The sequence below is a fragment of the Myodes glareolus genome, chromosome 20 (genome assembly GCF_982192425.1).
Source record: "Myodes glareolus chromosome 20, mMyoGla1.1, whole genome shotgun sequence".
NCBI classification, from domain to species: Eukaryota; Metazoa; Chordata; class Mammalia; order Rodentia; family Cricetidae; genus Myodes; species Myodes glareolus.
Window position 1 is genome coordinate 7,859,163 of NC_142045.1, and position 144,179 is coordinate 8,003,341.

General features: G+C 41.2%; 2 protein-coding genes and 2 long non-coding RNA genes across 7 annotated transcripts; 3 read left to right on the plus strand and 1 right to left on the minus strand.

Annotated features, from left to right (window-relative positions):
* The first annotated feature begins 20,757 nt into the window (after positions 1-20,757).
* On the plus strand, positions 20,758-32,588 carry Lrat (lecithin retinol acyltransferase). 2 transcript variants are annotated; one of them, XM_085682520.2, is made up of 3 exons: positions 20,758-22,066; positions 25,062-25,239; positions 31,893-32,588. In XM_085682520.2, exons 1-2 carry the CDS (start codon positions 21,524-21,526, stop codon positions 25,215-25,217), a joined length of 699 nt encoding a protein of 232 aa, XP_085538646.1. In that variant the 5' UTR covers positions 20,758-21,523; the 3' UTR covers positions 25,218-25,239; positions 31,893-32,588. The 2 variants fall into 2 exon arrangements, with proteins under 2 accessions (XP_085538646.1, XP_048280507.1); XM_048424550.3 differs by lacking the exon at positions 31,893-32,588 and having other exon boundaries at positions 20,765-22,066; positions 25,062-26,092.
* Positions 26,203-41,736, minus strand: LOC125393891 (uncharacterized). The gene is made up of 3 exons (XR_007229999.3): positions 41,626-41,736; positions 40,001-40,129; positions 26,203-27,376 (listed from the first exon to the last, which is right to left on the minus strand). It is a non-coding gene; the product is annotated as an uncharacterized LOC125393891 (long non-coding RNA).
* Positions 41,737-41,963: 227 nt separating this feature from the next.
* On the plus strand, positions 41,964-81,810 carry Rbm46 (RNA binding motif protein 46). Of its 3 annotated transcripts, none has more exons than XM_085682517.2 (6): positions 41,964-42,087; positions 53,316-53,477; positions 54,223-54,690; positions 55,222-56,004; positions 75,250-75,309; positions 79,893-81,048. In XM_085682517.2, the coding sequence occupies exons 2-5, from the start codon at positions 53,327-53,329 to the stop codon at positions 75,303-75,305; spliced, it is 1,458 nt and encodes a 485-aa protein (XP_085538643.1). In that variant the 5' UTR covers positions 41,964-42,087; positions 53,316-53,326; the 3' UTR covers positions 75,306-75,309; positions 79,893-81,048. The 3 variants fall into 3 exon arrangements, with proteins under 3 accessions (XP_085538643.1, XP_085538645.1, XP_085538642.1); XM_085682519.2 differs by having other exon boundaries at positions 80,905-81,041; XM_085682516.2 differs by lacking the exon at positions 75,250-75,309 and having other exon boundaries at positions 80,905-81,810.
* A 20,433-nt stretch (positions 81,811-102,243) lies between these two features.
* On the plus strand, positions 102,244-117,834 carry LOC125394009 (uncharacterized). The gene is made up of 3 exons (XR_007230048.3): positions 102,244-102,361; positions 102,464-102,586; positions 116,938-117,834. It is a non-coding gene; the product is annotated as an uncharacterized LOC125394009 (long non-coding RNA).
* The last annotated feature ends 26,345 nt before the right edge of the window (positions 117,835-144,179 follow it).

Genomic DNA, 144,179 nt, shown 5'->3' on the forward strand with positions numbered 1-144,179 from the left:
GATGTTTGGTGCTTACCCATTGCTACAGTACTTTCTCTACATACATATGGATTCCTAAAACACAATCACATTCTATACGTCTAAATGGTACCAGAATGAAGACATTTTTGTGTTCTTCGCACACACACACACACACACACACACACACACACACACACACACCTGTTCCTTTCCATTGCTGTATAACAAGCCACTCACTTGCTCCCCACATACTCCCACGCAGACAGACAGTCCGAGGGCAGGCAGCTCCATTACAGCTTATTGCAGTTCCGTTGGTACTGAAGAAATTCCTGACATACATTAGGCCCTCGGTGTGTTTCTAAAATAACTGTACAATTTAAAACTGTCAATTCTGGGCATTGCTGTTATTAACTCCCAGTTTTCCTTCATCTGACAAGCCTTTTCAATAGGATTTTTCTGGAATAATATAGTGGCTGCATCTGTACTCTAAAAGGACCATATCCACCAGGCAGATAGGGCTACCGAGACCATAAGGTGTTCCTGGGAGACTAAAGGTTTGACAATGCAATTTATCTACATTTTCAGTTTTCCAAGACAAGGTTTCTCTATATAACAGTCTTGGCTGTCCTGGAACTCCCTCTGTAGACCAGGTTGGGATGTGAACTCACTGAGATCCACTTGTCTCTGCATCCCAGGTGCTGGGATTAAAGGTGTGCACTATAACCAACTGGCTTTTAAAATAAATTTTATCAACTCTTAATTGATATGTGTGAGCAATGAATGGAAAAGTACCGTGCTGTCTCAGCTGTGCACAAAATTCATCTTGGAAGCACCTGTCAGCTGTTGTGTTCTTGTCGTGAGAGTCTTTCTAGAACAAGGATTCAGGCAGCAGGGAGAGAGGAAGAGAGGGCATGTCACTGCTGGATGGAAGACGGGATAGCTCCTGAAATGCCGTGATACCTGTCTCGTCTGCATTCTCATTGTCCTCTCTAAATCCACAAGGTGAGGCAGGCATGCAGGCACGATTCACAGAAGAGTAAGTGGCAGTCAGCTCTTTCTCCAGGTCATTCTGTCCCAGTTAGCAAGTGAAGTCATGCTTGGCAAACAGGCAGTCCAAGCAGTGCTTTATGCAAACCAATGAATCAGTATCTAATAACTGACTTTTTCTGCTTCCTTCTACTTGGGTCTCATAACAAATACATTGTGTCACATCATTTATTATCTGTGCACAATTAAGAGTTACTGTTCTGTACTGACTGAGACGTGAGATACAATGTAACAAGACCATTTTTTCAAAGGCATTTCAGTACGGCAGTGACCACACTGTGCCACCTGAGACATTTCAGTATGGCAGTGACCACAACTGTGCCACCTGAGACATTTTAGTATGGCAGTTACCACACTGTGCCACCTGAGACATTTCAGTATGGCAGTGACCACAACTGTGCCACTAAAGACATAAGGAACTGGCCTGCAACTACAGACTGTAGAAACCTGTGATATGGTTAATTCAGAAGCTGCCAGGGTGTGGTGTTGGTGATGACGACAGTTTAATGTTCTTCTTATTTATGTGTATGGGTGTTTTGTTTCCATGTATGTCTATGTAGCATGTGCATGCCTGGTACCTGAGGAGGCAGAAGAAGGTATAGGATCCCTTGGGACTAGAATTACAGACAGTTGTGAGTGGCATGTGGGTGCTAGGGATAAATGGAACTGTAGATCTAAAAAAACATGTATCTGGAGATACGGTCCAAATCCCACTGGCAATGAGAGTGTGAATTTGTCTACTTAGCAAACGTGTAAGTCAGTGAGAGTTACTTTGTAGAGCCGAAGTCTCTCTTCAGTAACATGGACAGGTTCACATCTGACATTGGATGGCTCTTTGAAAAAGGTAAGAAGGATGTTTCTGAGGGCTAGGCACAAGTCTATTTCTCAATATTGTGATAGGTATGTGGATATTGTTTTCTGATAAACCATTAGGCTGTCCAGGTCTCTATATATTTTATTCTAAAAGGTTTGAAAAAGTCTAAGGATCCCAAGACACTGGGTCTCATAAACTCATAGCTAGGCTGAACTCTTGGTCAACTCAACAAAACAAAACTCAATCTTTTCCCTTAGTGGCAGCACACTGCACAGTTCTGAATACCTGCGCAGCCCAGGCTGGACTTCAACTGGTGATGTTCCTGCCGCTGTCTTCCAAGTGCTGGGATTACAGGCTTATGCCATATGCCCGTGGCTGGCCAGTGTTTTAAATGACAAAGTTAAAACACTTCCCACTGTGGACATTCGTTGTACATGAAGACAACTTTCCAGTGTGCTGTGAGGTTGAGTGTGTTCCTCTTCACACTGCTCCTTTCCTCCCCAGCGAGCTGTGAGGTTGAGTGTGCTCCACTTCACACTCTGTGATGCTCCTGTCCTTCCAGTGAGCTGTGAGGTTGAGTGTGCCCCTCTGCACACTGCATGCTTCTCCTTTCCTTGCCTCTCTCCTGTCCTGTTCTGTCTTAGAAAGCTCCCTTCTTCCCCTTGATTTGGACAAGTGTGCTGTTCTATGTATCCATACTAAATCCACATATGGGAGAAAGCATGAAGTTTATCTTTTCTAGACTGGTTTAATGCGGTTTTTTCAAGTTGTATCAATGTTCCTGGGATTGAAGACTTCATTCTCTATGGATGAAAAACCCCACTGTGTATATGTAGCACTAACTCCTTTTCCATTCCTCTATAACTGGACACCTTTGTTGTGTCCATGACCACAGTGTTTGAACACTGCTATAATAAACATGACATGCAAGTCTCTGCAATCTCTTGATATACAGAAGTGATATAGATGGATCACATGGTAGATCAGGCACTGCCTTCTTAAAGAATCAGATTTATGCTCCTGCCAGCACTGGGTAAGTGTTTCCTTTGTTCACATCCTTACCAGCACTAATTGTTACATCATGCTTTCTTCTCTCCTTTTCTTTTTTATTTTTAAATCTTTTGACAAGTTTTCTCAGCCCTGGTCTCTCTTAGTATCCCTGGTTGACATGGAACTCAATATATAGACCAAGCTGGCCTTGAACTCACAGAAATCCACCTACTCTGCTTACTGGGTATTTTGGTTAATTTGGCTAAAGGTTTGTTAATCTTGTTTATCCTTTTCATTTTTCTAGTGACTTTAAAGACTTTAAAATGGTCTAATTAAAATCATCCTGTAAGTGGGGCTTGATAGATGGCTCAAAGGTTATGAGAAATTACCCCTTTAGGTGGTGTCCCTGCCCCCACATAGATAAAAATTTTTAAAAATTATCCTGTTAAGAAAATGAAAAGGTTAAGAAAATCACTATCGCAGTACTAGGGAACTTGAGGCAAGAAGATGGTCATATGTTATAACTTTCAGGGATGAACATTCAGTTTTTGTAAGATTTTGTAATATAACTCTTGTGAACATGGTTGCCATGAACATTCTTGTACATTTCCTGCTCTTCATATATCAAGGTTTATCTATGGTTATTAATAGAGAAATTGAATTAATCAATCACCAGGTATGTGCATCTTTTTTACATTAATTGAGCCAACTGTTTTCCAGAGTTCTAATATATTTTCATGCTTGCAATCACTGAGCAACTGAGAATCTCTCCACATTGTGATACAGATTTTCTCTGTTGGGTATAACCTGATCATTCCATCACCATTTGGGGGCAGAGGTTACCCTGGCTTGGTAGCCATGGGAACACATTGAGTAGACCACAGAGGCAGCCACTTCCCTGTTAAAAGGAGGTGAGAAAGTGTCACAGGACCCGCACCTAGGATTCCACCCATCACTCTTTTCTGCCCTTCCTCAGAAGTCAGTGATCTTGAGAAGTGCTTGAGTAAATCAATGAAAAGTTAACGGAAAGTGAGACTCAGGCTTCTATGAAGTCACCATCTATGATGGGGAAAGACGTTATAGTGATGTAGCTGTTACGAATGACCCCACAACAACCCTTTGCCCACACCCTGTAAGCCCAGTAGCCTCACTGGTTTGTCAGGGGTGAAGAGACACACCACTCCAGCAGACTTTGCTCCTTACTGTTTTCACTGCACTGTGTGATGGGTTTTAATCTTTTATTCTCTTATTTGTTGCCATTCCGCTGTGTCTTTGGTGTTGGGTCACTGTCTTTTTTTGTAGAGGCCCTGAGTTCTTCAAGTTCTCTTAATGCTGTGTATTCTGGAAACCAATCCTGTATCAAGTATGAGTGGTGCAAATTAGTCCCTCCACATTTATGTTTTGTTGGGTTTACTGGTAAACATGATTGCTCAGTGTCAAACTTGTCCCATGATCTGCTTCATATGTCTTCTGACATAAATCTTTATCTATTTGTCAGTCATTTTTCTCCTTTATTTTCTTCTGAAAGTTTTTTTCTCATATATTTAAGGCCTTAGTCCAACTTGAAGCTCCAAATTCATAATCTATAATTCCAAATTATGGTTTTCCCATAATTGCATTCAGTGAAGTAGTTTTGTTTTCTTTATTATCTGGAAATGTAATACTAGAGCAAGAGTTTGGATAACATTCAACCAACCCCATTCTTTTTTTCATTTTTATGTTCACTTTTTCATGCTGCATGCATGCTGTTGAGGGGGGTGCTGGTTTGTGTTCATGTGCCATGGTACACACATGAAAATGTCAAAAACAGCTTGTGGGAATTAGTTCTCTCCTTCTACCATGAAGATTCTGGAGACCAAACTAAGGCCATGAGGCATAATGGCAAGCATCCTGACCTGCTGAGTCGTCTCACCAGCCCTAGCCTGCATTCTTAGAGAAAATTCAAGATGGGGGAATACTATGCACATTGTGAGATTTAATTACTGATTTTTAAAAATGTATTCATAAGGAATAATATTTATTATTTCTCCTGATTTAGGCCTCCAGGTTATTTCAGGCCAACAAAATCCGTTAATACTGTATTCTTTAAGAACATTTTGCCAGTATTAATACATCTGTAGGATCAATGTATTAATGTGTGTTTATTTTGACATTAAACTATATACCTGGAATTCTGAATTCATTATACTATATACAAATATACGTCCATAAAGTATTGTGTATTTTAAGAGCTTAATGAGAAACCAATAATATACAGACTCTTGCAGCTCCCATCACCAATATTAGTTAGTAAGGAGTTAGATAGGCAAAATAAAACCAAAGAAAAATAATTCTTTCATTTTAGAACACAAATGAAAGCCTTCGTGAATTTTTGGTGTAGGTCTGTGTTGGCAATCTAGATTTTTATTTTATTTTATTTTTCAAAAATTGTGCTTATAAGAAACTTAAGACCGTTCCTGCTGAGATCAGGAACAAGGTAAGGATGTTTCTTGCTACCATGCATTCTCTATATTGCACTGAAAATTCTAGGTGATATAATATGACAAGAAAGGGAAATGAAAATATAGGGAAGCAAAGAGTAAAGCTGAAATCAATGACAAGTAACAGAATTGTCTGTGTGAAAAATCTGATGAATCAACAAATAAAAAATATGTATTTGACCCAATAAATGATGCTAACAAAGTCTCAGTGCAAAAGGTTAATATACAAATATATGGGGGGAGGTCAGCACAGAAAGAGAGGGAGAGGAGGAGGGTAAAGTAACAGGAAAGATGTCTGAAAAAGCCATAAGAATCATCTTATTTATTTAGTTGAAGTGACATACAACACACACACATACAGTTTAAATGAAGTTAGTTCACTTGGGCTGACAATGCTCCCCACAAGAGCCATTAGACTATCTAACAAAAACCCCACTACCAAATACGAGAAACACTCTTCTGAGTTGTTGGTCAGAGGATTCCAAGGCCATATAAAAAGTAAAGGCTATTGCTATTGCCCTGGGTTGCTTCTCTGAGGTTGAAAGCAAGTCCCTATTGCTGAAGACACCATGCGCTTTGGATACAGGTCCCAGAGCACCTGAGCTGGATCTGACATTAAAGCCTCCTCCCTCAGGACTAGCTTTCAAAGTATGGGAAATTGTTGTGCCAGCTTCCAAGGGAGGGAAGCAACCACAGTTCATTTACCCAGCTGTGATGCCTAGGAACCACAAGAATGGTGAGCCTGGCATGATAACCCTAAGGGTAAGGTAGTGGCATGTATATCTCGGTAGTAGCCAATAGCTCTCTAATTGGACACAAGGCCTGCTCAACAACAAGGGAATCATGCCTGGCAATGTGAACCCAGCCAACTACCCAGGGCTCATGAGTTCACAGACCTTAGAGGAGAAGCTGCAACTGCCATGTTACTAAGCCAGCTAATTCCCAACTGTATTCTAAATTTTTATCTTAATGTCCACAGTAAGTCTATCTCGTACCTCTCAACAAAGGAATCTCTCTCTGCAACAGATGGAGATCACTACAGACAAACACAACTGGTTAAAATGCATTGACAACTGATCATCAGAGGTCCTGTCCCAGCTGGTACAGCTACAACCTAACTCCTTCACCTCAGGCTCCGGGAGCACAGCACAAGACCAGGGAATCTGTTGTGACGTATCACCTCCTGGAAACAACAAAGCCACTACACCCATGTCAGCTCGACAATGCGGCTGTCTAAACAAGGCTGAAGAAGTGCAAGACCAAAGACATGCTAACAGAAGGGAGAAATCTCAAGGGGCTCCACCCATGGTGCTGACAGAAAGGGAAATAGTTTTCCCTGGGGAAGAACAATCTAATTGGCTACTAATACCAAGTTACCAGCCCTGAAATCATAGACATACAAGTAACACTGAACGGAAGGAGCAGCTTACATTTGCATATTTAGGCGCACACACACCACAAGAGAGACCATGATTTTGAGAGACAGCAAGATGGGGTATATGGGAAGGATTGTAGAGAGGAAAAGGAAGGAGAAAAATAATGAAGTTACATTTTATTTTAAAATTTAAAATAATTATAAACAAAAAATTCCCTTAAATCTTTGAAATATTTAGATTTGACCTAACCTAGAGGACTTAAAAGTATTTACATTGCAAATAGATATTTTATTTAAATTCTATTATAATAATAAAAAATTATTAAAATTCAAAAAAAGAAACTAAACAATTTTGACATGGTCCAGTTTGTGCTGCTCAGGAAATCATGGGGGGGCAGCAACTGGAGTGCGGGCAACCTATGGGGGGCACATCCTTAAAGAAACCCAACTCGCTCTCTGAGCTCATCAACCATCAGTAGTGCAAAGGGCCTTTCTCTCATCCTGATATGAAGAACGGTGGATGCGTCTCCCAGAGGCCCCAGTGCAGCCAGAAACAACAAGGAAGTCTGTAAAAGGAATGGCGGGCTGCTGCGTTCCTGCCCGCCACCCAGCTAGCTTTACCTGAAATAATTACACGGAAACTGTATTCTTTTAAACATTGCCTGGCCCATTATCTGTAGCCTCTTATTGGCTAACTCTTTCATATTGATCTAATCCATTTCTAATAATCTGTGTAGTACCACGAGTGGTGGCTTACCAGGAAAGGTCCTAACCTGCATCTGTCTCGGAGAGGAGAGTCATGGCGACTGCCTCACTGCCTTCTTCCTCCCAGCATTCTGTTCTGTCTTCCCTGCCTACCTATGTTCTGACCTATCAGGCCAAGCAGTTTTCTTTATTAATTAACCAATGAAAGCAACAGATAGATAGAAGACCCTTCTACATCAGAAGTGAATGATAAGCTTATTTGTAGCTGCTGCACGTCCCTACCTGGATGTTTGTGAGAGCTAGTCTCCTATCAGATATGCTAATGCCTCTGCTTCCCTGTTCCCTAACACCTGAGAAGTGCAATCCCTCAGTGAGATGTGCTGAGTGCTGACTCAGTTCCCGCCTACAGCATCTACTATGGCTGCTTCCATATGTGCCAGATCACTTTGTAAAATGGATGAAGTCTCTCATGCACAAGTCTGTTGGTCCAGAACTTATATTGGCAAGAAGCACAGGAAACTTGTAAGCCCCCTGTATATTAAAGCAACGGTGGCACAGCTTAGGGCTGAGAACACAGCTCAGTGGTAGAGTACTTGTTTAGCTTTGGTGAAGCCCTAGGTCCTATTCCTAGTTCTGTGAGAAAGAGGCAAACATCAACGGCATGGTTTAAACCACTGTCTTGGTATCTGTAGGGAAGAAAGGGCCTTAGTTTTGAGCAGGTTAGACAGAATGGAAAGGACAGGGGGGCACCATATATAGATGTGGATTAGCTTTAAGTGAAATAGTTGTGACAGTGCTGTCTACCCAGCCAGCATTCCTGATCTGTCTACTCCACGTGCTCCTGGGCTTCAGAGCACTGAGAACTAGGCGTGCATCAGACCAGAAGTGCATTGCAAGGCTCATTTTAATCTGCTCATTCACTGAGAGGGTAAATGATACAGGAAAAGTCAGGGTCTTATCCTCAAATACCCCTATAAACCATGCAGTCACACGATCACTTTAAAAGGCCTGCTATTGCAGGTTGCCTGCTGCGGTGTGATTTGGCTGTGCCTTGGGGCATGAGCCAGATTTGCCACACCCTGATAAACAGAAGGAGCTGACAATGCTCATTGTACAGATGGCTCCATTGTGCGGCCAGGCTTTTGGGAAGAGGTGTTCCTTAGAGCTGACTGAATTCTCAGAGGACTGGGAGAGCAAGCTGGAAATGCTTTTCTAGGGAGATGACTGATGAGGCAGTTGTCAGTCACTTGTTCTCAAGAGACAAAGAGCCTTTGATTTCAGGCTAGCCCTGGGGACATACTTGTTAGTTCGACTTTGCTTGCCCCTGACTACTAGAGTTCATCTGCTTGTGACTGCCAGATACCTGACTACCGCCCTACCATCAGCAAGCAGAGACAGGACCTCCTCAGCGGGCTTGCCCAGGAGTACAGAAGTGGGAGCAGGTCAGGCTTTTCTCACACAAGGGGAATGACAAAGCAGCACCCCCATTAGTGTATCTGTTGGTGCACACTATGTGGGCGTAGACGCATTGGGGGCCGGAGGTCAGTCTCAGGTGCTCTTCCTCAGACACCACACGTACCGAATATTTTCGAGACAGAATTTCTCACTAGCCAGGAACTCACTGAATAGCCTAGCCCAGCTAGCCCCATGAACCCACCTGACCCCACCTCCCCAGAGATGGTATCACACGCATGTAACACTGTAAGTTCATCTTTTTAAAGAAATGTTGGTTCTGAGGTTAGAACTAATGTCCTCGTGCCTGCAAGCAAGTGTTTTACACACACATACAAAGCAATATTCATGAAGACCTGGAAAGCTTCAAAAACAGAACTTCCAAGTTGAGTGTGCAGTACTCATCAGTTAGTGATGGAATTCTGAGTTCAGACTTCCCCTCTAAACATTTTATTTCTCTTTCCCAGATTAGAACAAAACAAAACAAACAAAACAAAAACATTTCTTTAGTTGACATCCACATAATAAAGAACATGTGGAATCCTTAGAAAATAGGTGTATTTGTTTTTATGGGGTGTGTGTTTTCCCTGCATGCATGCAAGGCGCTGGATGTGTGGCCGGTGCCTGCGGAGGTCAGAGAAGGCACTGGATTCCCGGAACTGGAGTTACGGATGAGCATAGCCACATGAGTGCTGTGTGTCAGGACTCTGATCTGAATCCTACGTTAGAACACAAAGTGCTTTTCACCACCGAGCCATCTCTCCAACATCTGAATCTTTTCAAAAAATAAAAAAAAGGTACCCCGTTTATACTGGAGACGTGGGGCTTAGCACGTTCACCAGGATGCATGATGACTGTATGGCATGCTCACCTTGCTGACTTGGTATCTGCTATAAAAGTAGCTTACTTCTTCCTTCCAGATATAACAACGAGTGGCGAATTCGCACTCTACTCAGGCAGGGAGAATTAATGAGCGGACTGGGCATGCTAAAGCCTAGGTGTGGCATGTATGAGTGAGCTGGGGCTCAGGACATTCTTCAATGACTAAAGTGATATTCACAGGGAAAACTGATGAGCCCAGCCAGAGTTCTGCTTGGCCAAGGAAAATATACAGGTTATTACTGCATAAATCAAGGATAGGCTTATCACAGTGGGATTCTAAGGTTTTAGCATGAATGAATAGGTGTGATCTTATCTAAACTGGAAAGACATAGCCCTCCAGTGAAGAGCAGAAGGGTGCACGAAAGTAAATCCCTGTGGAGAAACAGTCACAAATGGCATGTCTTCATTAAAAACAGCAGAGAGCTTTGGAAATCAGACAGCTTTGCAGAGCCAGCTTCAGGAGCCCCAGTCAACCAGCTCTTCTCTAGCCTGTTACAGTCTTCCGGGGTCAGATCTGCTCCAGCATTTCCCATTTTCTCATTTCTGGGTTGTGGTTGTTACTGAGAATGCCTTTAATGTGATCAAAGGGTCTAGCAGTTCGAGCACAGCAAATGCAGGCCAGACCATGGCCAACTCTGCAGACAAGCTTTGCTCTTTGATCCCTCTTCCTCTTCCTTGCTGCTGTTCCTGTCTTTGCAGTCTCCCCCGTCTTTCTTGTCCCTCCAGGGTAATAAATCTCCCTTGTGCCGAGACTTTGGTGTCTGGGTGTGTCCTTATGAATCGCAGGCATCACCCAACTTCCAGTGACGGCTATCTGTTGGCATTACTTGGGAGAAGGGGGTAGTATCATTTCCTCTGGGAACATCTATCTTCTTAGTTACACTTTCCTCACTGATGTGAAGGAGTTGGTCGCTGTAATCCCTTAAACACCCACAGTGCCAACGTTCCCACTGTTTTCCTTCTTTAGTTTCTCTTGTGATTGATTTGAATTTTCCTTCCAATGTTACCACTTACTGTCTTTTTTAACCTCTTTATTGCACAGCTGTGTCTGTCAATGACTCATTTCTGAAAACATCACGTGAGTTTATCTTTGGGAGTCAAGTAGGCAACACAGCTCACTCTCTCCCTCTATGTCTCTCCTCCCCCACACTCTCTGTATGTGTGGAGTGAATACTGACTATGCAATACACTCAGTTAATATGCCATGGTTAACTAGAAGGGGAGTCTGTGTGCTTGGAAGACTGGTGTTGTTCAGATGATTGTTCAGATGATGAAATCCATGCTCTTCTGATCTGTGCAAAGGCTGACTGTGCAGGAGAGACACAGGAGACTGAGGCGGCTGGTCACACTGCACAGAATCAGCTGAGTTCTACGGACATATTTCAAGTCATTAAGTTTGGGGACAAGCACCCATGTGTTTTGGTCTAATTATAGTTTGCATATGCTTATAATATTTACTCAAGGACTGTTCATAATTCATGATTGTCTTAGTTACCTTTCTGTCACTTGAAGGAGAAATGGCTTATTTTGGCTCACAGAATCATAGGCTTCAGCCTGTGATTAGCTGCACTGCTTCTGAACCTGTGGAAAGGCTGCACACCATGGGGGAAGGAGCATGTGTTAGGTCAATAAAGAAGGGAGGGGATAAGGAGATATGGATTCCAAATGCCCTCCATGACATGCTCCTGATTATGTAACTTTCTCTCTAGTGCCACAGCTGAGAACAGCAAAGACTGGCAACCAAGCCTTTAAAATATGGGGCTTTGGGGATGGCTGTGTCCAAAACCTGGCGAGTTCATATGATGTAATATGAACCCTAGGGGAACAAAAGCCAAAATTTTAAACATCCTTAGGTCAGAAAGTCCATTTTTATATCTTACAGGATTAGTATTCATGTACTCTATGAACTGACTCTTTGCCAAGGGTCTCAGTATATGCTTTGGTTACCACAGTCCTTCTGTTTCGTATTCACACACATGCACCTGATTTATGCTGTGCGGGAAACTCTTTTCTCCTTTTATCCCCCCTCCCCACGAGATCTTTTTCTTTCTCCCTGGAATAACCTCTCTGGAACGTTCTCCTTTTCCACTTTGGAGAATGCCATTCACTAGTTCTTCACTGGAATCTCAGGAGTAAACAGGCTCTCATTTAATCAACGCCCCAAAGCCGATGATAAAAGCCACTGTTTCAGTAAAAGCAACGAAGATGAGAGAAGCCCTGATGTCACCATCTAGTGGATCTACAGACAGAAACGAATCAAGGTGCCAGTACCTGGATCTTCACCATGTTTCCATTTCGTCTTTTCCTGGCAAGCCCTCTGGATTGTGGCTGCAGGCACTGCTTGCACTTCTGTTTCAATAGTAGCTGCTGCCAGGTTACGCGGCCTCAGCTCACCTGATTAGTCAGTCCTTCATTACTGAGGATAGCAGAGAAGGGTTTGCATTCTGGAAAACCTAAGCTACTTCAGTGTGATTGATGGTTTGCTTTTCAAGGCACTAGTTATGTGACAAGAGGTCCCCTACCAGTGAAGTCACACACACTTTAATCTTCAGCCCATGTTGCTGTTTACTCATTACAAAATAAAACCCAAAAGCACAACTCTAGCCCTCACTACTTCTAGAAACCAGTTTTCATTGACCTTTTACCAATAATCCTTTCTACCAATAATCCTTTTTTATTTTCCTTGCTATTTGCTGCAGTATGTCAGCTTTGACTCCATGGAAGCTAACGTGCTTGGAAGCTAATGCTTTACAATTCTTCATTTGATTTTCTGTCAGCCTGCATCTCGTAGCTGCAGGTTACAGCCGCAGTGATGTGGTGTCCACCAGAGAAGACAGCTCAGACGTGGGTTTCAACACATACAATGTTTTTATTAGGTGGCCAGCGTGTGCACACTGGGTGTTTGGAATCCCAGTTTAGCCCTGAGCCTTTCTTAGGATGAGCTTTTTAGCACAAAAACCATGTCCTGGGTTGACATACTTCAGTGAATAAGAATGGCTAGCCAGAAGCAGAACTACAGAAGCCCCTGTAGCTTCCTTGCCATGACTCACTGCTCCCTGGACTACAAGCCAAAATCACCCCTTCCTGAGATTGTGTTCATACAGGTATTTTATCAGGACAGCACGCAGAAATTGTAAGACCTTTACCCCTTTTCTGCATCCAGGGAGACACAGAAACCTAGAAGACACTGCCACTGTCCCCAGCATGAGCTGGCAATGCCCACCAGATGCTCTGGACACTTGTCACATTCACAGCATTTGGGGTATGGAGACGTCGGTATGCAACTTCTGGGCTATGCTATGGGTGGATCATACAGCCCGGAGCATGGGAGAGCGGTGTGAAATGGGCTCAGGAGAATATCGATAGGAACAGTACTTGACAGGCAGAGATGCACGACCCATGGTATTAAAATACAAACCTCAGTAAGGTTTAAAAATTCAGGTACAGGAAAATGAAGGTTACCAGACACTGTGAAGGAATGTTGCATAACTATATCATATGGCAGAGAAATTCTATGAGTGACTTTGAGATCTCTGTTGGTTGCTCAAAGTGTGACATATAGATAGTAAAATATATATCTTTTTCTGAAAATACAGTTTAAAGACTATAAAACATATTTACGATGTAGGACATTGTGTGCATATTAAAAGTGTACATTATATTTATGTTAACAGACATGTTTACATTGTCTTCTTTACAACAGCTGTTTTCAACGGCAAGCTATCCAATTTTTATTTTATTATATCATTATTATTTAACTTCATTTTGTGATAGGGAGTTGACCTACACAATTTATATAACTTAACAGTTTCACTGACACCAGATGACAGAGAATTAGTTGTGCTGATTTACAATCTGGCATCAGCACTTGGACCACCAGAAGCTCCGTGTGATGTAGCAGGTGCCACGTTCACAGCGCAATCTTTCCTGAAGGCTCTGACTTTGGAATAAGGACCTAATATAAACACATCTCAGGATCTCTAAGAACACACCTGTGTTTTCTGCTTGGATAACAGCAGTGATGAAAATGTGCTGGACTTCTGGGGATCTCATTCAGAAATCAAGGCCCCATATGCATCCTACAGGCATCTTACTGGAAGTCAGACATTCGCAAGTGTGCTGCAGGAAGATACTGGAGCTGAGTGCGCTACTGCTCTCTGATGAGCAAGAGACAGAGCAGGCACCATGTTTGGAATCTCTATGAGAGACTGTGAGGAAGGCAGGCAGGCAGCCAAACCAGATAGATGACCACCTATGTTCTAAGTAGGAGAAATGTCCGAAATGGCCTGAAATTGCACAGCTGAAGATTATTGATGAAGCTTAATCCAAGACTGTGAGCCAATACAGTGGGTAAAAAAGGTCAAAGTTCCTGGCAGGTTGAAGTTCACTGGCTGTGTCAGCAAAGCTAGATCCCAGAGAGCTACGGTGATTTATCAGATGAGTACTGAGGCATGCTTAACTGCCTCAGACAGTCCGATAAGCAGGACCTGAGGTCTACCTCTCAGATGTTAGCAGGTACTAATCCTCACAGATTATTTTGATTAGAGGCTGTATTTATCTGGGCTCCTTTCTGCGCTTGGCAGTTCTAAGTCTTCCCTGTTCCTCAACAGTGATGTTCCTACATCAGCATTTCCAGAGCTGTGTTTGTGGACAGTCAGCAGGTGTAGGTTCAAACTCCTAAGCCCCATTTCTCTTTTTCTAAATGGAAGTAGTCTTCTTGGAGACCTCAATAGGAACTCTCCAAAAGGTCAGGGGTTCTTATTTTCTTTTGTCCTCCTTACCTGGCCCTGCTTCAACTACCAACATCTTGGGCAAAGAGCCAGGCTTATAAAGCCAGTTGTTTTTATTGGGGTTCAGGAAAACACTGTCTATTTTTAAAGCCTCAAAATCAGCACCACATTTGTAGAGCTGTATTTAAAATACAACCCTGACTTTGGAAATGCTCACTTGGAGAGTGGAACCACAGAGGTAGACTGGGAACCATCCATTCACGACCGAGGGGAGCTATTGACAAATATTCCCATCCCAAATTTTTATCAAAGCTTTTTATGATGATTAAAATCTGATCTTAGGTTCCTAAAAGTTCCTCAGATAAGGAAGATAGTGCAGCAACTTGATTCTCCCGTTGTTAGGTCATGAGATGTCAGGTGACTCTCAACACAAGTATCTGAAAATGAGACAGGGGTTTTGCTATTACAATCCCTGGGAACCAACACTAATATTGAGTGGGCAGGCCAGTGAGGTTCTTTTTCACAATACACAGCATAAAAAGCCAGAAAAACTAAAGTTACCCTGGCCAATGGGGAGATGGCTCACACTTGGTGTGTGGAACTTAGTTTGGATTCTCAGCATCCACATAAAAAGCATGTGTGGCCACATGTACTTATACCTCAGGGCTAGGGAGGGAGGTGGAGACAGAGACCAGTCCAGCTCCACGGTTAGAGAAAGACCCCCTCTAAGAGCATAAAGCAAAGAATAAAGATTACCAACATCCTCCTTGCCCTGGAACATCACATGTACACACACACACACACACCCACACACACATGCAGCATGCATACACACACTAGAATGATTGGCACGACTGACGTGAGCTCTTGTTGGTACCAACCTTTGCTACTCTTCTCAAGCCTACTCAAGTTCATTGCCCATCTGCTTCCCTCAGACTCTTCATGGTAATCAACACAAATTTTAATCTCCCTCTCTTTCCATGATGGTTCTTCATCTATGCTCACACGATCCTCCTTCCTCTCTCTTTAAAAAAACAAATAACTCTTTTCAAAAGAGAACCACTGCTCCACTTCCATGAGTCTTTGGTCTCATCCCATGCCATCCCAACCCGTGCACTGCTGTGCCATTCTGACTCATCTCATCCCGTGCCATGTGGTACAGTGTGGATCTGGAACATCCTCCAAGGAACCATGTATTAAGGGCTTGGTTGTCAAGCCCCATGAGAACGTGAAACCATAGGTGGGTGGGGACAGGATCCTGGGGAGGAAGTTGGGGAAGTCAGCCCTGATGTGCCCTTGAAGGGGATACATGGACCCTGGGGCTCCCTTCTCCTCCACCCCGCGCAGCCCTGCTGCCCCAGCACAGATGTGAAGCAATGGGGCCAGGCCACTACAGGCAGAAACACCAGAAACAGCAATAAGAGGACCTCCCCCTCCTTTATTTCAGACATATCATCTGTGCAGTCCAAGTGAATACCACACCCTGCCATCTCATCCTTTATCTCAGACATATAATCTGCGCAATCCAAGTGGATACACCACACCCTGCCATCTCATCCCATTCCACTGCACCCCACTCCCATCTCTGGCTTTCCGACCCTCAATGCTAGAACAGCTCCTTCCTCGTGTCCGAGGACTCCAATCTTCAACATGAAACGAAAGAAAATTTACACGTGCTTAATCTGCCACTTAGTGCCTGGAATTTGTGCCCCCTGTTACGCTTTAGTCTGGAGCTTGGCATCTACAACTGCTTCCCATGGCCACTGGCTCTATGTCTTCACCATACGATGATCTTCCAAGTTCTCTTCAGACAACTCCATGTCATTTGTATTTGTATGGATGCTGATGTAGTATTCACGAATGCATCGGCCTCTTCAGATCTTATGTTTATTGTTTGTTTGTTTGTTTGAGGTGCTGGACATGGAACTCCAGGGCTCGCACATGCTGGACAAGCATGCTACCAGTGCCATGTATCAGAGACATATTTAATCCTTTCAACTCCTAGAATACATATTGTTCCTGGCACACACTGCTTCTATCTGTGGAAACTGTGACACACTGGGAACAACAAAGCAGAGATATTTGTCCAGTACAGGAGGAAATGAAAACAAGCTAGGGAGGTTTCTATGTCACCTGAAATCTACAAGCTGACTTATCTTTACATATAACTGCAGTCATGGGGCTGCAGAGACTGCCCAGCAGCTAAGGACACTTTCCACAAAACCTGATGACCTGAATCCTATCCCCAGAATCCATATGGTAGAAGAAGAGAATCAACTTAGTAGTTTTTTGACCTTCACAAGTACACGTGTATACACAAACACACACACGAGAGAGAGAGAGAGAGAGAGAGAGAGAGAGAGAGAGAGAGAGGAAAGTGTGAGAGAGAGGAAAGTGAGAGAGAGAGGAAAGTTTAAAACCAACAAAAACATAATTGCATCATGAAAGACTGTTTCACACCAGCCCTGCACATGTTCAGTTTTCTTATTAAGCCCACATTCCACTTGATTAAATATATTAAAGAAAAAATGAGTCACTTTATGTTACCATCATTACTAATATTGCTAATTATTGCTAATAATATGTTATTAGTTTTTAATTTACAAAAGAAATAGTAACACAAAAGATAGGTTCTTTTATTTAAAATTATCTGTTAAAATAACTTATTTAGAAATGGCTCTTAAATGTGGTCTTCGTTTGATCAATAATGTATTCTCACACACAAACACACACAATCTAATATAAATAAACCTTCAAAAAGAGAGGGAGCCTGGGTCTGATTGTGAGCACCACCCTGTGTCCAGCAACTCCAAGGTAGCAATGGTGTCTTCTCTCATCCCAGATGCCGGGGAAAATCACCATCCACAGTTAACACACTCCCAAAGGACACGCAGCCACTCTCGTGGCATTCTCTCCAAAAACACCCATCTGAAAACAAACATAAACTGGGGATTATCTGAAAAGGACAGCAGTTCCGTGTCCCTTCCCACGGCAGCGTCATGAAGAGGGCAGTGTTGGGTGAAAGGGCACCGGCAGCACATAACAACAGATGGCACAGCACCATTGGATTCTTTCTTCTCTAAAGGCCATATCTACAGCAAGCAGAAACTCCGGAGGAAGTCTGAAGATTACATGATTGTACTGCTAATCATTTTCTGACTTTGATAATTCTAGTATGATAATGTTAAGTAATGTGTTCGCCTTTGAAGAACACAGTGAAGGGTTAACAGGGAAAGGCACTTTACAGCTACAGCTTGCTAACAGGTGAAAAAAATGTATGTACACATATGTTTGTGAAAACACAAACAGTAGAATGAAATGAAGAAAACAGTTCAGGACATGAATGCTGGCTGGGATGGTCCAGCCTCACGACTACTCCTGCCAGAACTGCCGATAAGCTTGCCGCTTTCCCATGGCACAGAGACTGGAGAACAAGCACAGCTCATTCTCCCAGGGCCTGGCCAGTACAGCACTTTCCCAGGGTCTCTTAAAGATGTCAGTGCCCCAGACCACAGGAGCAGTCTAGAGAACACAAGGCCCACATTCCCAAGAGGTGGGGTGGATGGCTTTTGGCTATTTGATGGGTTACAGATGTTTGTCAATAGATGTTTGGGCTGGTGACAAGTTGTTATTGGTCATGGTCAAGAAAGAAAGCTAAACAAAGGAGATTAGATTCAGGATCTCTTTCTAAAGGGAAAAGGGAATGTAGTATAGGAATGATGGGATAAAAGTATGCATTGTTGAGTCTACTTTTGAACACCACTAGTCTCAGATATTTTACATTGGTATGGATTTTTGTATACTGATACACATTTAAAGTCATTTTTATATATGTATGTTTTATATATGTATATATGTTTATACTCTTATCTACTAAGGTAATATTATATCCTCTTGGGATCTTTGATGAAGTTGAAGTCTAGATAGTCATAGTTTTCCATAGTTATGGTAGAAGGTAAATTAGGTAGAGAGGTTTGGACTCATCAAGATAGAATAAATAATGGAGTATTTTCTCCAAATATGCCAAATACAAATGAATTGGCCATTGTAAATGTAATTCTTATCTGATAATTGTTCTTATTGTTTATAGTTTTATTATGTTAGAGTTAAAACCTTTCCTTTTATTTAGACAAAAAAGGGGGAAATGTTGTGGAAAAATTTTTTGTACACTGTGAAGATCTATCACTCAAATTGGCTTAAAAATAAGCAGAACAGCCAATTGCTAGGCACAACTTTCAGGGCAGAGAGGACCCTGGAGGGGTAGAGAAATGGAGAGTCTCCAGCCAGAGATGGAGGAAGCAGGAAAGCAGCATGGGTAGCACAGAGTAAAGGTAATAAAGCCACGAGGCAGAACATAAATTAATAGAAATGGGTTAATTTAAGTTATAAGAGCTAGTAAGAAATAAGTCTAAGCCAAGCTTTCATAATTAGTAAAAAGTCTCCAAGTCATGATTTGGGAGCTGGCAAGAGGGACAGAAAATCTGCCTACATGCAAAAGTGGAAATAGAATCAGTGTAGCAAACCCAAGCAGATACAAACGGAAATGAAAAATTTAGAAACTCTGGCTTTTCAGAGATGAGCCTCACCAACACAACACAAGAGATGGAGAGAGACTCTCAGGTGTGGAAACAAGACAGAAGAAACAGGTATCTCAGTCAAAGGAAATGTTGAATCTAAACAAAAACTATGAAAATACCAAATCTAAGAATAATAGGAATAACAGAAGAAGAGGAAATTCAGGCACATAAAATATTTTCAATCTATTATAGGAGAAAATTTCCCTAACTTGAAGAAGGAGGTGCCTATTAAGGCACAACAAGCATACAGAATACCCAGGAGACTGCACTAGGAAAGAAATTCACCACAGCACACACCAGAACAACAAACATACAGAACAAAGAAAGAATATTAAAATATTCTGCAAGGGGAAAAGACCAAGTAGCAATATTAAGGTGGACTAACTAGAATAACATCTGACTTTTAAATGGAGACTCTAAAAGCCAGAAGGGCCCAGACAGATGTTCTACAGACTGAAAGAGACCACAGGCGCCAGCCTTGGTAGTTACTACACCCAGCAAAATGGTCAAGCACAATAGATGGAGAAGAAAGACTTTCAGTAATCAAACAAAATTTAATCAGTATGTAGCTATAAATACAGTTCTACAGAAAGAACTAGAAGGAAAATATCTACCTGAAGATGCTAACCACACCCAAGAAAACACAGACCAGCAAATCTAAAGAAGGGGGCAAACCCAACACAACTATCAGAATCACCAATCACTGCTCATTCACATTGCTCATTGATAATGATCTCAATCCTCCACCCCCAAAAGACACAAACTAACAATTTGGATTCAAGAAAAGAATCCATTTTTCTGCTGCATCCGAAAGAAACACCTGAGCATCAAGGATAGACATTACCTCAATAAAATGAATAGAGAAAGATAGTCCAAGCAAATGGACCCAAGAAATAAGTCAGTATAGTCATTTTAGTATCTGACAAGATAAACTTCAAGCCAAAGCTAATCATGAGATGGGGAAGGACACGACATACTCACCAAAGGCAACACTACCAGGAGGACACTGCAATTCTTAACATCTATGCACCAAAGACAAGGCCACCCAAGTTTATAAAAGAAAGATAACTACAGCTTAGATCACTTATTGACCCCCACACACTGATAGCGGGTGATTTCCCACCTTCCCCTCTTGACTGATTTGCGGCACTTTTCTCCTTAGAGGTGCAGGAGTACTGCAGTGAGATTTACAATCATCTGTGGAATGAACAGAAGTTCAGCAACAGAGCCAGATCGTGGATAGCAGCCGGATTGGGAGCAAAGGCACAGTCCTCCACGGAGAGGAAGCCTCAGGTATCAGCCTGGTTCAGGTTCCTTCATGGGAAAGGGGGTTCTCATCCTTAGCCCAGAACTCAGCTTTCTTAACCTCGTGGCGCTAGTCTGGCTTGCCCTTGTGGCCTTTGTCCTGGGAATTTAATCATTTACATAATACATTAGCACAGGACTCCAGGCGGGTCTGGGCACCCGGAACCCAGCCCAGCCGAGCCAGCGCCCTAGCGGCCGCCTCCCATGGCAGCTCCCCCACCACCTTCGACTGCAGCAAGACCAAAAACAAGGACCTCAGTCCGCGCCCCAGCGTTCAGCTTTCCTTAGTCTCCCTAGCGGTGCAGCGCTTTACCAAAACCCACAAACTTTGGATGAGTGACACGAAGCTGGGACCCTAGCATCAAGGAAACTTGACAGGACTCCTGTTCTGCAGCTAGAGGTCGTTGGGGTTTCTTGACCGTTGGAAGGCGCGCGCTCAACGGGCGCTGGAGCCTTGGAGCGCCCAGAGCTGTAGGATTCCGATCGTTCGCGCTGGGGGGCTGGATGCCCAGCGAGCAATTCCACTTCTCCACGTGCTACGTGAGTGCACCTGGACTCTGTGTCCAAAACGACAGAGATCAATTCTGGTAGAACCGGCAGGCATTCGCGGCTCGGGCACTCTGGAGATTACTAATTCTTTAGTAAACTGAGGTGGCCGCGGTAACAACACTCTTTAGAGCTGGTCTCACCCAGAAATCGTACCAAGGTCACTTCTCATAGCAAAAGTTCCAAAAAGGCGCTCCATTCGCGACAAGTGCAGGACCATTCGCGCGACCACGCCTCTGGCCTGTCTTCTACGTGGGCTGTTTAAAGGTCTCAAGTGAGGCAGAGTCCTCGAGCAAAAGAGCCAGGGTGCAGAACGCCCGCACCCAATCCTTGTTCTCTGGCCTGTGACCGCATTCGGCCCGCCCTCCGCACCTCTATAAGAGGCACGCCGAAGAGCGCACTCGGAGCACCGCCCCCAGGCGCGCTACTTCTCCCGCTCCTCAAGCGCCGCACCACTGTCCCCACAGCTATAGGACACTGGTTCCTCCCCTTCGCGGCCCCCAGCACGGGGTGACTTGGCGTCTCCTCTGCTTTCTTGCTCTCCCGGACTTAGGCAGTCTTCCACGGTGCTGATTCGCAGGTGAGCAGCGCTGCAGCGCCGCTGCTCGGCAAGCTCACCTTGCACAGCCCAGTGCCGGCGCAAAACTCTGGTACCCTGAATGATGAAGAACCCGATGCTGGAAGCAGCGTCTCTCCTCCTGGAGAAGTTGCTCCTCATCTCCAACTTCAAACTCTTCAGCGTGTGTGCTCCAGGAGGAGGGACAGGGAGGAACCGTCCCTATGAAATCAGCTCTTTTCTCCGGGGCGATGTGCTGGAGGTGTCACGGACTCATTTTACCCACTACGGGATCTACCTGGGGAACAACCGTGTAGCCCATCTAATGCCTGACATCCTGTTGGCGCTGACCAATGACAAGGGACGTACTCAGAAGGTGGTCTCCAATAAGCGTCTCATCCCCGGAGTGATTTGCAAGGTGGCCAGCATCCGTGTGGACACAGTAGAGGACTTTGCCTACGGAGCAGACATCCTCGTCAATCACCTAGACGAGACTCTCAAGAAGAAATCATTGCACAACGAGGAGGTGGCATGCAGGGCTGAGCAGCAATTGGGGCTGATTCACTACAGCCTACTGTGGAACAACTGCGAACACTTTGTGACCTACTGCAGATATGGTGCTCGGATCAGTCCGCAGGCTGAGAAGGTAGGAGAGACTTATAGGAGCTGGGGTAGGGATCCGGGATCTTTTTGAACATCTCCCTAACCACACCATTTTTAGGTGTTGTAGATTAAGAAAGGAAAGATCCGGTGTTTCTAGGAAGATCTGGTAAACAAATGACAGTATGCCTGACAACTAACCATTCAGACGCTGGAGACAACAAGGGCACCATTATTCAAACCACAACAGTTAGGGTTGTTTGTAAGACCATGGGTTGGGGATTATCGACTGGAGTATGGGCAACTAAAAAGGGGAAAATGAGCCCCCTCCCCTTGAGTGTCCGCTCCTCAGGAAGGACAGGCCCTCCCAAGACCCTCTGAGACTTGCCTCTGTTACAGCAGGAAGGGTGTCCTGGCTCAAGGGAAGGAGCTGTGTTCAGATGAGCACAGCTGCCCTGAGTTCCTGGCTACTGTCAGCAGGAGGCGGCCATTAGAACACTTCCCATCTCCACTCCCCGCTCCAGCATTAATTCCACACAGACTCAGAAATCAGAGAACCGAGGAATTTTTGTACTGATAACAAGGATAAGTCTATTGTGAAATTTAAGTCCCTCTCTTTCTAGCTTTTACTATTTATTACACCTTTTCTACTGTGTATCTTTTGTCTGATTTATTGCCAGAATGGGTTCAAATGCCTTTTTTCAAATGTCTCTGTGTTTACAAGAGCGAACCTAACACCTTCTACAAATCTACTACTCCCCTTCCCCTCTCTTTTGTGAGACAAGGTCTCATGTAGCTAAGGCTGACCTCAGGCTCCTAATCTAGCTGAGGATGACTCTGAACTTCTGATCTCCCGATCCTCCTATTTCTACCTCCCACAGGCACGCTTCACCACACCCAGTTCTGAGGAGCAAACCTAGGGTCAGCTGAATTCTAGGCAATCACCCAACTGAGTTATATTTCCAATCTTAGAAATTTTGCCTATCTGGGGATGCCTCCTGGGCTGATGGTCAAATGAATAGAGAGTAGGGGGACAGAGAGTAGTGAGGGAGAGAAGAAAAGGAAGGAAAAGGGAGGGAGGGGAGGAGAGAAAGGCGTGTGTGTGTGCCCATGTGCATGCATGAATGTATGTACATCTACACATAGAAAAGAGAGAAGCAGGGTCTGTGTCCTAGAGGGGTGTCTAATTCTAAGAAGGCAATTATGACCTTGAACTTCTGATATTAGTACCTCCACCACCCAAGTGCCAGGATTATTGGCATGTATCACCACACTTCATTTGTGTGATGTTGGGAATTAACCCCAGAGCTTCATTCATTGCAAGTGTTCTACTAACTGAGTTACATTCTCAAGTCTTTATTCAGTTTGATTTTGACCACTTTATATCTTGTTAGTGTAGCCGAAGAGATACATTAGGTGTTTGTCCTATAAACAATGTATGAATGGCTAATAGGATATTGGATATTTTAAATACTATGCATAACTTTGACTAGGATGGCCTTATATTCACATTGTGGATTAAAACACAGTCAAGCTTGGCTTAATTTTACGTGAATCACTAGGTTATGTACTTATACATAGAATATAATTACACCAGTAATGGAGCCCTACTGCCATATCTGTGGCTGGTCCTTGACTGTATTAAACTAATAATTTAGAAATTATGTCAAACACAGTACTGCACATCTTTGATCTCAGCTCTCCAGAGGCTGAGACAGGAGGATCCCTGAAGTTCAAGGTCAGCCTCTTCTATATAGTAAGTTCCAGGCAACCAGGGATAGCACAGTGGAACTCTCTCTCTCAAAGCAAGGGAAAAGAGAACATGAAAACCAGGGCTGCATAGATGATTCAGCAGTTTAAGATTTCATACTGCTCCTGCAGTATTTTTACTCTCAGCACCCACAAGTGCCTGTAACTCTAGCTCTGGGTAGGGCTGTATTTTTGATACCTCTGGACACCATGGGCACCTGCACTCATGTGCACACACCCATACACAGATACACACATACACATAATTAAAAATAATAAAAAGCATTAAAAAGTAAAGATTTTAGAAACGTTCCCAGCTTCAGGATATTTCACTAAGCCCTGGAGTTCTGGGTCAACTTGAGCAATACAGCAAGATCTCATATATAATGCCATATTCTAGAAAAGGATCCTGAGTCTAGTCAGAATAGCAAAAATCACATAAAATTTTTTTATTAAATTTTAAATTCTAGCATTAACTTCTAGCAATGACAATGGTACAGAAATAGCTGTCAAGAAATACAGCAGTAGTAATAATTGTGATAACTTACATAGAAGAACACTAACTGTTCTTTTATATGAAAGATTTTATTTTATTTATCTTCAAGGCTACCCTGGTATTCCCATGAAGAAGGAAGTCCAGACTGGCTAAATGTCTTTTTTTTTTTTTTTTTGAGACACGGTTTTCTCTGTGTCCTTGTAGACCAGGCTGGTCTCAAACTTACAGAGATCTTAAATGCCTTATTTGATGTCACACAACAAATAAGGCAGAGCAAGAACACTATTTCCAAGTACTTTTTACATGAGAAGTGATACAGTAGAATGCACCCACTGAGGGTGGGTACCATAGTTAATGTCTCTATTTCAGGAGCCAGTTATGTGTCACAGAACTGATGATGAATTTTGCAATGGCAACCCAGTAAGACCGACTCTATGCCTTTAGACTTTAAGAGATGAAACTGGGTCATCAAATTTTAGGCTAATGAAGCAGAAGAACTGCCTATTTTTTTTTAAACTCAAGGTTAGCAACTTCCTTCTTAGGTTAGTTTTAGAATATGCTAATTAGTATTAATTAATTTACTGCTGCCTTTACCCTTTAATGCTGGGTAACTTTTATGTGGTGCATTTTATAGGGTTCTGTAACACTATAAAATGTTTACATATTCCATTATTTCATAAGTCACTGGGAACATAAAGTGTTCCTGGTAGAGACAAAACAACCAGAAAGACTACATAGTAGTATAACAGCTTTCTTTTCGTCATGGTTCCTAATATTCTTAGCTTTTGTTTTCCAGTTTTATGAGACTGTGAAGATCATCATCCGTGATCAGAGAAGCTGTCTTGCTTCAGCTGTCGTGGGACTGGTGTCCATTGTCTACACGGGCCTGGCATCGTATGTGGCCCTTCCTGCACTCTGTATTCCTTTCTGCTTGTGGATGATGTCTGGCTAGCTTCCAGTCGTCACCTGAATGTGTATGTATTTTGTGTGGGACTATGTTTATATTTATAGAATACAAAACATTATAAGCTTGTTGAGAAAATGTGGCTTTCAACACTGTGTTCTAGATTTTAAACAAGTGATTAAGAACCCTCTGAAGTGCTTACCATGTAAGCCACAACAGAGCCTTTCTGCGTCCTCTGGGACAGGCCTGCTGTGGAGCAGGACAGCCTGTCTGGACTCAGCGGCCCCAGAAAAGCAGCCCCTGAGGTGACAGCCACAGGAGATTGCTTGGGTCACTCCTTTCCTCCTGTAATCATTCTGCTGCCAGGCTTACCAATTGATCACTAACTTCACTGTAAATGTATTCTGCTCACTGAATGACTGACACCAAAGGCAACATTTTCCCTCATTTTGATGAACATATTTGATAATTAGCCATAAAGAAACAAAATCTCACATTCTGTTTTGCCTTTCTTCATGTAATAATACAAGTTCAAGTCAGTCAAGAACATTATTTTCATGTCCTGATATCAGTGTTACGGAGCGTAAGGAAATTAACTGGCCAGAAAGTATAGAGATGTTTTCTCCTGCACAAACAGTGATAGTAGCTATTTATATTCACTTTTCAATAGTCTGGTACTGTTTCCCCTCTTTCTTTTCATGTGCCTGTATGGCTACTTTAAAAAAGGTAAGCAGATAGAGGATTGAAGTAATCCCAGTATTTGATGTACATGCACTCACTACATAAATATGCCAGTATCTGCACACATAGATGGGTAATCTGTATTTCTGGTTACTTTATTATACTAGTGTATAATATCTACAAAGGTGAACATAACAGGTAAACATAAAATAAAGTCTGATTTTCTTTTCTATGACCTTAAATCTGTATATATGTCATTGGTTAGTTATTTTTTTAAAGCTAAATTTATTAATGTCCTTAAAAAAAACTCAGAATTGTTTCTGTTAAGTATTTTCTGAACCAACAAACCTCTCTGCAATAAGTCAATCAGACCACATTAGACCGAATTAGAAGCCGACCAGGTTTAATGGACACCAGCGCTCTGGGCAGCCTCGGGGAAAATACAGAGAGAGGGAAAGGAGAAGTGGAACAGCCACCGGAGAGGGAAAAGGGGCTACCACAAGCTTGTTAGTCCTCTGGGTGGGGGCAGTTTAAATAGCCTGTGGGAGTGGTCTTGATCTTCCCTGGGGAGGGGGTCACCATTTGGCAGGCTTTCTTGGAGGTGGAGTTTGGACTGAGGCCACTCCCACAGGAGGCGGAGTTTGGACTGAGGCCACTCCCACAGGAGGCGGAGTTTGGACTGAGGCCACTCCCACGGGAGGTGGAGTTTGGACTGAGGCCACTCCCACAGGAGGTGGAGTTTGGACTGAGGCCACTCCCACAGGAGGTGGTTTGATACAGAGTTTCTGCCCAACATTCCAAGGGATGCCAGGGGGCTGGGGTGAAGCACCCCAATCAAACATTCCAGACTTTTTTGGGTAAGGATTGTTAGGGGCTGAGGTGACACCTTTAATTAAACAGTTTTACGGTCAATTTTCCACTTTAACTTATTAGAGGTGTGTCACAGCAATATATAAAGCCTGAATAAGTAAGCAAAGGAAATTACTCTTTGACAAAACTAACAATGCCTAGCATGGAAGGTGATTTTACTGAATCCACTGAACCAGACTGGTCAAGACTTTAGCAAATACACTAAAAATGAAACCACAGGTTGGAGTTGCATTTCAGGTATTAGAACTGTCTTATCAGAGGTGATACATGCCTATGACACCTGCATGCAGAAGGCAGAAGCAGCAGGTGGAGCGCTCCAGGTTTGTGTGGGTTGGAGGATGACACTTGCCTGTTAAATGTCAGGAGTTATAAACCAGGCACTAATCCTGCAGAGGGCCAGGGTTCAGGTGCCAGCAAGCCCTGGTGGCTCACAACCTGTAACTCTTAATTCCTGAAGATCCAACACCCTCTTCTGACCTCCATGAGCATAGCACACACAGAGAGTTCAAGGCCAGTGGGGCTACAAGACCTAACCTCACAACAATAACAGCGGTTCTTATGGAGAAAAGGAGGAATTGTCTTAGTCAGTGATCCAACTGGAGCAAAACTGAAGAGCAGATCTTAGTTGAACTGAGGTTTTATTGCCCCGAGTTTTCCTACAAAAAAATCAGTTGGGGTATAATGATGATTAAATTTTGTTTAATATCCAAATTAAACTTACATGCTTTATGTAATTAAAACATTAAGTAGCAAAATCAAAGAATCTAGGTGTCCTATGGGCCTCTTCCAAGCCCATTCCATTTTAGCCTTAGGCATCGTCACACCGAGCCATTGTGCTGGTGTCATTTTCCTCCACCCTGGGAGCACTTGTGTAAGTGAACTCATGGTGAACTATTTTTCCAACATCAGTGTTGGAAGCAGCAGAAAATACTGTTTGACATTAAATGTGTTCATAGACAGTGGTTTCTCCTTACAGTCTATGAAGTTCTTGGGGCTGGAATCAACATAAATAATCTTGACCAAGATTCTATCATTCTATCATTAGACCAAGTGGCAATCCATCATTTGTTGGATGCTCATCTCATTTTGTGCTAAGCATTGAAATGCTGCAATTTCACATTCATTTTACTTTTTTTCCCCTCATTTTAGAGACAGGGTCCCACTCAATAGACCAGATTTGACTCAAATTCACTCATAGAGTCATGCGGGCCTCAGCTTCCCAAGTGCTGGGATTAAAGGTGTGCTCCACCACTCCTGGCCTAATACTACTTTTTAGCGAGCTATAGCAGCCCGTATATAGTGTGGGGGAATACAGAGAGAAGAACAAGTAATCCTGCCTCAGGAGTCAGGAATTTACTTGAAGGAGGCAGTAAGAAGTAGGAAGCTGAGACTGAGTTTATTTTGTTACAATGACATCATTCAACTGTACTTTGTAGTTAAGGGAGAGAGGAAAGGAAGGATGGACGGACGGACGGACAGATGGAAGGAAGGAAGGAAGGAAGGAAGGAAGGAAGGAAGGAAGGAAGGAAAGAAGGAAAAGGTAAATGTCCCTCAGCATTGGAATTGTTGAACTTGTAGGTAAGAGGGTATCTCTTTTGTTGCTTCGGTTTGATTAATTAGCTATCAAGGAAGAAAAATGTCAGTTACAGAAGAAATCCTGAGCCCATCATTTCTTTCCTATCCCAAAGCAGGCAAGTTAAATTCCTCTAGACTTCCTCAGTCAAGGTTCATCTTTATGACCCAAGTTCCTCAGATAATAGTATTTCTATTCTATTGATACAGCGATAGCCAAGTCACATCACTGTAGAGAGTCAATGAAGATTGACCTGTCAATCATAAAGAGTTTTGAACCCCAACCTCTGGTGTCTCAGGTAGCATATTAATTTCAAGAAGAGAGAAAGTACTACAAGTATCTTTTGACAGAATTTGAAATACCATTTAAAATAAAGAAATGCAGATGCAGCAAGGTTTTTTTGAAGCCCTAAGAGAAGACAATTTTCTCCTGGTAAAGCAAGGCCATTTTATAGACATTTTTTTCTTTAATTAAAAAAATTTACTCTGAAGCCAGGTGATGATGGCATGCCTTTAATCCCAGCACTCAAGAGGCAGAGGTAGGCAGATCTGTGTGAGTTTTAGGCCAGCCTGGTCTACAAGAGCTAGTTCCAGGACAGGTTCCAAAGCTACAGAGAAACCCTGCCTTGAAAAACCAACACCAAAACAAAAAAACAAACAAAAAACCCCCCACAAAACAAAGAACAAAAATCTCTGTTATATGCTTTTATATATGCTTTTGTTTAAAACTGATAAAGAACAAAGGCTAATACTGTCTCCTGAGTTAATTAAAAAGAACAAAAGAATTCGAGTGGGCCTGTCAAAGATCTGGGCAGGAAAATACTATAGAGCCTTTCCACAGTATGATGCCTCCCTAAACACGTAGCTCTGTGAGAGACGGGGTGTGGTTCTGTCGCCCTCACACTGGGAGAGCGTTTCCTTTGCCGGCTGCTAGGCTCACTGCCCTCTCTCATCTCCTTTGCTATAGTTAATATCACCTGTCTTCTTCACTGTGCTCTACCTGGATCCATTCAAACACAAGGAACACAGGAGTCCCAGGGGAGGTGGAAGGACATCTCTGTTACACTACCAATACTGAGGCAGAAAGAACTCTCCTTTCTAGGCCGTTCTACACTTGGCACAGTAAGCAAAGTCACAAAGCCACGCGAGAGCACTTAACGCAGTGAAGACCAAACAAACAATAAGAGTAAGGTTTTGTGTTTAAGTTGTGCTAAGGTTTAAGAATAACGCTCCCTGTCAGAACGGCTAAGGTCCCTGAAACAAGTGACAGCCCACGCTGGAGAGTATGGGGAGCAAGGGAAACACAGGTCCATTGCTGGCAGAAGCACAGACTTGTACAGCTCCTATAGAAATCAGCAAGAGGATGCCAATATACCTATTTCAATATCCAGCTATACCATATTCCCAAAGGATGCCTCATCCTCCCACAGAGACACTTGCCCAACCGTATTCATTGTTGATCTACCCACAACAGCCTGAAACTGGAAACAGACTAGATGTCCCTCAGCAAAAGAATGGGTAAGGGAAGGTGGTACATTTACACACTGGAGTGCTATTCTGCTTTTAAAAAGAATGAAATCAGGAACTATGCAGGTAAATGATGGAGTGAAGTATTCCAGACCCAGAAAGACAAATACCATACATTCACTTATATGTGGATATTAGCTGTTAAGTCAATGACAATCAAGCTACACGTCATAGAACCACAGAGGGTAGGTATAGAGTAAGGAATGCAGGGGCTGGGGACAGAGAGATCTCACTGGGAAAGGGAAATAGCATAGTTACGAGTGGATGGGGTCTGGAGCAGGAGGGTCAAGAGGGAGACTCGGGAGGGAACTCGGCGACAGACAGCTAAAACAAAGGGTCATTTTAGGGGTAGCATGAAAACCTAACAGAGTAGAAGCTTCCTAAAATATATGCATATGTGAAGGCAATCTAAGTAAAATCGCCAAATAATTGGGGGAGACAGGGCCCCAACTGGCTATCCCATGTAACCAAATGAAGTTTCCAGGCCTGGAACTGGGTTTCATCTAATTGAGCTGTTGGCCAAAAGGATCCCATGGGAATCCCCAAACAACTCAGGCTGTTGCCAAGACTATCCTTTCCCCTCAGAAAACTGACAGCAAAGTCCCATTGCACAAGACAACACCTACTCAACTCATTGAACATGGAGAAGTTGAGCTGGTGCCTTTACCACCAGGTTTTTGGTGAAGGAATCTGCATGCTACCAAAAGAGAAATGGAAACACATATCCTGCCTGCAAGATATGCTAGTGCAGAGGGGGCTTAAAACCCTATCTGATCATCAGAAAAGCTTCCTCCTGTAGAAGGTGGGAACAAATACAGAGATCCACAATTAGACAATGGCAGAGTGAGAGACCTTGGAAGACTCAACCCTAAGTGGGATGTCTCAATCAAATACCACCCCTCAGGGCTCAAGGAACCCTGTGCAAGTGAAGGCAGAAAGAGTTTTAGAGCCAGAGGAGATAGAGGACACCAGAGGAAACAAGGCTCTCTAAACCAACATGATCAAAGTACATATGGACCCACAGAGACTGAGGCAGCAGCATGGGGCCGGCAAAGATCTGTACCAGGTCCCATGTGTATATAAATTATGGTGTCCAGTTTAGTGTTTTTATGGGATTGCTGGGTATGTGAATGAGTATGTCTCTGATTCTTGTGCCTTCTCTTTGGCTCATTTTCCTCTGTTGATTTGTTTTATCCATTTCTAATGTCTTAGTTTTATCTTTTCACATTTTATTTTATTATCCCTTGGAAGTCCGTTTGCTTTCCAATGAGAAGCAAAAGGGATGTAGATGGGAGGGGAGGTGGGGAGGAACTGGGAGGAGAAAAGGCAGAGGAAAATCATGATCATGTTATACTATATGTGGGAAAACACTATTTTCCGTAAAAAAAAAAAAAAATGTCAGAAAGAAAAAAAGGCTAGAAGGAAGGAAGGAAATAAAGAATAAAGAAAGAGTTGCTCATCTTTTTGCAAGGAGCTGCCCACTTTGGGAAAGACTCAAACTCAATGATATGACAAGCAAGAGGCAATGTCACAGAGGACCCTGTCCTAGAGGAGTCTGGCGTCATTTAGAGAGCATTGCCTAAACCTTCTCACTTCTAAACCTTCTCATGTGAGTTATTAGGAATAAGCAATTTGACTAAGTTGTAAGGAAGAGAAATACAAACATTATGGTTAAAAGTTTATTTAAGGATATATGGAGAAGTGGGGTGTATAGGAATCAATGCAGGGTATGGCAGTTTGAATAAAAATGACCACATAGGCCCATATATTTGCACGCTTAGTCCCCAGTCGATCAACTGTTTGGAAAGGATTATAGGGTTTGGTCTTGTCGGAGGAGGCGTGACTCTGATGGGTTCTGAAGTTTGGAAAGTCTACTGCAGACCCAGTGTCTCTCTGCCTGCTGCCTATGGATCAGGATGTATCTCTCAGATACTGCTCCAGCATCATGCCTGCCTGCGTGCTGTCATGTTCCCTGCTATACTGATAATAGACTGACCCTCTGAAACTACTAGAAAGCCCCAATTAAATGCTTTCTTTTATAAGAGTTGCCTTTGTCACGGTGTCTCTTTACAGCAACAGAACAGTAACGAAGACACAGAGAATGTTCACTTCCTGTTCAGCTTGCTCTTGACTGTGGACTCCAACACCACTTTTACACAACATCATTTTGCTAAGTCTATGTACTAGTCTTATAATCTTGATCAGGGGTCTGTGGAGGCCCATAGGATAAAGGATTTGTCTAGTTGGGTGGAGCCCTGACAGTTGGGGCAGTCAATCACCCAGCCAAGGGACTATCCCTCAGAAAGGCAATGTGATGTCTGACCTTGGTATCAACTTGACTACAGCTGGAATCAACAAACACCCAAGATGCTGAGCACATCTGTGAGGAATTTTCTTAATCAGAGTATTTGTGGCATGAGGACCCTTCCTAAATCTGGGCCACATCTTGTGGTGGTAGCTCACATAAAAGGACAAGGAAGAAGGAAACTTCTTTCTGCCTGCTGGCCCTCACTCTCATTGGTGAATTAATCTGCCCTGTTGCTGTGGCTGGTATTAAATTCAGCTTCTTCAGGATCCAATGTAGACCAGCAGCTCTCCTGAGACGCTCCAGGACTCATACCAGACTGGGTCTGTTGAGACATCCAGCCTCATGGACTGAGCAATTTTCAGGCTGACCACATTTTCTGTCTTTTCAATGTGAGACAGATATTATTAGGACTTCGCAGAGTTCATCCTGTAAGTCAGTCTAATAAATACCCTTTGATATAATACTGATTCTACAAGTTCTTTTCCTTTAGAGAACCCTGACTAAATGGGCAAGTCATGCTATAGAGACAGAAGAGCCAATTGACCTTTAACGAGGTACCTTTCTTTGCCAGAATTCCCAGGCCCTAGCACAGTTGCTCACAAAGTCTTGGTGCGGGAGAATTATCTGTATTCTGTCAATCATGTATTTTAATAAAACGCTGATTGGCCAGGCAGGAAGTATAGGTGGGTCAACCAGACAGGAAGTAGAGGCGGGGCAATGAGAATAGGAGAAGGCTAGGGAGGAGGAAGCTCCCTCCGCCACTCCTGCCCAGACCACCGAGGAAGCAACATGTGAGCTGACAGCTGAAAAAGGTACCAAGCCATATGGCTAACATAGATCAGAATAATGGGTTAATATAAACTACAAGAGTTAGCAAGAAGCATAAGCTAATGGGCCAATCAGTTTATAATCTTATGGAGTCTTGTGAGTGATTTTCTTTGGAACTTGCCAGCTGTGGGGTACTGGGCAGGACAGAAACCCCAACAAGCCAGCCCTCATGTTACAAAGTCTAAAGCTCCTTACTTTTCTGAATTATGCAAAGACTCTCAAGAACAACTTTATTGCAAGAAAATATTTTATTGAGAGAAAAACAACAAAGCTATAAGTTATAAATCTCAACAGCTACCAGAAGGAGATAGAAAACAACAAAAGAGGGAGCCATGTTTCTAAGTCAGGGTCTGAGGAAGCTGGCAGGTTCAGCAATGGTGGAACAAGAAAGGGTGTGTAATGAATGAACAGAGAATCCCAGAGCATCAAGCAAAACACATTTAAGCTTTGGCTAGTCTTCGACACAACAAAAACGTTAGTTTTCTGAGTTAGGACTCAGAAAAGCAAAGTAGGCAGGCCAGCACCATCATGCTCTCTCTGAAAAAGGCTATAAACATCTGTAGGACAGGAGGGACCTTCTAGGAAGTAGAAATCAATGATCTCATTAAAGAATAATTATTTTTCTCTATCTCCATCACATAATAGTTTGGAATGTCACAGCTCCACCCAGGACTAAAAGTAAGGTTCAATTCTATTATTTAAAAAATCATTTAAAAGTTTATCTGCATGTGTGGCTGCATGAAGAATACCATGGAGGCCCTGAAGAAGGCAGCACATCCTGTGGAACTAGGGTTACAGGCAGCTGAGGGCCACCATGGATATTCTGGGAACAGAACACAGGTCCTCTGCAAGAGTAGTACAGGTTTTTAATCCTCTCAGGCAGCTCTCCAACTCCTCAAATTCTGTTCTTAACCACAAGTAGCACTGCCTCCGTGGGCCTCAGCAAAGCCCGGAGCTTTGCTTTGTCATAAGAGGCTTCCCATTCCAAGTGGAGAGACGGCATGCAGCAAAGTCTACACGTGATGGGATTTAAAATCTATGCAGCTACTTAAAAGGGTATTTTATTGTATGTGTACAAATGTTTGCCTGCATGTATTCATGTGCACCACATGCATACGTGGGCACACAGTGCCTGAAGACGTCAGCAGAGAGCATCAGGTCTCCTGGAACTGGAACTAAGTCTAAGTCAGATGAGTCTAAGTCACCATGTAAGTGCTAGGAACGAAACCCAGGTCTTAGCCCCTGAGCCCTCTCTCCAGACTCTTCTCTAGCTATAGATGAGAAGACTGGAAATAAGTTACTGGCATTGGAAATGATGGGGCTACATGAATAGATAATTTTGATCTGGTAAGAAGGCCAAGTATTTCAGATAGAGTACACACAGAAAACAGCAGCCATTGTAGCTATGTGTCTGTCACCGGTGAACAAACTGGCGCCAACGTGGTCAACTAAATCCACTGAAAAACCTGAGAGAGCTTGAAAAGGAATTTTAGATACACACACACACACACACACACACACACACACACACACACAAACAGAGTTTAGCACAGTTTCTTGCTCTGTTTGCTGGTGGAAAGCAGACACGTGGATCCTTTAAGAGGTTTTCTGACTCAGTTTTAGCAGTAAAGACTACAAAACTGCACCTTCCTGGTTTGCCAGCATGAATGCTTCTGACTCTTTGGGGGGCGGGGGGTCTGACTACGGAGCATTTAAATGGGATCTGTGAGCAGTGTGTTACAAACTTCTTAATGGTGACACAGACCCACTGTGACCCTGGATCTGGGGCAAGAGAATGGCTCTCAGAGGCAGTGAGCATGTCTTTGCCATGCAGGATTGGGCAAAGCAAGCAGGCCGTACTGAGAAGTTGGTCCTAGACACACACACTTAGTATTTTTTTTTTAAAAAGCACTCTTGATCAAAAATTAATTACAGATACGCATGCAGTAAAGATGAATACAAATGGAAAAGACCTCTAACTGGGTCATAGTGTTGGATAGATGTATGTAGGCTTGGGAGAGAGAAGAAAAAGAATATAGACAGTTATAAAAAGAAGTAAATAGTCATAAAAAAACAAAGTCTTTAAAGAGATAAGAGTACAAATGGTCATAGGTAAAAGGAGTAAAGAAAAATAAGCCACGTAAAGGAAAATACACAGAGAGTCTGGATTATGTATACTGTTGCATTTTCTTTGAATTTTTTAACTGTGAAAGAGCTAAGTACAGAGAAACATTTCATTGTATGGGCTACTAAGCTAAATCAACATATATATTTTAAAGGTATCTTGACTTCAAAATTTGGGTCTAAGGATTTCTTGCTTTGAAAAAGAGGGTCTTCTTTGTTTTCACAGAGGATTAGAACCTGTGGAATCCTTCCAGGCTAATGTGGTTTGATGCAGCAAGAGCCCCTGAAAGGTCATCGTGAACACCCCCCAAAATTATTTCACCCAAATGAAAGCAGGAAGAAGTTTGGAGAGAACAATGTCCAAATTCCTAAATATTGTTTATAATATTCATTTACATTTAAAGGGGGATATGATATAGAGATCAGTACTTGGCATTGGTATGTATTTTGATTTATTGATACAAATTTAAGATTTCTGCTCTTGATTAAGGTATTTTGTTTGTGCAGCTCATTTTAGAGTGTACTGTATAATTAAGAAATACAGGTTAATAGTCATCTCTAACAGTCAAACTTGTAGTCATGTTAGTTAGGTCTTCTAAATATACAGAGATGTATTTAAGATGAATAGTTATTCCTCAAACCTATTTTGTTATATGTAATTTTACAATGTTAAAGTTAAAACCTTCCTTTTTATTTAGACAGAAAAGGGGAGGTGATGTCATGTCGAGGACCAGCCTTGACAAAAATACCTCTTGCCTGGGTAGAGGCATGGGGATTTAGAAATATAGTAAAGAATATGAAGACGCGAATGAAAATAATAAAATGGACAAACATATAGGATAGTATTGGGAGGAAATTCCAGTGAGTACTGAAAATTAGCCTGAGTTTAATTTCCAATTGCTTTAAATACCCCTGACCCCCAAAAGTGGAGTAAGACAAAAGGTACATTAATATGATACTAGGAAATGAACATACCAACTGAGGGTCACAGGCTACATCCATAGTTGTAACATTCTGTAGCTAGAACAAAACAAGTCATGCTTACACCCTAGACTAAAACAGTCTATAGGCAAACCACTCCCTGGTAGAAACCCAAGTTATCTCCATAACAGGAACTGGAACTTAGTTGAATCCTTAGACTTTTGTTTGAGGTAGAAACACAATAACCTTGAAGGAATAGTCGTTAAGTTCCAACTCTCTGACCTTTGGTCAGTGTGGAAACAGGCTCACATTTCCCGGGCCTCCACAATGTGGGAGGTGATGTATGCTGTGAATACCATTAGTTAATAAAGCAGCCAATGCGTGACCAGAGTAAATTCAGATGTAAAATCCAAACAGATGTAGAGAGAAAGAAGGAGGAGTCAGTGAGAAGCCATGTAGCCCCTGGAGGAGAAAGATGCAAGCCACCAGCAGGAACCTTTGCCGGTAAACCACGAATCTTGTAGTAAAATATAAAATAATAGAAATGGGTTAATTTAAGATATAAGAGCTAGCTAGCAATACGCTTAAGTGATTGCCAAGCATTGTTTTAATTAATACAGTTTTCTGTGTGGTTATTTCGGGAGTCTGGGCGGCCAGGAAATGAACGGAGCAGCCCTCAACAACATAAAAGATTCTTGGAAAACACAATGGAAGACTAAAGAAATTCAAGTGGCTACTATGTTTCCAAACTGGACAGGTCAATCCTTTAACTCACTTGTTCTACTGTGACCCAAGCCATGTAAATTTTGAAAGCACCCTTAGCTGGTGCCTGATTGGATCACATCTTCTTTGAAGAAGAACGTGTTTGTGTTCCTGACTTTGTGTTGAGTCACACAGTAAGTCAAACTGCAAAATTCATGCGATCAACAGTTCCAGCCAGGTTGGTAAGTGTGGTTCAGCCTGCAGCTGCTCTAGGGATCTGCTCAGGCAAAAGGACTAGAACTCTGCAGTGTTTATCCTGGCCTAGACACCTACGGTGACCAGCTGTCTCACTGCTGGGTGGAAACCAAAAAGGGAGGAGCAGTTGCTACGCGTTCACTCAACACTGACTGTCTGTGCTCCAGACTCGCCCTGATGCCGCTCACCGTCCATCTCTCCACTTTGCCTCTAGCAATTCCACACAGAACTCAGTAACAGATTCTTTTCACATTTCACACAAATATTCTGAAATTTATGAAGCCCAAAAACTTCATAATAACTATATCTGAAAGCAAAGGAATGCGAGGCACAAGACAAGATGGGGAGAAAATAAAAAAAGTGTAGCTTTAAAATAGGGGATAAAAATTTACAGCACCTCAGGATGTTACGGTCAGGTACTGTTGAGTGATGCTTCACCAGACCTCAACAGTGTCTACTGTAGACACGTCCCTGTAGAAGGCAGTCACGTCTGTCTAAGTGCTAGCGTCTGACTACCCACTGTGAAATTGTGCGCACACACCCGAGGACAGATGCAGGACTTCCAGGAAGGCTCTCAACCACTGACTTAATCCCATCCTCTACCTGAGACCTTTGAGAAGACGGTCCTATTGCATTTGTTTCTCTTCCCCTACAAAGTCCTTTCTTAGAAGGTTTATATTTCAGTTGTGGTTGCTCCTACAGGTGGTAGTCTGTGCTTGGGAAGGGGCAGAGGACTGTGTCTAGCGAGATACCCCCAGAGCAGCATATGAAACTACACTTCCGTCAGACTACAGCTTAACTCCACTCCAATACTGAAAATGAAAGAACATGGCATGTGGTGGTTTATCTTGAGTATCAACTCGAGAAGACTTGGAATCACCATGGAAACAACTATGTGGACAAGTTGTAAGACATTATCTAGATTAGGCTAAGGGAGATGGAAAGGCCTCCTCTACATGTGGCTATGTTTCAGGATAGGATAAGCAGAGAAAGTGAGCTGGGCACAAGCACTCGCCACTCTGGTTCTGGACTGTGGACACACTGTGAACAGCCACGTCTGGTGGCTCCTGCTGCCACACCGTCTTTGCCACGAGGGGCTGTAGCCTTGCTATCTGTAAGGTAAATAAACCCTTCCTTTCTTAAATAACTGCTATTTGGAGGTATTTTGTCACAAAATGAGAAACGTAATTAACACACAGCAATTAAAAATTACCTAATGCCAGACACCCAAGTCCCAATGAAGATAAACAATACGTGAAAAATGAAGTCACTCAACAATGACGGACTTCACAGTAAATTTTCCAGTGAGGGTGACATACATGAAATTTCAGAGGAAGAACTGAAAATAAATAATAGTCCAACAAAATAAAAAAAACATTAATTTCTGAACTGAAATTTTGGAAATGAAAAGTTCAGTAAGTTGATAAAAACATCAAAAAACCTCACTAACAGATCAAGCAGAAGCTACACTATCGGGGATTTAAGACAGGATGGATAAATTAGCAATAGCCAGATAAAAGAGATGAATTAATAAAGATTATAAGCAAGACCTTCAAGACAAAGCTTACAAATAATGGGGACAGAAGGAAGAGTCATACAAACTACAGACCAAGAAAATACACTTGGCAAAATCACAGCCAAAGCGGGGTAGAGTGCACGTCTTTAGTCACAGCATTCACGAGGAAGAGGTAGATGAGTTCAACACTGGTGTGATGGTCCACATTGTGAATTTGAGACCAGCCAGAGCTACATAGAGAGACCTTGTCTCAAAACAAAAGCAAAAGAAAAAACAAAACAAAACAATAACAACAACAAAAATTGGCAACAATTTCCTGATCTACGGTAAGAGACATTCATCAAAGGAGGCATTAAAATACCAAACAGATAAGCCCAAAAAAGAAAGCCCAAATCATTTTATATTTAAAACAGCTAAGACAAATAGGCAGCAAAAACTACTGAAAGCTACAAGAGAAAAGGACCAAGTCAAATACAGAGACACCTCATCAGAATAACAGCACATTTCTCAGCAACAGAAGCACGGACTGGTGTTTGCCAACGTGGAAGGACAATAACCGCTCTCAGGTTACTATGTGCAGAGAAACGCTCCTCGACAACAGACAGAGCAGCATTCCACGGTGATGACACACTGAGCGCAGTCGTGACCACTGAGCTACACAAGGAATTTGGGTATTAATCAAATTAATTATTTGTTCAACTCACTAATCTTTTGTGTTTCATGACCATTTATTTACACTTTGCTAAAATAAATTTTCATATTTCCTGGTTCTTTTGTTTGGTCTTCCCTGGGTCAATGCTCTCTGATAAAGTAGGAGGAGCCTGCTTTGTGTCAGGCTCCTGATTGGCTGGTACCATGGGAAAATGATTTCAGTCTGCATTTTTCTGAGCATAAGTGGGTATTTCTAAGTGCCAGAGATGTGATGGTGTGCTGGCCAGTGGACTTGGCATAGAGATATGCTTAATAAGTTAACCTAGAGACTGTAGATGACGCTACCTCCCATATTGTGAGCAGTGGTTTTAGGTCTATACTTCCTTCTTATAACTGCACATCAGGGTTTTTTTTTCTGATAATAATTGAAAGAGGCTTGTCATGGTTTGAGTGCGAATGAAATGCATGCAACAGGCTCATCTATCCGGTGCTTGCCTGATCCCGGCATTGCTATTGTTGGAGGCTGAGCTAGATGAAGAAAGCAGATAACTGGAGCTGGCCTCTGAAGATTGTATTGGGTCCAAACCCTTCCCCTCTGTCTCTGCTCCCTGCCCCTCACAGTGAGACACCTCTGCAGCACGATCCTGGTATTAACTAATACCGAGTGCAAACCACAAATTCCGTCCTCATCAGAACTCTTTCAGTTTGTACTGATGGTGACTGAGGCCTTGGCAGTGGGTGTGGCACTTATCGTGGACATTGAGCCACACACATATCAAGACCCCGATTTCTGTGATTGTCAGTCACAGGACAACATAAATAGAACACAAGATGGCCCATTCCTGTCGCTAGAAAAGGCATTGTTGAAGCACCTACTGTGCCTTGGAGACATCTTGAAAATGGCTGAGGGTTTCAAAGTGACGGGAACCTCTGGTCATTCAGTCATTCTGCTGCAGAAGGTATCACACCACCAAGGGAGAGTGGTCCAGTGGGCTGGGAACATGACTGCATCATCATCATGAAAATCAAAAAGAAAACATAAACTTTTGAAAGGGTACCATCTTGACTGAAGCGTAAGCAGATCAAAACAGAGCTGTTTCCTGTGCCAGAGTCCCACACTGTGATAAGAGCTCTAGAAACACAGAAGTAGTTGCCATGGGTTTGGATCTGTGTCATGACTGCCAGCTATGAATGGAGGAGTCTCTCAACACACTGACCTTTCTATGGAAAACTCACCTGTATTTCTACCAGGGAGCTGGAGAGCAAACTTTTATAAGGACTTCCCATTGTTTTCCTTACCTTTTGGGGAATCTGTATATAGGGCATCTATGAAACTAATTTCTAAATATTCCAAAACTTGCATTTTATTTGGGAAAAATATACTTACATATGTCCAACCTATTCTAACCACTATTTTGCATATTCCTTCCATTTAAAAAAATTTTCCTGTTTAAAAAATGATGAATAGGTGTTTGTCTGCATGTGGGTATGTGCTCAGAGGCCAGGAGTACTAGATCCCCTGGAACTGGAGCTACAGCCACAATTAACTGGACTTACAGTTGTGAGAGGAACAGAGTGTGGGTATTCTGGAAGAATGGCAACGAATCCTAATTGCTGATCTATTTCTGCAGACCCCCTTCTACTCTTTAATGCCCACAGTCAGCATTATTCCCTCTGAACTGTGGCGGATCTTCTGTTTTCTCCTTCAGCAAGGGCTATTTCCTGCTTCTGGCTTCTTTCTAGTCATTTCACTTAATCCTTCATTTGAATCACAGCTCCTCTTAAAGCCGGCAGGCTACCAAGAACTCTTTCACGTCCCACAGTGAAATATCGCCACCTACTGGCTCTGAAAAGGTTCCTACAACAATGCTTAAAAACCTTTCTAAACTCTGTAGAATTAATTCGTTATGTAAAGGACAAGACATCCATGATATAAAAAGGTCTAGCAAACAGTATAAAACATATCTTACGCTCCCGGCAGGTCTAAGCTGTTTTTGAGGTTAAAAAACATCTTAAAAGCAGCAGAGCCAAGCAAGTCTATTGAACGAGGCTTAAGCTTCCAAGGCAGTATGAGGGTCAGAGCCTGGGCACCGCTCTCCCCTGGCGGGCACCTTTCGGGACAGGGCACACCACGGGGCTTCCATATGCACTCTGCGGCACAAAACCGGAGCCGCTGCAGCCCCTTCCAACGCCTAGCGTTCTGTGCGTGGGTTTCCCGTCCGTCAAACACGCCACACCGTGGCTGACATCGCATGGGAAGGGATGAGCAGGCCCTAGACGGCTGCCGGCGTGGAGAGGCATACACCGGCTGGCACTGTCAGCGCGATTAGCATTCCGGTCTCACGGGATCCATTTCAAAGGGACCCGGAGAAGCTCGGGAGCTTTGAAAGCCACCCCTCCCGTCGTCCTTTAGAAAGGTCCCCAGGACGGTTCTGCGTCAAACTTGTAGTTTTAAGACTTGCAAGCTGCAGCAGACCAGACAAAGGACTTCCCAAACCCACCTAGGTCTCCCCCGGGTACGCACACCAGCTCAGACCGTAACTTGTCTCCTAACGCCTTCAAGCCTTCCCCGCGCCAAGCCCCACTCGCCAGGATCCGCATCTCTTGTCCCGATTGGCCAGCTAGACTGCCACTCCAAGTTCGGCCTTCCTATCGCAAGCGCCTCCGCGAAACTCGTTCCTCGATCCCGCCCCCCCACCGGCAGCGGCGGCCGCTGATTGGTCGAGGCGGGAGGGCGCCTCCGCGTGAGGCACGCTCGGCTGAGGCGCGGAGCCCGAGGCCCCGAGGCGCGAGGACGGCACGAGCCCCGGCGGCCACGCCCTTCCCCGCCCCGGCCCGCGGCGACTCCTCCCCTCCGCGGCTTCCGCCCCCCGGCGCAGATCCGGAGTTGGCGGCCGTTTGAGCTCGTTGGTCCCGGGATTGGCTTTTTTTTTTTTAGGTCCGGCCTCTGAAGACCCGACGGGGTGAGGAGGCGGGGATGGGAGCCGCGGGGTGCCGGGCGAACCGCGGCCAACGGCCGCAGGCTAGGGGTGGCCAGGCGCCCGGAGCGGGGCGGCACCGTCGGGCGGCGTCCACAGGGCCTGGGCCTCCCGGCGGCGGCCCTTGCCCTGGCTCCGCGGCTGCCCCGGGTTCCTCGAGGGCCCGGCCGCCGAGCGCATCTGCGAGAGTGGCGGTCGGGATCCAACTGCCCGACGCGGCCGCTAACGCACGCAGGGATGCGGGAGGAACAGCGGGTCGCGGGGCGGAGACTGCACGGGGAAAGGGGGTCTGCCTCCCTGGGAAATGATCCGAGGGGACCCAGCTCCCGCTCATCCGCCCCCTTGAGCCACCCAGGACCGAATTAAAAACCGGGAAGCATCACAGGTAGCATCCACGAGGCAGTGACGCACTGTCGAGTATGAATACGCGCGTGGAAATTCGGTAATCTGAATAACTGGACGTTTTCATTTCAAGAATCATCGCTATGAGAAGTTCAAGAAACTTCCATTTGTAGTCATTCAGGATTAAGTTTACTTCGTGCTGTCATAGGTAGATTTGTGTCATGTGGTTAGAAATAGTGTTATAATAACTGCGATTATTTGCCACTAAGGACATAAAGATAGTTGTTACCGGTGTATTTACCAAATACCAACACTGCCTTATTTCCCGCCTGTGGCTATGTTTAAATGCTAATTTTCATATTCGAGTCTTGGACTTTAACATTAATGCCGAAATTACTAAACAGCTCATGCCAAATGGAGACGTACTTATAAGGATTACTAATACCAAGAATATTATGCAAGTAAAGTATGTTATGTGGCTGAAATTAAGTCTTAAGTGTTCAATTGTGTCGTTTTGTTGGTGGCAACCATACTATAATTTTAAGAAAGGATTGCAAATAAGTAATTTGTATAAATTTAAAATTTTAGTGATAAGTATTTTTTTTAATATCTGATGGTTGGCAAGGAAGAAAAAAGGGAAAATGTGATTTCTGTGTTCAAACTGATATGACTTCAAATGATGTTATAGAAGACTGGTAGTTAGCATATTTAGTTTAGACAAACATTTAGATATTCCTCATAAGCTAAAAGAGCACATAACTTTTGTTTTCAGTACTTAAAAATTGCTTATAATACTACAGCGAAACCCTGTCTCAAAAAACCAAAAAAATATTTATAATAATTTGAAACATTTTACATGTGTGAGAGAGTGCAAGGATGTGCAGAAAAGCCCGAGGGCAGCTTTCAGGAGTTGATTCTCTCCTGATGAAGGTCTCAGGCTTGAGTGGCAAGTGCCTTCACCCGCTGCATACTGTGGCCCCCAAAGGAATTTTTTTTAAATACATTTTTTATGATCCCAGATTTAATTCTGTTCAACATATATGAAATACCTAGTACTAAAACTTATTAAATATTTAACTTTTGCAATTAAACATACTCTCATTATTTAATAGAAATAATTTTACATGGAATTGAACTGATCCACGTGGGAACTTGTATTTGGAAATTGTTTTAGATGTATGGGACCGCGATTTTTAGTTCTCAAGCATGTTGACTGTAGTGCCGTGTCTAAGCTAAGCGCTGCTCAGAATCTCCGCTGATCATGCTCAGTAACACCTGTATTGACCAGTCTGGAACTTCACATTCACAGGGTTCAGGCAATGTCTCAAAGATGTAGAGCACCTTGTATAAAAGGGGTTTTAGGTCTCAGATCATTAAACTGAACATTTTTTTAAAGAATTAAACTTTATATATTGTTCACTTTTATAATCTAAGAAATGATGGCTGAGCTCTCTCTTCAGACGCATGAAATTTAAACTTCATGATTTGTTAGGATGCTATAAGCTAATGAGATATGTATTTCAGTATTTTAAAGATTTGTTGAGATTGTTAGTTGAATATTTGTCCTGTGGTTAGTTTTGCTATCCTGACATTATATCTTAGAGGGTTTGGGATAGTGATTCTTTTTCTTTTGAAATTAATTTAGAAAGAAACCTTTGTAAGTTCCAAAGTTTAGAACAAAAAGATTTATTTTTGAAAGTTGAAGTAAAATATGTTTTAAAATGTTATAAAACGTCCAGTTTACTGTCTCTGTTGATTGTGTTTCTCTTTTCCTCTTTCCCATAAATGATTAACATCATTCTTGCTCATTCTATTGCCCAGAAATGTGAATACATTTCTTAAAGTAACTGAAGGCATTGAACCTGTAACCCTCAATGCATGCGCGTGCTAGCTTACACTCCTGTGCTTCTCTGTAAGCCTCGATACGTGTGCTAGCTTACACTCCTGTGCTTCTCTGTAACCCTCAATGCATGCGCGTGCTAGCTTACACTCCTGTGCTTCTCTGTAACCCTCGATACGTGTGCTAGCTTACATTCCTGTGCTTCTCTGTAACCCTCGATACGTGTGCTAGCTTACATTCCTGTGCTTCTCTGTAACCCTCGATACGTGTGCTAGCTTACATTCCTGTGCTTCTCTGTAACCCTCGATACGTGTGCTAGCTTACATTCCTGTGCTTCTCTGTAACCCTCGATACGTGTGCTAGCTTACATTCCTGTGCTTCTCTGTAACCCTCGATATGTGTGCTAGCTTACATTCCTGTGCTTCTCTGTAACCCTCGATATGTGTGCTAGCTTACACTTCTGCGCTTCTTTGGCCATTTGAGTAACTCTGACTGATTGTGGAACATTTTAGGATGAACTTTAAAATACAGCTTGTTTTAGATTTACTTACAATTTCCCAGCTAGTTTTGGTTCTGAAGGAATTACGCATCAGCTAGTGGATATGATGTGGAAGTTATGTCTTTGGTCTCTCCTAGTTGTGTATTACTCGTGTCTGCATCATTCTAAGGAGGTTTTTAGGATAAGAGCACCCTGTACACTAATGAGAAGATGGGATTGGTGATGTTCCTCTGTTTCTTAGTCCTGTAATTTCAAGTTTCATATTTTAAGATTTCTTGAAATGCACAGTCTTGCATATCTTTGTAGCTATTCTATGTAAAAGGAGTGTTTTAGATTTGAACTGATTATTATTTCAGCATAAGTGTGTAAACAGTCTCTCTAACATACACTTTAGTGACAATACTACCCTAAATTAGATGTCTGTAGGTAGCAGCAGGCATAGACTGGCTTGTGAACTTAGTAGCCATTTTAGCTAGCTGTGAATTACAGTAAAAACAAAAGTCATGTTTCTAGATTGAATTTGACATGGAGGGTAAAATGAGAAGAGAAACTATATGTTGCTTTTTTAATCAGTAAGTCACCTTTGTATGTAGCAGTCTTTATTAAAACAATTCAAGTATCACTTTCCTAGTCTATGCACAGGCTAAGTATCTTTTGTGTCTGATGTTAGAATCAATGCTGTTCTAGACTAAATTATTGAAGACAACTGATTTTAGAAGTTGAGTGTTGATAGGAGTTTGAGTGCCAGGTCTTTTCAGTCGCTAATTTTGCTATCTTAAGCAAACAAGTATTATCTTTTTGCTTTCTTACATATATTGGTGGTGGTCCAAGGGCTTCTGGCCTTTTTCTTTCTACAAAATATTTAATAATGCTATAAAGGCAGACTCCAGAGTAAAGACCATCTTAATTGGATATCCTTGAGTATATCTAACCTGAAATTTAAATATTCCAAACTCTAAATTTTTGTGTACCATTGTAGAACCTCAGTGTCAAAGCCCACACAAGTGCATCAGAAATACTGTATTAAAAAAAAAACCTTCAGTTTCTGTGGATGTAGGGTAGCATTCATCTTTAGAGTTTGTTCCTATCTGCAAGATACTCATTAATACCTCTGCTGTCCCCAAACCCAGAATTATTTGGATCTGAATTAGCATCTAAACACTTTTGATAAGGAATACTAAACCTGTATCAGTTAAAATTGTTTTAAAGAAATGAAGGGAAAACATCGAATTATTAATAAAAAAAAGTTCAAAAGATGGTCAGTTAATCTATCTCTTTAATATCTTTACTCTTTAGAATTTATCAGTTCTTTTACCAGAATGGATTAAAAATATTTACTGGATTTGAAGTCACATAAAATTTATTTCTAAATTATAATGAAGGACACACATTTAGTGCTAATGCAAGTTCAAAATCTTTTTTCTTGATAACAATTTATCTATATTTCCTGTTTCTTAAGTTAGGAGACCCTACTACTAATAAAGAGAAACAAGATAGTGTCTGTTATTCTGAAACAAGCAGAGGAGAAGGCTTTTACCTATACTGTAGTGGAACTTTTTAAATTCTCATATTATATCCCAACTTCACTTTCTCTTCTCTCCTCTCACTCCACCCATCCTCTCTCCCCAAGATCCTCTCCACCTCCTTTCCCTTCAGAATAGGGCAGGCCTCCCCTCCCAGGGATGTCAAGCAAACAAGGCATATCAAGTTATAGTAAGGTTAGGTGCATTCCCTCATTAAGGGTGGGCAAGGCAGTCCAGCAGGAGGAAAGGGTCTCGTCTCGAAAGCCAGTAAGTCAGAGACAGCCTCCATTCCTATTGTTAGGAGTCTTGCAGGAACACCAAGCTACACAACCTTAACAGGTGCAGAGAACCTGGCCAGACCCTGCAGACTCCCTGTCCTTCCCTGCTTCAATGGGCCCTTGGTCCTTTTCTTGTAAATTGTAGCTTTATTATGTAAATAACCCCAGCACTCGACTGACTGGGTCAGTTCAAGGACAGACAACCTGGTCTAAGTAGCAAGATTCCGCACCTGCAGAATTTTTATATACATGTTTAAAAAAACAAATATTCAGACTCAAATGATGTTCATGGGTAGATATTCCATGTCACGATAGAACGTTGTTAGTTTTTAATAACTGCTCAGACTAGAGGGTCTTTGGTTTGATTTGGTTTTAGTTTTTTGAAGTGTTTGCATTTGTTTGTTTGTTATTTAATTTTGGAGACAGGGTCTCACTCTGTATCCCTGGCTGGCTTAGAACTCCCCAAGTAGACCAAACTGTGCTCATACTCAAAAAAATCGCCTCCCTTGACCTCCTGATTGGATTAAAGTTCTGTCGACCAGATCTAGGGCATTTTAAAGATGTTTTATTATTATAAATTATGATTTTATGATTATATTGAACAGATGCATGCCAATTTCTCTAAGTTGGTTCCTCAGGCACTGGCCATCACTTGTCTGAATCCGAGTTTCTTTGCTGATTGGTGATTGATGCTGTTTGGTTGGCCACCCCCAGACACCTACCACATTTTCAAACATGAGTTCTGGAAATGGAAGTCAGGTTCAAACACCTCTCTGATTGAGCTGTCTCCCTAGCTCATTTTTTAAATACGAAAAGTAACGTTTTATGGAAAGTGGGAAAAGTAGGCAGTTTGATGCATGGGACACCAGTGAGTAAATGTGAGGGAACATTTACATAGACAGATACCTAATCTGTCTCAGGACTTTCAGATGAACAAGAATGTCACCCAGGGCCATATCTCAGTGAAGTCATGAAGTCCTTTTGTTTTCTTTATTGACTGCATCATGTGTCAGGATGCTGTGTGGTGCTAGCGAAATAAGTCTACAATTTAAAGTCTGGTGGAGCTGAGGGAGGACCAGGGTAGAGGTAGAAGAGCAGGGGATTGGCCATCACAACACTCAGAACTGGGCTCTGTGATGAAAGTAGATATCAAGGAATACCTAATTTAGATAATTAATAGTAAGAGCATCTGAGGAGGTAGGGAAAACACATGATCAGCAGACCCAAGAGCTAATGGAGGAGAGTGTGTCACATTTGAGAAGCCAAAAAGAAGTACACTTTGGCTTTGTTTGGGGCACATAAGATGAAGTTGGGGAGGGAGTCTCAGCCACTTGAGAAGTCCATGGTGACTGTCTAAATTGGTTGGACTTGGTCTTAAGGAACAGTATGAAGCTAGCCGTGGTGAGGCATGCTGTAATCTCAGCACTTGGAGGATTGCTGTGAGTTGAAGGCCTGCCTGGGTTGCAGAGGTAAGCAAGAACCTCTCTCAAAACAAAAGCAAGCAAACAAATAAAGAAATCCTGCCTGGAGGCCTCTTCTGAAAGAATACACAGAGATTTGAGAAAGAAAAGTATGTTTTCATCAGTGATTGCAATTTTTAAAGTTACTTGTAAATGGCCCACAATTTTTATATGCCCATGTAAAAAACTATCAACGTATATATGCTTATCTAAAAAAAACTCTCCAACATTTGCAATTGGTATTGTAGTATTCTCTAGAGTATTCTTTGAAGGTTTTCTGTATTTAGTACAAAGGCATGACATTCTTTTTATTTCAAATGTTTTCATTAAATTTGTTTTATGTGCATTTTGCCTGTATGTATGTATGTGTATCACATGCATACTCACAGAGATCAGAACAGAGCATTGAATCCCTGGAACTGGAGTTACATGTGTGCTGCCGAGAATCCATCACGGAGTTACTGGAAGAGCAGCAAGTGCTCTTAACCATTGAGCATGTCTTTAGCCTCAGGAGTGACATTCTTTAATAGCCTGTCAACATGCCACTGTATAGTTATAAGATGACTTTTATTTTAGTTTGTATAGTTGGTTGATAGTTATTTTGTAGGTTATTGCTTTTCTGTACAATGATCATTGGATTTGTGCGTATCTTTGCATACATGGGCAATTCTATATGTAATTACATTCTTGAATTACCAAGCACATGTGTATTTCGTATTTAATAGAAATTTCCAAATATTGGTATAAGAAAGAAGTTTCAGTTTAAAATACAACTGCCAACAGTACATGAAACTTTGTTAATTTTTTTCTGAAGTTTTCGGTGGGCTTGTCAAATACTGTTTGAATACCTGCTATAGGTACAAGGGAAAGTGTTGACAGCTCAGAGACTGGGCCATAGGAAATACGGCTGTTTTGTTTGGCCTACTGATGTCTGTTAATGTTTTTATAATTTCCAAGTTTTAAACTTAGAGATTTCACATTAAACCCTCTAAATTTGACTTCCTTAAAACACTTGGCACATTTGCTATTCCTGGGTCTCTTAGGTTCTTTCCCTGTTGCTGTCATAAAATATTCAGGCGAAGTCAGCCTGGGGGTTGTGTGGCTCAGGTTTCTGTGGTGCTGTCCACCACTGCAGGAAGTGCAGGAGGTAGCAGTTTTGAGGTAGTTGGTTACATTGCACTTATGGTCTGGAGTCAGAGGAAAGGGGATCTATGTGTGCATCCTTTCATATTTCGTACAGCCCAGAATTCCCTTCTAAGGGGATGGTTCCACTTAAAAATGAGAGGACTTTTTCCATATCAGTTATATAATCCGTATTAATCCTTCAGTGTCTCATGATTCTGGATTCTGACAAGTTGACCATTAACACTGTCCATCACGGTGGAAAAGATAGATTTCCTCTTGGTAACAGTTTTCTAGAGTTGATAAACCTTGCCCTTTTCACATAATGTACAGAAGTTATTGTTCAGCATGACTCAACTTCCAGAGTCTTGTATTTGTCATCTAAGCACTTTTCAGACGTCGTATGAACTTGGTTGATCTAATAGATACTAAGATTTAATATGCCTAAAACTGAACTGTATCATCCATAGAATTTGTTGAGCATTACTCTTTTCTCATTGCTCAGGCTCAGACTTTGATGCTAACCTGCCCTTGGCTCTCCTTTTGCAATGTCTGAAAATTCTGTAGGTTGTGCCTTCAACTCAAATGAGACCAATTCTTGTACTTTGCACCTCAAATTTTGATCTCTGCCATTCTCATTATTTCACCTACATTGTAGTAGTGGCCTTCTAATTAGTCTCCACCTCTACCCTTCTGGTGACTTCTTAATGGCTAGGTAATCCTTTTAGATTTATTAGATTGACTTTCATGATAGAGCCTGCATAGTCCAGAAATTGCTGTCTTTACACTGGAGAGACTGAGAATCTGGTGGCAGCTCAGCCCACATGGCTCTATGTCTCAGCATCCCAGTCTGGTGAGCAGCTCCTGGGGATCCATTGATCAGCAGTCCATGTTGGAAGGCCCAGGAATCTGGGTCCCGGTGTTGGTGGAGAGTGCAAGGAGGACAGATGGCATCGGGGTCTGTCAGTTCATCCAACAGCAAACCCTTTGCTCAGGGCTGCTGATATCGGGGCCACCTTGGAAGGTACCCCACGTTCAAGGAGGGAACTCCCACTTCAGTTAACACAATCAAGAAAATCACACACAGGTGTTCCCAGAGATTAATGCACACAATTCTTCACAGTGCGCCTAGAGGTTTGCCTCATCGGTGGTGATTCCAGAGCAGTGGTTCCCAACCTTCCTAATGCTGCAACCCCGCAATACGTGTCGTGGTGACCCTCAACCATAAAATTATTTTTATTACTATTTCATAACCAATTTTTCTACTACTGTGAATCACAATGTAAATCCCTGTTTTCTGATAGTCTGAGGTGACCCCTGTGAAAGGGCTGTTTGATCCCCCCCCTAAAAGGGTCTCAACCCACAGATTGAGAACTACTTTTCTAAACACTGTCAGATATACAGTCACACCTGTCTTCTGCCCACCTTCAACTGCCACGTGTCCTTATCCTGCCCCTCTCCGTAGCGTTGTCCTTGTTATACCTTATGTGACTAGGATTTAAGATACAAGAGCTTTGGTGGTAATTTGCTGTTACATCCCTGAAATAGGGAGCACAGTTGGTACTCAGTAGGTACTTCCACTCAGTCCACAAGCAAATGAAGACATTGTATGTCAGAATAATTTTCTTGGCAAGTGTGAATGCCTGAGACTATGTTGACCTGGCTTTGAATTCTGTATATACCACTTTCTGGTTCTGGGATCTTGGATGGTATAGTTTCTCTCTTTCTTTTTTGATATGGAATAATTTCCTTTTATAAAGGCACATAACTCTTATTAGTCGTAGAGACTAGAGATGATACTTACTGATTCCCTTGTATTTATAGTAAACCTGCAAAAGTGAACCTTTGATCTTTTGCCTGTTTCTGGCATTTGCAGTTTTGTTTTGAAGCTAGTTACTGTGCAGATAATGAGTAACTAGTTTCTACAGATATTTGCATATATATATATGTTGATATGAAGCATTTCAAATATGTATAAAATTAGCATTTTTGAATAATTGTTTTAAGATTTTAAAAAGAGTTCTAATGCTTTTACTTAATCATCAGCTGGTTTAATTACCAAATATTTTCTTTTATTTATAAAACATTTGCTAGAATAATTGTTGTCAGCATATTATGGATGAAGAAACTGAGGCATAATGTAACTAACTTATTCCACTGTATATCTAGTGAGCGAAAAGAGGTTATGAACCTAAGCCACTGGGCTCCAGAGCCATGCTTGCTTCTGAAGTCACACTAGTTAAACTAGTCGAGAGCTGCAATGATGGCCTCCCTTGCTCTAGGGCAGAGGTTTTCAACCTTCCCAGTGCTGTGACCCTTTAATACAGAGTTCCTCATGTTGTGGTGACCCCAACCATAAAATTGTTTATAGTACTTTATAACATTTTACTGCTGTTATGAGTTGTAATGTAAATATCTGATATACAGGATATCTACAGTGTGATCTGGGGGTTGTGGCCCACATGTTGAGAACTACTGTTCAGGAGCAAACTGATAACATCTCCTCCATCCCCATCCTCTACAGAACCCACTGTGACCCCATGAACCAGTAATTACAGTCAGTCTGAATTTGTGTCTGTCATACCTATGCCACCTGTGAGAAACGAAAGATGGTTGTGAAAAAATAATATGTCCTATGCCAACACTGTGAGTTCCTAAAAAAATAAAATGTGCTACTATTCTCATATTTACCAAGGCACTTAGTAGATCTTTTTGGAACTTTTTAGTAGCCCTTTTACATACATTAGTCAGCTGCAAAGAAAGTAGTCTTATGAGGATGTACGTTGATATGTCCATTTAAATGAGTAAGGTGTAAAGAAATGAAGTTGTCCAAGTTGTATAGCTAGAAAGGCTAAAATGGAGGTACACTGACTCAAAATTTTGCTTCTTACTGACCAGGCACAACTCTGCTTAGCTTCTAAGATTTTTTCTGGGATTGAACATGTTCAGGGTAGTATGGCTGTGAACAAAATGGAATTCTAACAGTGCTATACAACAGTGGCCTAGTTTCCGTTTTATATAAATAGGGAGATTTATATCTCCCTATTTATATCTCCCTATTTATATAATACAAATATATATTGTATTTGTATACAATATATAATATATACAAATATATATTGTATTTGTAGCCAAAATAGTTTTCATAATTTGTTCTCTATAATGTGAATTAAAAATCTTTGTAATTATTTATAATAACACTAAGTAAATGAGAGAGAAAACCACAGTGTTTATCATTAGGAAATGCAAATATGGTAATTAAGTTAATTATAAAAATTAAAATACAGAGACAGGGAAATTGCTCAGTTGGAAAAGTGCTTGACATGTAAGTATGCTGACCTAAATGTGATCCTGGTTAAAAACAAGCAAAAAAACTGGACATGGCATGTACTTGTGATTTCAGTACCAGAGGAATCACACTCAAGCCTGATCATTGGTCACATGCACACGTGTGCGTGAGCTTGTTCACTTCTACCCACATGTATACATTTTTATATATGATGCTGAAGGAACACTGTGGCTCTTTTGCTTCAGTTCTATCCACACAACTAATAAAAGTGTCTTAAGATGATGCTACTTGGATATCAGATTGGGCCCTATTTCTTCTTAGATGACCTGTGCTTATGTGTTTCTAGTCAGTCTCTGGTAACTTCTAATGAATGCAAGTGGACTGATTTGAAGGCTTTGTTTCTGGAAAGTTGAAATTCTTGAAGATTGAGGCAGTGAACAATATTGGCATCAGGTCATGCATGGGCTTCTGACAAGTGTGATATTTGTACTCACAGAGAAAAATCAGTTGGCCTGAGTGACAGAATGGTTTAAAGCTCTGGCAGTGACCGTGGATTCACTCATGGAAGTATATTGTGCTACTTTGTTGTTTTCTTTCTTATCTAACTCTCACTTCTGATTTCACATTTTCCTTTATTCCTCTTTCCTTTGACTCCCTTTCTCACACTTAGATGATCTTGAAAAACAGTTTTCCACTTTGTATTGTAGGGAAGAGCTTTGGGGCGGACCCTAAAGGGGAGGAGTGAAGGTTGGTCACCTCACCCGTAAGCCATGTTGTCCTTGGCTTCATGCAATCCAAAGAAATGCTCCCCAGCATCCTGGAGCTGTGTTGTGGACTTACAGTTACTTGATTTGTTTTAGGAATTGTAGCCATGAATGAAGAGAACGCGGATGGAACAAACGGCTGCGGCAAAGTACGCACTGGTACTCAGAATGAAGCAGCCTTGCTGGCTCTGATGGAGAAGACTGGCTACAACATGGTGCAAGAAAATGGTCAGAGGAAATTTGGTGGTCCGCCTCCAGGTGGGGTTTGCTTAGATGTGTTTAAGTCTTTAGCATTGTTATTTAGATGAGGCATGTATTCTCACAAACATCCCTACCAGTCTCAGCTGTGATTTTGAAAGAAGTTATGCATTTATTTAAAACCTTGCTCTTGTTTAAAAAATGATTGAGAAATAACATGGTTTGGATTGAGAAATAAATCAGGATTCAGGGCATCAGAGAAAAGTAAACTCAAGGCATTAAGGACAAGTCATTTGGGGAGAAACTTGAAAGAGCACTGAGTAGAGGCCTAGTATTTATGTAATGAGATTCAAATAGGCACGGATCTTACCATTCGAACCATGCATTTCTTTGCTCAGAATCTCCAAATGAGTAAATAAAATGCTTGCTTCCAGCTTCCTTGGTTGCTGCATCACCTGTTTCTGTTCTCCATCTACAGTAGGCAGGAAGGCATCTGTATCTAGTTTTCTTATGCTCCGCTCGTAGCTTCATTCAGGTCACTGCATAAACTCTGTGCTCACATCCTCCGCTTTTCTTATATGGTTGTGTTTTCCTTACAGCATTTTATCATTCACACACTGTCTCTTGGAGTTTTGTTAGAATGAGTTTTACAAGGAAAGGAATTAATTTTTGTATCCTCAACACTTAGAATACTGCCTGCCATATAGGTGGCTGATATCGCCAATTTGTTGACTGAGTAAATGACTCAGTTATGAATATAGCTTTTTAGAATTTAATTTCCATTTGTTTATCTTTGTTTTCTCAGGTTGGGAAGGTCCACCTCCCCCCAGAGGCTGTGAGGTTTTTGTTGGGAAGATACCTCGTGACATGTATGAAGATGAGTTGGTTCCTGTATTTGAAAGGGCTGGGAAGATTTATGAATTTCGGCTGATGATGGAGTTCAGTGGTGAAAACAGAGGCTATGCGTTTGTGATGTACACCACTAAAGAAGAAGCCCAGCTAGCCATCCGCATTCTTAACAATTATGAGATTCGTCCAGGGAAGTTTATCGGTGTGTGTGTTAGCTTGGATAATTGCAGGTTATTTATTGGAGCAATTCCCAAAGAAAAGAAAAAGGAAGAAATCTTGGATGAGATGAAGAAAGTTACAGAAGGTGTTGTGGATGTGATTGTTTATCCAAGTGCAACTGACAAGACCAAGAACCGTGGCTTTGCGTTTGTTGAGTATGAGTCCCACAGGGCTGCTGCAATGGCCAGGAGAAAGCTGATTCCAGGTAAGATAGCCATTGCATAGGTTACTTTCCATATTCATCCCCTTATGAATATGGAAACACAGCAGTTAGTGATAGAGCAATGTTAGTGAGATATATGATGCCACTTGAAGAGGAGTGAAGAATTGTTTTAATGAGGAAGTAAATTAAATGATTATATGGTATGAGAAATTGTTCCTACAAAATGAGTTATATTTCTTAATTACTGAATATATATATACTTTAACTGGTAACTGTAATGTGTATATAATTTTAACTTTGTTAATTATGTTCAATAAGAATTGAGAGAGAGCATTATTTAATTCCAACAGTAATTAATCTTTAAAGTCTTGCTTGTGTTACCAACTCTTAAATTTTGTCATAAGTTCTGATTAGGTTTGCTTTAGTAACAACTTTGGTGTAAGTGGGCGTAAGTGATTAGTCAGAAATGTTGATATATGCTTGAGTTTCTTTAAGAAATTATTTTTTGTAGTTCTTTAAACTTGTATTCTTTGCTTTAGTTAACATGAAATCAGTTCATGAATTTTTTTTCAGGAACATTTCAACTTTGGGGCCACACCATTCAGGTAGATTGGGCTGATCCAGAGAAAGAAGTTGATGAGGAAACCATGCAGAGAGTTAAAGTTCTCTATGTAAGAAATCTAATGATTTCAACTACAGAGGAAACAATTAAAGCAGAATTCAATAAATTCAAACCTGGTGCAGTGGAACGAGTAAAGAAACTTAGAGATTATGCCTTTGTTCACTTCTTCAACCGAGAAGATGCAGTGGCCGCTATGTCTGTTATGAATGGAAAATGCATTGATGGAGCCAGTATTGAGGTAACACTGGCAAAGCCAGTGAATAAAGAAAATACTTGGCGACAGCATCTCAATGGCCAGATCAGTCCAAATTCTGAAAACCTGCTTGTATATGCTAACAAAGAAGAGAGCCACTCCAAAACTCTAGGCAAGACTCCAGCTCTTCCCACTCGCCTCAACGGTCAGCATAGTCCCAGCCCCCCTGAAATTGAAAGATGTACTTACCCCTTTTTTCCTGGAACAAAGCTTACCCCAATTAGTATGTATTCTTTAAAATACAATCATTTTAATTCTGCAGTGATGCATTTGGATTATTACTGCAACAAGAATAATTGGGCACCACCAGAATATTATTTATATTCAACAACCAGTCAAGATGGAAAAGTACTTTTGGTATATAAGATAGTTATTCCTGCAATTGCAAACGGATCCCAGAGTTACTTCATGCCAGATAAACTCTGCACTACTCTGGAAGATGCAAAGGAACTGGCAGCCCAGTTCACGCTGCTTCATTTGGGTAAGTTAGAAGACTTGATGTGTTAACATTAGAGAATACTGTGCTAGATTGATTATACAGTCATGATTTGAACTCTGAATGTCAGTAGTGAGTTTTTACCTTTTTCTCAGTTCTCTGAGATCAGAGCAGAAGGACCCCGAGTTCAAAACTCATAGTTAATTTTTATGAGACTTGACTCCTTTATAATTATCCTACATTTTGATTTTTAAGCACTACTTACTGAGAGGGAAGCTGAGCTTTGGTTATGGAGTTCAGGCCCCCTTTTCATTACTTAATTGTTTCTTAATGACTAATTCTCATTTGATAAAAATTTTGATGTATGCTACAGAATTTGTTATGTGAACCAATTTTTAATTCTTTCCTTACATCTTTGGTGATGTCTACACAATGAATTTTTTGGTGGAAAAGGTTAGAGATTCATAAAAATGACAGACTTTTCATGTGGGTCATGTGTAGACATGGCTTTACGCTCACCAATCTGGAAATTTGTCGTTACTACTCATGAAAGGTAAAAAGCATCATTAAGAGATGTTGATGACAAGTGTCTTCAAATTTCATGTTTTTAAAGAACCCCATTTTCTTAAAAGTTGGAGAGATGATATTAGGATATATAAAACATGCTTGCTTGGTAGTCTAAAGAAAAAGACACTATAACCCTCTGGGGCTGTCCTTATCTGTATTCTGTTTACAACACACTTTTATGGAGAAAAAAGATTGCCTGTTCAGTTGCCACATAGAGATAAGGTTCAGTATACAGTCTGGAGCTCTTCACATGAACTCAAGCAGGAAGCTGGAGGCAGGAGGACTTGAAGGAATGCTTTAGGGGCTCTGTCCCAATAGCTCACTCAGTCTGCCTTCTTACAGCACCCAGGGCTGCCAGCCCAGGTGTGGCACCATTCACAGTGAGCTGGGCCTTCCCATGTCAGTCGTTGAAGAAAATTACCATAGGCCAGTTAGATCGGACATTTTCTCAACTGAGTGTCTCTTCTAAGAGTCTTAGCCTATGTCAAGTTTACATAAAATTGGCCAGCACTCTGGTAGATGAGTTCAGCTTGTCACATTGTGACACAGTATTGTCATATACAGAGTTCACACTGGAGAGCTGCACAATTGAGGTTAAAAAATTCCCAAACAAATGTCAATGTTTAGAGTAAGTTTACAGTTTTGTGTTTGGCTCTGTGCTTAGCAACACCAGGATGTATGCATTTTGCATGCCACAGATTAGCCACCTGCTAAAATGTGTGTGCAAATGGCTTAAATCACTCATTTTGGAGTTTATTAGTCTTGTATCAGAATTGTTAATTTAAAAATATAGAAAAGTTTTCATTTTTATGTGTTTTTCTTGTTTGTGTTTAACTGTGGAGAAGAATTAATAGAATATGATTAGTATATAACTGTTAAAAGAAATTGGCCTGTATTAAATCCTTAGACTTTCCAAAAACATTACAGTAAACACTGGAGCATATTTGGGCCCAGTAACCAGGTCTGAGGCTCTGAGTGCTGTACAACTATGCTTTTTGTGCTTGACTAAAGTGTAAATGGAGGCTGTTGAAAATATTGTTAAGGCAAGCAAAGAACAGAAGACAAAGGAGGTGGAAAGTCTAGACCAGGAATCTAGAAAACCTTGGTCAGAGAGCATAGGTGAGGCCTTTATGAAAGATCTTCAAGCAGGGTCAGGCAGTGTGTGTAGACAGGAGGTGCTGTGTACCATGTGGCTGTTAGGTAGTGGTGTCCTGTCTTGATCTTTCCTCAGTAATGTTGGGTCCTCAGCGGCAGATATTAAAAGGCTGACGCCTTCCTTCCCAGTACTTTTTACCCGTAGGTAGAAGGGAAGTATTTTATGCCACACTTGAGACTGGCAGTAGTTGGTGGCAGTGATGTGTCCTAGAGAGGGTTGGTGAGGTGATGAGTGTTCTCATTCTCTTCTCAGTCTGCTCACCACTGGTTTTTTCCTGAGATTTTGAGGGATGGTTACTGAGTCTTAAGAGTGCTTCAAATATTTCTTTTTTTTAAACTATATTAATACATCTTTTGGTTCCATTTTTAAAAAAGCATTTCAGAAATATATTTTTGCAGATAGTGCCAGTTACTTAAAGATAATTTCTTCGGACATAGTAATTTCTCTTACAGTTTGCTATGATACTCCTTTTAACTCTGCCAGTTTAGTTTCTTTTCCTTTTCAGTCATCATTATACAGTTTTATTTTGGTTATTTTCTTTAAATGACATTGCTAAGCCAGATACTTATCACCAAGCTAAACCCAGTTTGATATAGTAAGCTTTGACAATCTTGTGATATCTTGGATTTACTATCCCCATATTTCAAATTTGAAACTTGAATGGGAACTAAAAGATGTTCTGTGTTTCAGTGATCATATTTATTTTAAAGAAAAGATGCAGTCCTTTAGGGATAGTAGATAGCTGAATGAGTTTTAGAAGCCATCTGTTCACTTCAAGTGACTCCTGATTCAAAGAACCTCGTAGTGGTTAATGTATAGATTTTTGTCCCTTCTAAAGCCAAGTCTTTTCTGATTAAAATGCTTTAGTAGAAAGAAAGCCAAAAGGGGGTTAAGAGTTAATCTCTAATATTGCCCTCTTTATTTGCACCTCAAAATTAGAGCCTGTCTTCTATCTTCATGTCAGAGTAACCTTCCTCATCTCAGTCATCCAGTCGGAAAGACAGCAATGCATTCATTCACTTAGTTTTAGAAATACAGTGCTTTTTTAAAAAAAAACTACAAATACTTCCATTTTATTTTATGTGAAATAAGTATGATATATTTAGTGAGTTTACCTGTTTTTGCATCTATGTTTCTGAGACCGGATCTTGCCCTGTTTACTCAAACTGTCCTTGAAATCACTGAGTTTAGTGGGTCAGATGCAAGTGTGTATGTTAGGATAACAAGTTTTATACTTAACGTTGGGTCAGTAGCAACGTTTGAGATTATTGCGTATCACTTCTTTTTAAATATGACTCTCTTTTGAACCTGGACCTGTCAATATTGCAATTGCTTTTCTAGATGATTATGCTTTTTCAAAAAAAATTTGCTGGACAATAAGATGATGATGAAGAGAGATAGCCAAGCATGGTGCACCTTTCCTGTTTCCCTGTGTGATGTTCACTGATAACTGTAGCAGGGTTTTGTTTTTCTTTTATGACCACTTGTTTTTAAAAACAGGGATGAGATTCTCTGTTGGAAAGTTCCTTGTGTCACTTCAGGTTGCTTTGGGAAGGTTTGCTTTGGTGATTTCTGCAAGATTTTAAGAATTGAGGAAATCGAGAAGATGTGGCATAAGTTAATTGAACACTGGTTAGTTTTTCTGTTTGAAACTCTTATCTGGCTTGTGTGCTGCTCTTTGGCTATGACCAGTGAAGTTCAGAGTCAAGACAGGCCTCTTGCAGGTCTCCTGTGTGTTAGGATACTTTCTCAAGCTTTGGGAGTTAAAGATTTTTTTTTTTCTTGAGGGGTCAGAGTGCAGTGAAGAAGATAGATGCATAAATTCTATACATATGCTGTTTGGGGATAAAGGGAAGGCTTCAGCTTCTGCTCTCTGACTTGTAAACCTTTTTTTTTTGTTAAAGGTTTATTTATTTATTATGTTTACAGTGTTCTGTCTGTAGGCCAGAAGAGGGCACCAGATCTTATCACAGATGGTTGTGAGCCACCATGTGGTTGCTGGGAATTGAACTCAGGACCTCTGAAAGAACAGCCAGTGCTCTTAACTGCTGAGCCTTCTCTCCAGCCCCCGATTTGTAAATTTTAAGAAGAGTTTCTGAGCAGAGCGAGGAGCCTTGAGATGCCTTTCTAAAAGATGCACCTTTTAGAAAAGCAGCATGGTGGTGGGCTCATACCAGGGAACTCTGGTCAGGTTTACTTTAATGATTTCTAACAGATTTTGGGAAGAAATTGAGGAGGTGTAGTATTAGTTAATTGAACTTTCATTCATCTTTCTGTTTAAAACATTTTACATGATTACTTTCTTGACTGTACTTGCTCTTCCTCTGAGCAAGTAATTTTTTTCTAGATAATTTTAGTTTGTAGAAACATTTCATGTGTCAGTGTTTGTTTTTAACAACACTGCTTTTCTCAGCATTTAATCTGCAACTGATATGTATTGTGTCTTGTATTTGATTTGCAATGTTACACAGGGCTTATTTTTTCTAATTGTTTAATGGAATTTTGTAAATACTTTATTTTCTGTCTTCACATGTAAATTAGGGTTTGATTTCTCTATGTCACACAATTTTGGTTAGATGCCAAGGGAAAAAAGTGTCACTGTTGTGAGTCTTTTACCCAAAAGATAATTGGTGCTTTTTTTCTCATGAGCTGTTATTTCCAGATTGATGGGCAAAGTATAAAACATAAACAGCATTTTAGATTTAGAAAATTTGTCAATAAATTGTTTAGAAATAGAAAACTTTAGTTTTTTATTAAATAATTTTAATAGATATTTAAGCTAAATATAAAATAATGGTTATATTACAATGGAACTTTTCTTTATAGAGAAGAAAACACTTTCAAGGTGTATTCCTTCTAGATTTAAGGGAGAGCTCTTTCATACTGTCTCAGGCCGATACTTAAAAGAGTTGAACTTGTTTTAAAATGCACCTAAGTGAGAAGAGAAGTAGCCCTCAGCTTTAACATTGTCAGTTTTCACTTTTTACACAGCTCACTTTCACATGACCAAATGATAAGACCCAAATTCCATGAACTCAACTATGTGTCTCTGACCCTTGAAGAGGGACTAGTTCTTTTGAAATGGATGCATATATTCCAATTGGAATTTTCTTTTTTTTAAGATTCTTTGATGACCTCATATTTATCTAATTCTCATCTTGATAGCACTTATTTTAATTAATGGGCCACAAATACTTAATTTAATGTAAATGAAGCGGCTTAGTGGAGAGCTCAAACGAAAGCACAAGAGTCCTGCCACCCAAGCATCAACGTTGTGAATGCACATGGGCTCTGAGTCATCTGGTCTCAGACTTCAGTACCTTCACCTCTGCAATGTCAGGCTTATTTGGTGGACTCTAGGATTGTTGTATTTTATTTTATTTTATTTTTTGAGATAGCTCTGGCTAGCCTAAAACTTGATATTGTAGACCAGACTGGTCTTGAACTCAAAGATCTTCCTGCCGCTCCGTCTTGAGTGCTGGGATTAAAGGAGTGCCACCACATCTGATTTCTGAGGATTCTTTTTATCTCACAAATTTATAGTTTTGCTTAAATTATTAAAGGACCTGTTCAAGTGTTGTGTATGACCAACAATGCCACTTTCCACATTATGTCTGTCAGCATGCGCATCTGGATTCTGATAATTTAAAGCCAGGAGCTTTTTTCTAAGAACTAACCTTTTATCGGCATATTATTTCTTTGTATAATTCAAAACTTATGTATGTCTTTTTTTTTGAGACAGGGTCTCTCAACTGTGTGACTCTGACTGGAACACACTATGTAGACCAGACTGGCTCCATACTCACAGAGATCTGCCTGCCTCTGCCTCCTGTGTGAAGGAGTCGGTCATCCAACTCCTTTGTCAGCACATGTTCTTGTTTGTCTTCTTTAAAAAAAATTCCTGTAAACAGTAGTCAAACCAAGAATGTAAATTCCACAAAACATTTAGAAGTTCAGAAACATTTTTTACAACAGGTTCTAGAAAACTACTGATATGTATTTAAAATACATCAGGCCAATATTTGTTTCGTAGTTATATTTATTAACTGCTTAAAGTTAATAACATTAATAACTCCTGTAATTTTGCTTATAAATTAAATTAGCTTGACCCTATATGCTATAATTTCTTAGTATGTTTGTGTGTTGGGATCTCTGCAAGCCATCATGGCCATCAGAGAGGCAATCTGTAGGAGGCAAGAGAGTAGTTTTGTTCAACATGTCTGTAACCATATTCATTCAATCGTTGGGAGTCTGACCCCAGGTAATTTTTTAAGGCACACTTAAGCACAGCATAGTTTTGTGAAAATTTACCTGGTACTAATTAACTCAATCCTGCGTGCACAATCCATCTGAAGATATGACTACATTGGAACTCTTTGTGAAGTACGTGTGACATCTTCCATAAGGATGGGTTCTATAGATTGCACAAGCTCCAGTGCTGACCACACAGAAAGTGCAGGTGTCACAGGCTGTAAAACCATGTTCACTACCAGCCTTCTGGGAAGTTGACAGGTTGTGCCTCCTCCCTTTGAGGGAACAGTCCTGTGTGTTTTACATTCTTGTGTGGATAAGAACCTCTGTGCCTCCCATATCTGTGCTCAATACATTTCTAAAATTCATTCTTTAATATATTCATTAGTAGGTATTTTGTATCAATAATTGATTTTCTAGCTTGGTCATTTAACTCATTTTAAGCAATGGTTTTAAATTTTCCTTCATATTAAGTATTCAAGTATATTACCACACATGGTGGATGTTAGCAGCAATTCATAGTTCTGCCACATGGTGTCGCCTAAGTACATGATTTCATGTGGATTTTAAAAGATTTTTTGTTGTTGTTGTTGATTGTTTTTATTTTAAGCTCCTGTGTTGTCTCTTGGTTTTGAGTCTGGAATACTAGTATGAGCATGAACGATGGTTTTCTTCCACCTTTCCTGAGTCTGTTTCTGGTGAATTAGTATTTACTATGCAGCAACAGTTCACTGAGACACTAATGTAGTAAGTGGACTCGTTACTAGAGGCAGGTGTTCACAGTAAGGCATTTACTCACACGGATTTATTTTATTACTCTTATTTTCTTCTTGTTGAGGAGGATCTCATGAATCCCAGCCTGGCCTCAAACTTGCTATTTGGTTGAGGCAAGCCTTAAACATCTGGTCCTTCTTCCTCTACCTCCCAAATGCTGGGATTACTATGTCCATCCATTTTGTACTCCAATGTTCTAAAATTATCTTAAATACCTTTGCTTTTAGGAACTTGCTTAACGTCAGATAAACTTAGTAGCTAATGTCGAATATCTCACCAGTCCTAGATTTTAACCTTCGTGTAGAGGTGTCCTCTGTCTAAGCTCTGGTAGCATGCTGCCTCAAGAATAATAGACTTGCTTGTAGGCTTGCAAAAGGAAGCACATTTGTTTCAAATCTTAGTTACCTCAATCAGAAGTTTTAAGAAATGAGAATATCAGTAACTACTTGGGTGTTTGTGCTCTTTAAAGTGGTTATTATTGGGTAGACTTGGATTAATTACATGTGGCCCCATTTGTCTTCTAGACTATAATACCTGCAATTGGATTTTTATTTAGGCAACACTTCATATTTTAAGGAAGCAAAATGTTAGGTAACAAAATATAACCTATTGTATGTTTATTTGATTCAATAGTCATAGTATTTCTACCACACTGATAATATGACGTGTTATAATTCTGTCTATAATTTAGACTAACAAGTGTATAGGATGGGGCAGGAGGAGAGCTCCGCAGGGAAGAGTGCTTGCTGCTCTTCCAGAGGACCCCAGGGTTTTCTCCTCAGGCCCCATGTCAGGTGGTTCACAGCAACTCTGAGCAGGGCGGGATCCATCATCACCCTCTCTGACTTCCAAGGGCACTGCACTCCTATGCACAGATCCACACATGTAAACATAATTTGAAAGACTAAAATCTTAAAAAAGTGTATTGTACTGGGACTGGGCGTATAGCTTAGCTGTAGCCTTCATTCTCGGTACTCGTCTGCTGCACAATGCCCTTCTGCCCAGAGAAACGTGTGGGTCCACAGTCATCGCAGAACATTAGCTGACAGCTAACAGATGGCCTGATAATTTCGTAATGCTCATGAAACCATTCTTTTGTTTCGTCTTTAAAATAATGTAACTTTGGGCCTGAGTGCTCTCTCAGTGGAGAGATGCTGGTCCTGCAGGAGACCTAGGTTTGTTCCACATGGAGGCTCAGCCATCTGCTGCTCCAGTCCCAGGAGAACAACCTGTGCTCCTGAGTTGTATAGACACTAGGCTTGCACCCAGCACACTGACCTTGCAGGTCAACGCTTACAGAAAATAAGAACATATAACATTTTAACATTTGTAACAAATAACATTTGTAACATTTTACAAATTCATAGCTGGTTCTTTGTGTAGGAACTACACTTTATGTAGTTGACAAACATGAACTAGTAAAAATTGTAAACCCATGATATAGAACTTCAGCTTTTTTTTTTGAATACAAGATATGCCTGTGGTTATTTTTTACCTTTTCTGTCTTATGTTTTGATTTTTCATTACCATGTATTTTTTGTTTTATTTCTGTTTTGTTTTTTGTTTTTGTTTGTTTATTTGTTTTTCAAGACAGGGTTTCTCTGTGTATCTTTGGTGCCTGTCTTAGGACTCGCTGTGTAGACCAGGCTGGCCTTATACTAGAGATCCACCTGCCTTTGCCTCCCAAGTGCTGGGATTAAAGGTGTGTACCACCACTTCCCAGCTCATTACCATATTTTAAAGTGTGTTATATATTTTTCTATTAACTTATTTTGTAATCCTGTTTTGCATGTGGATTATTTTAAAATCATGGGCCTGTTAATTTATTTTTCATATTAACTTTATTTCAGCAGTACATGTTCATGTCTGTTTGTTTACTGATCCAAACCATAAGAAAAATGAATGTCATAAAATTGGCAGAATGTGTGTCATGTATGTGGATAACTTCCCTCCCTTCTACTTAATTTTTGACTGGAGAAGGACCAGTTCTGTAGTAAATAATTTATTAAAATTTAGAAACACAGAATTCATAAGGTTCAGATGTGCCTTTATTAACCTTTATTAGACAAGTTTGAGATTGTGTATTATACTAAAAATTAGCATGGAAATGTGTTCATTTAATGGGATCCCAACCAAAGAGAAAAAGAATCACTTAATGGTTTCCTTTTTATAAAATTTACGTGTTCCATGCATGAGCATAGTGATAATGCAAGAACATGAAAAATTACATTTTTCTTTAAAATTTAAAGGGAAAGAGGAGAGTCTTAAGAAAAAATATGATTTTATGTTCTGTAAAGACTCCTGGTTCCTAGGGGAATTACAAATATGAGAAAGTTTTCCTACTCTATTTTTTTGTTTTGCCTGGGATTTACTTAGTATACTTGTTTTTATTTCTTGTACTCAAATACATATAGGTGGATGCCTGTCACTTCTCTCAATTATGTACCGGCATTAAAAAATTCTCACTTCTCTGAAGTCTATTGAGATGACAGAGCCATGGCTCAGAGTTAAAGAATGTTTATGCAGTCATGAGGACCAGAGCTGGGATCCCAAGGCCCACACGATAAGCCTGATGTCCCATGGACCTCTAACAGCTCCAAGAGATCTAGTACCCACTTTTGGACCTCTGTATGTGCATAGGCACATGTGTACACATATGCCTACACACACAAACACACACACATACACAACCTTTAAAGGAGCTTTTCTGGATTTTTTTGTGTGTGTGTGTGTGGTTTTGCTATAACAGGAAGTTGCTAAGTTAACTAACATTGATTGGGGCAGATGGCCAGGCTCTTTCGTAAATGTTCAAAGACTCAGAAAATAGTTTAGTGATGACAAATACTCTGTTATTGGAATAGGGAAATTATTCCATTTTCTTAAGCTTTTGTCTAATGTTTTATTGAACAATGAGTTTTGTTTTCAGTTTTCTAAGTTTGGGATTCTGAAATTCTGCTAAGTGTTATGTGATGAAAAATCTCTTGTCAGCCCTAAGTGTAGTCTGTGTGTGTATGAGGCATGATTGTAGTGAGACTATATAATCCATAAATAATTGTATTCCTTAAATATATTTATTTATCCTGGGATGCATTTAAAAGCTCTGTTAGTAAAATATGTAAAACATAAAATGTATAGTTATTAAACTGAAAGATTAAACAAGGAGAAAGTAATTAGGCAAATAAAACCAAATAAAACTAAAGAAGTACTATAAGGCAATATAAATATATAATAAAGCTCCTTTAAAAAGCAATAATGATTAACAACCACAATTAAGTAGATCATGGGTTACCTTTTAAAAATCAGGATATGATTATGGGTTAGGAGGAGAATTTGAAAGAACATAAAAGAAACCTTGTTTTCTCATCTAATACAGCGGCTTCCCCTTAAGTTACTGCTGTCCTAATCAGTATCTGCAGCTCCACAGCTACCAGCAGCAGTACAGTACGGCCCCAGAGGGAAGCTTTGTCTGGATCTCTACCCTCTACAAAGCTCAGGGTTCAGAGGTTGAGGTGAAGGTCTGCTCGCTCAGAGGCTCCTCTTGTCTGCATCTCCGGAAAACCCTCTAGTCCTTCCAGTCAGCTCCCACTTAAGAACACTGGCTACACATGGTTCCTCCCTACCACTTCCTGTCAGCTACTTGCTGACTGAGCCTCCAGACCACTGGCTAATTTTATTTAATCAAGCAAATGTAATGTCTTTGCATTGTAAACAAAAGCAGTAGGAAGAAATATAACACACTTTAAAATAATACTTCACAAAAGAACCCAGGCCTTAATTTTTTTTCTGTTTATGAATATGGGTTTTCATTTTCTGATTTTCATAACTTGCTCGTCTTTATTAAATGCTTTTCTTTGTTTTTATTCTTAGATAACTGAAGTGGCAAAGAGCGAAAGCCAGCAAGAAATGCTTGTATTGTTTTTTGGTAAAGCAAATTTAAAACAATCATTCTGTTCTGCAAAGTCTTAAATTAACATAATTCAGAGGAAAAACAGAAAAGTTAAATAAAACCCAGAGTAAATAATTGTATTCAGCTGAGATCATGTGGAGGTTTTGCTTTTGGGTACCAGGTCTAGTTAAACCTTGACAACGATTGAGACTCTGGAAACTAATAAGAAGCAGAGAACAAATAGTTAAAATATCTGGGATTTGTTTGTAATTTCTGTATTTCTACAGTTGCTATCTTCAGATGTATGAAGAGGTGGCATGTAGAAGAAAGACTGTAAAAAATTTTTTCCAAGTTCCAGGAAGTGGAAGTAAGTCTAGTAGAGGAATGTTGTAGGGAGATGAGGAGGGAAAGGCTGAGACCTGTCTCAAAGACACTGCTACGAAAATAAAGCTTGACACGACCCACATCTTCAGTTTGTTTATAGTTCCTAAATAAACTGTAGGGAGTGTGGTGTTGGCCTTGAACTTAGGATCTGCCGCCCTCTGTTTCTGGTGTGAGAGGCATGTGCCACTCTGCTTGGCAAGGTTTTATTTTTGGCAAAAGGTTAAATAACTTTCTTATTGTCTAGTTAGTTGTAATAATTAAGTCTTTGTAACTTTACCATATAATTCTAATGAAAACCAGTATTTGAATAATGTTAGATAGCTGATAACAGATTAAGGACTTGTGAAATTTTATTAACCAGTTATTACTTTAAAAAATAAAATATCTCACCCCTGCTTTTTCTCCATTTCAGAGATAGTGTCTTTACCATTCATACAGCCTTAGCCAGACTTCTTCAGTGTGCAGTAGATACAGTAGGCTTTCTTCTGTGGCTGTGAGGAGATGCCATGACCAGGGTAACTCTTAGACAGAAAGCGTTTAACTGGGGGCTTGTTTACAGGTTCAGAGGTTTTGGACATTATTGTGGCAAGGAGCTTGGTGGCATGCCTGGTACTGGAGAAGTGTCTGAGAACTACATCCTGATATACTGGCTGAGATAAAGAAAGTGAAAAGCCCTGGGCCTCATATGGGTTTTTGAAAACCTCAGAGCCTGCTTTGAGTGACACACTTCCCCCAACAAGGCTCACCCTCCAATCCTTTCAAATAGTGCCTCTCCCTGGTGACTGATCATTCAAATGTCTGTGCCTGTGGGTGCACTCTTATTCAATCCTCCACATTCTACTCCCTGGCCCCCAAAGATTTGTAGACATATAGTGCAAAAATGCATCCATTCCACTTTAAAAGTCCCCTAGTCTATCATAATTTCAAGAGTTTTTAAAACTCTAAGACACTTGGCAATCTCTTAACTGTAAGCCACTATAAAATCAAAATGAAAACTCAGATCACACACTTCTAACATATAATGGCCCTGAGTATATATCACCTTTCGGAAAGGGAGGAAAGGGAGCATAGTAAGGAAATTCTGAACCAAAGCAGACTGAAAACCATCGGGGCAAACTCCAAATTCTGCATCTCCACGCCTGATGTCAATATGTTCTTCAGATTCCCAACTTCTTTGAGCTTTGTTGACTGCAACACACTTGTCTCTTGGGCTGGCTCCAGCTTTCCATGACAGGTATCCCATGACTCTGGCATCTAAGGAATCTTGGTGTCTCCAACACTGTCCAGGCATCACTTTCACAGATGGATGCAGTGCCTCTCTGAGCCTCCATGCAGGTACAGACCAAGCCTTGGAGGGAGATTCCACAGCCCTTTCTCGTATCCTTGACTTGAAAGCCAGAAGCACAGGGACAGAGCTGCCAAGTTGTAGTGTTTGAGAGGGCTGGAACTTGGCTCCTTGTTTAGTCGCATTTGCCTCAGCTTTCTGTTGTTGATGGCTTCCTTCACTGATTAAACTTTTCTTTCATTCCTTTCATAAGTCAAAAGCTTACCTGGATGGGCGGGGTGTTACCCTGAGGTCATCACTCCCTTTACAGTTAGCATCAGTAAACTTTATCTCCTTGATCCCTAGAACTCCCGTCTCCTACTTTACATTGCCTGGTGATCCTTTTCTCTTCAAGTTGTATATTTTGTTTCTTTGTTTGTCCAGTTTGCTCCTTTTCCTTATAGGTCAACATAAGAGTGGCCATTAATAACCACCCAACAATTTCTTCTGCCAAAATTATTAAACCAAAATGCTTCTCTTTAACCTCAGGCAGGTTTTAGTACAAGGGCAAAAAGTAGTCACGTTATTTACAAAAAATATCACAAAATGGTTTCTAGGCCACTTAATAATCTTCCCCTCTGAAACTTCCTCCAACAAACAGCAGTCAGGACTGTCTGAGAAATACACCAGTCCCTGATATAGTCCTGTCTTTGTCACTGTTCCGTTGCTGTGAAGAGACATCATGATGAAGGCAACTCTTAGAAGCAAAAGCGTTTACTTGGGGGCTTGCTTCTAGTTTCCATTATCATAATGATAGGAAGCGTGGCAGTTTGCGCGGTGCTGGGCAAGTAGCTGATCCACTGGTGATAGGGGCTTTTGAAAACCTCAAAGTCCACCCCAATTCCTCACTTTCTAATCCTTTCAAACAGTGCCACACCCTAGTGACTAAGCATTCAGATTTATGAGCTTGTGGGGAGCATTCCTAAACCACTACTGTAGGCTTGGAGCGACTGACTGAGTCCAAAGTGAATCCTTGTGTGGTGGGACATTTTGCACATACCCGCCCACGTTTACAAACTAACCTTGGGGTTTGTAGACTTTCTTGCTAGTCCATCCCATACATAGCAGGCAGCAAATGGTGGTACTTTTACTGTCCAGGTACAAGACATATTTCATGGCCTCTGGTTTGATAGACAGTTTATCTTTTTGCTATGTTGTATCTCCATACATACAAGCATATAAATTTATCAGTCTAAGTAGGTTTAACTACTTTTTGTCATTGTTCATGAACCTACAATGGCTTTGCTGTTTTAGTCTAAGTATTATGATGCCCAGTTCTAGTTTGAATAATCTGTCTTTTGGTGTCACCCTCCCCACTGTACCCTGGATGTGCACCTCCTGCATTGATCATCTGTCTCAACTTCATCACCTCACTGGTTTCTAGTGCTGCCAGCTCCACTTAGGGTGTCCTGCTTACTACCGTCCTCTGCCTGGTTCTTTACATTCAGCCTCTTTTGGACATAGTCACTAAAAATGATTTGTTCTGTATTATAATATCAGGCTACAGTTTAATATAGGAGTTTTATGTGGCTCTTTACTATTAGGCAGTGTATTTTATGGTTTTTAAACATGATCTTAATGTGTAGCTCATGCTGACCCTTGAACTCACTATGTAGCCCAGGCTAGCCATGCCTCAAACTTGTAATCTTGCCTCCACTTCTGAGTGCTAGATTTATCATCACGTACCACAATGCCTGCCTATTTACTATTAGATATTTTTGATCCATAAAGATTTATAAAGTAAAGGAATTTTGTGTGTGGAGAACTGGTTGTTTCTATGCCCTTCCTTATCTAGGTGAATGCTTATCATTTATTGCTCCTTTGCTTTTCTAATAATTGAAAGTGATACTTATGTTTTAAGGTTAAAAGAGTCTGAGGAAAATCAATTTTGATTGTATTTTTGGTAGAAGGAGGATTTAGAAAGGAAATAATCTGTGATACGGAAATTGTAGGCACTGACACAGGAACATTTAAATTATGAGTGGTGGCGAATGGATGGCTAATACTGAGGGAGGTGTGTATTCCACTGAAGTAGTAGTTGATGATGATTTGAATTTAAATTCCAATATTTTTCTCTGTTTGACTTGTTTTTATTGAAATTAAAAATTTAAACTAAATTACAAAACTCCAGTTGAGTAGCTAGCAGGTGTCACATAGAGAAGATAGTTTCTGTATTTTAGTGTTTCCATTCCACACTTGTACTGAAAACAGCCATTGGAATTTTAATAGTCTTCATATTTGGGCTCTCTTTTACTTTGTGTTATCTGGTTTTGATAACCTGTTAGAATTAGTGGTTTTATATTTTATCATAGTTAATATATTAAGAATATTTTATATCAATAGGAGTCATATTTCTAGTGTTTTGCTTTTAAGTTTTACTCATTATTTACTACATGTAAACTAAGTATACAGACTGTGTCATCTTAGTGACATTGTGTGTAGTCTCCTGCGCACTTGGTGATGCTTTGATTTTCTTCTCACATTATCCTCTTTTCTTCCATAATTTGGCCTTTCTAATTTTGTATTTTCTTGAAATTTATACATTTTTATGTATTTTGGTCTGATTCTTTAATGTGATTCTGAAGATGATCCATGTGGTATTTTGTAGCAGTTTTGTTCACCTGCTGTTACATTTGTGTCTTGTTTCAAATTGTGAAGAACTGTCCTTTATTTTTTTTTCTTCATTTTGGATTCAGGACTTCTAGCCCTCGCTCTCCTCACACTCCCTGTGTAGCAGAAGGTGATGGTGACGGTCTTGGTCTTGTGCACGCAAAGCTCTCAGTTTACCAGACTAAGCTCATGCACAGCCCTCTTGTAATAGCTTCTTTAAATGTTTGTATGCGCGTGTATGGTATTTATGTGAGTGTGAGAAGGACGTGTTGATGGTAAAGCTGTGACAGCTTTCAGGAGTTGGAGAATGACTTCTGCATTGTTTCGAGAAGGGTTTTGGTTATTTCTGTTTTCTGCTAGCTATCTTGGGAGCTGCTTGGTTATGTCCTGTTTCTGTGTCCAGTTTCCCCATCCAAGTGCACTGGGATTACAGAAGTTTAATACAGTGTTACTGTATCCAGCTTTTGAAGGGGGGTTTGGGTGTCTGAACTCATCATTACATAGCTAATGCTTTACCTACTACACCAGTCCCCTATTCCATTTATTTACAGTTATGGAAGATTGCCATTCCCCATGACTCTGTAGTGTCACACAAGCATAAACCAGTGGCATGTGTGCTCACATGGACCATATAATGAACTAGTGTCACATTAGCATAAATTAGTGGTGTATTTATGTACATGTATCATATGATGGTCTAGGTTAACATTAATTAATTTTGTTTTTAAACATTAAAAACAGAAGCATCTATCTAAAAACATTCTGATTTTGTGTGAATATACTGATGGAATTATTTGTTTTGTGTTTTATTTGGTATTTGTAAGATTATTTTGCTATGTCATTAGGTTTTATAGCATGTCTTAGAAAAGCCTAGTATTGTCTTCAGATATCTACTTCTCTTCTGCCTCTATCACTCTACTTACACACCTGGTAGGCCTTTGCACTTCCCTTCAGTATTTTCTGCCCTCCTGTATGTTCAATCTGAGGATTTCCTTCTTAGCATGCTGGTAATAAATATTGATTTGGATTTTTTTCAGATTTGGAATTTTACTTACTCCTCAGAGCTGGAATTATAGACTTGTGTCACCATGCTCAATTTAGGATTTTCAGTTTCTTCTAAATAATTTTAACCTTAAAATTTCTGAGTTATCAGGCATAGCTACTTTTATTTATTACCATTCATATTTGTTAGTGTATTTGCCTTGCTCATCATGCATGTATGTATGAATATTCTCACTATAGTGACACTATAAGAATGCTCATTTTTACTCTATGGACATGTATGTGTATGTGCATGTGGGGGCCAGAGATTGGCAGCTGATGTTTTCCACTTCATTTACTAAAGCAAGGCCCCTTGCTCTCCAATTTTTCTTCTTTCTCTGTTAGCTTACCCTGAGGGTCCTGTCTTCACTTTCTGAGTTTTGAGATTATATCCTTCCAGGCTTTGATGTGGGTGCTGGGACCTCAAGCTGAGTCCTTTTACACTTGTGCAGCAGGCAGTTTATTGAGCTAACTCCTCAGGTTCTATTGGTGTGCACTCATCATGCAAGATAAGTAGGTTCATTGTAACATCATGGTATCATACATGTATGTTATATTTTGATTATATCCACCCCCAATAACCTCTGTCGCTCTTCAGTCACTCCACAGGTCCCGTTTCTCACTCCAAGTAGTATCACTACTTTTGTGGGGGTTTGGTTTTTAACTATAAAGTTTGCATGAGAGGAATTGCAATATTTATCTTTCTGAGTTTATATTATATATCTTCAGTCCAGTTCATTATCTTGTAGATGCCATGATTTCATTTAAAAATATTTTAAAGCATCGATTCATATGTGTTTATGCATGTGTACATGTGTATGTGTGGGAACACAGGTGCATGACATCCAGAAGAAAGGCAGAAATCAGTTCTCTTTGTCCACTGTGTAGATCCCAGGAATTGGACTCAGCAGTAAGCACTTTTACTCACTGAGCCATCTCAGTGGCCTCGTACTTTCATTCCTGTGATTGAATAGAACTCCTTTGTGCATATATGATACATTTCCTTTATCTGGTCATTTGTTGCTGGGCTGATTTCATTATGTTGGTTAATGTGTTTGTTACTGCAGTAAACATGGTATACAGATATGTCTGGGGTGTGCAGACATAGAATACCTTGTGTCTATCCCAGAAGTTTGGTATAGATGGATCATGTGATCATTCTTAGATTTTTTTTTGAGGAAACACCATACTGTTTGGCGTAGTACCTGTCTGTATTATTCACACCATACTAGCAGTAGATAAAGATCCCTATTCCTTGTAAGTATTTGCTTTTCATTAATGGCTAAGATACTGAACACCTTCTCTTAAGTTTATTGGCTATTTATGTTTCTTTTGAGAACTCTCGTCAATTCATTTGCCTATTTGTTGGTTGGATAATTTGTTCTTTTGATAACAAATTCAACGAGTTCTGTATTTTGGATAATAATTCCCTGTCAGCTGAGTAGCTGAGGGAGGTTTTCTCGCATTCTGGAATGCTCTCTCTTCATCCTCTGCTCCTCTGCTGTGCAGAGACGTGGTCTGTTGCAGTCTCTTTGTCAGTTCTTGCCCTTGTGTCCCACGCTATTCAGAGTCACTTACTGTCCCTATAGAAGATTCAGCTATATTACATGCTTGATCCATTTTAAGTTGGTTTTTGTGTAGCATGGAAGATAGAGGCTTAGCTTATCCTGTAACACAGATTCCCAACTTCTTATCACTGCCTTTCCTCTGATGTACACTAGTAAGCACCTCTGTCATGAATGAATTATTTCAGGGTCCTCTGTTTTCTCACTGGTTTACATGTGGGTTTATGTGTTACTGTCAAGACGTAATTATCTTAATATCCAGTTTGAAGCTTTATTTTTTAAATATCCTAGGGATCTGCTTTTTTGACTGCTATTTCTGTTTGCTCTAGATGATCTAGTTTATTTTCTAGTACAACTGATTTTTTAATTGAATGCCAGATATTGCATATGAAAAATTATAGAGAATTTAAGATCTAACATGATGTTACCTTTACTCCTGGAGAAGTTATTTCCTCATCACAGAGGTGCAAAATAATTGAAAAGTCTATATTGTCTTACTACTAATGAAAATTGAGAAACTCTCTAATTCAGGTCACTGCTGATCTACTCAAGATCAGTTCACACTGCTGATCTACTTGAGTTCACACTGCTGGTCTACTTGAGTTCACACTGCTGGTCTACTTGAGTTCAGTTCACACTGCTGGTCTTCTTGAGTTCAGTTTGCACTGCTGATCTGTTTGAGATCAGTTCACTCTGCTGGTCTCCTTGAGTTCAGTTTTACCAGGGTTGATCTTGCCTTAACAGTAGCTCCTCCTCAGCTCTCAGTTTGTTACTCCTCAACTTCAGTGATTTTTTTTTCCATGTATAATTTCCCCTTTGTGTCATCTTCCTCTTGAGGATTGACCAAATCTTGCAGGGACAGAGACAATTCTCAAAATTATACCTCTTTGGATTTTCAATGTGTCTTACAATCATTACCCCATGCTTCGTTATTCCCTTAGCTCTTGTCCATCATTTCAGATAGGTGTTTGTGTTTAAAACAGAATCGATTGTTGCCTAGTTCATTATGTTTTAACAAGTTATTGTGACATTTTTTAATACTGAATTATCTTTAAAATATTATTTAAAACTCTGCAGTTTCTTTGGAGATCATCAGACATGTTTTACTTGTATGTAGTTTCTTAGCATGGAGCTGGATATATATTCTTGATGGAAAGGTTCAAGGCATATGAAACGATGGCAGCTAAAATTGATGCAGGTGTTGCCATGGAACTATGTTTGGTTATGGTAGTTTCCAGGGAAAGTTGGCTGTCAGGCAAGTTTCTGGAGTTCAGTATTATTTTGTCCATCTGTCTCTTCTAAGGGCAGGAAGGAAATGATAGCTCATGTGTAAGTAGCTATACCTACAAACATTTACATTTCCCGAATTTGCTTACATTTCTTTGCTTTTCTAAAGTTATTTAACCTCACTTAGCCTTTTAAAATCCTTTCTCTTAATAGGAGAGTATTTCCCGAATCCACTGATGAGTAAGGCCTTAATTGACTTAGACATGCTTTTTCAGATGATGCACTAACTTGGGATTTTCATGTAGATATCAGAAATAGTTCTCTGTTCATCTTTTCAGAGTCAAGAAATGATACCTGTTGGTTGGCAATTGTCTCTTTTTCTCCATTTTTTTTTCTTACTAACCAAAAAGTTTTCAACTAAAGTTATCAAGGATTCCATGCACTTCCAAGATAGGAATAACATTAACCCAAGGACTCAATTCTTTTCTGTCTTCACTGCTTACAGACAGGGAACACAGTCTCTTCAGCCTGGACCTGTGTCGAAGAATTTGGAGAAAATAAGCAGGTAAGAAAACATCTCTTAGGAATATTGTGGTATATTTCATTCCAAGAAAAACAGTTTTCAGCTAATCCTCTCTTGACCATGAGGAAATACCTAGAATTGTTTGATAAAACCGTGTGTGGTATTTTGTTTATAATAGTTTTACTAGCTAAAGACTCATTAAGGAAAAATTAAAGGTTAAATGGGTTTCCATATGTTATATATTTTCCAATCTTTGAATCTGACAATGTTCTGATATCTAAATTGAACCACTATGATTGTAAATAGTAGTTTGAATCAGATATAGTTAAGAGTAAATCTACATTTCAATTATCTAGTGTTTCTCAAACACTATGAATGAGACATTTTCTACATTATTATAGTAATATTTTGACTCTAAATTATTTTTAGAAAAATTCAGTTTGTTGTTTCCTCACCAGAGCACAATAAAGAGACCTGTTGGTGGGGGTGCAGTTTGAAGGCAGTTTATGATTTGCCAGGAACCCCTTTTATACATGTAAAGGGATCAGCCCATGTAATAATTCTGTGTCCTGAGTAGGTTACTTCAACAGCATGTGCCTTGATTCAACATTATCAAAGGGAGCAGTGAGAGAGCTTCAGCACTCAGAAGGGTTCTTTTGTTCCTGATCTTGTTTGGTCTTTTTTGGCGTGTACTAAGTGCTAGACTCATTAATGTCTATGAGATATATATTTATTATTCTTGACCCTTAAATCTTAGACTCTAAACTTATCCTTACAGATTTTAGCAAAACTAGCTGTAGGTCTTAATTCTTACATAAATTTCAAACACACAGTACTATTTTAGAGCCACTTTCTTTTAATCTCATGAATTTAAAGCTTGACTTAGAAAGAGTTATTGTGAGTACTGACTTACTGGCAAAACTGAAACCGGTGAAGAATTGTGTCTTTAGGTCTAAACCTTTCTCTTGAGTCTGGCCCAGATATATTTAGTGAGCTACAGTGTGGGACCTGTTCTGAAGCCTAGACTTACAGATCCCATCATGGTTCTTGTTCTGAAGGCTGTGTCCAGACAGCTTAGAAATTAGAATTAGAAGGAGTTCGTCTCTGAATGGTCAGCTAAGGAGCCAGCATGAACTAAGTCCTCTGCATCTGTGTGACAGTTGTGTAGCTTGGTCTTTTGTGGGGCCCCTAAGCTGTGGGACCAGAACCTGTCCCTAGTGCATAAGCTGGCTCATTGGAACCTATTCCCTGTGGTGGGATGTCTTGTTCAGCCTTGATGTAGCCGCAGGGCGATTGGTAATGAAAAATCCCCAGACTATCTTGATACAAAATATACAGCTTTAATAAACAGAAGTAAGACTTACAACAGCTTACACCAGAATCCAAACGATCCATCTGGACGCAGGAGCCAGGCAAAAAAGAGAGCTAGGAGCGCGCTTGCTAGGTTTATAGGCAGGCTTTTGCCTGAGGGCGGCACGCCCCAAAAACAGAATATGATTTGCTGAACTCCCCTATCACGGGGAGGAGCTTGGTCGTGCCCCAACTTGATATGCCAGGTTTTGCTGATTCCCATCAGCAAAGTAAGAAAGAGGTCTTCCTTACTCTATCTGAATGGAGACAGAGAAGGAGTAGATGGGGGTGTAAAAGGGAGTTCAGGGAATGGGAGGAGAGAAAGGAGGAGAAACTGGTTGGTATGTAAAATAAAAAAATGGTGAATAATGAAAAAGATAAGTCTGTCATGATCTCAGTATGTAGGAGAAACTAGCAGTAGAAGGAGTCTGTTACTATGATCTCTTAGTACATAGGGAGCAATTGACATCTCACAATGTGGTTTGTTTGGGCTTCTTTCTTCTTCAAAAGGAAAGCAGCTGGAGTAACTTCAGCATTGTGGACACTGTCTTTATATCTGCTCCTCCTTTACTGTTTGCCTATATGCTGAATTTTGGTCTCTAGAGGGGTTTATTGTTGTTCATGTTTTCTTGTTATTTCCAAGTACCGGGGAAGTAGAGGCAAAGGGATTAGAATTAAGCTCATCCCTGGTACAAATTTAAGGATAACCTGAGATACGTGAGACACTAGGTTGGGGCAGGAACCGAGAGAGAGATCTCTATTAGAACATTCTCATGGTTGATCTCCCACCAATACAATTGAAATTACAAAATTTTTAGCACATAAGAAAATGTGCAGAGAGCTGCATGCACTGAGAAGAGGTACAGGCCACACCCAGGCTACTTAGAGAGTCGTGCCTTCCTTCGACTTGACCTTTGTGCTCCTGCCCTGTCGGAATGGAGGCCTTTGGAGATGCTTGCTTTCAAATATCCTGCTTAAGGTTTCTTAAAAACTTGAAACAATACCTTCCTACGAATCAGGAATCTGAAAATTTTAGCTTGTTCTGTACCCATATACCTGTGGACCTATGGGTCTGCCTTAACCTAAATCAGCTGTCTTTGTCATTCATATGAATTGGAGTCATCTGAATTAACACCTTGTAAAGGTTCAGTCCATTCTCTATTTTCAGTTTCGAATTAGATAGTAAAAAGTTTATTAGTATTAATAGTCAAAAGACAAAACCAATATTGATGAGCAAGAAGCTTACCATATTTGAACAAAGGTATTTCCATAGGTAATGCACACATTATTAGTCATAAAGGAATATAAATTAAAACCACAGTGGAATACATATGTACTGGCAAAGCTATAGTTAAAAATACTAGACCAGGTTTGGTGGTGCCTACCTGTTTTCACATTATCTAGGAGGAAAAAGTAGGAGAATCAGTGCAAACTTGAGACCAAAGTTTTCTACAAGATCAGCCAGAGTAAGACGTAGTATGCAACAACCTCCACCCAACCCCCCATGTGTGCACGTGCTGGCATACCAACTGTTGTGGAAGATGTGATGTAACCAACTGGCAATTTCATATTTTACTGTTGGAATACTCTAGAGCATACTATCTCTACCCCATGCCCTAGCAGTCCTATTCCTAGGTATTTACCTCAGAGAAAAAGAAAAAATTGTGAAAAGGTTTATGTAAGAATGAGCATAGAGCATATCTGTAAGAGATTTGTATTAGGAGAATCACATGTTCATCAACAGATGACTGCATAAAATCATAGTGTATTCATACAGCTGAGAAATACTTAACAATAAAATGGAAGAAAGTGCTGAAATAGAGAACTTGAATTTCAGAAATTATATTAAATAAAGAAGCTAGAATAACAAATATTTTAAAAATAACAAAATCCAAAACCAGATGAATGAATCCATGGTGGTAGAGTTAGAAAGTGATTGCAGACCGGAAGGAGACAGGTGACTTGATGACAGCCTCTGTGACTGTCAGATCCGATACATGAACGCAGTGTGTCTTTTACTGTCTGCAAATTGTGCTTCAGTTTTCACTATCAAGACAGCTGATTGCAGGGGTGTAAAATTTAAACTCTGAAATTGGCTCCCTCTCGTTCATTAATAAGGGGAAGGGGGTGTAGAGTTGAGTCTGGGACCCTGAAGATGCACTTGAAGAGGAATAACTGGGATGGGGTGGGGACAAGTATGGACATGCTTGGAATTTTAACTCATGTGTTAATTTTTTCTTTTTTCCGTTTTCTGTTTTCTATAATATGTTAATTGTGTCAAAGGAATATGCCCCTACTCCTACGTTTATTTAACTATATATTTTCAGTTTACATTTAATTTATGATCTTAACATGTGTTCTATTTTCTAATCAGCCATTTGTTTTCCTGAATGTTCTTAGATTCGTAATGGTTTTAGGAGTAGTACTTACTTGTGAAGTGCTTGTGAAATGTTAATCAACATATCGCAAGTCTTTCACTTGCCCATTTCTTGCAGTAGTTTCGAGATTTTTCTCATATCATCTTATATGAATAATGTTATGAATCATCTTCTAATTTTGGATTTAATGTAGTTTTCTCTAAAAATGAGAGTATAGTAGGTGGTCCATGTTTGCTTAAAGATTTGTGATAGAGGACTGCCAGAAATGCTAAATGTTATGCTCATAGCCAGCTTTGTATCTTGTTTTTACATCTTTCTCTGGAGATACATTCTGAGTCCACATTTTTTTTAGTAAGCTCCATTGATACTTTGAATTGATAGAAACTCAAAGAAAGCATGGTAGCTCCTGGACAACTGTATTTTCTGTCTGGTGACGTCACTTGTAAATCATGTTGTTGATGAGTACATTAGTAAAGTTTTAAAAAACTTGGTACATTAGACTTATGTGGCTACTAAGGAACTGGTCTTTAACAGGAAAAATCAGAACTTTTAAGGGGCAATTTATTCATCAGTACATAGACTATCTTGCGTTTTAGTTTATGTTCAATACCTCAACCCTTGGATAAAGTAGATTCTTTTAAAAGAAGAAATAAATCTGATGTTAGAAAAGTAAATGGTTTCAAAGTAATTTTTCAATTCAGAATATCCAAAATATTTTGAACATTGTTTTGGACATACCAAAACATGTTTATGATTTCTTAAAACAAGCTGCTCTATTGATCTTGTAGTACCATTCATTAAAAATTAGTTTATAAAATTAATCTAATTAAAGTTTTACAATGCTAGCAATTAAACCTATTTACAACTGATTTTCATTTTTTATTTTTTCTTAAATAGGTCCTTTCTGATGTTGCTTGAGCTTACTCTCCTGCAGTTGGTCTCATTCCTGTTGGTTACATATTAAGTCCCATGACAACATAAAGTTGATGCACACGTGTTGTAGGGCTCATAGTGAATGATACAGGGAAGAAAACTTGACTTGTACATTAAATGACCTATTCCACTTCCCATTACAACAGCACAGCTTCTACCAATGATTATTTTACAATTGCAGTCGCCGCTTTGAATACACTGCAGTAAAGAGCATAGTTGAGTTTTTGGAAAGTACAGGATCTACAAATTTGGTCAATAAAACACACACATACAGAAATACTATAATTAAGGAAGCAGGAAATTATTGGTACATAAGATGAACGGTTGTTTGAAATAGTAATTTCAAATATAATTGTTTTAATAATTTGGTTAATTTTAGATATTTTTCTATACTATTAGGTTGATAATGGTTTTTGAAGTTCATTTGGTAGAGATGATTCATTTTACTGTTTTGTGGTACCAGTGAGACTCTAATGTTAAATTGATGTATTTGGTTATATGAATGTTTGTGCCAACATTTAAATAATGAAATTTTGGACAGTTAGTTTGTACCAGATGTCAGGGGCAAATGTTTGTGCTGGTTTAATGCTTGATATAGTTTCAAAAAAGAAAAAAGAAAGAAACCGAATTTGCTGTTCTTTTTTTCCTTATATATCAGACCCAAATTTAAAGAAACTTCTTTGTTGATTAAAGAGAAATCAGAGGTTCTCTTTTTCTGTATTAAAAAGAAAAAGATAGCCAGAATGTCCTATTGTGAAATCTCCCCAGCAGTGTTGTCAGTTAAGGAGAGTCCTGATTTGATGTAACTGTTATGTTTGCACTGCAGTGATAGTAATCCACCACCATAACGGTATCACCAAGTATTTAAATGTTAGAACATTATGTTAAAACATGATTGTCTGAATGTTTGTCTCTTGAATTAAATTTGTGTCCATAAAGATGTGCAGTATAATTGTTCATATATATTTATTTACAGACTACAATTTCCGTCGCAGCTCAATAAATAGTCTTTCCCCTGTTAGCGCTACCCTCTCTTCTGGGACGCCCAGCGTGCTTCCTTATACTTCAAGGCCTTATTCTTATCCAAGTTATCCCTTGTCACCAACAATATCACTTGCTAATGGCAGCCATGTTGGACAACGACTATATATCTCCAATCAGGCCTCATTCTTCTGAAGAAAATCTGGGTACAGTAGTATAAATTTTCTTTGTATAAGGCATGAAAATTAAAGTACTGTTGTATTTTAGAATTGAGTTTGCACATTTGACTTTAAAAACAATATATTTTAACATATTAAACATTAACTGTAATTCAGAATGACAAGAGTGGTAGAATTAGCAGAGATGCACTTAAAAGTTACTCAGTGGTAGCAAACTACCACTGTTCTTTGTGAACTTTGGGACTTTCTAATTCCTAGTTTGAAAAGATTCCAGTAGTTTATGTTCTTTTTGTATAACAACTTTGTAAAGCATCATTTCATAACTATTGAAGTACTTAAAGACAGTGTTTACACTAGACTAGATTACCAAGGATCACTATCTGTAGTGGAGTTCGGAATAGTTATGTAACCAGAAGCATCTAACTATTATGTAGAAAGAAATGATGAGACAAAAAAGATTAAGATGCAAATTTTTGGCAGTCATAATGAAAAAATCAGTCAACCATTGTGGTCCTTGAAGTAACTAAATATTTTTGTTAATATTTGTTACATGAATAAATTATAATTTTGCTGTTAATAAATTTAAGGTTTTTATAGTTATATTTCATGTATGTTTTGATATTCATTGTTTTGGCAAGAAGTGTTAATGTTTTTAAATGTTGAAATCATGTGTTAATTTTTATAATTCAGAATCTTCAATATTAAATATATGTTGCTACTAATGTGTGTTTTGTTTTTTATTAGAATTTACACTCACAAATGTCTCTCATCTTTAAGAAGAGTTTTACTTGCCAGGTCAACAGTTGCAGGTTCAATGTCTTCATGAGATCAAAGGGTCAGATAATATAAAGAGATTTGTACAATAAAAGTAAAATCATTTTCAAGTGCCAATAAAAATGTTTTGTTGGTAGAATTACAGAAGTTTCCTTTGTTTACTAAAGAATAATTAACAAATTCAGATAATTTTGATTTCATCAGTTTATTAGCATGCATGATTAATTATGATCATTTTCATAGTTGATAGCAGATATTTTAGATATCATTAATATCTAAATACTGAATAATAAAAATAATAAGTGGTAGAGCCAGAGCCAGAATTTGCGTACACATAATTAAAAATAGTTCTAAATAACTTCCCTTACAGCTTAATTTGATTGTTGTAGCAGGAAGTTAGAAGAAGAGTAAATGAGTCTCAGTTTTGCAGTGCTGGAGAAGGGTTATCTCCCATAAAGCATAGCTGCTGCCTTTGAAGTCCAGTGCTTTAGATGTTGTGATTTTAAGAGAGTAGAGACACTGAATGAGCACTGCATTCATTTCACAGCCCAGCCACATACACGACACATATATGACACATGTCACATACATGACAGGCACTTGGGTGAAATCATTCAGAAAACAGGCAGTGAATGCTGACTGCTGTGTGAGTACCATGGGGTACAGGTGACTCAGATTCTAGGCCAGAAAAACAGACACATTTAGTTTTTTACAAAAAAACAAAAAACAAAAACACTTTAATACCCCAAATTATAAGTTATCACAAATTTTCTCATGGACTTTCCACTTTGGGGAACTAAAAACCACCTCAATTTAAAGAGCTTTAATCCCATAAGATTTGAAGATCCATGGTGATGTAATGGTGAGTGCATGAATTTTGGTGTCAAGTTGTACTTCTGCCAAAAACTTGTCCTTTAAACTTGAACAGGTTTTAATCTATTTGAGTCTAGCTGAAGGCCTCTCTTGAGGGTGCTAGTATGGTCCTTATAATATTGAAACTAGAACACTGGTAAGTGTAAGAAGTGGTAGTAGCTGATATTTTGGGGGTACCTTTGCACTGCTGTGGTATTTGGTTTTTTTGCATGACTTTTCTCACTTCCTCCTTCAATCACAATTGCAGCAGGCCTGAGTGTAGCATGGTTGGGTGGTGGGTGGAGCAAAGCTGCTCATCTTCACAGCTGGAGTTAAGGAGTGGTGAGGGAGGGGATGAGGATGGTAATGACTCGGTACCCAATACAGGAAAGTACTGTAGAGAAAGCTGCTGACAGTTGTATGGGTTTAGTAAAATGCTGATTTGCCAATAGTCAGTAGCAGGAAGTATAGGCAGGACAACTAGAACAGGAGAATTCTGGGAAGAGGAAAGGTTCAGTTTTCAGTCATAATACAGACAGAGAAGAAGCAAGATGAGAATGCCTCACTGATAAAAGGTACCAAGCCACATGGCTAACACAGACAAAAATTATGGGTTAATTTAAGATATAAGAGTTAAGAAGCCTGAGCTATAGGTCAGCCAGTTTATAATTAATATAAGCCTCTGTGTATTTCTTTGAGACTGAACAGCTGCGGGCAGGACAGAGTAAATTGCTGCAGGCAGATCTGATGATGGCTCAGGAGTTTCTGGGAATTTCAAAGGTCCCAACTTTGTCTCACCCATTTAAGTCCCTGGTGCAGGAGAATTGTCTGTAATCTGTCAATCATATTTTAAATAAATGCTGATTGACCTGGCAGGAAGTATAGGCGGGAAAACCAGACAGGAAGTAGAGGTGATGCAATGAAAACAGGAAAATTCTGGGAAGCAGGAAGCTCCCTTCACCATTCCTGCCCAGATCACTGAAGAAGCAACATGTGAGCTGACAGCTGAAAAAGGTACCAAGCCATATGGCTAACATAGATCAGAATAATGGGTTAATATAAACTACAAGAGTTAAGAAGAAGCCTGAGCTAATAGGCCAATCAGTTTTATAATCTTATGGAGTCCTCTGTATGATTTTCTTTGGGGTATGCTGGTTGTGGGGTGCCGGGTGGGACAGATACTCCAACAAGCCGGCCCCTCATGCTACAGATGGCGCCCAACGTGGGGCTCGAACCCATGACCCTGAGATTAAGAGTCTCATGCTCTACCAACTGAGCTAGCCGGGCCTTTAAGCCTCTGTTTCCCAGACAGGTAGACTTGAAAGAATATTATTAGGAAACCCTCTCCCACCTGTCCCCAGATGTGCAGAGGTCCAACCTTTTTCAAGCTTACCATATGTTTCTTCAAGACTAACTTCATTGGGTCTACACAGATATCCTGGTGGATCCGATCTCGGCTTCGAAAGCTGTGTTCTACTTTCTGTTGCTGTGATAGAAACTATGCCAAAGGCAACTCTGAGTACAGGATGTGAAGTCCTTTAGCCCCGACCACGAGAGGTGGTCTCCAACTCTTATCTTTAGGTTCGGCTCAGATACCAACTTCTCTAAAGTCCTCTGTGGTTGCAGGTTGGAAAGGATTTCTCACATCATTATTTGTATGTTTTCCTGTTTTCTAATCCCGAGTGAGGAATCAAGCTATGAACATGCAATCCCATATTCTCTGTGCATGGCAAAAATCATCTTACCACAAACACCCAGTTCTGATTTTTTTTTTTTTCCGAGACAGGGTTTCTCTGTAGCTTTGGAACCTGTCCTGGCACTAGCTCTCATAGACCAGGCTGTGTTGTTTTTAAAAGATTTCACTATGTAGCCCTAGCTTTCTTGGAACTCACTGAGTGGCTCAGGCTAGCCACTAACTTGGCCATCTGCCTCCCGTGTCCTGGGACAAAAGGTGTGTACCACTATACCTGGCTTGCTTGCCAAATGTTTACCTTCTATCACTGGGTACAAACCACAATGCCTAAAAATCTAGTGTTTAAGAACAATTTATTTAATCAGGAAGTGACTCAGACTTCAAGGTAAGCATTTACTATTTGGTAGACTTCAAAGCAAATTCAAGTTCCCCGGTGCTTGTGGGGCACTGTGGAGTCTGAGCAAGGGAGGATTGCAAGCTCTTTCCAAGGCCTTTTACCAAGCTGTGCATGGTGGTTCTTCCTCCTGACTTTTCTCTTTTTATCTGATTTTAATAAAATGACTTTTGGCAAGATTCTTCAACTTCAATGAAACAAGACATAAACAAGTGACATTTGAAAGAGCAGCTGTTGGAAGTGACTGAATACACGGACCTTTTCTAGTAAAAATGCATTATTGTGGAAAACTCCCATTAGTAAAGGAAAACTGATTTGTGCTAGGTGCTTAGATTTTCCTATTGCTAAGGGTAATCTTTAGGGTTCAGAATGTGCTTTTCAGAAACCCTGCAGGAGAAATAAAACCCTCACTCCACTCTACAACCCCCACCCCGTCCTATGTTCCTGCTCTCTCCACCACCTCTGTGTGCAAGGCAGCCTGTAAGGACAGCACTGGGAAATCTTTACAGAAGTTTTAGGTTTATACGGATTAAATTTCTCGACATATTATGGATTGTTGGTAATGGCATAGAGGCAGTTGTATTTTCCTAGCAGGATAAAACTCAATTTTCACTTGATTGATGTTCTTTATGGCATCCTATGCATATGGAGAGGAGGAGGCAAGTTTAGAATAAAGTGTCAGTTGCTCTGCCACATCCTAGGTCGTGTCCACATCTGGACAGCATGCATATCCACTTTCCCGGCTGCAGGGAAAGCAAAGAGGAGCTAAAGCCTGCCTATACACATTTACTTGGAAGTTGTCAGCATCTCCCAAATAATGAGGCTGAAGTTTAAAAATGCTTGTGAATCATGGTGGATAGGGGCATGTTGTTGCTGTAGTGGGGGGCTCAGAAGACACTTATTGCTGGTCTTTCTCTTCTTCCACCATGTGAGTTCTGGGAATTGAACTCATATGGTCAGATTTGGCACAAGTGCCTTTACCTATTGACCTTCTTGCTAGCCTAGGAAGCATCTTTGTTTTAACTTGTTTATGTTTCCTGTAATGCCTGGGGAGGCCAGGAGAGGGCATCAGATCCCTTGAGACTGTAGTTAGAGATTGTTGCTGCTATGTGATAACAAGCTAAACCTAGAAGGGCAGCCAGTTGTTCTCTAGAAAAGCAGCCAATGTGTTTATCCACTGAGTCATCTCTTCAGCTCCTCGGGAATTTTAAAACAAAAAAATCCCCAAACCCCTGGTGTATATTAGTTGTACAAAGTAAGATTTTCGTTAAAGTGTCACATATGTATAGTTACTTAATGATGTACTAAATGTGCTTTGTTCATATTTACCCCATTACCCGTGTTTATGTGTGCCCGTGTGTGTGTGTGTGTGTGTTTGGTGGAGATGCTCTTGTGTATCCTAGTCTGGCACAGAACTTCATGTGATCGAGGCTGGCTTTGGACTCTTCCTCCTCCTGCCTCTTTCCTCCTGAGTGCATATGAAGCTGCAGTCCAGCTTCCATTGTCTTTTCCTTCCCTATCTATTAGATTCTCTTTTGCTTTCATTTCCATTCCCCGCCCTAGCCCCTAGATTTCACAAAGCAAAACAAAAACAAAAGAAAAACCTGCACACAGTCATGTTTGCAAGGCTTAGTATGATGATCTTCAGCTCCAAAATTTCCCCTTAAACAGCATAAAGTTCTGTTGTGTATATACAGCACATTTTCTGCAACTACTCACCTTGTGCTGGGTTCGTAGCAGATTCCATAACAGCATCTTCATCATCAAGTGACTTTGGTTATTGTCAGTGTGGACTCAGGAAGAGCAGAGCTATATCGCATGGTAGTTCTGGTTTTAGCTTTTATTTGTGTGTGTGTGTGTGTGTGTGTGTGTGTGTAAATTTCATACTGATTTTCACAGTGGCTTGACTACTTTACAATCTACCCGTAGTATGTGAGAGTTGACTTCTCCTTTTTCTATGCCAGCTAGCATCTACTGCTTTTGATTGGTAGCCATTCTGGCTGGGATTAGATGGACTCATGTAGTAGTCTTGATTTGCATTGGTTTGTTTACTGGAGATATGAAACTTATTTTCATGTGTTTATTGGCTGTTTGTACCTCTTCATTTGAAGAATGTCCATTCAGGTCATTTGCTCACAGTAAGATTAACTTTGCAGCCAAAACGTCAGTTAACTTGATTTGTTCTTTTATCTTGTTTTGAATAATAGTTGATCTTAGGATAGCAACCTACTTTTGATTGGACTTAGTAAATATGTTTTGCTTAGATCACAAAAACAGAAGCCAGCATTTCTAAGAACAAATTGTTTTAGTACATGGAATTTGAAGCTTTCATGATCACTATAAGAAAACAAAGAGAAAGAGAAGTTCTCACTGGTGACGCCATCTGGAAATGTTGAGAACTCACCAGTAAGCTGCTGGAAATCTCGGGGTCTTTCATGAAGCTACCGACAGTGACTTCAGTTGGCAGCATCCGAGACCATGACCCTCAGGAAGTTACCCCTGTGTCATCAGTTGTCTCGGCTGCTGCATATTGTAAGACAGTCATATGGCCATGCTAGAAATAGCCTACTTCCTCACAGGGGAAGCATCCAAAGTCCAGAGATTTGTGGTGCTACCGGGTTGAAAAACTGATGTCTAGGCTTCCACCTGGCCCCAGAGGTGCTCTTTCAGCAGTCCTCCTCAGCACTCCCCGCTCCATCCCCTCAACCTGATCACTCATGTTCCCATCTCCACCTGCCCTCAGTCCACTCATGAAATCTCTTCTATTTCCCCTTCCCAGGGAGATATGAGTATCCCCCCAAATAATGAACTCTCATTGTTACCTAGTCTCTCTGATCTGTGGATTGTAGCTGAGTTATCCTTTATTTTACAGCTAATACCTACCTATGAGTGAGTACATACCATGTTTGTCTTTATATGTTTGGATTACCTAACTCAGGATGATTTTTTTTCTAGTTCCATCTATTTACCTACAAATTTCATTGTATCCTTGTTTTTAACAGCTGAGTAATACTCCATTGTGTAAATGTGTCACATTTTCTTTATCCATTCCTAAGTTGAAGGACATCTAGGTTGTTTCCTGATTCTGACATTTCAAATACAGCTTCTATGAACATATTGAGCAAATTTTTTTGTGGAATGATTGAGCATCCTTTGTGTATGAGCCCAAGAGTGGTAAGTACAGCTGGGTCTTGTGGGGGTTGATTCCCAGTTTTCTGAAGAACCACCACAGTGATTTCTAAAGTGGCTGTACAAGTTTGTACTCCCACCAACAGTGGAGGCGTGTTCCCCTTGCTCCACATCCTCTCCAGCACAAGCTGTCACTTGTGTTTTCTGATCTGACAAATGTAAGGTGGAACTTCAGAATTGTTTTGATTTACTTTTCCCTGATGACTATGGATATTGAACACCTCCTTAAATGTTTCTTAGTCTTTGAGATTCTTCTTTTGAGAATTCTCTGTTTAGCTCTGCACCCAATTTTTTAATTGTATTATTTGGCTTGCTGATATCTAGTTTCTTGAGTTCTTTGTGTATATTTGAAAATCAGTCCTTTGTCCGATGTCAGATTGGTGAGGATCTTTTATCATTCTGTAGGGTGCCGTTTTGTTGATGGTGTCCTTTGCCTTTCAGAAACTTTTCAATTTCATGGGGTCTCATTTATTAATTACCAATTTTAGTGTCTGTGTTATTGATGTAGTCTTCTGTGCCAGTGTGTTTGAGTTTATTTCCCACTTTCTCTTCTATCAAGTTGTGTATCTAGATTAATGCTGTGGTCTTTGATCCATTTGGACTTGAGGTTTGTGCAGGATGATAGACATGGATTGATTTGCATTCTTCTGTGTGCTGGCATCCAATTAGACCAGCATCATTTGTTGAAGATGTTTTCTTTGTTTGCATAGTGTAATTTTGGCTTCTTTGTCTAAAATCAGGTGTCCTTAGGTGTGTGGGTTCACAACTGGGTCTTTGATTCAATTCCATTGATCCTCATGACTATTTTTATGCCAATACCATGTAGTTTTATTACTATAGTTCTGTAGTAGAGCTTAAATTAGGGATGATGATACCCGTGTAAGTTCTTTAATTGTAAGGATTGTTTTAGCTAAAATAATCCTGGATTTTTTTGTTTTTCCATATGAAGTTGAGTATTGGTCTTTCAAGTGTGTAAAGAATTGTGTTGGGATTTTAATGGGGATTGCATTGAATCTGTAGATTGCTTTTGGTAATATGGCCATTTTTACTGTGTTAATCCTATCGATCCATGAGCATGGGAGAGCTTTCCATCTTCTGATATCTTGTTCAATTTCTTGCTTCAAAGACTTGAAGTTCTTGTCATACAGGCTTTTCACTTTATTTGTTAGAGTTACTCCGAGATGTTTTTTATTATTTGAAACTATAGTAAGGGGTATTGATTCTCTGATTTCTTTCTCAGCCCATTTATATTTTATATAAAGAGAGCTACTGTTTCTTTTTTGTATTAATTTTGTATCCAGTCATTTGACTAAAGGTGTTTATCAGCTGTAGGAGTTCCCTGGTAGATTTTTGGGGGTCACTTATATATACTATCATGTCATCTGCAAGTATTGATACTTGACTTCTTCCTTTCCAATTTTTATCCCCTTGATTTCCTTAAGTTGTCTTATTGCTTTTGTTAGAATGTCAAGTACTATATTGAATAGGTATGGAAAGAGTGGACAACCTTGTCTTGTTCCTGATTTTAGTGTAATTGATTTGAGCTTTTCTCTACTTAATTTGATGTTGGCAGTTGACTTGCTACTTATTGCTTTTATCATGTTTAGGTATGCCCTCTGTATCCCTGATATCTCTAAGACTTTTATCATGAAGGGGTGTTGGATTTTGTCAAAAGCTTTTTCAGAATCCAATGAGATGACCATGTGTTTTTTTTCCTTTCAGTTTGTTTATAAGGTGTATTACATTGACAAAAAATTCATATGTTGAACCATCCCTGAGTTTCTGAAACGAAGCCTACTTAGTCATAGTAGGTGATCTTTTTGATGTGTTCTTGGATTTGGTTTGCTAGTATTTTATTGAGTATTTTTACAACAATGTTCATGAGTGAAATTGGTCTGCAATTCTCTTTGTTTGGTCTTTGTATCGTTTAGGTATCGGTGACAGTTGCCTCAAAGAAGAATTTCAGTGTTCCTTCTGTTTCTATTTTGTGAAATATTTGAAGAGTATTGACATTAGCTCTTCTTTGAAAGTGTGATAGAATTGTGCACGAAAACAGTCTGATCTTGGCCTATTTTTGGTTGAGAGACTTTTAATGATTGCTTCTATTTTCTTAGGGGTAATCAGTATATTTAAATTGTCCTCCTGATCTTGGTTTAAGTTAGGTAACTAGTATCTATCAAGAAGTTCATCTATTTCTTTTAGATTTTCCAATTTTGTGGAGTACAGGATTTGAAGTATGACCTAATGATTCTCTGGATTTCCTCAGTGTCTGTTGTTATGTTACCCTATTTATTTCTGATTTTGTTGATTTGGATATTCTCTCTCTGCCTTTTAGTTAGTTTGGATAAGGGTTTATGTACTTGGTTGATTTTCTTGAAGAATCAACTCTTTGTTTCATTGATTTTTTGTTTCATTATCTTTGTTTTATTTTATTGATTTCAGCCCAAGTTTGATTATTTTCAACCATCTACTCCTCTTAAGTGTGTCTACTTTTTGTTCTAGAGCTTTCAGGTGTGCTATTAAGTCACTAGTGTGAGATTTCTCCAAATTCTTTATGACGTCACTTAGTACTGTGAACGCTCCTCTTAGCACTACTTTTGTTGTGTCCAATAAGTTTGGGTGTGTTGTTCATTAATATTTATTGAATTCTAGGAATTGTTGTTTCTGTTTGCATCAAAACAGCAAAAGAGGAGGCCAGTAGTGATTCTTCGTAGCTGGTGACGTGACTGATTTACTCAGTATCTCTTCAGTTAATATTCCGTATTTGTAAGAGCGAGAAAACCAGCATTCTACAAGATAACACGTCAAAGCACTCAGCACATGCCACCATACCGGGCGCATAACTAGTAATCAGCTCCGTGCATTTGCTGGGTAACAAGCAGAGATAATTTAGTTTCCTGCAACGAATGCTAGTTAGAGGCAGAAATACCTGAGTGAGAAGATGGCAAACCAGCTCCCACTCCTGTGACCTTGAGCAGGAACTGACGCTTTCTGGGCCCCCTGTTTCATTGGCTTGTAAAATGGAGATACTGAGACCTCACCTGTGGGGAGTATTAAATCATTCGTTGCATAGAAAGCATATGGAGCAGTGCTTGGCAGTGGCAAACATTCAATCCATTGCAGTTACTATTAAATCACACGCAAAGGGCGGTGCTAAGAGTTGCCAAGGGTAATGATTCCCAAATGCAGCCCCGCCCTCTTCCACGCCTACACTCTTTCATGCCTCCTATATCCCTTGGAAATAAGAGCTGGCCACATTCATCTTTGGTGCTTGTAGTCCTCCACAGCCCCGAGTGCAGCTGTTTGCAAATCAAAGGATTCTGAAAATTTCTTATGAGCAGAGAGTAAGGCAGTTTCCAGTCAGTGTTGCAGTGTGTCGCTGGAGGATGTGAGAGAGATGTTGCAGGCAGGAAGGGACCTGAATCTTACCTTACATTAGAGCCTGTCCTTGTGTTATTGAGGCAAACCCTAATGCTTGCCTGCTCATGGCCTTACATTAGGACCTAAACTGAGGCTGACTTTGACGGCTGCCTGAACAATTTAGTCTTGCTGATTAAACCCTGAATTTGCTCACATTTTGCTTAAGTATTTTTTTTAAGCTCAATGACAGTTTTATTAAAGTTTGAAAGAGAAACAACAGGGCCAAGGAGGAGTCTCTCCACAGGTACAGGAAAGATGGAGGAGAGGAATCAGTACCTTTTGAGTTGATATGCAGCCACATGGTGGAAGGGGATAGGGCTCAGGGAATAAGCTATAGTTCCCAGATGCTAGAGGAAGCATGCTTGGGTTTTGACTAGTATTAATAAAAAGAAAAGAAGAGTAAAGGAAAGAAAATAAGAGAAAAGGAAAGAAACGAAACAGAAAGAAAGAAAATGAAGAGTGGGAACTTTGGGTTTTGTGTGTTAGAATTTAGGAAAATGGGCAGAATTACCCATGTTGCTTGGTGGCAGTTCTGTAAGTGGCATGGCCATGGACTTGATGGTCTGAGGTCTTCACCAGAAGACCAGGAAGGGACAGACTAGGAGGACCGGATTCCTGGAAAGGAGGTTTGTCTGGGGGACATATTTCTGCCCAATTCTGAGGTGGTTACCTGCATGTGTCCTGTGACCCTAAAAGAAGGCAGCCTAGCATAATAAAGAGGTGCATTCACATTTGGATCTGTGCATAGATATCACTTGCTGCTCCGAAAAGACGGAGCTCATTGACAATTCTACCCACATTGCTCCCTGCAATAGACCTAAGTGCCAAGAAACCTGTTTATTTGAATAAGCAGAAGGGTCTGGAGGATGATTATATAACAGTGCCTCATTTATTCCTTCTGAATAATTGCTCTAATCAAAAATGTATTTTTGGTGATCTGCCTGCTGATCCTGGGCCCTTTAGTTTTATCAGAAGCAAGGATTTGAAAGCTAGCTAAGTGCAACAGCAACAGAGATATGTAATGCCCTCAGTAGGAACACCGACTTTCCCACCTAGATGCGACATGTTTAGTGGTCTCTCTGAGCTACAAGGATGCTTAACATGGTAGAAGAAGAGAAACATGATCATAAAATTCGGTCATGTTCCAAGGTAGATATGCTTAAGAAAAATTACATATGAAAACCAAAGAACAGGATGCTGTTAGTGCATACAATGCCTGCCCCAATATTCTGTGCAAAGTTTGTGTGCTCCCAACTTTTTCCTTTATTTCTGTTATTTAAATCAAAGGGTGAATGCTAACTAAGTTTTGATAATATATAGTGAGCACAATGTTTTTTGAAAGTTTAATTTTTAAAAGCATTTCATTTATTTTTATTTTATGTGTATGAGTGTTTGCCTGGTGCTGGCGGTGTCAGATTCCCTGGAACTGGCATTATAGGCAGTTTGTAAACTGCTAGGTAGGTGCCGGGAGTTAAACCCAGGTCTTCTAGAGGATCAGCCAGTTCTCTTAACTGCTGAGTCTTCTCTCAAACCCCAAAATTCAGTTTAAAGAATTAAAATTATGTGCATATGTGTGTGCTTATGTGAATGTGCTCCAGGCAGTGCAGAAGCCTGTGGAGTCCGGAAGAGAGTCTGCCTCCATGGAGCTGGGGTGGTTGTGAGTAGCCGGACATGGTGCTGGGAACTGACCTCATGTCTTCCACAAGAACAGTACATGCTCCTAACTGTTGACTCATTCCTCCAGCCCCGGAACATAATTCTAATTAATGTGTTTGAATGTCTTCCACGTGGTTTTAAATGCTCCCGTCTCTTATGACAACCCCAGAAAACCTCCTGAAACCTTCAGCATAAGTCTGCCTTCTCTGAGATGCTTTTCCTGACTTCTCCGATGCGTATGCTCTGGACTTACCAGGGTTCCTGTTCTCTGCCTGTGTCTTACTTCATGGTTGTTTGTGTGCTTTCCGTCTTTTTCTGGTAGGACTGTGAGATCCAGCTCACCCGAGAACATGCTTGTAAAGAACTGCATCTCTCTAATTGAGGGATGTCGCAAAAGGAATGAGGAAGAGGAAATAGATGTAAAAGATTTTTTAGAAATCAAATTAAAGATGACTGATTGTAGTAATCATGGGAAAATAATGAACTTTGGAAGGGAGTTATGACAGACAGCTTACTTGGACACTCAGTTGATAACAATACATTTGGGGGGACATATAGATTAGGTATCCTTTCTACTCTCCCTCTCAGTTAATGTGTCTGTGTGATTATGATTAGGTTTTAGTTGGCAGAATGTGAATAGAGCCACTGCGTGTGTACCACTATACAGCTACCCCAACTTGCAGCTCTCTAGACAGTTTCTCCTTCCGCAGACTGAGCAGAGAACACGGTATCCTGGAAACTGCCTGAGAACCTGAAAAGCCACAGCATAGAAAACGACAGACCCCAGTTTCAGAACTTACATAGGCAAGAAATGGAATAATCTCTGAATGTTGGAGTTTTGCTCCGCTGTGGCTAACAGGAACCTCAATAGTAGAGTTTTCTAGTAAGAAATGTACAACCATCAAGAAGCAGAGTTCAAGAACAACCATCTCAAATAGCACAAGTGGGACTGAGCCTGCTGAGACCGCCCCACAAGAGACGTGAGATCTTTGAGCAGTCAGCCTCAGGTCAGTTTTAATTCCATGAAAGGAGAGAGGCTTGGTGGCAAGAGACTTCTTGAGGACAGGAAACAAAGGAATACACCATCCTTTTCAGGATTCTTCCCAAGAAAGATCATCCAGTGTTGGCACAGGGCAAGTGACTGCAAACACAGTACTAGCAGTCTAGAAGCTCTTGGACTTGGTGATATTTATTACTTTTTGATGTTTGCATAACTCATTCCAATAGAAATATGCCAGTCTTTGTTGGCTCCTTTTCCTGACCAAATCTTGAGCTTCTGCGAGTCCAAACTAACATTTGTAGATGTAGTTCTGTCGACAATGCTTCGCTGTTCTGTGACTTTCCTGAATTTTAGAAACCCTATGAGTAACTCTTGTTCAAGAAGACTGTATTTAGGGTTAGATGTCTGCTTTCCGTGTTTGAAATGTGTGTTGAGGTTGTTCATTCTTCCAGGAAATGTTCACTGGGCCCTGTGGGGGGGAGGATGGGTTCATAGAGGTGTTGAGTACTCTGCTGTCATTTCTCAAGCTGAGATGAGTACTAAACACTTGCTACCCGTCGCGAGTCTCTGCCCACTTCAAAAAGAAGTTCCTTTGCCCAGTCTGAGAGCAGAATTAGCCAGTGGGGACAAACACGGTTAAAGAAAATCAGTGTTCATCATATCTATTGTTCTTTATTATTTCCAATGAAAATAATTTATTTGTGAAACCGACATACAAATGTCTCATATTGTAAAGATATGCTTAAAAATCATCCCACACTTTGAGGAGAGTCATCATAATTCACCAAATCAGCACTTTTTGAAATGATGGTCAGGAACAAAGCATATTTTGCTAAATATTGAAGTTTTTATAAGCCACCAAAGGCCTTACTCTGGTAATTCTCTATTGCCATAACCAAGCTCAGCCCATTAAGTCTAATTTATTCTCTGAGGACAGAAAGCCTATTGCCTAGGAGCAAGAGGTTCCATATTGGCCGTTTGCGTCTAATATATTAGTTAGATGTTGAAAGGGCTTTGCATTGTTTATAGTTAGGAACAAATCCACTATCATCATCATTTTTATTCTTGTCTTTGTATCTATGTATTTGTATTTTAATATCTCACATATACACAAGGCATTAATGTGGCACTGCTATTAATATGTGAGCAATATGTTGTAGCAACTTTCAGAAAATGGGAATGTTAATAAAGAATTAGATTAAGAATCAGAAGGAGCTAACATTAACCTTTTCAGGATGATATTTTATTTCTTTGGTGAGAAATGAAACAAAACAAGAGGAATGACTACATTACTAAAATTCAATTTAATCAAAGACATGCAATGTAAGATCAAAGTCATGGTTGATTCATTGGTTCTCCTTTGCATTAAAGATATATCCACTTTGAAAAAGATTTAAATTGCTTTAGTTTTATATAAAGAAAATACCTGGTACGAATTCTGTTTTAATGTTTGCTTGTATTTCTATGTAAAGTATTTCTATTAAGCTAAACTCTAGTCAAACTTAAAAGATTTAGGATTCCTTTAGCATTAGAAACTCACTTTTTAATTTTTGATGTCTTGAAACATTTTTATTTCGGTCTTGGCATAGATTCATATTTTCTCTTGGTACCCACATCAGTGGTTCTCTGAACATTCACCTAATGAATTTCTCAGTCCTCTCCAGCATTCTTGTTTTGTCACTTTGACCTCATTCGATGTTTAATGTCTGAAAGAACACATTTAGCTCAGTGTTTAAAGAGCCATACTATGAAGAATTGATGTTTGAATAGCTTTTAAAAGGGCAATGAAGCAAAGATACATTTATAGTGAAGGCTCCTGTGGGGCCTCTGGATGTTTTATGATCTATGATCTTGTTAAGACCCTGTTTCATACTGTAAAGACCTCCGTGGCTGCACACTGCTTTCCTGATGCTGTGCTCAGGCAGATTGCTTCACTCTTAAGACTATCCAAGGCTCAACCCAGTAAATGGCGCCACTCATGCTCATGGTGGATCTTACCACCCTCATTAACAATCAAGACAACCCCTCACAGACATGGCCATAGGCCAACCTGATAGAAACAGTTTTAATTAAGCAGTCACCTTGACTGTGATGTGATGTGTTCTGCTGGAGTTCCTGCCTTGCCTTCCATCCAGTGATGGTAGTAGCAGGGAAGGAGAAGCTGAGTAAACCTGTCCATCCTCTAAATTGTTTCTAGTCAGGGTGTTTTATCATAGCAACAGAAGAGAAGTAGACTACTTATACATCGTATACCCGTGGCTTTGGTAGAAGTGCTGGGTTGCAAGATGCCACAGAGGTCTTTACAAGATTCAGGTCTGTTGGATGGCACTGTAGGCCAAGTCCTAACTCAGAAGGTTCATCTTTTCGATGACACAGGTTTGTCAGTTACACGTGAGACCATCCCTTCTCTACACCACTTAGATGTATGAAAAGGTGGGTGTTTCCTCTCATTACTTTGTCTAGTAATTCTGTTATCAATACTGACAATATGGCATCCTGTCTTCTAGCTTAGTGGGAACATTTTTTTAACTCTTCAATATGGAGGGAAGTAAGAAGGTTTCCTCATCACACAATGGGTCTGTGATTGGCAGGTGTCTAATCTGCAGCAGGAATTTGTTAGTTTACCTATTGAATGTAAGTTTTTTGCAGTGCATAAAATAGAGGCCTATTTATTTTTGTAGATGTTATCAGAGTTTAAAAATAGTATAGTAAACTGGTTTTAGTGGCTTGTGATAGATTGCAATGCTACCATCTTGGAGGCACATATGTGAAAGCAGAGTTTTAAAGAGCCTACAGTCTGGGGCCCAAAGAAGTGGTTCCACAGCTAAGAGCACTTGCTACTCTTTACGTAATGTCTGGGTTTGGTTCCCAGAAACGACATGGGAGATCATCACTGTCCATAGCTACTGGGCATTTCTTCTGGTTTCAGCGGACACTTCATACATGTGGTACACAAACATATATGCAGACAAACAGTAATGAAGTACTTATAGATCAAACACATAACTTTGTCCCCATGCTCTTTCTTGTTCCTGTTCTATTTACTTATCACATACTCTGATTTTGTTGTTGTGGCAGAATTCCCAAGGACACCAACTCAAAAGGAGTAGAAGGAAGGTCTATTTTGGTTAGAGTTGCAGAAGTTTCAGTGAATGACAGCTTGGCTTTGTTCTGTGATCTTGAACACTTATGGGAAGTATTTGGTGGAGAAAGCAGCCCACCTCATAGGGGACAGGAAGAAAAAAGAGAGAAGAGAGTTCAACATTTCAGGGATCCTCGAATGATATGAATTCCCTCCAGTAGGCCCCACCTCCAAAGTTCCACCACCTACTGGAAGTGTTGGTAACCAATCCTGTAACCTGGGCCTATCAGGCCCACTCCTGGTCCGCACTACAGGGGATACTTGTACAATATTTTTTTTTTATAATGCTCTGTTTTTAGACAGGAGATTTCTAAGTTTACTGGAGTTTGATTTTACACTTGTTTATTCTTCTTTAGCACATTCCATTAGCTTTTAGAAACGGGACACTGTGATTTTGTAGCTTCCCAACGTCTGACTTTATTTCTCCCTCTCATTGTTCCTCAGGTCTCAGATCTGACCTGAGTGTACAGTGTTCTTATTCTTTTGAAAGTAGGTGGCCAAAGGCAATGTGTAGCCCTTCATTTGATTTAACCAAAACCCTGGGGAGGGAAGATCCTCAAGTTTTAAGCTCATACTTGTCTCCATATCACTCATCAGTGGATTGAGTTTCAGCTGTTGGCCGGGAAATAAAATCTATGTTATGAACACCGGGCATATTTGGACAACATTTAATTAAATATAGTTTAATGGCTTAAAGAAGAAATGGGAAGAAAGACTTGTGCACCTTATTTATAGGTGCATATAGATGTAACTATGCATCTGCTTGCCTCATTTGTGAGCCTTGTGGTGTGTTTTGTGCAGTGGCCTACTGTAAGCATGAATAGATGCAGTTGAGATAAATGTGTATTGACGAGCACGAGCGGGCAAAGCTGTGGGAACGGAAAGCTAGGAGTTCAGCAGGCTTGCTTCTGGTGGGTACCTACAGTTCCTGGTGAGGAGCCGCTCTCAGGCGCTCCCTGTGCATGGCCTTCCCCGCTCTGCTCTTAGGCCTTCCATGAACCCTTATGCTTCTGGCTTCTGCCGATGATGACCTTCTCTTTACTTTTGATTTAAAATAAAATTCAATCACTTTTTATAGCAATTCCAGGAATACAGGGTTGTTCAATTCCAGTAAAAAACAAAACAAAACATAAAACAAAAAACTGTGCATCTGTTGGCTGATACCACATACAGGTCTTCCCGTGCTGCGGCAGCCTAGGTGGGGACCAAACCTGGGGATTCCTACAAGGCCGTTTCCATGCATGGGAAGACATTTCAGTTCTTATAAAAATTCAGTTCTTAATGTGTTCATTACCCTAAAGAGCAAAAATAAAATTCCTGTTTTCTTTTGCTTCTGCCACTTCAGAATAGTTCTTCAATTCTAATCTAAAAGGAGGAAGAATTTAACATATACTGTTCATTCAATTTTTTATCCCTTCATTCAGGGCTGGGAATATAAAGGATAGTAAGCGTGGCTCCTTGCTGTTGAAGAATTTTATTATTTGTTCTTACATTTAAAAATCAATTTAATTCTAAATATTTTTAATTACCGTATATTTTAAAGTAGGACTTATGTAGCCCAAGTTCGCCCAGAACTCACTATTGAGCTGTGGATGGTCTCGTACTCTTAATCCTTTTGCCTTCACCTCCCAAGTGCTGAGATTACAAATGTGCTTCACTATAACTGGCTCTGCTTTGTTTTTGTGTGATAGAATTAGAAGACTCAAGCCCGCGGACTTGTCACGGGCTAGCAGCTCTCGCTGCCTGTGTGGGATGCTTCATCTGAGTAAATTCAGAACAGATTATCTCAATGAGTCACACATTTGAATCCCACTGCAGAGTAAAAAGAACCCACAGGGTATTTCTTACCATGGTTTGGGCTGCTGTGCTGGACCCTTCCCACCACAATGTGAGCTAAATAAACTTTTCTGTGTAGAAGTTGCTTATGCCCAGCATTTTTGTCTCCATGACGAAAAAGGGACACTGAACAGAAGTAAACACTGGGAAGACACGTGTCATGAAAACTGGCAGTTTACCTGAAAGGAAGAAAAGGCTCTTTTGTCAGCCCGAGTCATTCCCTGCTTCTGCCCAAGCATGCTCCTGCCTTCCCTGCATGCATTGCTCTTCAGAGGCAGCTGCATTGTCGGCAAACCGACTCTACAGCTTGCTTGCCTGTCTTTCACCTGTCTCCCGACTCCTTAGTCAATCCTGGGTAGTCAGAGTGACTCGTTCTGACTTGCTCTGTCGCTGGGGGAATTTGAATCCTGTTGCCCATGTGCCATGATGGTCAGCTTTCCCACCACCCCACCTCCGGTCTGTGTGTGTGTGTGTGTGTGTGTGTGTGTGTGTGTGTATGTGTGTGTGTGTGTTTATGCCGAATTGTGATCACATAGTCATCCATCAGGATTAGAAAGGGCCCAGATCTGATTTTCCACCATGTCATATGTCTCTGCACCTGACCTTCCAGGAAGGTTTAAATTCTTCTGTTTCCAGTTGTGTATTGAAAGCCATGGTTCTGGAAGGAAGCAGTGTTTGCTCTTTTATGTCTCAGACTACATAGGACAGAGGAAGCCAATATAGCCAGAGACCCAGAGTTGCTCAGTGCATCACCATGTGCCTCATCTATCTAATTAGGTAACTACATTTGTGCAGTTTGACCTGTGAAAGATGGTTGATTTGGATGATAATAAACTTAATTTTAAAATAAATATATTGTTATTGATTCATTAATTCCACTAATATTTATTAACATTGTTATATTCTAAGTTCTATGGTAAGTAGAGAAGATGTAAAACTCATTGTTTTGGTTTGTTTTTTGGCTTTTGGTTTTTCGACATAGGGTCTCTCTCTCTCTCTCTCTCTCTCTCTCTCTCTCTCTCTCTCTCTCTCTTGCTCTGGCTGGCCTGGAACTCCCTCTGTAGCTCAGGCTGGCCTGGAACTAATAGAGATCTACTTGCTTTTGCCTCCAGAGGACTGGGATTAAAAGATATGCACCACCATGCCTGGCCATTTTATGCTTTTGAATAATATTTTATTTTTTCTTTTAGAATTTCACACAGTGCATTTTGAATATATAACTCCCCATAACTCTCTCCATAATTACCCTCCCATCCTTTCCCACCCAACTCTGAGATTTCTCCTTCTTATTGTCCCTGGGAGTGGGGCTTGTCTTTGCACATGATTGACCTACCAGTGATCATGTAAGTGGAGGAATTGGCCCTTCCTCTGCCCAGAAGCCATCAAATGCCAACATCTTCTTAGCTCCTGGTGGGATTTAATGCCCACTTTCTGTGCACCGTGCTGGGTTTCGTTTGGCTGGGACTTGAGCAGGTCCTGGATGTGCTGTCGGAAGTGTGCTGCATACTCTCCTCTACTGTGACCTGTATTACATGAGCTGTCAGAAGTGTGCTGCATACTCTCCTCTACTGTGACCTGTATTACATGAGCTGTCAGAAGTGTGCTGCATACCCTCCTCTACTGTGACCTGTATTACATGAGCTGTTTTCATTCCTGCTTTTCCCTCCTTCTTCTCTCCCATTCAGTGTTCAAAATGTTCTTTTCAAATAATACATATCAATGACATACTCCTTGTTTAAGATTTTAGTGATGTGCAGATAAAATTCCAATAATACCAAACTCCTTCAGTGTAGCCAACACACAGGAGTGGGAAGCTCCTTCCCATTCACCATGCTTCTTTTCTGAGGCCTCCTGACTCTCATGCTACAGTCTCCATTCTGCCCTACCTGCTGCTGGTTAGAAGCCTTTGTTTTTGCTCTAAGTCTGTAACGCTCTCCTCCTAGGTCTTCGCATGACTGACTCTTGTTGTGTAGACTGATGTTCTCCTTGACAACTCAAGTCATCAGTCTCTTGCTCTGCCTCCTACCACCTGCTTTCATTTCTCCATACTATTTATCACTGTGTGAAATCATCATAGCATTCACTTATTTTCTGTCTCTCTCAAATACAGTGTGGGCTTACCGAGAGTTCGTATGTCTCTGAGCTGTTCTTTGTCACACTGACAGTTCAGAATACCAAAGGGCACACGATGGCTCTCAACACATACATCCTAAATAAATTCCATCATGATACTTGATTATCATGTATCATCTGTAACCAGTAAATGTATTGGTTAGTGAAGACTGTGACCATGTAAATAAAGAACCTAATCATTGTCACAAAAGACTTATAAACCAAATAGCATAGGATAGCTGTTATTAGGGTTAACATATAAAATCATTTAAAAGGTGTGATAAATAGGTCCAGGTGTGTGGTTCAATGTTAGAGCACAAACAAAACAAAATAAAATACCAAACAAACATAGGAAGAAGAAGAAAATATTTTCAATGTTTATTTTCCTTTGCTGCATTTTAAATAATTGAATATTTTATCAGTTCTCGGGGTCATTGGCCTGTGAAATAGGTGACTAATGTGGAAAGTGTCTCATAGACTTTTTCCTGGTAAAGCAGTACTTTACTGGCCCTCTGGTATTTGCTTTTCTTCTCTGCTTACAAGGCAGAACTCGTGGAGTCAGAACGCCTGCATAAATCAAATGCCTTTGGAAATGTTGGCTCAAATGTATTTGAATGATTATTCTTGTCTTATTTAAAGCAATGCAATATTAAACGCATCTTTGATATTCAATTTTGTTATCATTTATGTAGGCTGGTGTTGCCTTTGCCATACAGGCAACCAACTCAACATCACTCAAAGGAAATAAGATCCAGTAGTACACATTTATCAGTGACTTCAAATGCTTGCAGATCCTTCCTTATATCAGCATGAGTATTTGTGTAATTTGTAATACTATAATTTATAATATTATAAATCACTTCATATTTAGACTTGAATTCCTGTGTTACAGAACTAAAGTTGTGGTGCTAAATTACTCTGTGGGGATAATTTCCCCATTAGGAAGTTCAGAGACAAGAGAAGAGGAAAGCAAAAATTAAAAACCGAGTTTACCTTCATGTTGCCCTGGGCAGAAACTATGTAAAGCAATAGCTGTTCAAGGTCCAAATCAATAGCAAAGTCTAAAAAAACAGATTGGAAAACATCCCATGAAGTTTTCCTGACTTAATTTTGATTCTAGCTCTGTGTGTGTGGTGGGGAAGAATCCAAGTTCTAAGGAGTGAGATCCTTCATTCTTTCAGCCGCAAAGGCAAAGGAGAGTACAGGTGAGATCTACAGCCTTAGGAATTTGCAAGCAAAGTGGACTTGAGGCCAGATAGGGGCCTTCGTGATCCCAGAGGGAAGCTTAATTGCCATCGTTTTGTCAGGAATGCTGCGGATGGCACAGGTGAGAACTTACACTTTGGGAACTGGGTTTGGCAGCTACTGGACCGGGAAGAGAACTTTGGGACAGCCATGAAAACTATCTTCAGATGACCAGAAGATGAATGGTAAGAACAACAGAAATTTGAAGGGGTTCCTATCTGCTAGAGACAGAAACTGGGGCCCAGATAGGGCGAGCCCTCTGCTCAAGGTCACAACACTCACTAGTGGCGTACAAGGGACTACAGCACTCCATAGGCTTCTCTCACAGTCATGGATCCAATCACTCTGGACTCTGTTATTCTGCAATAGGAAGTGAAATGTGCCCACAGAGCCAGCAATCATATGTAATATGTTTCCCTTTACTTTGAGCCATTATGAAACTGACCACAGATGTGTAAATAATGGTGAGGGTGACAGATGAGTAGTCATTACACAATCTTCTCTGTCAGAAGTAGAGGCTCTATGGTTTTAGACAAAAACCTATCTTTAAGTATTTGATTATAAACCCGCAGAAGTACATTTTATCAGAGTAAAATGGGGTTTTTCCAAGAACAAACAGTGCAAAGAGCCTGCAAAGGCTGCACATCCAAAGATGGACGGGTGTGACATGTCCTCCATCAGATGCGGGCTGCCGTGGCTATTATGTTCTCTATTGTCTCGGCGGAGCTGTGGATAATAGGCAATTCCACAGACTGCCCGTTTCTGCTCACACGGAGGGTGGTTCCGCGGTTCCACCTGAGAAATTTGACCAAAACTTTAGGAGGGACAGACTCTGTGTTAACATGCCCGTAGCCACTCTCAGAGCTCTGGAGCTGCGGGGCTTCTCAGAATCACAGGCAGCATTTTTCCATGGCAAATCACTGACCCATACTGAGCCTTTAAATAAATCCCTGGACTCTTGTCAGCATGACCTTGAAATAGTTGAACACCATCCACTTTGAGTCACTGTGACTTGTGATCCCGGCACTCAGCAGCTAAGGTAGGAAGATCAAGAATTCCAGGCTAACAGTGAGACTCCATTAGACATAATGGACATAATGAAGATGCTGACGCTCTCCTATGGTACCTAGCTGCGTTTATTAATAGCTAGGAATATTATTTTGAACTTCAGACATGAGATTCCTGTTCTGATGATCATCTGTTACATTTACCTGATGAGTAAATCTAGGCAGGAGTATCTCACCATTAGCCCCATGCTCTGGCACTGTGTCCCACCGTTCCGGCTCATGCGCTGGCTGCAGTAAAGAACCGATTCATCATGACTAAAATAATGAGACTCTCTGATGCAGGAAAGCATAGAGAGATTGCAGTGCAGACTCGGAAACTGGTAGAGGTAGACTCTGCCATTTGTTCAATTTGTCATTGTTTCTGTGATTTCTGTTTGTCTTTGCAACAAACCCACAGGTAGCTGGTCTTAAACATCCATGTAGTCAAAGCTAGCCTTTCATTCCCAATCCTGTCTGCTCTCCTCCAAGGATTACAGGCACGTGCCACTCTGCTCAGCCTTGAAATTTGCTTTTCCCCTTCTTCCTCCTGGGGACTCTAGTGCTGCTAAGTAACAGTGGCCATAGATGAGTTCAGCATCCTGCTTCACTCCCACTGTGGATGCTGAAGCAGGGGGCGTGAACTGTGTTGGAGGTTCGTCTTACTATTTTGTACTCAGTGTTCACACTATGGTCACTCTGGTCCCTAAGAAGAAGTTCAGCTTCCAAGCTGGCTCGTCAGCTATTATTCCTCACAGGTCTCATTGATCCCAGGAATCCTTTTCCCCCTTCAGTCTTGTAGCTACAAAGCAAATACTCACCCCCTACTCCCCTTCCTTTTGGTCTGTCAGTGACTTCTTCGAGAAAAACCCAGAATCAGGCTGTGCAGAGGCTTGGGATCTCATCCCCACTCTGGTCAGATGTTGTACCTGTTGTTCTTAGCAGGTAACAACAGTGACTATTTCACTGATAACGTGGCACAGTCAGGGGAGAACATCTCAACACGCCCATGCTTTCCTTCCAGTTTCAATGGGGGAAACAGCTAAGGCCAATCCCACCTTATATGTTTGATTGCCATCTTCTCTGGACTTCTTAGGAATCCAGGCTCCTGAACATCTCCTATTTCTCTCTGTCTCTCTCTCTCTCTCTGTCTCTCTCTCCCTCTCTCCTTCCCTCTCTCTCTCTGGTTATACTCTTCCTCATTAGAATATGCATGTGGTCAAACAGCCGCCATTTTTGAAAAGACTTTGCTTAATCTGGTTACCGTCTCGGTTCTCTGGTTGTAATATTTTCCTTGTTAAACAAGCAGGTCGTGGGAGACGGCTCATATCTGTAATCCCAGCACTTAAGAACTGAAGCATGAGGATGCCAGGGAGTTGGAGATGTGAGCAACTTGATAAACCAAGAGGCAGCCTGGGCTTCAGAGTTAGACAACCCAAAGGTTCCAGCCAGCGAGTTGGCTCAGCAGGGATAAACGCGTGCGGTTATGATCCAGCCAGCTGAGTTCTAGCCCTGGAGAACAGGCTGGATGTAGTATCTTACAACAGTAACGCCAGTACTGTGGGCAGCCACGAGGTAGAGACAGGAATCCTCGGGAGTTCATCCTGAAGGACAGGGCATAGCAACAGACACAAGAGATGCCCTGTGCCAACAAGGTGGACAGGCAGAATCAACCCCTGAAAGGTAACCTCTGACTTCCACAAAAGGTGTCCATGGGGTTAAGATGAGGAAAAACATTATAGATGGATGTATTTTTTCATTTGCCACTAGGTTTTACAAGTCCTTTGATCGATCCCTTATAGCTATTGCCAAGACATATTTTTAATTAAAAATAATAAATTAGTTAATTGAATGATTGTTCTCTCTCTATCTCTCATGCATGTGTGTGGCTATGAACACATTCATGCCATACTGCAAGTGTGGAATGTCAGAGGACAACCTGTGGAAGATTGTTCCTTCCTTATAAGTCTCAGGGATCAACTCAGATTTTCAGTCTTAGCAGTGAGCTCATTTACCTGCTGAGACATCTTGCCAGCCCCCAAACATATGGGATGCAACCTGCATGTAGTGGAATACCTAGATCTTAAGTGTGCAGTGGAGGTTTTAGTTTTTTCACTGTTTGTTCTAGATTTATTGCTGGAACTACTCAGAACAGCTGAGCTCTGCTGTATGAAATTTACTGACATTTTATTAACTTCTGTGCATTTCTCCTCATATGAAGGGTGCCGGCTAAATCTGAGCTAAAAGCCCTGCATGTCGACAATAGTTGAAGGGCTGCCTAAGCATTTCCATTAGCAATATTTTTCCATAATTCTTATGATCATTGTGAGGACCTGGCTTCTCTAAGTTAGATATACGTCTGTAATCCGTTATCCGCACCTTGCCCAGTTATGCACCGCAGCCTTAACTGGAGGAACTACTCAGCAATTAGGAGCTTACAGTTCAGGATCAGCAGCTCAGAATCAGGGGCAGCCTCAGAAGCGTGAAACAGTGGTCCACCAAGGCTTGCTGATTCTGTGGCTCTTCTCCAAATTGCCAAAAATGAGCACTTAGCCACCTTTGGTGAATTTCCACAGCTGGGTTTTGTGTCATGATCAATCAGAAGGAGGACTCCAGCATTGTGATTAGTATAATATAATCATGTTTAGACAGCAAACTGCCTAAGACCTATTCACTCCATCCATCAGCATAATTGATTATTTGTCCCTTATGAACCCAGTCACTGTGGTTACTACATCTGCCTTTTCTGTCCACAGTGATCCTTAGCCATACTGACTTCTGCCTCTGTGTGCTATGAACATGACTCCGTCACATGAAGTGTTTCACTGTGTCCCTTGAGAAGGTCAACAACCAACATGGAGAAACACTGACTTTGCTGCTGTTGTCTTTTAGACATAATAACACATTCTACTCCTCAGTGACAGCATAGGACTGTGTGATCACAGCGGGGATTGGAAGGAACACACACACACACACACACACACACACACACACACCCCTTAATGTAAAAAAGAGCTGACAGTTGCAAATGCCTACCAAGGTTGCTGTCCCAGCTGACCAGGCATTTCCCAAAATGATGTTCAAGCAAAAGCCACACAGTGATCTCACAGTAATAATGTGTTGGGGAATGGAAATGCTGGTCTAGCTACAGTGTAGCTCCGTTAAAGAAACAGTGATTCCTGTGTTCTGTCAATGCCTCACTGGTCCTTAGATCAAGGGCCAGCAGGAGCTGGGGAAACAAGACGTACGCATTCAAGCAACTAGTGAAATAGGCAATTTTGAAAATGAGTGTTGTCTGAAAACAGCAGTAAAACACAGAGTTAGCTGGTACCGAACTGCTTTGGATGCCTCCCACCTCCGTGTGAACGGTACCATACTGTGACTGTCGTCGGGTAAAACACAGAGTTAGCTGGCACCGAGCTGCTTTGGATGCCTCTGTGTGAACGGTACGATACTGTGACTGTCGTCGGGGTTAATTACACTTAACTTAGTTACAATTAGATTTTTAGTATTCCAACTGGGTTGTCTGGTTGCCTTTCTAACCAGGAAGTGCGTATTTCAGAGGCAGTTTCTACAAGTGCTGCTCTGTTCCCAAAGACAGGGGGCTTGTGAAGATCATGAGCCCTGACATCACACAGTCAGTTTGATCTTGGCCCAGCTATTTATTGATCACAGCATTTAACAAGCTCATCAGCATGCTGGTTCCTGAATCTGATAACTGGGAGGCCTACGTTATACACTGCTTGTAGATGTTACAGATGTTGGGGATTGTTTGTTTATATCTATTATAATATATAATAGATATCATTAATATATAAAATATAGCTATTCAACAAAACTTAATCTGAATCTCATAGGGAGGCTGTGGAAAGGAAGATGTCCAACTAACTATATCAAGTTAGAATACCTACAGAAGACATTTATCCTATATCAAGTTAGAATTACCTGCAGAAGACATTTATCCTAAAAGGGAGTTGAATTAGTTTTCATTCCAAAGGGAAGAGACATAGACTGTGGCATATGAATGAAGAGCTATAGAGTATCATCCACTAAGTCTAGCAATTCTGAAAGTAGCAAAATGGCAGTTATTCAATAGCAATGAAAGCATGAGTAACTGTTGCAGCGCCAGGAAGGTTGAGAACCACCTGTTCAGCACACGCACAGCCAGCAGCTTTATTTCCTTTCTTCCCTTCTCTGACTTCCTGCAATCTTTGAGTTCTGACCCACCTTCTCTCTGAGAAGATGTTATGGCTCTTTTGAAGCTAGAGACTTAGTCTGGGAAAAAGAAGAAACGATGGTGTCAGAGAGGAAGATCACTTGATGCATGCCAGCATGCTAGAGACCAAGAACTGCAGTGGACGCTTAGAGCATGGTGGCCGTGAGAGGCACAGAAGGTACAGTTGGGAAAGTCATGATTGGAGACAGAAAGTAACTGGGGACTCAGCAGAGGAAGCCAAAGGACACGTAGGCTTTCATTCATGTGTAGCCTGGAGGAAACAAATTCTGACGTCGTTTGGAAGTGGTGCTGAGATAAAAGATATGTCTGGATGAGTGTGCGGAGAATCTGGAAGGCAGTGCACACACTGTGACAGGCAGCAGGATAGAGCACACACCAGAGAAGCCTCCCAGTTTACTGACTTCATCTACCTAGGAAACGTCAGTGATTCACTGCAATCATGATGTCTCTCGTCTTCCTGCATTTTCGTTTTGATCTCTTCCCCTAGTTCTTCATGCCTGCTTCTTGGGTAAACTGAATCACAAGATGATAGAAATTGTCTTTTCTTGTCAAAGCATGCGCCCTGTTGCCATGGGACTCCCTGCAGTTTTCCATTATGAACATTATGATAAAGATTTGTACACAGGAGATCAGATAAAAGAGCTCATTAAAATTAATGTGTAATTACTGTAAAAACAATACTTTTTAAAAAACAGCGGGAAGTGTTTGTATTTCAAGTACTTGGAAGAAAAGCATAATTCGTCTAATCTGTACTGATTCCTTCTGCAGGCTTTAGGTATCTCATATTGATAACCTTTCTTTGATTTTGAAGAGAACACTAATGAAAATAATGGTGGACTCATTTATCCGTCAGAGTGGCTAGAGTCTAGATACACAGGGTGAATAGGAGCATCTCTTTCCTCATAGGATGTATTCTAGATGTCCTGCAAGGTTGAAGCAGGTGCCAAACTCTGTCCTTCTCAAGTGAGTTTGAAACTCTCCCATCTCCATTTCTTCATCTGTGAAATGAGATTGTTGTGAAGACAAAACCCTTAGCCCACAGCTAACTCCTCAGCAGCTATCTCAAGGAGAAAGGGTGATGCCTGCAATGCTGTATGAAAACCGCAGAGCAGTTCCTGGCATCTGATCGGCTAATCACCATGGGTTGGATGATCTTTGCTTTTTGAATTTTATGTTGTTTCCACTTAGTTGTGGGTAAAGCAGCCATGGCCACATCTGGCTAATAAACTGTTCACTCTTTTCCACCTCCCGGAACCTGAGTCATTGATCATTTATTTGACTTGGTGGATATAAAAGGTGTTCAAACTCTTTGAAAAATAATTGTATTTTCAAAATAGCTTACAGACTAAAAGGTTTCTTAAAGGTATATTCTTGGCTTTGATGAACTCACTCAGACCCTTTTGGTCCCCAACTGTTTGGCTTATATCTGTGCCATCTATTCTATTTCATTGATCCGTGAGTCTTTTTGTGCCAGGGCCATGCTGTTTGTACTAATAAGGCTCTGTAGTGTAACTTGAAATATTGTTTTTTAATATTTTTTTCTTTGGGAATTTCATAAAAAGCATTTGATCATCTTCATTCCCCCTCCCAGCTCTTTCAGGGTCTTCCCCAGCCTCTTTAAAATGTGGCCTTGTAGGTCTGTTTATGTTATCCCTCCTCTTCATCATGTTTAGCCAACAGGTATGCGTTCTGTATCTCAGTACATAATAATACACAAACACACGCTAACAAACCTTAAAGCATACTATTCTGTGTTGGAAGATGGCGGAATGGATAAAGCACTTGCCACTCAAGCCTGATCTAAGCTCAAACCTCAGAGCCCACGTAAAGATAGGAGGAGAGAGCCAATTTCACAAAGTTGTCTTACGATATCCTATATCACATATACATACATACACACTAACACTATTGAATTAATAAATAAAAATAAACTCATCATTTGAGCAATCTGGAATCAATTACATGTGCCTCTCTTAAGTGTTTCTTTTAGAAGTCCACAGGATATTGTAGAAATTCCTGCAGGTTAAGTGGTAAAATGCTGTTTACCATGTCATGCTGTAGGTAAAGTGTATTCTAGTCATCCATTCTCCTGGTTATGACCGCTCTTCTGCTTTTAGCTTTGGCATCTATGCACACATTTTCTAGGCAATATGTCTCTACACATGAGCCTTTCCGTCTTAGGGAAAACACACGGAAGTGAGATTTACTATTCTACCAAGTCTTTGGAATGGAGAGATAATTCTCCTAAATTCGCTCTTCCTGCAAAGGGGAGATGAGCTGTATGTGGATGGTGAAAAGGTCAGGTGAGCTCTGAACATTGTGCACCATCTCAGATGCAGGTTGGTCAGAGGCAAAGCGAGTAAGGGAACAAATAATGCCCAGCTCCATTCTGCTATTGTCCTCTTAGTTGACTCTGGCAGAACGACAGAGCAGGCCACCTGGTCCTTTCGTTGCACAAGCCCTATTTTAGTTACATGTCCAACTCACTGCCTGGAAGTGACCGGTTCACTAATCAGCTGCCTCGTCTTGCTCATGCTTGTTCGTGCTGCTTCTGACCTGCCTTACGTCAGCCGCTCGGGGTGGGGGGGTGGGGGAGTTGTGCCTTTTCAGAGAAGGCATCTTCAGCTGTGGCATTCTCTCACGGGCTCGGTGCAGAACCCGCTGTGTTATTTCAGTCTTTCCACTAACAACACATTTCCCCCGAGTTCTTCTGCTTCTGTTTTATTCTGCCCCTGTTCCCACGGTCACTTCTCCAGGCAGCTGCCGGAAGTCAGCAGCCATCCACGCCGCTCTACATATTTCCATTTCAGGAGTTCACATTGTAGGTCAGTAGATCCCTTTGGTGGGTGGGGTCATATACTGAACCCAGATTTACATTAATGGCTACAGACACCTTGCTCACAGAAGGAAAGCACATCCCGCTTTTATGGAATAAGCCTTGATGTTCAGATTTTTGTAACCAAGAAGCCAAGGTTCATTATTTCTGTCACCTTCTAATGCCTAATGAACACCCGGTGTGCTAACTGGAGAACATCCTGTGTTTAATCATCCGTGAGCTTTCTGACAGAGAAGCAGCAGTATATTATGGCACAAAAATGCATTGGTTAATCTACTTTGCTGTATTTTATACTTTTTTGTGAACAATGTATTTTTTCTTGATGAATCTGCCAGTGCATCATCTGAAGTGATGGAATGCTTGAATTGGCATAGGAATAACAGTACACAAAGCCCATCACGGTACAAAAGGCGTTACTCAGGTGTGCTTAAGGGTGGTTACTTCAGGGAAAGATGAGACCATTAACTGCCCAAAACTCCAGAGAGAAAGTCTTGCTTCATCTGTCCTTGGGTAGCCCTCAAACACCTCTCAGAGCGTCCATAAGCCACAGCTCTCCTGTCTGAAGCTGGGACTGAGAGCCCTTAGGACGTGTGTGGGAAACGGTTTAATAAGCAAACCAGTGACCCTCCTCTCTTGTGTGATGAGAAGTGAAAAAGAAGACAGAGGGACAAGATGAAGGGTCTCGTCTGGACTCAGCTTGGGTGCTTACTGAATGATAGCAGTTGGCATTTCTCTTTTATCCTTTATGTTTCTTGGCAAAATGCATGTACTACTACCATTTTCACACGGTGGCTCTAACACATAGAGTAGGTCTCCGTTGTAACCTAGTGAATGACAGAGGTAGATTGGAACACAGATCTCTTTGCCTCCAAAATCCATTTTATCAGTGACCCTCTGCAAAAGATGATATTATCCTGATTTCCTCCGGGTGTTTTCTGACTGATCAGCCTTGGAAACCTCTAAAGTGTAAGGCAAAAGCCCTCTGTATCTATGATCCATTATCTGCCCTTTCCTCTTTCCTTCCAGTGTTCAATTGGCCAGCCTGGGCTCAGCTGGAGGCCGCAGCTGCTCTGATTTTTTTATCTCATTTTCCTCCAATCCTGGTGATTGAACCCAGAACTTCATGTAAGCACCCTGTAACGCCCCAGATACTCTGGATAATTCTCCTTCTGCTTTCTGTTCTGGCTCTGTCCATTCTGGCTTCTCCTGTGCCCAGTCTCTTCTCCACTCTTCCTCTGAGCCAGGCTCTTGGCCATGCATTTATCTCAATGGTGTATTTGACAACTGGGTTCCCGACAGCTTCTGTTGATCCGCACGTGGGACAAAGGAAGATGAAAGGGGGCCAGTTGGGAAAGTCAACCCAAGAGGCACCTGACATACTCCAGTTTCTTACACAGAGAGACTTTCATCCTATGTGCTTTAGGCAAGACTTTAGGTCTAGAGTCTCACTCCAGAATTATTGTGAATCCTCTTCATAGGAAGGGATACCTACTGTAACTATCCCACAACTACAAGGTTTGATGGTTCTGGACTCTTCTATTATTTGCTGATTGTTTTCAAAGTACTTTTGAGTGCACGGTGTGAAGTGGGGGTGGGAAGGCTTTCGTTCTACTTCCTACCTAGAGTTATGGTCAGAAGTAACCTAATAAGGTTTCTACATCGGGACTTTTCCTGGACATGTAACTGCCCAAACCGCGCTTCTACACTCCAGCCACAGCTGCCATACCTACTTTAAATATTCATTGCTCCTAGGTCCACTCTGCAGGTTCCTTAAATGCACAAGAATCATGAGTACTAACTTTTTATTGTGGAAAGGTACCCAATCTGATCACCAGGCCAAAGTATAAAGAAACATCTCACAGGTTCAGATTTTCTCTGAGGACTTTGCCTCTTCAGTCTGCTTGATGAGAACATTATCAGAATATCTCTGTATAAATTCTGGAACTGTTCATATAGATGATGCCGAAGTCTGCTTCCTAGTGGGAGCTGGGCACTGCTCGGGTGGCAGGTATACTTCCTAGTGGGAGATGGGCACTGCTCGGGTGGCAGGTATACTTGAGTATTTGCATCTGTGCATTCAGGGATCTAACTTATCAATGGTGTGACTTAGGGAAACTTACCCAGCATGGCTGAATCTGTTTCTCCATACAAAACACTGAAATGTGACTGCAGGGAAGGCCCAGAAGTAAAGAAGACTAGCTGTTCTTTCAGAGGACTCAGGTTTGATTCCTAGGTTTGTGCCCACATGGTAGCTTACAACCATCTATAGGTCCAGTTCTAGGGTCTCTGAAGGACTCTTCTGCCCTTAATGGGAAAAATGCATGCAAATGGTACATAGTCGTATGTGCAGGCTAAACACCTATAAAATGGACATACTATAAAATGTAAAAATTGGGCTATTAAAACCTATCCAACAGAGTTTGGTAAGGATTAAATATGATTGTGTGGGTTGGTATTGTAGCTTGAGTACATGCTCAATAGAATTCCTTTCCTTTTCCTTTTCAGAGTTTTGGGCTACAGTTTCCAAGGAATCTTACCTTACTGAGAGACCTTTTTATCAGTTCATGTTGACCTTAACTCTAGTTTTCTTCTCAGTTTCCCAAGCAGTGACATGATATTCTATTATCAGAACACAACAAAGCTAATATATGTCTAAACAATCCTGAATTTCTATGAATCTGCCTCTCAGAATCATCATTCTCACTTCACCATCATACAATGCACCAGAAATGCCCAAAGCAGAGTAGAGGAGACAGCACGCCATGCTGTGAGTGTAGACAGTGCTCCATGCTCTGAGAGAAGACAGTGCTCCATGATCTGAGAGTAGAGAGTGCTTCATGCTCTGAGAGCAGACAGTGCTCCATGCTTTGAGAGCAGACAGTGCTCCATGCTGTGAGAGTAAACAGTGCTCCATGCTCTGAGAGTAGACAGTGCTTCATAATCTGAGAGTAGACAGTGCTCCATGTTCTGAGAGCAGACAATGCTTCATAATCTGAGAGTAGAGAGTGCTCCATGCTGTGAGAGCAGACAGTGCTCCATGCTGTGAGAGCAGACAGTGCTCCATGCTGTGAGAGTAGACAGTGCTCCATGCTGTGAGAGCAGACAGTGCTTCATAATCTGAGAGTAGAGAGTGCTCCATGCTGTGAGAGCAGACAGTGCTCCATGCTGTGAGAGCAGACAGTGCTCCATGCTCTGAGAGTAGACAGCACTTCATGCTCTGAGAGGAGACAGTGCCATGCTGTGAAAGTCTCATCATAGAAGTTTTGTCGGGAGTTCGGCTTTTTACTTCTAGTGCGTTGGTTCTCTTTGTTCTTCTTCATTGTCTGTGATTTTATCACTTCTGAGAGTTTGATATTAATTTTTCAGTTTCCTCCTTGACTGAAATTGGCTGCACCCACTCACTTGGAAATCTAGACAAAGTCTTCCACTTCTTTGTCAGTGGTCAGGAAGCTTCAAATTATTCATGTGTTCTCTCTGCTGTTTTACGGAACACATAGTTTCCGTTTCAGGTTCGATTGCTTTACCCACTCCCAGAACAGACTTGTTCTGTAGATCACCAAATGTGCCAAGCTGTTTAAGTTGTCCTCCCTCACCCTTCCTGCACACTGGGTTTAATTGTATTTGCTTAGGTGAGAAGCACAAGGACTCCATGACCGATGAAGAATGTTAAATGTTATGATGTCTTCTGCGTGGGTGAGTGCCGTTATGATGGGTGCTAACATTGAAAGTCTCCCCCGGAAAAGCAAAGGGTGCATCCTTGGGATCCAGACTTTCAGGATGAGAAAACACAGCTAGCAGAGGAACAGCTCACGTGTAGATGTGATGGCTTCCTCCATCCTGAACCAGTCCCACTCCCACGGAGAACAAGGAAGAAGTGGCGTTAGACAGTGACTGTAGCTGAGTCCTTGGAGAGCAGGGACAGAGCCAGTCAATGGTTGAGCTCTAGTGACAGCACTGGAGCCAGGTCTGGCACGGCCATTGAGTAAAAGTTTCTTCTAATGAGCAACCACGCTCTGAAGTTGAGTGACTTGGGCTTGATCAGACCTGCACTGTGTCAGTGCCTGGATCTAGGACCCAGGGACCCGAGGCTCTGTGTCGGCTACATGCTTCAACCCAGCATTCTTCTCTTCTTTGTGTGTGTTTGTGTACAAGGTGACAAATTCTTGTCTTCCTGGGAAAGTCATAACCAACTTCCATATAAACCACTGGAAAGTGATAAATGAATTATAACTTGGCCCCGTAATAAAGGCCTTTGAAGTAACACCAGTGGCACATTTGATAAGAGGCAAAGCAAAGCACTCAGTAGACAATATATCAATATACAATTCTGGTTGCCTAGGATAGCCTATCAGGCTCAAAGGCTGACATGGAAGGGTTAGCATTATTTATGTCTCCCCACTTGCATACGGTAGTATTTCAATTCTTCTTCTTTTATAATCCAGAAAGTTTTATTCCGATGAAGATGTGAATGGCAAATATCTACAGCCAGCATAGTGGAGTCCCTTCCTAAACTTAGGATCAATGCTAGTCCCCAGAGATGATGTGATACTGACCACGTAGTATGTACGTGGATTAAGAGAAGGATCCAGTCTCCGAGTCAGTTTCTCCAGTTCATAGTTGTACTAGAAATACCATGTCACCTCCCACCGGCAATGGGCAAAATCAACCCTACGTAGACATAGGGCAGAGGCTCCAGGAAACAGATAATTTGCACAGTGTTTATGCCAAGGTTCTAAGCCGCTGGGTGGAGACCATGGGAAAACATATTCTTGGTGATCTTAGAACCTGAGACACCTCTCAGTAGCAAAATTTCAGTTATGAAGTAGAAGCAAAGATAAATTTACTGTTGCGTGTTCCTAAGAGCATAGGAAATACTCTGTTTTCTGATGGCTGTGACCCACGGATTAAGAACGGCTGGGTTAGAGGAAGCAAGGAGGTGTGAACCCATTTTACGTTGGAGGGTTTTGCTCAGTTGGTATGCTTTTCTTGACAGAGGTTAGTTAGATATTTAGCACACCTATGCTTGGGTGTTGGGGGCTGCATGACCAACATTTCTGCGAAATTTCCGTGGTCTGTTTGAGAGTTTATGATCTCCTGAGGATAGCAAAATATTTGAACATTGACCACAGATTATGTGACAATGCTAAATAATTGTAGTCTTTGGTTGACAGTCAAATGCTTGCAGGCATTACCTGAAACTTTACAAGCATTTAAATACATTAGTTTTCTTCATTTTATGGAAGAGAAACCTGATTTTGGAGAGATAAAGGATGCAGATTAACACACACGTTGTTCTCATCTCTTCCCTGTTCTGGTTTCTCAGGCATTTAGGAGTCCATGTTTGCTCACCATCTATAATTCATGGCAAAAGCAAATGGAGGAAGCCTGGATGGCTGACTTCCTTCTTCACCCACGGTCATGCAGTAGAAAAGGAAGTGAAGTGGGCGTGGGATTGCACTTGATACAATCCAGTTCACAGTGACTCTGGGCTATGGGCTCCTAATAACTCGTTAGCTAAGACTAGATGCTAGCACTGTTTTGATAATACTCTGTTGTCTTGCAAAATATCCCTAAGCCCTAAGAGTAAAGACTGCCTTTGTAGGCAGATCATCTAAGACCCATTTCCATTTCCCTTCCGTACTGCAGAAGGTTGACGGTAGGCTTTGCTCGTTGAGTGCCTTGACTGGGGCTGCTAGATGGCCCACGACTGCACTTGAACATCTGCTCACTGACGGCAGCCACAATGAAGGGCCTGCTGGGACTCACATAATAGGCAGGAAAGGACGCTCGAGACCGAGTTCCTAAATGTAGGGAAAACAACACCGTGCCACTGGAAATAGTAAATTTATTTTGAAAATCAAAACACATGATTAGGACATTTTAAAGATGTTTATTCCAGTATTTGCGACCTGATAAGTATTATTTTAAAAGGCTTTTTTTTAGACAACAGGAAAATCATATAATATAATTTCTAAATTATAAGTAATGTTAAAAGCCAATGGCCTTTCAACATGCACATCCTCTTACTTTGTAACACTGTCTCAAATAAGGACCATGTTAGTCCCTGTGGCCACGGTGTCCATCAGCCAACCTCGTTCTTAATGGCACAGAGAGAAAGGCATCTCCCCAGTAGAGGACACGAAGGACATAAAGCTGATGCCGGTTCCGAATACACTGTATTGTCCCGGCTCTGCCTGTGCCTTGGAGGTCAGAAATCACACTGTATGCCCAGGTTGGACATGGTGACCCACGGACCCAGTGCTTAGCTTCTGCTTTGGGAAGAAAGGCGTGCAGCCAGAGTTTTCTCCTTTATGTTTTATTTGCACTGAAATTGAAATATCTGCTTTGCATACCTGACTGCCTTTCATCATGGCCCCACCTGATGGAACATTGCTTGGCTGGCTAAAACCTGTCCTTCAGAAGTCACCCCACAGCTGCTGGAAGGAGCCAACAGAGGACTGTCAACACAGTGCTTCTGCAAGAGCTGCTATTGGCTGAAGAGAGCAGCCTGGTCTCCACTACCTCGGCCGGCCTGTCAACGCGGAATTAAAGGTCTGACTCCTTGCAGTCATCTGAAGTTAGCCCAAGAGACTTCCTAGCTGCGGGGTTCCCAGTGGGTCAGCAGAGGTTTTGACTGGTGAATGACCGTCCATCCTCCCCTCTCCCTGGCTGGGGTGTCCATCCACCCCTCTCCCTGGCCATCCATCCACCCCTCTCCCTGGCTGTCCCTCCACCCCTCTCCCTGGCCATCCATCCACCCCTCTCCCTGGCTGTCCCTCCACCCCTCTCCCTGGCTGTCCATCTTCCCCCCTCCCTGGCCATCCATCCACCCCTCTCCCTGGCTGTCCATCTTCCCCTCTCCCTGAACATCCATCCGCCCCTCTGCTTAGCTGTCCATCTACCCTTCTGCCTGGCAGTATATCCATCCATCTGTCTTGCAGTCCATCCACTCTTCTGCCCATTCCTTCCCCTACAGCAACTGTTCACCCCAGAGACCCTTCCCAATAAGCCTACTACATATGTTAGAGAGCCCTCACTGTGACCTTGACAAAGCAAGGTCATCTGAGGTGAATATAACAGCAGTGTATGAAGATTCCAGCCGGATGCGATGTTTCAGCACTGACAACGCAACTGATAAGCCGTATGAACACATTTGTTTGTTTGAATGCTGCTGGAGAAAACATGTAAGAGAAACTACAGCTGTAGAGACACAGCTCTTCTATTTTTTCCTGCTTTGCTGAAATACAGTAGATAAAGCTTGTATACATTTAAGATATATACTGAGATGTGTTGATATAAACATTTGCCATGAAAAGATTTCTAGTGTTATGCTAATTGATACTCATCCCTTCACAGTTACCATTTCTATATTTTATTTACATTTGTATGTGTGCATATGTGTACATATCTATGTGTGTAGTATATGCTCGTGTGTGTGTGTGTGTGTTCTATCATTATCTACCTTATTTCCTTGTGTCAGGGTCTCTCTCTGAACTGGGAGACAAACAGGCCAGCAGGACCCAGAGCTCTTCCTGTCTCTGTCCACTGCAGAGCTGGGGTTGCAAGAATGTGACCATGTCTACATTTTTACTTGGGTTTGGGAATTCAAACTCAGATCCTCATGCTGGTGCAGCAAGCACCATCTCTCCAGCTCCATAGATTATTGCTTTAAGTTAAAAAAATTATTTTATGTATATGAGTGTTTTCCCTGTGTGCCTGTCTGTACATCATTTGTTGGGTCTGGTGTCCATGGAAGCCAGAAGAGGACATCAGGCTCTGTGGGTCTGGAGTTATAAAAAGTTCAGAGCCACCATTCAGGTGCTTGGAATGGAACTTGGGTCCTCTGCAAGATCAACCAAGGTTCTGAAGTGCTGCTCCACCTCTCCGGCCCCCACGGGCGTCTCTCCATCTGCTGATTGTTGCTTATGCTCTGTTCTTGCTTTCATTGCTTATGATTTGTGCATCGTATGAAAAAATCATTACCCAAAACCAAGAAGATGTTCTAGGCTGGGATATGGCTATTTCAATGAACTGTTTATCACACAATCATGTGAGTCTGAGTTGGGACCTCCAGCAGCCATGGAAAATCCAGGCATGGCCACACAGTGCTGAAGAGGCTTAGATAAAAAGGTCTCTTCACCTTGCCTTGCTGGCCTGCTAGTCTAGCCAAATTGGTGAGCCACATTGAGAAAGAAAACAAGAGAAGATTTCCTCTGTTCCCCACAACCCAGGAGTTTTATAGTTTTGCAGGTTAGATTTGCATTTAAAGATTAGTCACTTTTGAGTTATATATAATGAAGGGAAATGCCCAATTACATAGATGAATTTATATATAATGAAGGGAAATGCCCAATTCATAGATGAGTTTATATATAATTAGGGGAAAATGAACAATTCCATAGTTGAGTTGATATATGATGAGGGGAAATGCCCAACTTCATAGTTGAGTTTATATATAATGAGGAGAAATGCCCAACATCATAGTTGAGTTTGTATATAATGAGGGGAATGCCCAGTCCCATAGTTGAGTTATATATAATGAGGGAAAATACCCAATTCCATAGTTGAGTTTATATATAATGAGGGAAAATGCTCAATTTCATAGTTGAGTTTATATATAATGAGGGGAAATGCCCAGTTTCATAGTTGAGTTTATATATAATGAGGGGAAATGCCAAATTTCATAGTTCATATATAATGAGGGAAAAATGAACAATTCCATTTTGATATTTATAGGTATCCAGTTCCCAACACAAGTTCATCTTTTTATTTAAAAATTGATTTTCCTTATATTTTAAGAGAGGGTGTTGCTGTGGAGCCTCGGTTAGCATGTGGTCTTCTGGTCTCAGCCAGTCGAGCATTATAATTACACTACACACCACTGTACCTGGATCCCAACTACACTTAGAAAGGGACTGGTTTTCCCACTTGAGCATTGACAATACTATTAAAATCAAGAATGTAGATTTATTTCAGAGTTCTTATTTTCTCTTCAACTGGTTTGTGTGTCCATTTATGACAATACTGTGCTATTTTCTTTGCTGCATTATAATAGATTTTTAAAAATTACATGATGCCTCCAGATCAATCTTTTTTGTTCAATATTGCTTTAGGTTTTGGGATCTTTATGGTTCCATATTAGTTTTAAGATTGTTTTATTTTTCTGTAAAAATGCACTTGAATTTTGATAAAACTTTTAGTGAATCTGTAGGTCACAATTTTGGTAGTGTAGGCATTAAGTTCTATTGATTCTTCCAGTCTGTGCACATAGACTATCTTTTCTTTGTATCTTTATCCATTTCAGCCTACGGGTCTTTTACATCCTCAATTAAATTTATTCATTATGAAAGAAAGAATTCTTTAAGATCATTAGTTTGAATTATTTGTCCTTTATAGATCTCCTTTGTTTTGGTGGGTTTTTTTTTGATATTTTGCTTTGTTCCTTTAAGAGTAACGTGGAGTTCAAATTATGTCTGAATTATTTCTTGATTGTTCATGATCCTTGTGGTCTTTCCCTGATATCTGTTCCTTCCATCTTTGACGCTGGCTTCAGCAGAACATTTTCCTTATCTGTGAGTCTGACCCGAGGTTCTGGGTGGACTATGTGGTGAAGCCCATGAGGAGGCTTCCAGCTAGAGTCTTAGAGTAAGTCAGGTGCCTGGGCCAGTGTGTTCATTTTGTGATCACGTTCACAATGTGGACTTAGAGCCAGATTTAATGGTTTAGTAGTAGATTCTGAGACTGAAGGGATTTGAGTCCACCGGGTGTGTGTGGTATGTGGATATGATGCACACCGGGTATGTGTGGTATGTGGATATGATGTACACCGGGTGTGTGTGGTATGTGGATATGATGCACACCGGGTGTGTGTGGTATGTGGATATGATGTACACCGGGTGTGTGTGGTATGTGGATATGATGTACACCGGGTGTGTGTGGTATGTGGATATGATGTACACCGGGTGTGTGTGGTATGTGGATATGATGTACACCGGGTGTGTGTGGTATGTGGATATGATGTACACCGGGTGTGTGTGGTATGTGGATATGATGTACACCGGGTGTGTGTGGTATGTGGATATGATGGGGTCAGTCAAATCCCATGTCTATGAGCTCTGGTCTGGGTCCTTGGTCTGGGAGAACGTTTGTCGCTCACCGCACCCCCGTCTGTGCTCTAAACTCTAGAATCCAGTTCGCGAGCTTCGGGCAAGGGGCTGGAGGTTGAGGAAACACACACATAGACAGACAGACACACGGACCTACCTCCAATCACTGGTACAAAGGCCCTTCTTTAATAGCACCATGGAGGCTTAAATACCCTGCAGTCAATGGCCACCAGGTGAAAATCCCATCCTCTGATCCTCTAGGCAAGGCACAGCTTTTAGTAACTTCAATTAGAAGGCTCTAGCAGGGAAGAGCAGCTGAAGGCCAGGACTCCAATTGGTCCCAACAAATGTTCCTTGAATTTGAGTTTGTGGCCTGCTTGGTATTGGTATGACCTGGTACCCAGGTCCATGGCCCAGCACAAGAACTGTTCTACAGCTGTAGGCCCAAAGTAGTTTCTTTATTAACCAATGATATTCACAGCATACATGGAGGAATCCCACATCACCTAGACTCTCTCCTGGACTCTTCTACTCTGAAGGTATTTCCACTCTGCAGAGTTGTCCATGCTGATGCTAGTGTGGAAATGGACACTGAGTGTGCCATCCTGCCATCCTGCTGATGTTGTTCTGTAAAAACAACTGCTTTTGTAAACGATAATGTTGCTCTGCTGGTACCACACTGTGGGAGAGCCATGCGCGGTGACCAGACTGGGCTCTGTTCTTGAAGGCCCTGTCCATCTTGCTGTTGTTACAGCTGGCTACATGGCACTTGCTGAAACTGGTCAAGTGGCCCAGGAAGGAGAAACGACTCTGTAGGGCCTCATCTTAGCACTCTGGGTCCACTTGCCTTCCCAAGAAGAAAGACATTGAAATTTTCACCCACAATAGCAACAGGCTATTGGATCATAGAGAAAGAAGGGAAAGAAGAAATATTTTTTCCATTCCATTTGTGATTCTAATAGGAAAAAGATAACATAGTGAAGACTTTCTAGCTCTTGTCACAAATGAATCTCCGTGTTTAAATGAACTGTATTTATACGGGAGGTTTATCTTCCAAATTCTCTTAGAGTTTTAATTTTGATTTGTTTCATCAGCAGCCCATGCAGAAGGAACAGAAAGGAGGGTTTGCAAATTAAGGGTGTTGATCTCTTCTGTTCCTGGTGAGAAGGGCCGTGGGCTGCACACCAGCACCGCAGGCAGAGCAGGGAGCACGTGTCCTGGTTAGAAGGGCCGGGGGCTGCACACCAGCACCGCAGGCAGAGCAGAGAACACGTGTTCTGGTATATAGGGAACCGGAAGAAATCTAAAGTTTAAATTACGCCCAGATAAAGCTGTTCATTTTGTCACACTCATTCCTTCAAACCACTCGGAATTTGTTTTCTCTTGGCATGGGATAAATTGATTTTAAACACTGTGTCTGCTTACTCTCATTGGGCCTTACATTATTCCTAAAGAGTGCTCAGAGTACAATGTACGAAATGAGATTTTGTGTTGGAATAAAGGAAGATTGGATTTTTATGTTACTCAGTAATCACACCCCGTTTTCCTTTATTAAGAAAAAATGTTTTCACAAAGGTCTCCTTTATTCTTTTTACCTCTCTGAGAAATAATCAGGCAGGTTTGACCTTTTCACTGTGGAGCTGGATGGTGAGACACAAACAGTGTGCCTAGCAGAGCGCACGTTATGAGACCTTCCTCGCGAGCTCTTCAGTTCATGGGCTTCTGTTTCTATGTTTGCCCAGGTAGCTAGTCTCTCTCCTGGACTCTGTAATTTTGAAGGCATTTTCATGCATAGATAGCTGTCCTTGTGGAAATGGGCAATGAGTGCTCCATCCTGCCATCTGACTGTGTCACTCTATAAACACACCACCTTTATAAATGATAACATTGATGTGCCGTTGCTAAAATGTGAGTGAGCCAGGCTCCTTTGCACTCAAAAGCCCCTCCCCCTCCTGCTGCTGTTAAAAGGGGTCCCACAGCGCTTGCTGAAGCTCTCCAAGTTGCCTTCGTAAGAGGTGATAGTTAGCAGGGGCAGAACAGACAACACAGCAGAATGCAACCGCTGTGACATTCAGGATGTATAGCAGAACCTGGAATGGCTTGAAACTTGGCCTCATTTTCTATGTATCTATTGCTCTGTGTATGTCTTTCTGAGGAACACATTTCAGTTGTTCTCAAAGGAATATTGAACTTGGATCTTGGTAAGACCTCATCAGTTAGGAAGGCGAAATATAAAGTCTACTTGGAATTATAATGTGAGCTGTGAGTCCCAATCATCAAAGCCTTAAACCACAATACCAAGGATGTCGGGGTGATCTCGCCATGACTTCTGTCACACCATCAATCGGTCTCCACGGTTGACCCAGCTGATCTAGCTGATTAGGCCGGTGTCCCCTCCCTTCTTCACCTCTCCATGTTCTTCCCTTCCATAGCTGTGTGCATGGTTGAGGAGGACAGACTTTCCCAAACGAAGGCGGACCATCGTTTGGTCAAGGGGATGTGAGTAGCTGGGCTCTCCTGCGAGAACCGCCAAAGAAGCCACATCGCCAAGAGAACTTAAAACAACAGCAATGAAACAAAAGCAAAAACCAGCAAACGAACAGACAAAGGAAAACCTCACAAAAACATAGAACTACTGCTAGGGTCTGTGGACAACATTGACTCCGGTTCCTCTCCTGAAGGAAGAAACTGACTGGAGCCCGGAAGAGCATCTCTAAAAGCATCAGGAGCATGGGAAGACGGCAGAAGTGAGGAGCTCAGACTCAGAACCAGTGCATCCTCCCTCCTTTCCTTACGATTACATGTGGTAGGAGAAAGTCACGTGGACTCCCTCATCCTGGAGGCAAGCCCTTTAGTTCTCTGTATCTACTCTTTAGATTCCTCAACTCAAGAGATTTCTAGATGGAGTTCAAGTCTGTACTCTAAGTGCCCCCTCGTACTAACTCTGGAGAGGAAGAATAACAAGAAATTACACTATCTCAAAGGATTATTGAGCAAGCGCTGGTGTATTATGGAGTACCTCTCGCCTAGCTCTTGTATTTTCGGTGTGAGTCCATGGCTGTAGAATCTCTTCCCAGTTAAGTGTTGCCAGCTCTCCATTTTTGCCCCTTTCAAATATAAATCAGTTTGTTATACCACATAAATCTTGGAAACTTAAGTTGATAACCTGAGTCAACTCTAACCTTGAGATTGAACAACATGTACCCTTTCCCAATTTCCCACATTCCCAATATCTCTGACCTTATGGGACATGGTTATTTTCATCCCTGGAGAGTTAACATTCAAGGTAAATGTAGGATTGAAAAGAAGAAACCTCACAAATTTCTAATGACATAAAAAACAGCAAATTAACTAATCAAAAACCGAACCTATTTTTCTAATGGATTTGAATGTGAAGCATCAGCTAAATAATACACCCCTCATATATGTATATACTCTGCAGGGAGAAATCAGGGGAAGAGCACAGTCTGCATTTGCTACAGCTGTGGGAAGCGATTCCATCACATCATTTAACCTGAGCCTTGAGGGACAACTTGTGAAAGGATTCTAAAACATGATTTTGTTGTGAGGATTACTAGACTCAAAGACAGATCTTGGATTGAACCTGTAGCTCAGTTGGTAACAATGTTAACTTAGCATGAACAAAGCCCAGGATATACTCCCCAACTCTGTGTGAACCAGGTGTGGGACACCTGCTTGTAATCCCAGCAAGCAGGAAAAACAGGGGCAAGAGAATCAGTAGTTAAGGTTCTCTCAGTGGCATGAGGCCAGGATACGAGCCTCTGACTCAACATAAACAAGCGAATAAGGCAGAAGTGCAGTGCAGACTAGGGGTGCTCTGTGGGCGCACACTTGCCTAGCATGGGGGAGGAGGTGTTTGATTTCTAACACTGGAAAAGCTAAGCAAAATACATAGTATCGGTAGACACAGAACAAATGCCACATTTACAGTAGCTGTTTAAGAAATGAAGAGCTATAGGAGCAAAGTTGGAACCATGGCTCAGTGGTAAGAGCATTTACTGCTATTGTAGAGGACCGAAATTTGAAATTTGATTCCCAGGACCACAGAGTGGCTCACAGGCATTTGTAACTCCGCTAATGGAAGACAAGACATACTCTTTTTGCCCGCTAGGTTACCAAGCATGTTTATGGTACACATACATACATTCAAGCAAAACCATCACGCACATAACATTAAATAAATCTAAAAAAGAAAAAAAGTAAATGAGTTTCACATGTTCTTGGCTTACAAATTTGGGCAGTATTAATTTCTTCATACAAACATTGTGCAGTTATAAGTGTACAGTGTCCCACAGAATGGCAAGATACTATCTCTGGCTATAGTGTGGTCTATTACACAGAAGTGTGCTTTCTGCACCTCACAAGTGCCCAGCATCCCCTGGCGGGCAGGGGGAAGTGCGCTTGGAGGTTCTGTCCCTGCGAGCAAGGGCTGAAAGGAGAGGAGGGAGCAAAGGTGGAGGGTCACAGGACTCGGGTGTTCTTCTGGCAGAGTCAGGCAGCAACTGAGCTGGAGCTCATGATTGTTCTGCAGTCATTGGGTTGAGGTGAGGAAATGGGGCTCCATATGAAGTCCAAGTGGGGAAGCAAAGCCGAGAATTACAGCACCCATAATGTTAGTATTTGTCATTCTTCTGCCATGTTTCCTTCCTGCTGTGGGTGGTATGCATATATAGACTATATATGACTTGGCAGATCTATCAAAATTTTTCTATCTCTTTGGTAGATGAATCTCAACAGGTGTGATTCTGGTCTGCTGGTCCTATAGGTGAGGTCTCCCCTTCGAGTGGGATAGTATGGATTTCTCACCAGCACTTTTGTAGTTCCAAACTCATCCTTGTCCAGACTAGCGTGATAGCAACCGTGCAGGTGTCTTAGCTGGCATTCTGTGGCTGTAAAGAGAGAGACACCATACCAATGGCAACTCTCCTAAAAGAAAGCACTGAACATGGACTTGGTTACAGCTTCAGAGGTCCATTTTTGGGGCAGCATGGCAGTGCTCAGGCAGACATGGTGCTGGAGAAGTATCTGAGAGATCCTCAGGCAGTAGGAAGGGAGACTCAAAGCCCGCCCCATTAATCACACACTTCCTCTAGCAAGGCCACACCCCCTAAACATCTCAAATAGTGCCACTCCCTGATGGCCAAGTTTTCAAACCTGTGAGGCTATGGGGGCCCGTTTTATTCAAACCACGAAAGAGTGTGATCATTCCCTGCCCACATTCTGGTGATTTATGCTTACGCCACCTCTGTATACCATGCTCAGACTCTATAGGGGTTTTATTCACTGGTGGTAACAACCTGTCTTCCGTGGTGAAATGGAAACATGTCAGTTGTTTCCTGAGAGCCCATGGCAAGTCCACTGTGCACAGAGCTGACTGTGAAGCACACTTTGTCCTTAGTGTCATCACCTCTGAGGCTCAACGGCTTCTGAGCTTTCCAACAAGACCGTCTAATAAGCTCCGTTGCAGTGTGACATTAGTTAGAATTGAAGTCACCAATGCATTAACCGATAACAGTGTTGATGCCCTCTGTGTGCACCGACTTTCAGGAACTATGCAGAATCATGAGAATGCTGGTTTGCGCTAATGTGCCTAGGGTCCATCTGACAGAAAGATAAAGGAAGATGAACAAAATCTGTGCTGTAGAGGCTTCAAGAGACTCCAGAGAAGCAGATTCGTCGCTCCTACGTAAGTGGCAGGTCGTCCACAGGCTGAGAACAGAACACTGCTTCAATTATACACTAAGGCAAAAAAAGAAATCAGACAAAATAAAGCTGTTTGTTATTTATGTATCTGGCATTAGAGATTTAAATGGAAACTTCTCCCTTTTCATACAGACTTTCATAATGGTTTAAACACCTGCTCCTCCCCAAATAAAACAAAAACAAAAGCCCTATGCAAGATGGATTTCCTTGGGTTTGAAAGAGCACTTTTGAGTTTCACGTCTGGATTCATCTGGTGCAGAATAAAACTGAAATATCTCTAAACTTTGAAGAGGAACCAGGAGACAGGCTGATCAACATGTGCACAACTCCATCCTATGAATGCATCTTTGAATGCAAAGAGCCCTGAACTGTCTCCCCAGAAAGCAACACACCATGGGACTAGGTTCAGTTTAGAAAAAACAAGAGTGGGGGTTGAAACCATCTGTTGGCTACGGGGGCAGAACTGCCCTGCACATATGTTTGTGTTGACTTCAACAAAACAAGTTTTGCCAGTGGAAGGTCAGGGACAGTGCAGCCTTCAGTTCGGAATTAGAGGTGTCAAGGAAACGGTTGTGCTTAAGATAACAATTTCATGTTGGTTGTTTCTTAAGTCTCGTTGTCTTAAAGCATGGGGGCACCACTGATTGTACTGTACAGAAGATGGACGTTGTCAATCTGTCTGTGTCCCCACACTGGTGTGACCCCGCTCTCTGTAGTCTATATTTAGGAAAGTAGCTATACTTTTGTGAATCTAATATTGAGAGTTTAAGTTCTCTTTGTAGGAGGGTAACCAACTTTGTTCTATAAATAACAAAAGACTAGGTCTTACATAGAAAAAGTCAGAAGAGGAGAATGTCAGAGTTACAAAGCGTAGCTTTTCAAATGCATTTTCAGATTTAATATAGAAAGCAAAAGGCAACTATATTTTCTGCATTACTGGCTTTAGATAATGTATTTTCCCTGGAAAGAATAAGTTAGAATAGAAATGGAAGCTGAAAGTTATTTATTTATTTTTTTTTGAAATTTAAATTAAACCTGGTAGCGGGAAATCAGGAAAAAAAGGAAGGGCCGTCTTCTATTACGTGGAGTCTGGCCTGAAAGTGTTACCTGAGCTCCTTGATTTATTCTGGATTGCAGGCAGGGGGATGAGGCCCAGGTCAGCGGCAGAAGTGATGGTTCCTGCAAGCAGAGCCCTGGGTTTTACCCCAGCAGACATTTGTTCTGAGGACGTGAGTGAGTGAGATCTGAGGTTGGAGCTGTGGCCAGCTCCTTTCCAAAGCCAGCCTGGAGCCCCGCCTCCTTCTCCAAGACCCTCGGGGCCTTCTCTTTGCTCTCTTTCCCAAACTTCTGCACTCGTGGAGACAGAGGGAGGGATGGGGTGGTGGCAGAGTGAAAACCACACAGATGGATTAAGCAAATGCAGCACATCCATATAATGGATTCCAGGGAGCCGCTGATTTATGGTGTTGGAGGTTAATACAGGAAAAGCACAAAGCTGAAACAGGGCTGCAGACACCACAATCGGGTGCCTGTGGCCGAGCAAGATGCTCATTTACCGGGAGAGAAGTGGGCGACACACACGTAACAGATTAACAGTGATTTTCCCCCAAAGCGTTGGAGTTATGAGAGAGTTTTAAGAGAAAAGTTTTTCTTTGTGTATTGATTTTAAGATTTTACTTGACAGGGTTTGGGCTGTCTATTTATAAAAGCATGTAAACCCCACTTACTTCAAACAATGATTATTGAAGCTGGCAGCACAGTATCTGAAAAGACAACTAGCTACAGGCTCACTTAGACCAGAAAGACGTAATTGCTATGACTTAGAGGTCATAGGTAATAAATGGCATTCAGAGGCCATGTACCTGTAGATTGGACGCCACTGAACCAAGAAAAGGCAGCAGAGAACAGAGCCCACATCCACAGACCTTAACCAGGCTCAGAAACACACAGATGTGCCTTGCTTTTTCTTGCCGGTTGCATAAAGAAGGCCAAACTTGTGATTTCAGAAGACATTTGGAAGGCTAGCAAGGGGGATAAATGAAGTTTAACCTGTGGTTCTTTGGATTAATTTTGCACCGTCAGGTCAGAGAATTTTGGAATTACTCCCACATTGGGCATTTCATTTAAGGCCTTTAATTACTTCCAAGGCTTGCTCTGGCTGCCCTGGGATGAGGTCTGACTCACTTATGCAATAGAGACTCATGGTTTATTTCATGCAAAGCTTCTGGGAGTCTGCAACCACCACTTTCAAATAACAAGCTTGCAGGAGCAAGGTCGCAGCTACCATTTGGATTCTCCAGTTATTTCTTACTGATAGCCTGGGACTGAGAGAACACTGCTACAGGTTTGGGTGTTTGAGTGTCTTTAAAATAAATCCTATTATAGCTTTGGTTTCACAGTGAGCTCTGAAAATACAGGTACAAAAGGAGGTTTAACCAGGAAGCAAAAGCAGATTCCATATGCAGCACACTCCGTTTGCTTGGGCAGAATGTGGCTGTAACACAGAGGCAGAGTCATGGGAGCTGCGAGGCCCTATGGATAATCTTCTTGATTGGTGAGGCAGTGGGCTATTTTGTTCTTAGGATAGCAAACAGTATAGTCAGTAGATATTAAAATGTATTGATTAATTTTATTTGTGTGTATGTGTAAGAGAGAAAGAGAGAGGGGAAGGGAGACGGGGAAGAACAATGTTAGGTTGCACATGGCCTTTGAGATTGTTGGGAAAGTTGTCAGAAGACAGCTTTCAAGACTACTTTCTCTCCTCCCACCTTGGGTGCTGGGGTCAAACACAGGTCATCACACCTGCACTGCAGGCCCTTTTACCTGATTAGCCATCTTGCCAGCTCAGGCACCAGGCAGAAGTAACTTAATGAAACTTCAGGAACCTTCCCCAGAGACGTTCTATATGCATCTTGTGTCACTGGCTCATATAGTTACTGTGGATGCCAGGGGACCACATCGATCCACATCTTCACCCTCCCCTCCTCTGCAAACAGGGACCAATGAACAAGTGGACATAAAAACTGTCTTTAAAGTTTTTGGTAGATGGGATCTAGGTCTATGTGAACATGGGACGAGCACTCAGGCACTAAGCTGCGTTCTCAGTCCTTGAGTCTTTGAGTTCATTGATACAGTGTGACATATTGTTCAAGCCAGCCTAGAACTCTTCACAATCCTCCTGCCTAGCCTCCCACTGCTAGGATTATAGATGTGCATTCACTGTCCAGCAAAATATGTCACCATTTCTGTGAGTATAAATACATCTTAAGTTCTTCACACTCTATGGGGGAGACAGACTTTAAAGCAATAAAAATAATGAGAATTAAAATGTATCTTAAGCGTTACTTGGAAGGAAATGTCGTCAAAATTTCTTTTAACTATGTTTTTCTTCCCAATGAGGAGTAATAAAGACAAGAATGTTATCAAAATATAGGTGCCACTACGTATGGTGGAATTTAGGGGTGGCTCACATTTTTTTCATTTTCCTTATTTGTCTTCTCTTTCTAAGAGTATCTTCTACCCTAAGAAATATACTTGGGTGTTGAGGGTCGTAAAAGGAGAAGAATTTCAGGTGTCAACAGTGAAGGATCATTTTCATATAGGATGTTTGTAAAAATGCTATTCACATTCTGGTTCTTCTCTATTATGTGATATTTTCTATTTCTTAAAACAATTTTTACTGTTTTAAGAAAAATGGAGATAAACAATACTTAAAGTTATACTGAAGGATAAAGAAAAGCATCCAACCTGACAATAATTTGGTTCTATAAAAAAGGATGATGTGCATTCTATTAAGGAGAAACTGCCTTCAAGTTAGCCAACTGCAGAAGCAAAGAGGGCTTGAGTGGAATCCTGGGGTCTCAGCATCCATGTAGGGAGTGGTTAAGCTCAAAGGGAAGGAGGGGCTCACAGTAAAGAAGATGCTTCATAAATCATGCTGGTCAGTCTCTGCAAGGCGCACTTTGGACTGTGTGTTCTTGATTAGTGCAACTGCGCGTAGATCTTAGACTTCAAGCTGTAACTACATGCTGTATATATGCCATGCCACAGCCCATGCAGGTGTATTTACAAGCCCATAATGGCCAATGCAATCAACTGCAGAGTCTAAAAAGAGGGCTCTTGATATTTATTGAGCAATATGGTAGCTATTCTGCTCACGAGAACTACCAGACCATGTTTCAACCAGCTGTACTATGTTGCGTTCTCATCAACACCACACAAGAACTCTCAAGGCAGCAGGGATGCCTCCGTGGCTAAGAGCGTATACTGTTTTAGCAGAGGACTGGTGTTCAGATCTCAGCACCCATACTGGGCAGCTCACAATCACCTGTAACTCCAACTCAGGGCATCTGATGCCCAATTCTTGCCTCTGTTGACATCTGGACACACGTGAGCATATATACACACATATATCCCCCCAAAGAGACATACATGGATCTAAGTAGGGAGGAGAAAAAGAAAGATATCCCAAGTAAATTGGGAGGGTATGGTCATGAGAGAGGGTAGAAGAGGAGAGGGGAGAAAGAGAAGGGAGTGGAGAAATATGTATAGTGCAATAAAAAACAATAAAAAAGAAAGAAAAGAAAATTGATAATAGAACAAAGTAAAAAATAATAATAAAAATACATTTTAAAACAAATAACAGTGCATGAAAGTGTAGTGATATTTTGTTTGTGTTTTAGTAAATAAAGCTTGCCTAGAAGATCAGAGTGCAGAGCCAAGCCACTAGAGGCCAGGCAGTGGTGGCTCACACCTTTAATCCCAGCTTTCAGGAGGTAGAGGCCATTGGATCTCTGTGAGTTCAAGGCCACCCTGGGCTACACTAGTTTGATCCAGTTTTAAAGAGAGACAGAACCAGGCAGTGGTGGCCCAGCAGTAGGAAGGTGGAGACAGGAGTGTTATGGCTGGAAAGAAAAATATAAGGCAGGAGGAGACAGGAGCTCAATGCAGTCTGAGGTTTGGTGGAGACAGTTGTGGTCTGGAGATGCAGTCTGAAGCAAACTGAGTCAGAGGACTCAGTCTGACGAGACAGTCTGAAGACAGGATTGCCCTTTTGGTTTGAGGATTCAGTAGAGATAAAAGGTCTCTAGTGTCTGGCTTCACTGCTTCTCTGATCTCTCTGCTTTCACCCCTGATATCTGACTCTGGGATTTTATTATTAATACCTGTTAGAATCCCTGCTACATGAAAAGTCTAATTTTTGCAGCCTTCTCAGGATCTAATAGCAGCATTGGCAAGGAGCCCCTCTGTAAGGCCCGGGCCTTCGCCTGCCTCTCGAGGTACAAATCTCTGTTCCCAAGCAGCCATCAGCTGCCCTTAGTGGGTATGTGTTGGGAGCCTCACATTGCCCACGATGGAATATTAACTAGTCTGATCTTCTGCAGGTCTTGCGAAGGCTAGCACAGCTGCTGTGCATGGGAGCAACAGGCCCTCCATGTCCAGAAGACACTGTTTTCTGGCATTCTGCTCCGACTTCTGGCTCTTCAAATTTTTCCTCCCCTATTCCATGTTTCCCGAGCCTTGAAATGAAAGAATGTGATGTAGACGTCCTGTCTGGGGACAAGAACTCCATGGTCACTTACTCTTTGCGTGTTGACCAGTTGTGAGTCTTCATTAACTGCTGTCTGCTGCAAAAGGGAGCTTCAAGATAGTACTAACTCAGAAGCTTCTCTGCGAGCCAGTTGTCATGGTAATGGAATGTTTGGACGGGCTTCTGGAGAAGAGAACTAATCAAAATCTTTACCAAATCGTTAACCCTGCTATCCATGAAGGAAAAACCCTGACAAGATATACACATTGATGCTGTATTGGCATGGGCATTATGGGAGTAACCCACCACTTTCTGATTGGATTTAAGGCCAGTGCCACTAGGCAAAACTCATCCCTGCACCATAGACCTCTCTGGAATGTATTTAATCTTCCATCATCAACATTTTTGATAAGCAGAAATTTCAAACATTTAAGACTTTAAATATAAAGTTTTAAAGTAAGCTTTAAAACTTTTCAGGGTAAGATGTAGGAGGTTTAAAGTAGTTTTGTTACATTTAAAACTTTGATTTAATGACACATTAGAAAGAAATTATAGCATTTGAGGCAGAATTTAAAGGCACGCAGGAAGCCAGAACTTGTTCTCAATTGCTCTCAGACTACAAGGCAAAGAAATCTTTCTTCTGAGTTAAAGATCCTGATCTGGCTGGGCTGGAGTGAGCCCTAAGAATCTATAATTTTTAACAAACACGCCTTACCAATGTGTGAGTAATTTTAACAGTGAACTCTGAAATGAGTCATGCTTCTCTACTAGTGTGATGGAGGTTGAGTTCTCTTTAAAGAAGAATTATTTGTTCTGTAAAAGATGTCCGCAACAAGATCGCCTAATAAAAGGGCAAAGGAAATGACTCTAGAAGCACAGACTGGAGCATTGTCTTTCCCAACAAGCCTCTCCGCACCCCTATCCCCTGTTTTCCACAGTAGGACATAATGCTTCCCCAGAGAGTGATAATTCCGCGTGTGTCCTCCCTGCCAGTTCACTAGGGCGCATTTCCCTCCTTAGCTCTTGCAGCTGCTGTGACCCGCGATCCCCAGAGTCACTCTGTCACAGGTGATACTTGAGATTCTGACCCTACCTCCACCTCCTCCTCTGAGCTTGCCTCCACCTCGTACTGCCTTCAGGGACAGAGTGGAGCAGAGGCAGCAGCCCCGCTTGTTCTTTCAGGGTCAGAGAGGGGCCTCCGGAGGCAGGAGACCTACTTGTTATTTCAGTCACTCTTAGGATGATTCGGAGCTGAAGAGCAGACTCAGCAGTTAAGAGCGCACACAGGGCAGCCTGCAACTTGCTGCAGCTCCAGTTCCCAGGGTCTGACTCTCTCTTCTGCTTCGGTGGGTTACTAATGGGACACGCAGGCAAAGCACCAATACATATGAAGTTAAAATTTAAAAACATTAAAAATGGCTTGCTGCTCTACAGGATAATGCTGCTGATTGTTTCTAGAAGCACATTTGATTTCTAAATCATGGTCTAGCATGCTTCTGTCCTATCATCTCCAGTGCTGAAAAAGTGGGGTCATTGTGACCAAGGAGAAGTTGTTCCGGGGCGTCACCATTCTGACTGTCTGCCACTTGAAGTGAAGGGAAGTTCAGTTCCTCACTCAGAAAACCGGTCACTAGGCTAGGGAGCTTTGCAGATTCAATAGCCAGATGGCAAGATTGTTAAGAATTTTGCCTAGCAGAAATCCACTTGAAGTCCACTGTATTTAGTTTTGAGATTTAAATTTAGCAGCCAACCCTGAAGCTTTTTATCACTACCTTAGGTGTTTTCTGGCATTGCAAATAATGCTTCTGGGATGACACACCCTGGGAGCAGTTTCAAATGCCTTGGGTGTAGGAATCACCGCTTAACCCTGTGAAACCGAACATGCATTGTGTTCTCCGGAGTTCTCAGCTGGCAAGCAAGGAGCTTGAACCCATGTATCCCGCAAACTGCGGAAGACAGTCTGTCTCTGCTGGTACTCAGCTGGAAGGTTGAGACCTCTCTTTTGTTAGAGGAACTTGCTTTGGAAGGAGGAGATAAAGCATTCTCCCCTTCATCTTAACCAAAGCAAAAGTTAGCAGCAAAGGAGCACAGAATACTTTGGATAAGGCAGACAGAAAACATGGTTCTCCTATCCCCCTTTTTCAAATTATTCAGAGAAGAGTGACTTAGCTAAGATTTCAAAAGCATTTAAGAAAATATCTCATGAGAGACCAGAGAAGTTGGAACAATTTGGGGGAAACATCTATTTTATTTCACAAGTCTTACAAAGCTTTTATTCTAGATTTCATTTCACTAGCTGGATTCTTAATATCAACTATTTTTTTTTTTCTTAAAAGGCCTTTACAATGGTGTTTTATTATCAGGCTCCATCTAACAATTATTGGTATTTTGATTAGATTTTCTTTCTTTGGGATATTAAGTTCTGTTTGATATTGGATTTTCATTGTTTTCCAGCTTGTGATTCTCTGATTTTGTTTTAATTTGTAGATGTATGCTCTATGATAAGCGTATTTTTCATCATCTCACTCTGATTGCCCCCTTCCCCTTCACGTTAGGCACCTTTGTTCCTTCACATACATTCACTTCTGTGTTCATTTAATACGTACACACATGATCTTATGTAGCCACGTAGCATGTAGGAGCCACAAAGGAGAAAAACTTTGACATTTACCTTCCTGAGACTGGATTAATTCACTTAGTATGATTATTTCCAGATATTCATTTTCTGGCAGACAACTTAACCTTATTCTTCTTTATGGCTGAAAAATTCCATTACATACATGCGTAACTCTTCCTTGTTGGACACTGAGGGTGCTCCTATGATTTAGCTATTGAAATGCTACAATAAGCTTCGATGGGCAAGCATCTCTGCAAGGGTGGACGAGGGCATGGGGGTATTGCACATAAGTGCAATCTAGTTTGTTTACCCCTTTACAGGAGAGAAAGCAAAACCTCAGGGGGACCGCAGAGGAAAGGAGATAAAAATACCAAGAAAGGATAAAGGCAGCTATTTATATTTTAGTATCCTATGTAAATAAAGGTGTCATTACTGTAAAAATGTAGAAAAGAACCTGAGCTTGTAAGAAAAAAAAGGCTTTTTATTAGGTAATTTGTTATGTGAAAAGGATATTTTGTTTTATGATAAACTGATCCTTAAAAATCCATATAAGGCTTAGGACAAATGTAGGGAGGGAAGAAAAATTACATTTATATTCAGAGTTAAATATTTTAAAAAGTAATGTTTGTTCAGGTTTATGTTCTTTCCTACCTCCAATTTTTGGGAGTGACATTTGTTTTTGTGGGGAGGACCCTGTGTTGGATGGTGGAAAGACGGGGTAGGGAAATTGGATCCTTCAGGAATCTCCACAAATAGCTTGGTCCTCACTCAGTTGTCTCTAATTCTTACTATCAGAGAATCCAGCAGAGCCAGACTAAGGAAGAATTAACCAGAGAGGAGGAAACTTTGGGACTAAGCCTTGAGGATCCTGCATCTGGGGCAGTGAGGGAAATGTCAGAGCTTCAGCCTCAGGCCTGGGGAGCCCTCCGAGAGCTGTGACATTTAAACAGGTTTTCTTACGTCTTTAAATGAAAAATTTGTGCCCAAGGTTTCTGCCTATACAATGTGTTTAAATTACAATAGTTCAAATTGTCATTAGTTTAATATTCACCTTATATTCATTCACCTTGGCTCTCTTCCAAACTGTTTTATGTAAAGCTAGGATTGGCAGTTTGGATATTACCAGGCAATAGTTTACTTATAAAAAGCAGCGTGACACATTTGAATTGATGGGTCAGATCTTTGAGTTTCCGGCACAGCGTGGGCAGAGCTTAGGAGGCACCGTTCTGTTCTGAGAGCAAGAAGAGCGGAGAACAAACTGAGCGCATCTGTCTTAGCTCCAGCAGAGGAGTGAAGTCCCAAGGCAAACCGCTGCAGCCCAAACTAAACAGATCGGCCTGGACAGGCACAACTGACTGCAGCAAACTGCGAGAAGCCTCGGAGGCGCCAGTGCGGGCTGAGATGCCTTACCCGCAGGTGAGGAGCCTCCTGGAGGCTCAGTGAGCACAAGGGTTAGAGCATTGAGGAGGCCTTCTCATTTGCAGCGTTTGTCTTCAGGAGGCGAATCTAGTTCTCACGATGCTCATCCCTGTGTGCTTCAAGTTCCCGACAGACTGCATTTTCTGCTCTCACAGGCGGTTTTCTAGAATTGTGAGCTAAGGCAGACCCCTTGCTTGTCTAAACTACTTCTGTCAGGGCATTCGATGACAACAAGAAATTGACAGGTCTACTGACCATTATCTCCTCTACCCAGTGCATCATGTCTGTCTATTAACAAAAACATTCCAAGACACACTAAAATACTAAGCAAACGAAGTCAAAATGTGAACCATCAATGGCAGAGACTGAGACAAGAGTCGCATACAGCAGGGGCGTTGAATTTGATGAGGGTGTAGCCTTTTAAAAAGATGAATTTTATACCATGAATAAAACAAAATAACAGTAGATAAGAAAGATTGGATATTGTCAACAAAGAATTGGAAATGCTTAGAAAAATTAGAAAAAGAATATTATAATACAAGTGGAGAATTCTTTTTAACAGAATCTTTAATGGGTTATTGCGTGGGTGTGAAGAGGTCCCAGCTTAAATATGAGAGGATAAACTTCCAAAACAGAAACTGCAAAGAGGAAAGGAGCTGCCAGCCTCCCCCAGCACCAACAGAGAAGACTATGCAAGTCCTTTGCAGCAGCTGTGAAACGAGTAACAGTCACATAGTGCGAGTGCTAGGCGGGACGGAAGAGAGGAAAACACACGTGCAACAGTCATGTAGTGGGAGTACCAGGCAAGATGGAAGAGGGGAAAACACACGTGTAACAGTCATGTAGTGGTAGTGCCAGGCAAGATAGAAGAGAGGAAAACACACGTGCAACAGTCATGTAGTGGGAGTACCAGGTGAGATGGAAGAGGGGAAAACACATGTGTAACAGTCATGTAGTGGGAGTACCAGGCAAGATGGAAGAGGGGAAAACACACGTGTAACAGTCATGTAGTGGTAGTGTCAGGCGGGATGGAAGAGGGGAAAACACATATGTAACAGTCATGTAGTGGTAGTGTCAGGCGGGATGGAAGAGGGGAAAACACACATGTAACAGTCATGTAGTGGTAGTGTCAGGTGGGATGGCAGAGGGGAAAACACACATGTAACAGTCATGTAGTGGTAGTGTCAGGTGGGATGGAAGAGGGGAAAACACACGTGTAACAGTCATGTAGTGGTAGTGCCAGGCAAAATGGAAGAGAGGAAAACACACATGCAACAGTCATGTAGTGGTAGTGTCAGGCGGGATGGAAGAGGGGAAAACACACGTGTAACAGTCATGTAGTGGTAGTGTCAGGCGGGATGGAAGAGGGGAAAACACACGTGTAACAGTCATGTAGTGGGAGTACCAGGCAGGACGGAAGAGGGGAAAACACAGCAGCATTTGAAGGAACAGTGGTTGAGGACAAACTCCAGAGGGCCAAGTCGCAGGCATGCAAGACTGCCAAGCCAACTACCAAATAGAAACAAAAACAGAAGTATTGTACTTAGGTGAGTCGTGTTGGAATTATTATAATTTTAGAAAATAGGAGGTAAAGAAAGATCTTTAAAATACCCAGTGTTGAGGAAATACATACAGAATAGTAAATATGAGAAGTGCATTTGACTCATGCTCAGAAGTCACGCTACAGCAAGAACAGAGCGAAGCGTTTCAACCATTGAAGAATACCCCAGCCTAGAATTCTGTGCCCTGCAAGGATGCCCTTAGATATAAAGAAAACACAGAAATTCTCTAGCCAAGAAAAACTGAGGGCAAAAAACTTTGTTGTCAGCAGACCTGAGTTAAAAAAAATGGTCAAAGTTGCTGCTCAGAGACAAGGAAGCTATCTGGGATAGGAAGTCGTGTATATTGTACATGAAGGGTGGAAGAATGCCAGATAACAACCAAACGAGAGCAAAAAACACCTTCTAATTCTCAATCAGTAGGAAAGATATTCATTTGTTCAAAACCATATTATCAATAGTATCTTAATTATGTACATAGTAGTATTCATGTGTTGAAATAATGACAATGGTACGAAGGACAGAAGGGAAGCATCAGGAACCAGGTTATTTTGAAGTACATGGACTACCTGTACAGTGGTTGTTACTGGGGGAACATGGGGCCACTTTTGCAAATCCTTAGTCTCATACATAAAAAAAGTTAAAAAAAAAGTTATAGAAAGAAAACCAAGAATAGTTTTTTTATTGAAACTTGCAAGCGAAAACTACAGGGTGTGCAAGCTGGAGATCTGAGCAGGAGGTAACTGGAAGAGGGAAGAGAGAGAAAATTGTGCTTTCTGAATTCGAGAACAAAAAAATAGCGAGGCTCAGAAATAGAGACCTCAGCCTGCCGGTCTTCCAGGAGCTGAGTAGGGGGCTACCTGCTGGTGTGTCAGAGAAAGCAGGCTTAGATTCTGATCAGAGACCCGGAAGGAGATGTGGAAGGGAGAAAGAGGAAAGGTGAGACTTTCTGAGTTGGGACTAAGAAAGTATCAAACCGAGCTGTGAGGGATTGCAAGGAATGGCCTCGAGGGAGGACTTTGGGGTCAGTGTGCGCATATTTTGTTATTAAGAGTGATTACTCCCTTTATTCCTATGTTTTCAGGTTTATTGATTTTTCTTTCCAGTTTCTAGATTTAGGATGATTTTGTTCGGGCCGTGAAATGATATTTTTTTTTGCCTTAACTTATTTGGTCTTAGGCCTTCTCTGAGTTAGAGAAGGTCCTTCCTTCTTGTTTCATCAAAGGCTTGATCACTGATCAAGGCTTTTTGTAATGATCACACACAATGCTGTTTGTGATAGAGACTCTCACTGCATTGGTATTCCTTTATCTTAAAATGCTTTTGATATGAGAAATATCCACTGTCAGCATCAAGTGATGTTATTGGCATGGACCATGCTATTTTTTTCATAAGAAAAAGCTGACATAGATACATGTACATCTTGACTATGCCTCTAAGACAGTGGCTGCAAAAGATTCATTTAGTTACATTTCTCCCTGCCTAATGCCCCCACCAGTATTGTTTTAGAGTGATCCTGGCATAGCTATATCCTATAAATATGTGGTTAGCCACTCATTAATCAAAGTCTGAAAAAAATGGAATAATATTGTTTCATTAAAACCATGAAACACAGAAAAATATAAAAGAACAAAATAGGAACAAAGGCAAAAGTCAACTAGTAGAAGTAATAAACATGAAAAACATTAATACAAAATACTAATGTTTACATTAAATGTTAATGGCATAATTTGCCAGTTAGAAGACATAGATTGCTCAGAGTCAACAGAAATTGCGGTTTTTTTTTACAATAAATTAATTTGCAATATAAAGACATATATAGACTAATATAAAGGGATAGAGAAAGATTGATATGGTCATACTAATCTAAAAAAGGAGGATCAGGCATATTAATTTCAGAGTAAGGATAGTTCTCCATAATAAAGGGGACATTGCATAATGCTGAAGTCATCAATTCTCAAAAATGAAACTATCTTGAGCATGTGCCTAGCAACAGAGCATCAAAGTGCATGCTTCACCCGTGTATTTTTATTGAAATGAAAAGAAAAATCAATGAATCAAATATTAGGACAATAAAACTAATAAAGTGTGTGAAGAAAATCATTAGGTTGGCTTACAGACTAGAATCTGGATAGTCTGACCATAGCGGTTTCTGTGCTGGAGAGGCAAAGTACGCACTAGCTGGTTAGGTCAAGAAGCTTGGCACTTGGACATTGCTAATCTGAAAGAGCCTTGGATAGTCACTGATAGTGTCTCCACAGTGGGAGGCCAAAGAAGATGGATCCTGTGTCCATGGAGGGTCTCAGCATCAGACACACATGGATTGGTTCAGAAAGATAAAAATTCAGGTACTCGCATGCGGTTTCCTCAAACAGGTTTATGTATGGGCAGCCCATTGGAAGAAGGTACCACCATCGTAGAGTATGGTTTTCCCCTCCAGTAAATCCTCTCTGATAGTGTCCTTACAGAAAACCCTAGTGTTAGTCTCTTCAGTGATCCTAAATCCACTCAAGCTGGCAAGGCCAACCATAGTAATCCCACCTCTTGCCAAACTGAAGCCCAGCCATATCTCTTTAGTCCATGCCTAATTTCCAGATGAAGACAGTAAAGAGTCATAATTTTGCCTAGCATGATATAGCTGGCTTATGTATAAAGAAAATTGCAATAATTCTTCCCTCAGAATAGGTGGCAAACTCCTTTGAGGAATGCTTACTCTTTTAATATTATACTACATAAATATGAAAATGTTAATTTAACTTTTTGGTAGTGGTATTTGTTCAATCAACATTTTATTATATCTAATATCTGATATATATACTTATATATGTGTGAGTTCATATAAACATATTCTTAATAAATAGGAAATAAGCACCTGTGACGGTTTACAGTCTTTGCGTCTGAACTATTTATATGGTTATTAGTTACAATGGTTTTCATCCTGTATGAACTATTATTTTGTATTTATTACTGCACTAGCAACAATTCAAAAGAAGAAAGATAAAAATATCTGATGTGGGATTTCCCTCTGTATGCTGTGATTACCATTAATGAATAAAGAAACTGCTTTGAGCCAATAGCCGGGCAGAGGTAGGTAGGGAAAACTAAACTTAATGTTTGGAGAAAGAAGGGCAGAGTCAGAGTGAATCCATGTAGCCCTTCCAGAGACAGATGCTGGGAATTTTAGCTGGTAAGCCACAGCCACGTGACAATACACAGATTAATAGAAATGGATTAAATTAATATGTAAGAGTTAGCCAATATAAAGCTAGAGCTAACGGGCCAATCAGTGATTTAATTAATACAGTTTCTGTGGGATTATTTCTGGACTAAGCAGCTGGGAACAAACTAGCGGCCTCCTTACTACAAATATCTATCATTGTTGTGTTGTGTAAGTAGATAGACAAGCAACGATTGTGCAACATAGTAGTAGCCCATTTGTTCTACTTGTCTAACTCATGATTGTAGTGTTTGGAAACAATGTATTACTATGTGCTGATTTTAACTTTTTAATTGCATTTATTTATCTGTGTGTGTGCACACATGCGAGTACTTACTGTCCACGTGAGGTCAGAGGACAGCCTGCACAAGTCTGTGTTCCCTGTCCACTGCTGCGACGCAGGAGGAGAGCCTGCAGAAGTCTGTGTTCCCTGTCCACGCGAGGTCAGAGGACAACCTGCAGAAGTCTGTGTTCCCTGTCCACTGCTGCGACGCAGGAGGACAGCCTGCAGAAGTCTGTGTTCCCTGTCCATGCGAGGTCAGAGGACAACCTGCAGAAGTCTGTGTTCCCTGTCCACTGCTGCGACGCAGGAGGAGAGCCTGCAGAAGTCTGTGTTCCCTGTCCACGCGAGGTCAGAGGACAACCTGCAGAAGTCTGTGTTCCCTGTCCACTGTTGGGACGCAGGATGGATCTTGTGTTAGACGTGGAGTCTAGGGCCTTTACAAGCTGAGCTGTCTCCTAGTTCCTACAGATTTGCTTTAGGATCCAATTTGCTTTAGGACAAAGGCAAATCATCATAAGGAAAAGACTGGGAATCAAGAAAATTCTGTGTGCTACGGCCTGCATTTAAAAGGGAAGACACTTTGTTTAATTTTTAAATTTCTGTAATAATCAGAACCACGCCTACAAATTGGTATCAATACAACTTTAAATGGGACTGCATGAAAGCTATTAATGAATGTGGCAAACACTGATTTGGGTGATAAGCCACGTGGTTCTTTACTGCGTTTCCCATGACAGGCGCTGCCTTTGCACTCACTCACAATGCTAGTTTTTGCATATTTGAAACCATAAATTCAGAGCAAAAATAAATATTTTCATATGTTCTATTTTCCTTTATGACAAGGATGATTGATTTTGATGTCTTGTTTACAAAAATATTTTTGTGATTACTGATGGCATATTGTAGATATTATTTTAATAAAGACAAAATTTGAAGTGTTTGAGGACAAAATCTAAAGATATAATAAATTACCCAACAAGTAAGTTTTACAAAAATATATAAATATCTCCTAATTCTTTAGGTTTATGATGATCCTCTAGCCCTGTGATAATGCAATAAAGTCTATTTTAAAAGTGTAAGTAAGCAATTTTTTTTTTTTGAGATGGAGGCTTGCCTTCTAAGGACTAGGCCTAGGAGCCATCATACCTGGCTAAGGACTCCCCCATGCTGCACTTTACAGAGCTTTTGTCCTAGTGAACTGTTTCCAGTCTATAGAAGCTAATTGAATTGCACCAGGCACACTTAAAACATTTCTCATGCTGACAAGGTCTGCTAGAAAATTTATCATTCAGGTTAAATATTGATTTCTCTCCTGTGTTTATTTACTTTCTTTTTATATCTTATTCTCATGGTTGAGATAATGTTTTCTGGTAATAAGTTAGGGGGTAATTAGGAGATAATGGTTTTGCTTTCTCCATCGTTAACATCTGGATAGAGAAATAATTGTAGAGCTCTGTGGAGTTGAAGCAAATTACTGTCTGTCATTGTTTGACTATGAAGAGCCCTCCTCCCCCATGTATTAAAAGCCTGGTTCCCAGTAGAGGGCGCTATTTTGGGGGGGCGGGTTGGAAAGCTTGGGTAGCGGGATCTAGCTGTAGGAAGTACATCAAGGAAGGTGTGTGCTTGGGAGCCCATTTCTTTTATCTCTTTTTTAAATAATAGTTCTATTTATTTTTAATGAGTATGAGTATTTTGATTGCGTATAATTTTATGTACCATGTATGCACTTGGTGTACTTGGAATCCAGAAGAGGGGATCAGAAGCCTTGGAACTGGAATTACAGGCTGTTGTGAGCTGCCATATGGATACTGGGAAACAAATCAGCTCTTCTGCAACCATCTCTCCAGCATGTCCCAGCATTCCAGTGCTTGGATCTTGGGGCAGGTCTACCCCAGTGGCTCTGCTGGACAGGTTTAGTGAAGACCCTTTGATGGATTGAGGCCCACTGTGGCTCTACAACTGGATCCTGCAGATCTTTGACACATTCTTTATGATGGTAGCTGTGTCTCCTTATATACTCTGTGTGCCTCCGGAGTAAGACCTCAGTGGATGCTGCTGAGGCTCATTGCTGGGGCCTTCCAGGACAATAGCCCTAGCTACAGCTGAGCCCACTTGAGTTACAGTTAGCATCAATATAGTCACGGAGACAGAACAATGGTTTCTCGTGACCTACTTATCACCCACCAGGCTGCACGAGTCAACGACAACACTGGGAAGTCTACACTATCAGAAGGTGAGAAAGGGTAGCAGACCCTCATGGGATGCATCGGGTATGCGATGCAATTTAAGGCAAGCCACATACAACATTTCAAATGTTTGCAAATGTATTTTCCATATTCTACCCAGAGTGTCTGTACCTTATCCCTGAATCCCATGTCTGCCAACGATGAGACCTTTTACCCTCTCTCCACATCAATTACTCTCAAATCATCCCTTTCTCACATTCAATCTCTGGGCGATTCTTTTATTCCTTAGCCATGTTATGTCATGTACACAGCCCAATCTAAACTGCCATGAAAAGTCCCACAACAGTGGTTCTCAATCTTCCTGGTGCTACGACCTCTTAATACAGTCCCTTATGTTGTGGGGAGCCCCAACCATAAAATTATTTTGTTGCGATTTCATAACTTTAAATTTGCTTCGATTATGAATGGCAATGTGCATATCTACACGCAGCCCTCAGGTAGACCAGCTGTCCTGCAGCATCATTCTATCTTGACTGCAGACCACAAAAACCTCAAGTCTCTGTTTTCTCTCCTGTGACTTCTTAAGAGTAACTTACAAGCAGCAGGGATGTTTGACTGCAGACCACAAAAACCTCAAGTCTCTGTTTTCTCTCCTGTGACTTCTTAAGAGTAACTTACAAGCAGCAGGGATGTTTCTCTAGGAAACTGATCTTTGTAAAGGCTTCGTATGCTTTTCCCACTCACTCTCAACCTGTTGCTCAAGAAAGTTTTATGCAGTCTCAAATATATCGATATGTAAAACAGACCTACAAATAAAGTATTTACTGATAATAAACAATAAAAACTTTAGGAGGATTTTTGGTATACGAATAATGTTATCATTTTTAAAGACAAAAGCACATTTGCATACTAATGATCTTGAGATGCAGATTCATTTTTACTTAAACAATTAAATGTTGGTTGAAGAACTGGTGCTGGAGAGCATCTTCAACATTCTCCAGAGTGGACAGATATTTTTATT

Coding starts and splice junctions, on each gene's coding strand:
- Lrat (XM_085682520.2), top strand. CDS start 21,524: ATGATGAAGAACCCGATGCTGGAAGCAGCGTCTCTCCTCCTGGAGAAG. Junction 22,067..25,061: donor TCAGTCCGCAGGCTGAGAAG/GTAGGAGAGACT, acceptor TTTGTTTTCCAG/TTTTATGAGACTGTGAAGAT.
- Rbm46 (XM_085682516.2), top strand. CDS start 53,327: ATGAATGAAGAGAACGCGGATGGAACAAACGGCTGCGGCAAAGTACGC. Junction 53,478..54,222: donor ATTTGGTGGTCCGCCTCCAG/GTGGGGTTTGCT, acceptor TTGTTTTCTCAG/GTTGGGAAGGTCCACCTCCC. Junction 54,691..55,221: donor CAGGAGAAAGCTGATTCCAG/GTAAGATAGCCA, acceptor ATTTTTTTTCAG/GAACATTTCAACTTTGGGGC.